Source organism: Phacochoerus africanus, chromosome 11 (assembly GCF_016906955.1).
Source record: "Phacochoerus africanus isolate WHEZ1 chromosome 11, ROS_Pafr_v1, whole genome shotgun sequence".
NCBI classification, from domain to species: domain Eukaryota; kingdom Metazoa; phylum Chordata; class Mammalia; order Artiodactyla; family Suidae; genus Phacochoerus; species Phacochoerus africanus.
The window spans coordinates 74,416,913-74,557,919 of NC_062554.1; the positions used below are offsets into that span (position 1 = coordinate 74,416,913).

Below are 141,007 nucleotides of genomic sequence, written 5' to 3' on the forward strand. Positions count from 1 at the left end.
AGCCTTTGCGAAGTCATATTTGTCATTTTAAGGGCTAATTACAATGATTATTTTTACTGGCATTTAATTTTTATAGGTTGATCAGACCTAGATCCCTGATTAACCACTTGCATATGGAAATGGGTACTGATAAACAGTAAGAGAATGTCTAAGTCCCATTTTTAGCCTTGTCCTTATGCTAAGTAGTACCCACTTTCTACATCCCATTACCTTTGGAAGAATCAGGAAGTCCCTATTTCATGACAGTTCAATTTAATCTTTTGTTACATTGGTTTCAGAGTTCTTTAATAATGAAAAAAAATCACTGGTTCAGAGTTCTGAAATGTCACACAATTGTACTTTGTATTTTTTTTATCATCACAAAAAATCATCCATACATACAGATAGGTAAAGATTCTTCACTAGTATGCATGGTGTAAGACAAAGTACATTAAGTTTGAGTTGGACAGATGCAAATTATATATATCCTATTTCTTTGTTAAGTGGAAATACAGTACCTACCTTATAGTGCCACGGGTAATATAAATAAAATGTCAAACAGAGTGTCAAGTATATGGTCAGTATTGAATAAATAGTCGTTTACCTACTTTAAAGTAAAAGTTCTAAACAACTGGTATACAGAATATTTTATCTTGTGAGTTCCAGAACTGTGGAATTTTTGATCTGGAAAGGCCCTCAGTACGAACTATTGTTTTACAGATGAGGAAACTGAAGTCCCAAGGATGTGAAAAGACTTGTTTAAGGTGAAATATATACTTTTCTCTTTAAGTAACTGTTTGCTGAATAAAGGAATAACATTACATTATCATCAGAAACCAATTTCCTATGTGTCAGGTGATGATCTATCTCCCAGAAACATGGCCTTTGACTGTGTGTGACAGTGTGAAATGTAAAATGTGAAAAAGATTGAGAAGTTTTATATTTATTCTTCTTAAATATATTTTTCATTGAAATTATTGAAATCTATGTATTAATTGCACTTTACACTTACCCAGTTTAACTTGTTTATTTAATTTAAAAATGGCATTGATTTATTGTTCTAATCAATTACCTACTTATACTTTTATAATTATTATATATTATATATTAAAGAAAAGTACTAAGTCACACATGGTATATGTGAGAAACAATAAGCCATTAAATTGCTGGCTCATTGTCCAGTCATGAAAAATAGAATTGTTGGAAATTAATTAATTAGTATATAATAGAATTCATTTGGCATATTTCTGATGTTCAGAATTTAGTAAACTTTATTTTATGCTATATCAGTCTTATCAGATTTATATACACAAAATACAAAATGGTAGATTTCCATATAAAAGAAGGTATTATGATGTATGAATTTTAAAATAGTGGTTTCCTAGAAATTGTGCTGTGGCAGTCCTGCCTTCCTGGGGTTATTCAGCAGCACTTCAGCTTATATAATTACCACACTAGCCTCTCTTACAGAACCCACAAGGCACCAGGTCGGTCACCATGGCAACAGATTCTGAATCAGAGTAGCCCATCCTAATACAGTGCACAGAGCTTCTTCTTGGAAAAAGTTTTTTTTTTTTTTTAATTTTAAATACATTCCTCCAAATTTCAGGTATACAATTTCTGAATATTTGTTCTAGTTTTCTTATAAGTGTAATCTGACCATTGAATGTCTGGGCACACACAGTTTCTTGAATAGCAAAGGAAATATAATGAAAACATTTAAATACAGATTGCTTTTTCATTCTGGGCACCATTTTGAAAAGAAGAAGAAGGAAATAACATTCCAGGGGGAAAACACCTGAATAAATAGCTATGGGAGGAAATCAGCTGTCTTTGATCTTTATGCTGCAATAAAAGCTCTTTTACAAGACTCTCAAAATGCATAGATCTGAGCAAATACAATACCGTTTTTCCACTGAAATAAAAAAAAAACAACATATGTATCAAGGGCCACATTTATAAACTTTATGCAATAAAATTCTCTTTTTATCTATTAAGCAGAGAGTACTAGATTTGCTCAAGATTCCCTCTCTACCCCTGCACCTCTGGCTGGCCAGTAAAGCCATGCAGAGGCCTCAGTGGCAGCTACTTCCTGATTTCCTGTTTGCTGTTTGGACAGACCTTGCAGCTGTGGTAACTGATGGCTGGTAACTTTCGCCTTACATGATAGGCCTTCTTAAAGTACTGCTCCATCCATTTGAAACTGAAGGTAGAGTTTTCTTCCCTTCCCTCTACTCCTCCTTTAGGAAAGATATTTGTATTTAATTTAAAATTCCTTTCTAATCTATCACCAAACATGAGAAAGAAATTCACACAATTATAGTGTTTACAAAGTAAGCTCAACTTTTTATTTTCTTCTAGAACCTTAAATTCAACTCCCATTTTATGCCACATTTCCTTTTTTCATCTTCCTTGATACCAGAATGATATGGTTCTTGATTACCTCTTTGAAATGTCTCCTGTTTTCCTCTTTGGCTCCGTTCTCACTGTGTTTTCCAAAAGATCTAGCAGCCCTGTGACTTAGAAAGTACATTTAATCCATTCTACAGAAAAACAGATGCTCTCTTCAAGGACAAGGCTGGCCCCACAGAAAACAGGGCTGCAGTTTGAGTCAGTTTTGATCCCCAGCCTCTTGCTCTGGGGCCCGTGTTATTTTCCCATCTCTTTCCTCTGGGCTTCCTCATTTGCAAAATAATGTGGATTCCATTTCTTGCCCTTCTAATTAATGGAAAGAGGAGGAAGGTCAGGAGTGGCTGTGTCAAGGACCTTTGACATTGCTGAAGAGGCCCCCTCCATTCCTTCAGGCCCCAGTATATTTAAAAAATGAAGAAATGCCAAAGTAGGATTGTACTGAACTTAAAATATTTACATTTAGCAATTACTTTTGTAAGAGAAACAGAGGTCCTCCATTGCTATCAGTGTGTCTCTTGGAGTGTATGTATCTAACCTCATTTGGAAGTATAAACAAATGTCTACATTTTGATCCTTAATGACTTTGAAGTCCTGACCTAGTGCTCTCTTGTCTCAATTGAGTAATGCTCCAGCATGGACTTTAGTAGGAGTCCAGAGAACAGTGGTGGTGGCGGTAGAAGAATTGGTATAACTGGACAAAAGTGGCAGGTTAATAACAGCTAAGATCTGTAGAGCGTTTATTGTGTACCTGGGACAATTACAAGTATTTTATGAGTACTAACATTATTATGCTTTCTTAGCTACTGCTATTATTCACATTTGATACTTGAAGAAACTGATAACTTGCCCAAGGTTGCATAACTAGCAGTGGTATTGAGTCTGTGGTTTCAAGCACTATACCATTCGATCTCTTAGTGGATGCAAAGCAGAAACCACAAAGACTAGAGGGGGAGTGCAAGTGTCCTCAGACTCCTAGCAGAGTGGTGTGTGGGTGTGTGGTGGTGGGCAGGAGGACTCACAATATCAGTAATAAAGCTCAGCAGGGGCTCAGCAACCTGTCTCATTTTGATTCTACCCCCATCCGATAGAATCAGATGGTTGTCCTCAGGGCTGCAGGAATTGCAGGAACAGGGTTGATGTCTGTACTCTTATTCTCTCCCCATAGGCCATAGGATGTATTTAAACCACAATGAAAAATAGCATTTTTCAGTGACATCTGGAATCAGATCTAGCTTCACAGGCATGTGAGTTGGGCAGTTGCCCATGGCCCTGTGTCCTGAAAGATCCTCTACTTGGATTAATGTTCTCTTGTTATCATCTTGGACATCTTAATGATTTTTGATCAAAAAAATCCCATCCTTTCATTTTGCACTGGGCCTTACAAATTATGTGGCCATTCCTGTGCAGAATCCTGAGCAATCTGGAAAAGTTTGTAGCTCCAATTTACTAGGGGAGACAAGATTCTGTATCTCTGTGATTCCTCTGGAACCACAGTGCCATAAATCTGGATTTGCATTTCACTGCAATGTAATACTTGTGTTCACAGGGGAGAGCAGTCAGCTCTCACTAATAGGGGTTTTGAGGATGTTCTGCCAAGGTCCACGTGCATAGCCTGGAGGAAGAAGGCTCAGGACAGGCTCCAAATTCAACAGCAGGGTTAACTGCAAGAGAGCCTTTTGCAGAGAGCCTCAGCTAGTTTGCAGTTGGCCCCAAGGAGTATTCCTGCAGAGTCACAAGGGTCCAAGAATAAAATTTCAGCTTTGGTCCCCCTAGAAATTTCTATTTCCCATCTCACAGTGTTTGCAGAATTTAGCCATCTTATAGTTAAGCCAAGGTTTGCCTAAACTTAGAGAGAAGCTGGTCTGATAAGTCCTCCATTTCCTCTCTCAATCTTCCAGCAGTCTGGCACTGGAATAAATGATTGCTCACCAGTGGCGAACTTCCATGGAATCACTGGTTCCCAAGGCCTTTTTTGAAGCGAAGGGTAGTGAGCTGATTCTCTCTACCAGGGCAGTAATGATACCAGTGAGCAGAAACCATGAGGGAAAAAAGGCTGCTTCTGAGAGAAGACAAAAAGGAAATTTTGTGCCTCTGTATCATTCAGAGGAGCCAGAACCCTCACACTCAAGGAGATCTGGGGGCTACACTGAAATCATAATGACAGCCAACATCTTCTAGCATTTACTATGCCCCAAATACTCCTTGTAAGAGCTTTACGCGTGTCAACCTAGTTAATCCTCACAACAGGCCAGTTAGGTAGGTATTATGGTGATCTCCATTTTAAAGGTGAAGGACTGGAGGCACAGAGAGGGTGAGCAGTTAAGTCAGGAGAGCAGCTGCAGGGCCATAGGAGCTACAGGTTCATCCAGGACAATAACAGACAGCAAGGAGTTCCCCGTGGGGCCGGCTGTGTGTGCAGCTGCTGCATCTGCATCCTGTTTGTGCTCACAAAAAACCCCCATTAATGAGGAAAGCACGATTGGTCTCCATTGCTCTTGCAACCTGAAAGAGCCTATAGAATACAGATCCTATTGTGAATGCTTTTGTAATTTGGAGTTTTCTTTTCTTTCTTTCTGTTTTCTTTTTTTCTTTTTTTTATAAATGGAATAATCAGCCCCTTAATGTATCCATAGGGAATTCAGGAGAGGGATGAAGAAGCGGCTCCTGTTTTTGAGGCATTTGCAATCATTGTTGGAGAGACAGAACCAACAGATGGGGAACAATAGTGAGGGACTCGAAGGCTGGTGTAAGCAACTGCCTCACTGTGGTCTCGCCCGTGAATGGTGTGGGAAATCAGAGAAGGGAAGGGTGTTTACTCACTGACTATCAAGTTAGGTGGGATGGGGGAGAGAAAGAAGAAACTGGGTAGCTTTGGGCACATTTCCTCTTTAGACTTCGCCTTTGACAACTGTAAAATAAAGCCGTAAATTACCTCAAGTGCTCCTTCCAGCTTTCACATTCAATGAACCTTGACCTTTTCTGTAAAGCTGGATTTTTATGTGTGGTATTTGCAAAAAGCCAAGGCACACCCATAACTGATTTGGCCCCACCTGTATATCACATGGTCACATTGATACAGTTTCTTGATCTCACATTTGCTCCCAGGAACATACATGTCCTGGACTTTAGCCCATTAACATTTTCTTGGCTGTTGAGTTGAATGATTACCCCAACCATTTATATATATTTCTTGGCCATTTGTATTTTTCCTTATTTTTTGGGCCAAAATATAAAAATTAGATATACATAGACTGTGGCACTTAATGTCTTGTATATTTTATTATTTCGAAGAAATAAAATTTACCAATTGAGATAATCACTCATTATCACTTAAATTTCTTTTCTTTTTGTACCTTTCTTTCCACATTGTAAGTTATTTTAGCCCCCAATAACTGTTTATGATCACTCAATATACAGTTTCAGATCAATGAGGTCTGCGATGGAGATTAAACAAATTTTAAAAACTCACTTTTATATCATTGTATGCTATATTTTCAACATTAAAATGGCTTTTAAAAAAAATCCCAAACAGGCATGTGGTTAAGATAAAAAATATATCTTGATGTCCCTGGTCAAATATAGAAATAATCATCAGGGAAGAAGGACTTGGGGGTATTTTTGTGGTATGATCCTTAGGATGAGTTGGCTTTCTCTAACCTGGCAAATATTCTATAGTGCCCATAAACAAATTGTTCTTTAGGCATGGTCCTCAGACCAGCAGCATTGGTACTGAACAAAATCTCAGGTCTCACCTGAACGTAATCAGAATTTTGAGAGTTGAAGCCCAGCAGTCTGCAATGTAACAAGCCTCCAGAGGGTTCTGAAGTACCTTAAAGTTTGAGAACTGTTATAATAGTGCAGTCTGCCAGTAGAATACGATAGGTCATCAATTATATTTAATGACTAGCTTTTCTTTCATAGTTTCTCCCTGTGCCTAGCTGGATATAGTTGCGAGTCTTGGCAGTCCTCAGTGACCCCCATTGCCTATGGAATTTTATAGGAACTGCTCTCTCTGCATTCAAGGACTCCTGTAATGATAGACTCAAATCAGGCCTCCAGTGTAACCTTCTACTTCCCCTGTTTGTATTCGTTCTGTTTTAGTAAAATTGGGTTACCATTCTCTCCCCTGTGGCCTCATTCAGGAGAGACCGTTGACATAGCTTAAGACAGGGCAGAGCCTTTGGTGAATGGAGATTTAAGGGAGAGCACATTTCTGGTTGGGGCTGCAGAGTAACCAAACACATCGTTACCCAATGGTTTTGGTTCCTATCAATATCACGTGTCAAATATAATTCCCCCTATGAAATCTTTCTCCATCCTTCAACCAGAAGATGTGAGCACTCTCTTTTATAATGCCCAGCCCCTCACCTCCTGTGTTTTGTATTTTCTCAGTAACTTCTATTCGGCCCTGTTGTGCAGTCAGATTGTCTCATTTCCTTGAATCGACTATAAGTGCGGGGGGGGGGGGCGGGGGGGAGCCTATTCATTTTGCTGCCACGCCTACCAGAGTCAGACACATAAATAATAACTCTGTCAGTCATTGTTTATTTATGGTATGTGGTGGCAGGTCTGCCAGGCAAGCCTAGAGTGTCACCCAAGAGCTTCTGGCTAAGGCTGTTAGCTGTATGAGTTAGGTGTACATTGCATGCCTGTCCCAGAGTGTTCCCTTTCAGGTGACTGACATTCATTCTTGTGAGATTTATAAAAGTACACAGCCCATGTTTAAAATACAAAATCCACCTAGAAAAGATCAAGAAATAGAAAGAAGATCTGGAGGACGAGACTAGCTCTTTTACCCCCTGGCGCTATCAAGGGGCAGCATAAGAGACACTAGAAAGGACCAGGGCTGAGAAACGGGAACAAATCTTTGATTTCACAGTCTTGCCTGGAGCCTTGACTGACAGTAGCTGCTGCTTTAACCTCCATCTGTGGCTTCATGCCTTTTTAGAAGAAACTCAGGAAATCTCACTCTCATCTTATAGGGAATATTTTCAGCCTAAGAGGAAAATTGTAAGCATGAGAAGCAGACTCGCCTTGCTTTCCCACACCCAAGACAGAGACTTCTAAGACGATAATTATCTGGAAAAAATCTACACACAGTGCAAAATATATTTAGTTTATTATTTTAAGTCCTCTTCTTAACACCGTTGCAGTGAAGACAAACAGTAAACTGACAACCGCCCCATCCAAACAACGTTTAACTTGTATTTATGTATTTGTTAGCCATTCACACCTTGAAATTCATTCTGATCCATGGCAAATTCTGAACAGAGAAATTCATGTAGGAAAATATGATCACGAAAGATATGGTTTAGGTGGATGAAACCCCTAAATTTTTAATCCATATTTGTGGTTTAATCAAGATCACATTTTGTCTGCATTGGCTCAGGTTGTTTTTTTCCTGGGGATACAGCAGCTGTTTTTCCAGGTTCATTTACCAAGGAACACTGCCATCATGAGGCCTAGTGTGTTAAAGACAGATCAGAAAAGACCAGTAGCAGCATGGCTTTAGTTTTGATTCTCTCTCCAGAAAAATGTTTATAGCTTTTAAATGTGCTTTGCTGTTTGAAGCCGTTTTTGTTGATTCCTTTCTAAAAGAGCATTCTTAAAATATTTGCCAAAGGATGAACTCTGTGTCAGCTTGCGAATCCCTCAAATACACAGAGACCATAAACAGAATATCATATATAAAATAATAATTGAACACTGCTTGTTTTACAAATCTGTAAAGTTTTTAAAAATTTATCCACTTTAAAGTGAGCAGGATAACTTTCTCGTGCACAATCAAGGGACTGCCTATTGTTTTCTTTACTCTGAGAAGTCTGTTCAGGGAGAGGAGATGTAAAACAATTACTCTAGAGAGGCAGAATCACCTTGTTCAAAAACTAAAATATGAAGATTGACACTAGATCAGAGTCTCTATTTTGCCACTAATTAACTGTAGAATCTTGAGCAAGTCACACAAGTTATCTGTTCTTGGTACTTTTTTTCTTAAATGAGTAAGTTTGATACACTTAAGTCAAAACCCTTTTCCAGTTTAAAAATTCTATAATTCTACTTGACAAGTAAACAAGTTTTTTAAAAGGCAAGAATGTTGTTTTTCTTTAGATAGATTATTTTCCTCTGGTTTTCCTGTAACTGAAGCTTTGTCTGCATGATTCATCATGCAAAATTTTCTCTCTAAGAACCCAGAGATTATGTGTTATCCTCAGCAGCACTCCAGCACAAACAGCTTTTATGTGTTTTGTGGGCATTCACAGCTTAGTATCTCTACAAACATAAAATAAAATTGAGGAATCTTTGCAATTGGTAAACAGCTTACTAGCTTCTGAGAGCTGTAGGTCTTAAAGGACATTCCAGAATGTTAGAGAAGACTATTCAGAATGATCTGATGTCTTTAGCATCTCAAAGGGAAGGGCAGTTTTCTTCCCTAACTACACCTCTAGCTTTATAAATTTGTCAAAAGTAAAAAGAGGATGCAAATGCTGCATTGAGTACAATCGTGAGGTTAATGTTCTGATGAGACAAAATTACAGTAAATGATTCCCTTGAGTTGATTTTGTGAAGTGTGTAACAGGGTGAGGGATGGAAATACAAGTTGGTGTCGATGTTTGAAAGGTGCTGGAAGGGCATGTAAATGCAGGCCAGTTGCTAGGAGACCTGGAGCACTGAGCCAGTGGTCCCCCTCTCTGCCCCTCCAACCGTGTGCACAGGGATGTTTTAGCTCTGGAAACCTTGTCTTTCACAGTCAGCGATGACATAGTATGTATAGTCTCTCAAAATTCAGGTGGACCAGAACTTGATTATTGCTTGTGTTATTTCAGCTGTTCTGTCATCCACCACCCATTAAGGGAGCAAATGAAAGAGAACAGTGTAACATGGTGCCAGTGACCAAGAAGCTCTAGAAAAGCTCAGAGTGATGCCCTACAAATTCAGTCTGAATATTCTCACATGAAAAACAGCTGGTTTATTCACTGATATTGCTTATAACTGTGCAGTCGTGGCTAAAGAATGGCTTCAGCATTCCAAAGTAAGGAATGCCAGACCACAAATAGAGTCCTAAATGAAGATGTGCTTGAGAAGGACTTTTGGTCCTATCGTTTATAAAGCAGACATTTCGGTCATTTGTGGGATTTTTTTAAAAACCGATTTTATGCTAAACACGGGCTTCCAGTTTGTAACTCCATCAAGAAGAGTACAGATATCCAGAACTTTGGAACTGAGTTTTAAGAGTTCTTCCGGCGCCCCCAACTGGTTGAAAATGGAACCTGAACCTCTCTGGGGAGGGGAGAATGTGCAAGGACTTCTCATAAAACTGTCAAACTTTGCCAATATCCAAGAGACACCATTCAGTGATACAAAAAAGAAAAACTAAAGACTGCGGAGTGGGTCTAGTAGGTCTCATTTGACCTAGAGAAAACTGATTTCATGGAGAGGTATTTTGAATTGTTTGAAACACACAGCTAGTTACCACCAAAGCTGGGAACAGGAGCCCGTTTCCCAGCCCAGTGCTCTTTTACAGTAACACCAAGAGTTACTCAGGAGAGACATCTTCCTTAGGAGAGTTGTGATGCTTTGTTAGCTCTCAAGAATGTGAGTGGCAGCAACAGTGATCCTATAAGGCTTCTGGAATGCTTTACAACGTACCAAGCACATTTATCTACGTTGTTTGGTTTGATTCTTACAGCCATGGGAATGATTCTTATGAAATAGTGTGCTTAGCATACAGACTTGATCTGCACTGTTACATAAGTATAGCTGTAATTGTAGTAGGTGTCCATTATAAACTGACTGCCATGTCCCAACATCAAGTGCAGTAGAGGGAGAACTGAAACCCTAATATGGTTTGAAAAGTTTGTGTTTGCTCCACTTCAGTATTGAATATCCACAGATAAAATGGAATGTGTACTTTTCTGCTTGTCTACGGAAAATATAAAACAATCATCAATGATAATCCATTTTCAAGAACGAACTATCAGGCCAGACACACAGCAAATATGAAAATGCCGTTTTAGGTTTAACTTCGAGAGAACTGGCTTGGGTTCAAGAAGTATAAGAAAGGAAGTAAATGGATATCCATCGGTTCCATTCTTAAGCTTTATTGAGCTTCAAAACTATCTGAAAAAAAAAAAAAATGAAGGCATCTGAATGAGGATGGCCTGTAGGGTTACCTCCTTTTCCTTTTCCTTATATCAGGGCCTTAGTGTCTCCTGTTCCCATGACCTGGAAAGCTCTTCTCCTAGATATCAGCACACCTCGCTCTCACACTTCCTTCAAGTTTTTGCTCAGGGAACATGAGGACTACTATGAATCTATATTTGAAATTGCAGTGCTTTCCAGGGCCATAACACCTTCTCAGGACTAGCCTGGAAATGGCGGATGCTTTTTTTTTTTTTTTTCTCTGATCTGTGCAAGGTTGACTTACAGGCTGGCTAGGATCCTAGACTTCCCTTAGTTTATTATTCTCTGTGATATGTATTACCACCTGACAAACTATGTATTTTGCTGTCTGTATTTTTAGTTGTCTGATTCCTCCACAGTCTCTCCACTAGTATACAACCTCCATAAAGGTAGGGATTTTCTTCTTGTATTTATAGTGCTTAAGAAGAGCACCAAGCAGTAGACAAGATGAACCCCAAAGACTCCTATTTCCTAGTATTCATGCCTTTCTTTGATCTTCACTTCACATTGAATCAGGGTGGCTCAGTGTGACCAAAAGAATATGGTGGAAGTGGTGGTGTATGACTTTCTATGTCAGGTAATAAAAGGCATTGCAGCTTCCAACTTTTTCCTATGGATTTTTCATTCCTAGGGGAGCCAGCTGCCACATCATGAGGACATTCAAGCAGTCCCGTGGAGTACGTGGATAGGAACCAAATTGCCAGCACCAACTTGTTAGACAAGTGGCCAAGCCATTTTTTTAAGGGGATCGTCTAACACCTAGGCTTTGACCTTTCAGTGGAGGCCTCAAATATCATGTAACAGAGACAAGACTTTCCCTTTCCCATTGCGGCCTGTCTGAATTCCTGACCCACAGCAATGATGAGAGATAATAAGTGATTATTAATGCTTTCAGGAAATACATTTTGGGCTTATCTGTTATGCAGCAAAAGATGACATTAATATAGTGCCTGGCCCATAGCAAGTTCCCCCCAATAAATATTTATTGAATGAAGGGATAAATATAAGCAGATTTTCTTCCCCTTAGGTTACTCAGTAAACATAATAGGATGCTAGTTTTAAATACAATACAGTTATAATGTATAAAAAGCCTTTGCTCCAATAGCAACATTGTTTTGGAGTCTCAAGATGTAGGCTTGAATCTTGGATCTTTTGCTTACTTGTCATTTGACCTTGTATAATTCACTTACAGTTTTGGGGTTCTTAGTTTTCCTAATCTATAAATGAGAACTAATGATGACAATTGTAATTATACTATTGACAGAACCACCAATCTGAAAGAGTCCTGTTAGCTTTATAAACCCCTGGGTCAAAGGTCTCCTAAAACCTGCGCTAAAACTGGAATTGTCCATTCCGTAAACCAATAGATCTTTATTGTTTAAGTCAGTTCCAGTTGTTGGTGTTACCCAAAACCAAAAGCATCTTTGTACAAAACATTAAAACTAACATGGGTGAAACAATAGCAAACAAAACAAAATGACATATAATGAGTAAGGTGGTAGACTTAAGTATAGCAGCTAGGAAGAAAGGGATGTCAGACCACCTTATTAGCAATTTCTGTGAGCCGATGACAAGGACATACTAATTCATCTGCCTAGGAAAGTCAGGGAGTCCCATGGGGTTCTTTTTTCATAGAAATTTTGGTTTCTGTAGGTATATTTTAGAAGCCTTGGCTTCTTATTTCTCCTCTGTGGTTGTGTTTGAAAGGTTATTGCTGGCTTAATAGCATCAAATTCATGTTTAAGTGCCTTCAGGGACCAAGGAGCTATTTGCGTTTCAGAGAAGATACTCTGAGTGGCCAGATTATATTGTATACACACATCAAGAAAACAAGCAGCCGGGCTTCTACACTGCTGCCTCCCCCAAGGTCCCCAGAGAGTATAGGAGGGTCTTCTGGGCTGCTTGCCACAATATAATCACCTTGGCAGAAAGTTCTTCATTTTGCCCCAAGAGCAGAGGACACTATCCTGGGCATGTTGTGAAACCCTAGTAAAAATTCTTCTGATGGGATAGGGAGATTTTATTTTTTAGAGCTAAGGAGATGAGAATTTCTGCCAGGCCTTAATGAAATATGAAATTCAGTGAAATATGGTCAGTGTGTGATCTGGCCTCCTGAGTCTTAGAGAGATGGTGGCTTGAAGCAGCGGTCTGGATAATGTGGACAAGTCTTAAATGTATTTTATTAGCATTGGTCACATTTCTTCCTATATATTAGAATGACCTGGGTGGACATGTTAATTAAGCTGCCGTGTGTTTTGTAAGTGCAAATAATAATCTCTTAGTTTTATCCTCTGCTGCTCAGATAAATAATTGACTTTTTTAAATGATTTTTATTTTTTCCATTAGAGTTGGTTTACAGTGCTCTGTCAATTTTCTACTGTACAGCAAGGTGACCCAGTCACACACACACACACGTACATTCTTTTTCTCACGTTGTCATGCTCCATCCCACAAGTGACTAGACATAGTTCCCAGTGCTTTGCAGCAGGATCTCATTGCTTATCCATTCCAAATGCAATAGTTTGCATCAATTAACCTCAGATTCCCAGTCCATCCCTCAATAATTGACTTTTTAGCACCATAATCCAGATGACTTTCTCGTGGAAAGTATTTTTCTCCATGGAAGTTTATATATTTACTCATGGAAATTTACTTTGTTTTCTCAAATTATTTCACAAAGTTTACATTTATTTATTTTTATAGCTGCAAGATGGGACCAAAATCGCTTCTTTGGGAAAAATTAAAGTCCTTTCTTTAGGTAAAATTATAAATCTATTTCCAAATATTAAATCAGTGTTTTTAATTATTATTCTAAAATCATGTTCTTTGTAGCCTTCAGCCTTCAGAGCCAAATCTTAATGTTTATCAACACAAGGAAAGAAAGTATGGGAGCACCCTGGGACAAACTGGCTTTTGATCACTTAAATCTGTATGCTGACTTTTAGAAAGGCAATAGTTGTGCAAATCAGGCTTAAGAAAATGAAGGTTTTTTTTTTTTTTCTAAATTACTTTTATCTCCTTCTTTAGTATATCAAGGGTTATGCTCAAAGGATTCAGGATCCAAAGTTCTTCACACAGTGCAAAGACAACTATTCTTTGAGTTGACAACTCTTCCACCTGTGGAGAGAGGGCAACATGCTTGACTTAGGGAGAAAAAGGAAAAGTCAAAGAGGAGACAAGAAGTCCAAAACTGGGCCCTTCTAGTTAGGAAGGCTGGAAGTCCTGAGGGATTATGAGTGGAGATACAGGTTGATTGAGGTGTTAGGTGCCATGTTCTCATCCCTGTTCACACACTTGTTTCAGAGTTGAACTTTGGTGAAGCCATGAAGTGGGGGAGGACTTTGAAACAACCAGATAAGCCTGAAGAAGTCGGAGAACACTGAGGTTAATGGCCCAGAATCAGGGAGAATAGAGGCCCCTTGGAGAACTCCAATCCTCAGCTTAGGTCTATGTCCTTTCTGGCCCTAGAAAGACGGCAAGAATGTGACTGTAGAAAGCTGCTGGCTCTTCATGGTCTCTGTGTGAAGTGTGAAAGAGTGTGGCAGTATGCCTGGAAAGAGGGTGCAGAGTTTCAGAGCGTACCCTGGACTAACACAGCCAACATGCTGCAGTGTTTGAAGACATCAAGTTTGGAGGCAAATGAGCAGGATCACATGCTCCAGGGGTGAGTGCCAGAAACCTGAATACACCCAGAGAGGACTGATTTAGAGGAGCCACTCTGCCATGGAGATCAGGGAGGGTCCAGGGGACAGTGGGTCCATCTGAGGACTCTCACTTCCCCCATGAGGTATTATAAGCTGCATTCCTAACCTGATTGATGCTTTGGTCTAGCCATACCAGTGATTTATGGCCAAAGTCTTTTCTAACTGATACTGGATGTTAAATATTAGTATTTTGAATGTTGCTCTTACACATATTCCATATTTCCAGAGGGAAATCAAAACTAGAACTATCTACATTAGAGGGAGAGTTGTAATTCTCAAAGATAGAGAATTTTATCCAAGGAGGCTGAGGATTTACATGAAGAGACTGCTAAATATTTGGATCAAACTAAGTATATCAGGTTGGACTAAAATTAAGTTATCCTTCCTTTCACTGATAAGTTAAGGTAGAGAACCCATAAGGAGGACCAGATCAATTAATTGGGTCTCAACAAACCACATTGTTTCTGTGTGAAATTCAGTAAATTACAACTTTGTGACAGTTTCTGATGTATGGGAGATTGGAAGGATCTGGGGACTTCCCTTACCATTTCAATCCATTAACTTAATTCCACATGGGCAAGATTTTTGTCACTTTTGTTCATGGTAGTATCTTTATTGCTCAGAATAAGTGTTTGGCATATTGTAGGTGCTTAGTAGGTACTTGTTGAAGGAAATACCGCTGTAAAATGAAGCAGAATCTCAAAAAAGTTTCAACAAAAGCAATGGATAAGCAATGAGATACTGATGTACAGCACTGGAAACTATATCTAGTTACTTATGATGGAGCATGATAATGTGAGAAAAAGAATGTATGCATGTATGTATGACTGGGTCACCTTGCTGTACAGTAAAAATTGACAGAACACTGTAAACCAGTTGATTGAAAAAATAAAAATCATTTAAAAAATCATTGAACAAGGATTGGAGAGAGATAAAGCAAATATTTTCCAAAAAGTTTCAACAAAAGGAGAGTGTCCCTCATTTCATCCATCAGAATCCTTTGTTTTCAGCTCTCTCTAGGAATATTATGTTTCATGTTAGGCACTAAAATTTAGGAGGGGCATTTATAAGTGAACTAGAGAGGATCCGGAAGAGGACAGGCAGGACAAAATGATTCTGAAAATCACTGCAAATAAGGCACAGTAGATAATTCTTGAAGAAAAAAAGTGATTAACGAGAGATAGTGCTGTTTTCAAATTTAGGTTTGCAGCTGAAGCTCTGATTCGACTCCTAGCCTGGGTACTTCCATACACCACAGGTGCAGCCTAAAAAAAAAAAAAAAAGAAAGAAACTTTATTACTGTTAAAAATTATGGAGCATATTAACTGATGACCCATTATCTTAGTCCTTTAGGTTACAAGATGCAAACTCAAATGAGAACATATCCTTGACTGTTGAGTCTGTATCTTACTCAAGTTATCTGATGTCTGTCACAAAATGAAATTGCAAATTTTGCATATCAGCTCAGATTTCATGAGGTTGATGAAAATGTTGGAGAACTGTCTAAGTCGCATATAAAACCACTTACTAATGACAATTTGTCAGGGTTATTTCTGTTAATTGAATAAGAAAAGTTTGAAAGCATGAAGATTTGATAAGTGTTTTAGAAGGAACTTCAGCTATTGAGTTTGAATGTCATTGACCTGTCAAAGGATGAAGAAAGACCCTCGACAAAGCTCTTGAATACATTCGTAAATATGATTTCTTTTTATATGTTTGACAAAAGGACATAGTTTCATGTTATTATGAAATTGAATCAGAAAAATTATTTCTCAGAAAATAGTGAACATTGTATTTTTGTAGTTCTATGAATTATACAAGTTGCTATAAACCTAAATGTTGTTAAATATTAGATTGAAAAAAATGTTCTCCATAATTTTTACTTTCATTTTTCAAGATGAATTAAAAAGAAATCCTCCTCACCCCAAATCATGAAATTCAGTCTTGATTTTAAGTAACGTTAATTTTGTTACCTTTTCTAGAACTAATTATCCTATTAATGTTAAAACTCTTATATCTCTCTCTTTCCTCCACTTGCAATGCTTTTTTTCCTCTTAGCTTTGTCAAAAAGGGATAAAATATATCAATTAATAATGGCTGTATTTCAACTTGAGTCACACATGTGGACATGAAAGAAACAGTGTTTAATTCCCCACCAACCACAACACTAAAGACATTCTAAATAATCAATGACTAATTCTTTATTCATTCATTATTCATTTATTCATTCATGCTGAGCACCGAAGGCATGAGAATGATTTAATTTCTTACTTTATGGAATCTACAATTCTGCATTATTCTCCGTTACCAAGTTATCGTTATTAATATATTCAGTACAGAAATACATCTTTATCACAAATGTAAGTTGTGGTCATTATAGACGACTTCAGAAAATAAGAAAGAGATGAAGAAATCAGATGAAATCTTAGCACTAGGAGATAAAAGCTGATGATATTTGGGAATTAATGCATTTAATTTTCTTCCTATGTGTGGATTTAGCATACAAATTTATATGTTATGTAAATATATACAAATATGTATTTGTACATTATATAACTATATGTATTTTTAGAAGACATTTATACTACATATACTATTTTATAAATATGGATATTTTAAATATAGATATTTTAGATAAAATATCTTGTAGATAAAATATCTTATAGATATTTTGTTTTATTTATTTTTTGAAATAGACAAATATTTAGTGACATGAAGAATTCTACAAAATAAATTGTTATATAAAAATCAGGTTACCGGAGTTCCCATCATGGCTCAGTGGTTAACGAATCCGACTAAGAACCATGAGGTTGCGGGTTCAATCCCTGGCCTTGCTCAGTGGGTTAAGGATCCGGCGCTGCCTTGAGCTGTGGTGTAGCTCACAGACGCGGCTCGAATCCCGCGTTCCTGTGGCTCTGGCATAGGCCGGTGTCTGTAGCTCCGATTCGACCCCTAGCCTGGGAACCTCCATATGCCGCAGGAGTGGCTCAAGAAAAGGCAAAAAGACAAAAAAAAAAATCAGGTTACAAAATAATGTTTATAGGACTTTTCAGTTATAGATATTTTAAAATGAATATATATCTACCTCGTTATAATGACTGAAGGGCATTCCATTATATGCATTATGCCATAATTTATCAAATTTTCTACTGTTGGTCACTTAGATTGCATCCATATTTTTTACTATTATTAACAATGTAATAACCGATCTCTATAATTTTATTCATTTATCTATCCTTTTTTTCTGGCCAGATACTTTATGTTAAGGTTGACGTTTTATCTTCTTGAAGATTTAAAATTAAGAATATTAACAAATATTTTAACCATTAAAAAACCCCAAAACTAATCTACAGTATTAAAGGTCAAGATAATAGTTATAATCGGGATCAGGTGAGTGTTTTGATTAGAAGGTGACACATAAGGAAGTTTCAAGTCTACCTGAACTACTCTGTGGTTCTACGTGGGGGTTGGTTACAAGGGCGTATTCACTTTGTAAAAACTGTCATGCTGTACACTTGTCATTTTCTACTTTCTTATATTTATGTTACATAGCAGTGTGTAACAAGTTAAAATATTATGTTATGATTTGCATCCACATTTATATCCTTAGGTAAATTCTAAGAAAAGAATACATTATAATTTTAAAATTCATGTTGCTAATTATTCTGCCAAAAGATTGTACCAGTTTTGACTTTCACCAACAATATATAAAATGTGATTTCTTTGTGTTCAAATGAACGCTTACTATCATAATTTTTCTAATTTGTAATGACTTACACATTTAAAAATTGAGTATTTTGGAGTTTCCGTTGTGGCACAGTGGAAATGAACCCGACTAGTATCCATGAAGACACAGGTTTAATCCTGGCCTTGTTCAGTGGGTTAAGGATACAGTGTTACCATGAGCTGTAGTGTAGGTCACAGACACGGCTAGGATCCCGTGTTGCTATGGCTGTGTGTAGGTCGACACAGCTATAGCTCAGATTCAACCCCTAGCCTGGGAATTTCCATACGTCATGGGTGTAGCCCTAAAAAAAAAAAAAAAAAAGAAAGAAAGAAAGAAAGTGTATTTTTCTTTCTTGCTTTTTAAACTTGGAAAGATTTCAAACTTACAGAAAAGATGAAAAATTAATACTATGAACATATATAAATTCCTCATTAAATTTGCTAACTTTTAACTTTTTGCCACATTTGCATCCTCTATTTATACACACACACACACACACACATATCTATACCTGTGTATAAAATACAAAGTTAGATGTTTTGTCTCTTTAGTCTCTTTTTATCTAAAATAGCACTCTGTACCCTCACCCCACCCCACTTTCTTTCATGACATTCAAATTTTTCATGTGTAAATCACTTAATAACCTTATGTTCATTTTCAAATGTGTATGACCATACTTGATTTTGCAAGCTCATACTACAGATTATTGTAGGTTTTCAGAAGCACATGTAACAACAACTGTAACAAATTTTCATTTGTGGCTATTGGTTAATCAGAGCAAGACACTGGATATCCAGTTGGGCACACCAGATGTTTTTACTGAGGGGGAAAAAAAAAAGGATTTAGATCTTTTAAATCTTACGTTATTACTTTGATCATATAAGAAATAATGGTGACATTTCATCCTCTAAAATGTATGGCGAGGGTTTGCCTTCATTTTGACATGCTATATTATTCAATGAATTATTATAGAACCAGCTTAAAAGACCTGAGAGTGCAGTGACAGCCAAGAAGGATATTTTGAAGTTTGAAATGATCCCTATATAAATAGAACGGATCAGCATAACTTTGGGATAAAATTAGCTGACAGTTTGTGGACTCTCTAGCATGTGCCTGTTTGCTTGGTGCTGTTCTCCTGATAAATCACAACAAAGCTTCCAGAGGGAGAGAAAGGATGGACGGCCCGGCTGCCCCTGTTACTAAATCTGCAACTGCCAAGTTAGTTAAGAGAAATTTCCTTGAGGCTCTAAAGTCAAATGACTTCGGAAAATTGAAGGCCATTTTAATCCAACGGCAAATAGATGTGGACACAGTTTTTGAAGTTGAAGATGAGAATATGGTTTTGGCATCTTATAAACAAGGTAAACATAGGTATAGTTGTAAAAGTGATAGAAAATGGATTTTTCTTTAAATGCACACCAGTAGTTACCCAATCTAAGCTGGTAGCTCTTATTGTTTCTTTACATGTTTAAAAATATTTCTCACGTAATTGTTTCTTTTTTAAACCAGGTGAAATAGGCTTATATATGTATATGTAAACCTCTTTTTCTTTTCTTTCCTTCTCTTTACTTTCTGTATCCTTGTGCCTGGAATTCAAAATCCTGTATAATCATATTTAGTTATGCAACTTTCTTTAATTTCTAACTCTTCTTCCTCCTCAACATAGAGTAAAGAAGACACCTCTAGGTTATGGTTAAACAGAGTGCTAAGATATAATCCAGACAGTATAACTAGGTTGGGTTCTGTTAACATGGCCACTTAAAGATAGATCATCTCTGCGTCCATCTGGAGGAATAAGAGGACTTCTGCCCTTATCTGGAGGATTAATAAATGGGCAGGGGGATACCGTGAAGCAACTTGATGATCCTCATCATTTTAATGAGTTTTCAGTTCAGGCAGGAAAGCCAAAAAGTTAACTTTTTTCTTTGACTGCAATGACAGAACAAAATTGTAGATCTACTTAACATGGAGTCTCTGCCTTATGAAAAACTGTGGATGACACAAATTAGAACTGAATTTTTTTCTTATCAAGGGATTTTCTGGAATCCATGCTTAATAAATCAGAAACAAAATAGAAGTGAGCAGACTCTGATTTCCCAAATCAGCCAGTTAATGGGAGAATTTGAGTAGCGAGGCCATCTGGTAAGCAGACCGCAAACAAACACCATGTTCAACATCACTTCTGTTTAAACAAAATAGATGATAAGGTCTTGTGTACAATGTTGAGCGGGAGATAGCAGTTCTTTTTTCCTGGTTTAAATACTTTCCATTTGTGTATAGATCATCAGTGCCATCAATTTTCAGAAATGAATGCTAATGGTATATATATTTCTACCTTAATTTACTATACTCTGCTTGTCAGTTCCGAAGGAAGGATGAGATCATTGAGGCCAGTTACTTCCTGCATTTATGATTTTTACTTGAGAGTTTTATTATAAATTCGCATTGCTATTTTGACTGGAAGATGAAGAGGTCTGGTTTTTAAAATGTGGTTGATGGAGGCACTGTTAAGAGGAATATATACTATGTGACTATTTTCATCTATGAATTTATTCAGTGAAAGACTGAATGCTACATACATTTTTTTTTTGTCTTTTTTGCTATTTCTTGGGCCGCTCCCGCGGCATATGGAGGTTCCCAGGCTAGGGGTCAAATCGGAGCTGTAGCCATTGGCCTACACCACAGCTCACGGCAACGCCGGATCGTTAACTCACTGAGCAAGGGCAGGGACCGAACCCGCAACCTCATGGTTCCTAGTCGGATTCGTTAACCACTGCGCCATGACGGGAACTCCTACATACATTTTTAAGGCATTGTTTAAGCTTATGTTTGTGCCTAGTGTAAAGTAACATAGGTCCAAATCAGCAGGTAATTTATTTGGCCCTGAGTTGTGAAGAATGCCTATCTCTTGAGCTTGCCAAATTGCGATACATGTGAAGGTTCTGAAGTTGTGAGAAAGGAAGTTTTAGTGGCATATTCTGGAGTAAAAGGGTGCTGTTTCTTTTGCTTCCAATGGGGTCATCATCCTGAATCAGAAAATAAAAAGCACTTTAAAATCTTTCTGTCAATATGAGCTCCATGGTCTTCATAGAGCTAAATTTTCATTCATTCTAATGGGTCTTTTCATAGTGTTAGGGCTGTGGGATGTGTTTTCATGGTATTAGGACAGTAAATTACACCATCTGGGGTGGGGGGAGCAGGGGGAGGAAACAGTTCTGTTCTTATGCATGCCAGGTGGATGAATACAAGAAGAGAAAGGATTTGTTTTCATATCTTCAGGGTTTATGCAGGAAAGAGTGTGTGTGTGTGTGTGTGTATGTGTGTGTGTGTGTGTGTGTGTGTGTGTGTGTGTGTGTGTAGAGAAAGAAATACATTTACTCTCTTTTTAATCTGCATATGGATATAAGAATCTATCTCTCCAAGCTTAATCCCAGATTAAAGCCTCATCTTTCCTTTAAGTTTCTTCAGGTATTTTCACATCTTCCAGCCTAATTATCAAACCTTTTATTTCAGTCAGGAATGGCCATGATACATAGAATCCTAGTTGCTAGCCAAGCAAAGTAGACCTAAGTAGGTATATCAATTTCTAAGTCCAGAGGAATTCCCAGAGAATAGTGTAGAGCTGAGCAGACTACACTGGTTAGTTAGTTAGTTAAAATTAGTTCCTTTCTGAATACTTGTAAGGAATGAGAGACCCTTTTCTGTGTGACTTGAAGGGTTTGTGACTGGATTAAACTTTGCGAGACTATTAAATCACAGAAAACTTTTCGGATGGTGAATGCTGTTGAATTGCTATGCATTAGTTTTTGATTTTTTAGAGTACTTTTGAAAAGCTCTGCAACAGAAAAGCACACCAATCATTGTGTACAGCTTAATTTTCACAAAATAAAAAAATGTACATAACCAGCATCCAGATGAAGAAATAGAACATTACCTTTTTAGTTTTTTAAAAAATAAATTTTGGAGTTCCCATCATGCCTCAGTGGTTAACAAATCTGACTAAGAACCATGAGGTCGTGGGTTAGATCCCTGGCCTTGTTCAGTGGGTTAAGGATCTGGCGTTGCTGTGAGCTGTGGTGTAGGTCACAGACACGGCTCGGATCCCACATTGCTGTGGCTCTGGCATAGGCTTGGCAGCTACAGCTCCAATTAGACCCCTAGCCTGGGAACCTGCATATGCTGTGGGTGCAGCCATAGAAAAGGCAGAAAGACCAAAAGTAAATAAATAAATAAATTTTATTGGAATATAATTGACTTAGAGAGTTGTGTTAGTTTCAGGTGTACAGCAAAGTAAATCAGTTGTACATACATATATATCCATCCCTTTTCCTCTTTAAAATGTGAGAATCTTCAGGTTTAACCCGTGATTATAGCCTCATCTTTTTGGGGGCTTAATAAGCAAGACAGTGTTTAAAGTCCATAACATACTATGCTGCCTTTAAATTTGCTTGTATAATTAGTAATATAATCTTCAATATTTATATTTATCTTTATTTATAACCATTCAACATTTGATTGTCCTGTGGAACATTAGCGGTGGTATAATTAATCCAAAATTATTTTTGTTTCTGTTAGGATGTAACATAGCACTTTACATAGGATTTTAAAAAGTGACCACATTCCCTGCCCCCCATTATAGTATCTTTAAGCCAGTATGAAAGTCAGTTTATACTTTTTGTAAAGGCAGCTCAGAAGTCCGTTGGTGAAGAAATTATCTTGGGATCTAAACATTGGAACCCCAAATCCACAGTCTAAATGGTACACTAATAATCACAAGTTGACCTCTTTTTTTTTTAGGGCCACACCCACAGTATATGGAGGTTCCCAGGCTAGGGGTCAAACTGGAGCTGGAGCTGCCAGTCTACACCACAGCCATAGCAACATGGGATCCGAGCCACGTCTGCGACCTACACCACAGCTCACAGCAACACCGAATCCTTAACCCACTAAGCAACCTCATGGTTCCTAGTCGGATTAGTTTCTGCTGCACCACTATGGGAACTCCAAAGTTGAGCTCTTAAGCAAATATAAAATGTGGACTTTGTAAGGAAGGTAGAACAAGGTGACTGGAAATTCACCTCTTCATCCCCATCCCATTGACTAGCCTCTCTCACTTGTGAGATGAGAACAGATACAGAAACCAGTTTTCTAGAGCTCAAATTCAGATGGCAGGTCCTGCCTATCCCCAGGACCTAATAATGATTCTTAACGTTAGATAAATCTTACTCTATTTTTTCAACTTACTTTAAACTTCATAATCAAATATTCAGATAAAATCATGCTTTATGAATTAAAGCTATTTCTTTCACACTTTGTAAAGCAAACACAAGTAAGCAAAAACAAGCAAAAAGCAAAAACAAGTAAGCAAAATCACATCTACCAGCCAACCACTTAATAAAAATAAGAATGATGTGAAGAAAGTTAAATATATGAACAACTTTTAACTGTCAAATGCAATAAGCAGTTGAATAGTCAAGGGATGTCAGTGATATAAACTTTATCACGAGCCAAGCATATGCTATATATAGTGATAGTGGGTCCTTAAGAAAACACAAAGCTACTCATATTGGTTCTCACTGGGTGATCTTAATACTGGAAATGTGAATATCATAAAGCTGTTTCCAAAGGTTTTTCTAGCCACGCATTTGGATTCTCCTTCAGATGTATGAGCCTTGGCTCATTAATGTTACAGGCAAGAATATCATACTTATCCCTTTGGTATGAAATTTCCTAGTCAGCAAGGTTAATCAGAGTCCTTTTATTAATCAGTGTAATGTGCTTTAAGTACGTCATTTATGGCCCACAGCTGCAGGTTCTTTGGTTGATAGTCATATTTTTAATTAAAATGACCAGTGAATGATTTCACTGGAAAACTTTCGGGCAGGTACTCTATCTACTTTACTGAGTAGCTACTGCCTTCCAAATATCTTGAAAGCTCTTATTTTCACTCTCTTAATGAATAATCTTTTTATCACATAATTTTCCTCTTTGCCAGAGATTCACTCTCCTGCTTTCTTGTTGCTATCCTATACGGTTCTTTTCCTTTCATATATGTTCAGACTTCTTTCTTTTACATTTTACATTTCAAGCTTACTTTTTTTTCTCTCCCAGGGGAACTCTGAGATTTATCCTGAAAATATTAGCTATTAAAAACTAGCCAAGAATTGTGCTCCAGTCTGTAATCCTTCAGGACTGTGTAAATACGTGGACACGGCAGAGCAAATGTCTGCTAATCCAGCCACAAGCAGCGTGCGTAACCTTTGGCTATAATAACAGAGGCTTCTCCTGTGTGGGGTTCTTTGGACTCAGATAACATTATAGCTGATAACTGTGGCAGAGCCCAGGCTTAGCTGAAGGTTTACCAGAGATCTGGACGTGTCCCCAAACCCTGGAGCAGAATCAACGTCTCTTCCAAAAGATGACCCAAACACCTTGCTCCTTCCCATATTTCCAGAGCTGGAGGCTTTCTACTCAGTGACTCACGCATAGCTCTGGTTTCAGATTTAGATTAAACACACACACACAGAGGATCGTTCTGCATATTTTTGTAGGGGCATAACTCCTAAAATCCCTTTAGAACTTTGGCCTTGAAGTGATATAGGTATGGACATGGACTGCATGAAGCTTTCAGATCATTGATGGCTATTTAGAGATTTGGGGGAGACCGGAGTTTGAGTTGACCTCTGTTAGTACTAGTTACACAAACATGGGCACTTCCTGCTCCTTAATCTCTACAAGATATTTATCCTCATTTGTAAAGTGGAGGCTTTGTCGAGACTTCCTCTATGTCCCCTGCATGCTAATAATCTATGATGTTATAAAGGGGACATTATGTAAACAGATTATGTGTCATGGTCTAGGAAAGGTAAAAATTAACTATAGATGCTATAAATCTATGTGGGTATGGCCTGTATTTGAGAGTTCTCTGTAGGATTTTTGTCTGGGAGGAGGAATCTGTATTTCCTTTTCTTCTCAGTTAAACACATTGCTCAAGCAGAGCTCACGAAGAAGGCATCACTACATACAAACTGCAGACCTGGGGTGAGGACCCAGTGGTTTACATTAGGGGGAGATAGTACCTTTCTCACCTCTGGCCCCATTAAGGGCTTTGTTCCAACGTTTACTCCCCCATCCATCCTTTGCACATTCTGAGCACACAGTCAAAGGGCAGCCTGGCCTCTGCAGAGGTGAGCAGAGGGGGGCCCTTTGAAAGACAAATGCTAAGAATAAATCACATTCTGAGTTCTGAAGCCCTGAGACAATTGTGCTGTGGAAAGAAGGGAGAGTGTAAAAAATGAATCTGCCTGATTAGTTAATTGTATTTCTGCCATGCTGTGACCATCAGTGGTTACGTTTTGGAGGACAAATTCAGATATCTCGACATAGAAGCATGGGCATAAGTGTGTTGATAGGCACTGCATCACTGCAGTTTTTGACAGTGGCTTTACCTCAGGTTTGGGCCTCAGTGAGGGTAGGTGTGGTGGAAAGAATACTCTTGTTTTATCACACTTGCTGAACAGTGACCTGTGACCGCAGCTCATTTTAAGGTGAAGATTGTATGCAGGTGGCCTCTTTGCAATAGGCCACTCCTTTCTCTGAAGTAGGCTCTTCTGCTTTGGAAAGGCTTGACTTATCCAGGAACTCCTCCATTCCCCCACCCCTCACCAAACTTCTGCCATGCAGCTTCAAGATACACAGCGGCAGACCATGATCTGTATCAGACAGTCTGTCCTCTTCCTATCACTTCGCTCAGCTCCCTAGGGGAACCAGCTAAGGGGTCTTTTTGCCACCCACCTATACACCTCCCTTCTAGGAGAGGTGAGCTGTAGGAACAATTCCGTTCAGGGGGTCAGCTGAATTCCAGGACTTGGCCATCTCTGCGCCCAATTTACCAGTTAATGATTATGATTATAAGAGATGCAGATGAAGCTGACAAAAGCCCAAGGATGACTGATTCATGTAACAAACAGACAGGATAGATTCTCTAGGTGAGAAAAAAATCAACAAGCAAATGTATTTCCATATCAGAGATGTGACATATTATAGATGAATTCGGGATCTTCTTCCATCGTCATGATTTGTGAAGCAGGCTTGGTGCTAAACCTGCTTCCACAAAGACAAAAACAGATGGAAACCCTGCATTGCAGATATCCTGAGTCCATTAGCTTGGACTGAGGCAGATGACTTATGGCGCTAGCAGGCTGAGAAAGTGGCAGTTTTCTCATCTGGAAAATGAAAGACTTGGACTGGATAATCTTCCCTCCAGTGCTAACATTATGTGTTTCTTTGATTTCACATCAAAATGGTGTTTTCTTAATCAGTTCTCCGCTGCTTCCTTTCTGAGATCATTTTTCTTCCCGTTGCAGAAGCAGACAAGAGTTTCCAATCAGTTGGTGCATAGAGCTGCCTAATCTTTGCTGCTAATCGGCAGGCAAAACACCCTCCAGTTTTCCAATCTGGAACTAGCTTCTTTGCAAGAGAGTTAGAAGAGCCTATATTTGCAAATTGCTTGTAGAGAAATTTTGTTTATTAAGATGATGAAGTGTTGGTGTTAAGTGATTCATTCCTTATCAAAAACATGTTGCATACCATATAGCTTAAAAACTATGCTTGGAGCACAGATTCAGTGTACATGCTAAATAGAAATGTGTATGTGGATATATACACATATATTATGTGTACATATCTGTTTACATACACACAAAGTTGATCCTTCCCAGCCCCGACTGTCTGTGAAGCTATTTGTCTCTGCCAGGGCAAAATCCATATCACCAAATACCTTTCCTTTTTCAGTGTCTGAAATCTGAAATTAGTATCTTAGAACTTTATTCTGTGAATACAGATTCCTACATAAATTCAGATAATTCGAAGAGTGTAACACTTTAAACAACCCTTAGTCTGTTAGACCTTAGTGTAAACTAACTTTGGATTTCTTTTTAAAGAAAAGCTTTGGATAAGAGGAGATTTGGGAGGAAGATAAAGAAAAATGGCTCTAGAATTCTGAATGAAATGAAAAGATATTTAAGCGTGTGTGTGTTTAAGCTGGAGGGTGGGCTGCAGAAAGACAAACTTCAGGTTGGGAGCATTCATTCCCTTAGGATTAATCAGCATTGTGCCTACCACTATAAATGGCCTCTTTAAACCAAATTATTTCCCCGCTAGACAGAGGTACAGCAGTTTATTTTAATTTTATTTTTATAAATAGTAATACATTCACAAGGTACTAAATTTAAAAGCTCAAAGGGAGCACTTAAGGACAAATAAAACCATGTCCTTGTTCCCCAGCCCCAGTTTTTAGAGGCCACATGTGCAACCAGTTTCTTGTGTTAGACGTTTATAAAGATTTTCTCACATGTTAGCATGTTATGCACATTCGTCAGCTCCCTGCTTCTCTCACTCAGTAAAATATCTTGAGATTTTCCCATATCACACAGGGTATACACAGAACTTCCCCCTCTTTATAATGGCTATATAGTGTTTCATTGAATGGATGAATACTTTATTTAAATAGTCTCCTATTGATGAAGATGGAGGTTATTTCCAATCACTAGCTATTATGAACAGTGCTGTAGCACAGTGCACCTTGTTGTACATGGGCCAGGTTGCCAGGATTTATAACTTTCAGAAATTGTATACTCTTCATAAAGAGGTCAGTGCAACTAGTGTTCTTGGGACTTGTGTAATACAGTGGACCTTATATGACATTTCACACACAAGCAATTATACTTGTAGGATAAATACTCAGGAGTGATGAAGGTGGTGCTTTTTACTTAAATGAGAGAATTTTAATACCTGATCACCAGGCCAACTTTTAATATGGTCGTCATCCTCTGAGTACCTTTCAGATGCTCATTTCTGTTGCCCAGAACTAGTCACAATATTTTAGATTTATTCTGAACTCATCTAATCAATGAAGAATGAAACATTTACTTCTCTTGTCCTGGGCACTATATTTTATTAATGTAGCTTGAGATTGTACTCGCTTAGGGGCAGTTTCATTCCAATGTTGGCTCATTTTGAGATTACTATCAACTCAAATCCCTAGATTTTTCCTCCAAAAATTACCATTTAACTATAATCTTACCTTGTACTTGTATAGTGGAATTTCTGCAACCTAAAAGAAAACTTCTGATTTATCCGTGTTAAAATTTATTTTGTTGTTTCAGCCTTAGGGTCTCTTCTAAGGTGTTGAACTATGTCTACATCTTCATCTTGCCATTAAATATTTCATCTTTATGTACCTGTTTTCCATTCCTCACTTGTAGTGAGCTTAATGCCGTGGCTGTGGATATTGACATTGAAAAGAAAGGTTTACGAAGTTATCTTTGTTATAGCTTGTCAAAACAGCAGTCATTGGGCACCTGGAAACAAATTACTAGCTCAGTGTTTAGAAGTCAGAGATAAGAGGGAAAAAAGGAAAGGAACAAGAGAGAGAGGGAGGGAAGGAGAGAGAGAGGAATATTTCCAACAACTAATGGGAAAAATTTATTTAAGATCTCAGTTCTGGGAACAGCTTAAGTTTCCTCTGATCAATTAACTTGTGTATAGCTTGTGGGCATAGTTAGTTGTGCAAAACATATTTTCCTGTTTATTTTGGCTGTTAGGAAGTTCAGAGGAAAGTCTGTAGTGTAGTTTTACCATATGGAACACAGTTTATTTTTGGGGTACACATCTGATTCTGGACCTCTTTTTACTTTCCTACCTTATTTTTACTTTTGTTCTTATTTTCTAGATCATTGAAAAAAATCTTGTGTAAAATTTGTGAGTTGCTGTAAATTCTTCTTTAATTCTTCTTTGGGAAGAGGTACTGTATAAACTGATAGGCAGGCAAATAAAATCTTGCTGTGACATATTTGCTAAAGATATCAAACACATTCACACCTTAGCTTGACCATAGCAACAACTAGGGGGGAAAAGAATTGTGGTGGAATGAAAATTATAAGCTTGTAAGTAACAAGGTTTGGAATAATGCAAGACAATGATTGGGAGTTAAGAAAATTCTTTAGTAAGAGTCTTATGTAACTCACCATGTAAAATAAAATGCAGTCACATAAATGAAGATCTCAAATTCAAATGCCTTGGACAAGCAGGAAGGTAAAGTGAAAGGAACAAGATAATAGGAAATAGAAGAGATAGTGAGAACTCGAGAGCCCTTGCCCCATTTAAGTAATCCAAATATACTGCTAAACTAAGCATTTGTAGATCCATCAGCCACTAGTTTACAATCCAAATCATTCCTCCAATTTTATAAATGTGACCAAAGTAAAATGCTTGTAAAAACCTCACTAAACAAGGAGAAATACTGATCCAAAAAGTTAAACTTTCTTTCCCTTTCGTTTTTTAGGTTATTGGTTGCCTAGTTACAAATTAAAGTCTTCTTGGGCCACAGGCCTGCATCTTTCTGTCTTATTTGGTCATGTGGAATGTCTTCTGGTGCTACTGGACCACAATGCTACAATCAATTGTAGACCCAATGGGAAAACCCCTCTTCACGTGGCTTGTGAAATGGCCAACTTGGATTGTGTTAAGATCCTCTGTGACCGTGGAGCAAAGCTCAATTGCTACTCCTTAAGTGGACACACAGCTTTACACTTCTGTACAACTCCAAGCTCCATTCTCTGTGCCAAGCAGTTGGTTTGGAGAGGTAAGCCTTTCTGGGTGGCTGATGTTGTCATATGCTTACACGGTCAGGGTTTTGAAAATTGACAATCATTGCTTACCTCAGCCATGTAGTATATATTTCTAATGCATTAAGGCTAATTCAGGGGCCTTAAAATAGATAGATATGTTGGCCAAGGTTATTCAGTGACAGTCACATTGGAATCTTATTATTTTTAAAATTTTAGTAGTCTTATCAATGTATACATTTTAACAAATATTTACCAGCTTCTATGATGTCAGGTAATATGCTAAGTAAGAAAAAAAGAGAAAATAGTTTCTGCCCTCTAGGTGCTTATATTATAGTAGGGGAGGTGAACAATGACAAAATAAATTCATAAATAATTGTAAATTGGGAAAGGAGAAATACAAGGCACTGTGAAACAATGTCAGAAGTAAACTATTGTAAAATATCTGAAGACTTCTCTAAAGATATGATATATGGTTATAATATATAACTATAATGAGAAGGTGCTGGCCATTAAAAACAGGAGCAAAGAAGAAAAGTCTAGGTATAGCAATAGCATGTGCAAAATTGCTAGGAAGAAAAAAACTTGGAATATTCAACAAATGGAAGAAGGGCAGGATGGCCAGAGTATCATGGGTGTGGGGTGGTGTTGGAGGGACAAGAAGGTAGAGGGGAGTGCCACAAGAAGACTTTGCATGTGTTAGATCACATGCGGCCTGTTGGGGGACAGGGTATGGGGTTTAGAAATGGAGCCACTGAAAAGTTGTAAGCAAGGCAATGACACAGTTTATTTTCACTTAGAATCATCAGTCTGGAGTTACACAGATGTTGGGTTGGAGGAGGCCAAGAACAGAAGCAAGAAGACCAGTAGGGAAGCTATTGCAATAGGTGATGAGAGGGGATGAGATAGTAAAAGGGGGATGATGATTGGCATTAAGGGGCATGCTTGGATAGGAAAATTAGAAAATGGGTTTGCAGTATGTTTTAGAAGCAGAATTGATGGTAGCTGGAGATGAATTCCATTCAGGTGGAGGAAGGAGGGTGACAGAAAAGGAAGTTTCAGGAACATTGCCAGGCTTCTGACTTTAGAAAATGGGTGGATACGGATGCCATTTTTTAAGATGAGGAAATGAGAGGAAGAAGTATGTATGTGGGGGAGCTCGTCTACCATTTTTTAAAAGTCTGGTTTACAAAGGTATTATTTATACACTGTAAATTTACTGTCTTTGAGAAACAAATAGTCATGAGATCACTAACCATCATCACCTCGAAAAGGACCCCAGTGACCTTGGTCGTTAATTCCCTCATTCTACCATCACCCTTGGCAACTCTTGATCTATTTTCTGTCCCTCTTTTTCATCTTTTCAGATTGTCATATCAATTAAATTATACAAAATGTAACTTTTTGAATCAGGTTTCTCCAGCTTAGCGTGGTACATTTGAGATTCATCACTGTGAATGCACTCACTGATAAATCAGACCTTTTTATTGCTGAGTAGTGTTCCATTTGTAGACATAACACAATTAATTCATTCCCCAGTAGAGAGGCATTTGGATTATTTCTATTTTTTGGCAATTTTGAAAAAAGCTGCTATAAACATTTTCATACAGGTTCTCATGTGGACATGTTTCATTTCACTAGAATAAACACCGAGGAGTGGGATGATGGGTTGTATGGTAAATTGATAAGAAAATGCCAAAATCTTTTGCAAAGTGGTTGTGCCATTTTGCATCCCCACCAGCAGTGTATAAGAGTTGCAGTTGCTCTGCAATCTTGTCAGACTTCATAATATCAGATTTTAAAAAATTATTTTAATTTCCTTGGTTAATGTTTTATAGTTCTCAGTATGTAAGTCCTTTACCTCCTTGGTCAGGTGTAGTCCCAGGTATTTGATTTTTGGGGGTGCAATTTTAAAGGTATTGTATTTTTGTATTCCTTTTATAATATTTCATTGTTAGTATACAGAAATGTGACTGATTTTGAATGTTAATCTTATATCCTGCTACTTTGCTGAATTTGTTGATCAGTTCAATTAGTTTTTGGGTTGAGTCCTTAGGGTTTTCTATATATAGTATCATGTCATCTGCATAAGGAAATGGAAAGATATTCCATGCTTCTGGGTTGGAAAAATTAATATTGTAAAAATGGCTATATTACCCAAAGCAATCTACAGATTCAATGCATTCTGTATCAAATTACCCATGACATTTTTCACAGAACTAGAACAAACAATCCAAAAATTTATATGGAACCACAAAAGACCCAGAATTACCAAAGCAATTCTGAGGAACAAAAACCAAGCAGGAGGCATTACTCTTCCAGACTTCAGGCAATATTACAAAGCCACAGTCTTCAAGACAGTGTGGTACTGGTACCAAAACAGACCTATAGACCAATGGAACAGAATAGAGAATGCAGAAATAAACCCAAACACCTATGGTCAATTAATCTTTCACAAAGGAGGCTAGAACATAAAATGGGGAAAAGACAATCTTTTCAGCAGGCATTGCTGGGAAACCTGGACAGCTGCATGCAAATCAATGAAACTAGAACACACCCTCACATCATGCATGAAAATAAACTCAAAATGGCTGAAAGACTTAAATAAAAAACAAGACACCATCAAACTCCTGGAAGAGAACACGGACAAAACATTCTCTGACATCAACCTCATGAATATTTTCTCAGGTCAGTCCCCCAAAGCAACAGAAATAAGAGCAAAAATAAACCAATGGGACCTAATCAAACTGAAAAGCTTTGCACAGCAAAGGAAAACAAAAAGAAAACAAAAAGACAACTTACAGAATGGGAGAAACTAGTTTCAAGTGATGCAAGTGACAAGGGCTTAATCTCTAGAATATACAAGCAACTTAAACAACTCAACAGCAAAAAAGTCAACCGTCCAATGGAAAAATGGGCAAAAGACCTGAATAGACATTTCTCCAAGGAAGATGTACAGATGGCCAACAAACACATGAAAAAAATGCTCAACATCTCTGATTATTAGAGAAATGCAAATCAAAACTACCATGAGATACCACCTCACACCAGTCAAATGGCCATCATTAATAAGTCCACAAATAACAAATGCTGGAGGGGGTGTGGAGAAAAAGGAACCCTTCTGCACTCTTGGTGGGAATGTAAGCTGGTACAACCACTGTGGAGAACAGTATGGAGGTACCTTAGAAATCTATACATAGAACTTCCATGTGACCCAGCAATCCCACTCTTGGGCATATATCTGGACAAAACTTTCCTTAAAAAAGACACATGCACCTACATATTCCTTGCAGCTCTATTCACAATAGCCAAGACATCGAAACAACCCAAATGTCCATCGACAGATGATTGGATTAGGAAGAAGTGGTATATAAACACAATGGAATACTCTTCAGCCATAAAAAGAGTGAAATAATGCCATTTGCAGCAACATGAATGGAACTAAAAACTCTCATCCTGAAAGAAGTAAGTCAGAAAGAGAAAGGCAAATACCATGATATCACTTATATCTAGAATCTAATATATGGCACAGATGAACCTTTGCAGAGAAAAGAAAATCATGGACTTGGAGAATAGATTTGTGGTTGCCAAGGGGGAGGGAGTGGGGTGGTTGGGAGCTTGGGGTTAATAGATACAAACTGTTGCCTTTGGAATGGATTAGGAATGAGATCCTGCTGTGTAGCACTGGAAACTATATCTAGTCACTTATGATGGAGCATGATAATGTGAGAAAATAGAATGTGTACATGTATGTGTAACTGGGTCACTGTGCTGTACAGTAGAAAAAAATGTATTGGGGAAATAACTATTAAAAATAATAATTGAAAAAGAATAATACAGGGAAAAAAGAAATAAAAAATTATTTTAGCCATTCTAATAAGTATATCATAGCATCTCATTATGATTTTAATTTGAATTCACCTAATGACCAAAGACATCGAATATGTTTTCACGTACTTATCTGCCAGCTGTGTATTCACTTTGGTGAAATATCTGTTCTTATCTTTTACTTCTTTTTTTAAATGGGCTGCTTGTTTTCATATTATTGATTCATGAGTTTTCTTTATATATTTTGGATACTGGCCCTTTATAAAATATGTGTTTTGAAAATTTTCTAATTCATTCTTTGGCTTTTTTAAAAAAAAATTATGTCCACACCCATGGCATATGTAAGTTCTTGGGCTAGGGGTTGAATCTGAGCTCCACCTGTGACCTACACTGCATCAGTGGCAAAACCAGATCCTTTAACCCATTGCACCAGACCCAAGTCACTGCAGTTGGATTCTTCACTTCACTGCACCATGTCAGGAACTCTCATTCTTTGGTTTTTAATTTTCCTAACAGTATCCTTAAATGAACAAAAGTATTTAATTTTGATAAATTCAATTTATCGGTTGTTACCTCTTTACGGTTTGTGCTTTCTATGTACTAGTTAAGAAATTTTTGACTAACAAAGATTTTTCTCCTACGTTTTCTTCTAGAAGTTTTATAATTTCAGGTCTTATTTTTAGGTCTTTGATTCATTTTGAGTTGTTTTTTGCATATGGTGTGAGATAAGTGTTGAAGTTCATCTTTTTTTGTGTGTATGGATGGCCAGTTGTTTCGACATCATTTGTTGAAAAGACTATGTCCTCACCACTGAATTGTTTGGATATTTCTGTCAAAAATCAATTGGCCAGGAGTTCCCGTCGTGGCACAGTGGTTAACGAATCCAACTAGGAACCATGAGGTTGCGGGTTCGGTCCCTGCCCTTGCTCAGTGGGTTAACGATCCGGCGTTGCCGTGAGCTGTGGTGTAGGTTGCAGACACGGCTCGGATCCCGTGTTGCTGTGGCTCTGGCATAGGCCGGTGGCTACAGCTCCGATTCAACCCCTAGCCTGGGAACCTCCATATGCCAAGGGAGCAGCCCCAGAAATAGCAACAACAACAACAACAGACAAAAAAGACAAAAGACAAAAAAAAATCAATTGGCCAAATATATATGGTTCCACTCATATATATATATATATATTTTTTTTTTTTTTGCTAATTTTCCACTGACTTGATTGCTGTAGCTTTACATCAAGTCTCAAAATCACATAGTGTGAGTCCTTCTAGGTTACTTTTAAACATGAGAGGTTTCAAACCTCTTTGAGACATCAAAGTGAATAATTCAATGATGCACTTAATATAAAAGTATAGATTTCAGAAAGAGCTCTAGCCTAAAGCAGTAAGTTTAGGAACTGTTGGCCTATAGATTATATTTGAAACCAAGGAAATCTATGAAATCACCTGAATAAGTAGTGTAGAGAAAGAAAAGAGAACATTGGACCAAGCTCTGGCAATTTCTTACATTTAGATGTTAGCAGGATGGAGAGGAGCCAATAAAAGAGAGTGAGATGATTCTAGTGTTTCAATTTCTTTTCCTTGGGATAACCACTTTCCTCTATAATTTTTTATTTCTAAGAAAATATTAAGATAAGTTCCACACCAAAAAAAAAAAAGAAGAAAGAAAAGAGAGTGAAATGAATTGAAAATGAAGTTGGAGAAAACCCGAGAGCATTTTTGGCATCAGAGAAACTAAGAACTGGTCAGTTGTATTGATAGCTACTGAGAGGTTTAATTAGATGTTCATTAGATTAAGTGAAAGTTATCCCTGACAAGAATAGTTTGATGAAATGGTGGGTGCAGAAGCCAGATTAGAAGGTGTGGATAGGAGGTTAGAAACTAGAGATGGCTTATGCTGACAATTGTTAAAAGAAGTTTGGCTGCAAGCGAGAGCATGAGATTAACATGATTGCTAAAGAAGGTGGAGGGGTGTCACAGGAGAATGTTATCTACAGGTGAAGATAAAAGGAAATGCGTGTGTGCTGAGGAAATGATTTCTAGAAAGCAAATAGTTCAAATTGCATGAGACAGGATAACTGAAATATCCAAATCTTGGAGAAGTTAAGATAGGATAATATCCAGAGAGCATGAGGCACATCCTCATTTTCAACATGTGAGCCAAAGTAAAAGATGGTGGAGTTCCCGTCGTGGCTCAGTGGTTAACGAATCCGACTAGGAACCATGAGGTTGTGGGTTCAATCCCTGACATTGCTCAGTGGGTTAAGGATCCACGTTGCCGTGAGCTGTGGTGTAGGTTGCAGACGCGGCTCGGATCCCGCGTTGCTATGGTTCTGGCGTAGGCCAGCGGCTACAGCTCCGATTCGACCCCTTGCCTAGGAACCTCCATATTGCCGCAGGAGCGGCCCAAGAAATGGCAAAAAGATTTTTAAAAAAAAGTAAAAGATGGCTTTAATGCTAGAGCATTTGTAAGTTTGGTTGTGGTAAGTCAAGGAAGTCCATGTGTGATACAAAGTCATCAGCCAAAATGAGAGCAGAAAGATTGGAAATTGGATGAGGGAGGGAAGAAATGGAAAGGTACAGGGAAAGAATGGGAGAACATGCTTGAAGATCCCATGGTCTTTTCAAACTGTGAGAATTAAGGGGGGAAAATCAGCTTGGCTTATTCTTCTTGCTTGGCTTGGGAGAGAGGTCCTAGTGCTGAACTGCTCGGAGAAGGACTGGCATCCTTGGTGCTTATTCACCTTACCTTGTAGATACCACCACCTTTCATAGTTACTTAAACATTTAGTTTTTTCCTTTTACGTATATCTTAATTAATTTAAACTCTTAAGCTGTTTATTTTCAAGAAATTTTGAAAGTTAAGAAATTATACATTAGCTTAATGACTGACTTTTAATATTGCTGACTTTTCATCAACCACAGACAGACAGTAGGCTGCCAAACCTGTCTTTCCTTAGAGGTGCTACCACACAGCCTTCCCAGGGGATATGGTTATTCTCTGTCCTTTATCTCTGTTGACAGAGGGAGACCTACATAGAGATGGAAGGAGTAAAGAGTTAGGAGGAGACTGAGCCAGGCTGCCTGTAGGCTGACCCAAAGAATTAGACTGATAACAATTCAAAAGGAAGAGTAGAAGGAAGTCCATTAAAGATAACTTACTTGTTAGCACCACAGCATCAAAGGCTGAAGCCATAGCAAGAAAGGCAAATTAGAGAAAACAAAAATGTTCAATTTCTGTGTGCCAAATAGATCATAAAATTAAAAGTAGAAATTAAACTGGGAAAGATATTTGAGACTATATGACAAAGGGCTCATATCCTTAATATATAAAGACATTTAACAAATTAAAGTTAGGAGGGTGACAACTAAAAGAAAAAAAAGAGCCAAGAACAGGAATAGCAGTTTCAGAATAAAACAAACTATCATATATGACAAAGGTAACATAATGATCATCTATATTGGTAATTGGTAAAATAATTAATAATTAGATATTTTGTTTATTACATTAAAAAGATACAAAAGATGATAATACATGTGTTGACAAACTCGGGGCAGTGTTCTCACACATGCTTAAAGCAGTGAAAATGTGTACAATCAAGGGGAATATCATAAACTGAAAACATTTTTTTAACTCAGAAATTCTGCCTCTAGGATTAGGAACTAATTCAGCACTTTTTTTTTTTTTTCCTGTCTTTTTGCCATTTCTTGGGCTGCTCCTGCAGTATGGAGGTTCCCAGGCTAGAGCTGTAGCCGCCAGCCTATGCCGCAGCCACAGCAACGTGGGATCTGAGCCACATCTGCAAACTACATCACCTCGGATTCGTTAACCACTGCGCCATGACGGGAAGTCCTAATTCAGCACTTTTTGACTCAGGGTTCTCTTTGACGTAGGCCTCAAATTCAGACTTTGGATAGGCCTCCAAACAAGAGGCCTCCAAACTGAGTCAAAGAGATAACTGATGAGAAAGACTCATCATGTAACAGAATTGTGCTTGGTCACGTGATACGTAGTGCACTAGAAATTGAGACTTTCTCCTAATTCTATAAGAGTCTTCAAAATAGTGTTTCATTTTATATTTTTGCAATAAAAGCTTTGATTGGTTAAGGAATACATTTAAAACATACCACACTTTTAATAGATACACTGGCATTTTTTCATTTTTTAATGTACCTGCGGTCTCAAAAACAGTTGCTTCATTTCTTTTTGCCCTCAGAGAGTCATTTACATTACTGAAAAATATCAAAGATATTTGCATACCTAATAAAAAATTTAAGTTGTGTTACCTCCATACCATACAGACATTAAAAATGATGTTGTAAAAGATTGTTTATCGATGAGAAAGATTTTAAAAAATAAGTCCATAGGAGTGTATGAACTGCATAAACTTATTTTTTCCAAAAATTATGTTTATGTATATCAAAAAATAATATCCCAATTGAGTAAAACTTGATAGCATAACTAATGTTTAGCTGTAGCTAAGCAACTTCAAAAAAGCTAATTTGTTACGTCAGATCCCTACTCCTAGGATAAGCGTTTTTTTAAATGTAGTACCTGGAAATACGTCAGAACAAAATAAAACCATAAATCAGATAATTGGGGAAAGTTTCACCCATTTTATCAATGGAGAAACAGTAAAAGGAGATCTACCCCTGGGCTTAGGTGTAGAACTCCTAATCTCGAAATCCTAGAAGACTGTCAGCATCTTGCAGCCTTTCTTTTGAATTTTTGTGTCTTCAGTCTCTTGGACAGTGCTTGGCACATAGACAGTACTCAGTAAATGGTTTCTGACTGATCTGGGAATGGCTCCAGGAGCCCTGAGTGCACAGAAGGGAACTACTGCCATCTAGTAAATGGAAACTGTAATGTTCATGGTTAATGAAATGCTGCTGTTGGTCAGTTTTGCTCTCTCAGTTTCTAGGGAGATAGCTGAAGGACGAATATCTCTCTCTCTCTCTCTCTCTCTCTCTCTCTCTCTCTCTTGGATTATGTGGTAGGCACTTTGAGAAGTCACATACATCACTTTGTAGCTGGACAGAGGGAATTGAGACAGCACACAGACAAGGAAAATAAGTCAGGCTAACATTAAACTCGGGATGAGAGGTCCATTAGAGGAAAACCAATGCCATGGCAACTGAAAACCGATGTAATTTCATTTGCTATTTAATGGGCTCTTTGTGGAAAAGCGCTCTTTGTGGAAAAGGCTAATTGAGGCCAAAAAATTGCATGCAATTTTCCCTTAAAGGATTTTCCCCTCTTTTTTCAATGTTGTAGAGCTTGCTTTGTCCCCAAGCTGGATTTTGTCTGCTATTTTTCTGTTTGCCTTTCTACTTAATGCCCCCCATCTTCTGGCCTTTGTTTCCTTTGGTATTAGTATAATAGTGTTCATCAGTTGAGAGGGCTTATTTACCTCAGTGAAAATGTCCTCTCGGGGAATCCTACATTTCCCTACGAATAAAGAGAGTCAGGTCAGATTTAGCTGGCTGAAAAGCAGCATATTATTTCTACCTATTCCCTTTCATAAGAGGAAAATGAAAGCTGCTTGCTTTACTCTGCATGAAGCAAATCCTGACAGTTGGAAGAAAATTTGTTACTGCAGGAAAGCCATAAAAATTCAAATGTTTCCTAGCAGAATGTAGCATAAGGGCAATGTAAAGGAGATCGTGCCTTTTAAAAGACTGTCCCCTGCTACTTGCTGTGATAGTGGCACAGGTTACCCACACATTAAGAAATTCCTAATTCAATGATGTGAATGAACATGGTAAAGCAAGATGTCATTGGACTTCACATTAGACAAGAAATAGATAGGCCTGCTTGACAGACACCTCTCTCACTAACTCACCACTTTCCATCTTTCCTCCTCTTATGTTATTCATGGTAACAGCACAAATCAAACCCTCCTAGTCAATTGCAAACAACCTTGGGGGTTTTTGCCCTATCCGTTGTATGGTTAGTATCACGTTTACAATATGAGTTTAATATTTTCTTTAAATTGACATTACTTATTAAATTTAATTTTAAGGGAGGCTTTATATCACTGTACAAATTGATTTGTCAGTATAAAATTATAGCAAACTCCCTTGCTATACATAGAAGGTAATAGTAAAAATAAATAATGAGTAATCAAATTCTTAACCCCCATCTACCCAGAGAGTTTCTTTTCTCAGAAGGTAGAGAATGACTTTAAAAAGCCTCTCTTCTGGTTGCTATTTTTTCTAGAGGCATTGTCTCCAATCCTTCTGCTCTAGATGAGTGAACTTGAAATTTATTTGCAGGCCATCTCTTACACCCAGTCAGGCAGCAGGTACTCCAGCTCAGTAAAGAAGGTCCCATGTGAAATTATAGCACATTTGTGGAAGAACTGCCTTAATCAGGCCTTTATAAATTCATGGTCTATTTAGTAGTGAATTTTAGAAGCATCCCTTTTAGAATTAGGAGTGAAACTAGTTTGCTGTTCTCACATCCCGCACCTCTGTCCCAGAGGTCCTAGTGGACACCAAGAGAAAAGAAAAATGAATACGATGTAAGAAGATTGGAAAGCAGGAAGGAAAACTTCCTTTATTTCACATAATATGATTGTCTAGATAAAAAACCCAAGGAAATGTAAAGTCACATGGTTAGAATTCATAACTGAGTTCAGCACAGATATTGCATTTGAGATGAATATAAAAAAATCAATTGTATTTCTATATACCAGAAACAGGAAGTGAGAAATTATAAGAAAAGATATGTTTACAAAATCACAAGAAATTTAAGGGACCTAGAAAATATAGTCAACAAAAAGGTAGAAGAAATATAAAAATTGATAAAAAGACACTAAGAGGATACCATGTTGAAGACTTAACTGTGAAAAATGTATTCCTTGATCATTCTGTTAGAGGCAACCACTTTCACTACTTTTAGCCGATTAGTTTGATATTTACCTCCATATTGCTAACTAAATACCATTTATTTATACATAAAATTGAAGCGAATAAGTAGCAACATAATCGGTTTTCTGATAATCTATTGATTTATGGAAGATAGGGACCTGGCTCCTTTTCCTGCCTGCCCTCGCCATACAAATACCTTTCCTATCTTCCACCCTCGCAGTATAATTATGTAATAACTATGAGGCTTAGCACAAATTGGGATAACTATTCCTTCTTTGTACAACATTTGGTTTTCCCTGGAGTTAATCGTATTATTTTAGTCATTTGCTGATTTTTTTTTCTATGTATCATCACTATTTTAACCACAAACCTTTTGCCAGTAGTTTTTAATATTTTCTGAAAATATTTCAATTTCAACAGGTATTTAATCAGTTTTGTTTTTTGTTTTTTTATTTTTTTAAATTAATTAATTTATTTATTTTTTGTCTTTTTGCTATTTCTTTGGGCCGCTCCTGCAGCATATGGAGGTTCCCAGGCTAGGGGTCTAATCGGAGCTGTAGCCACTGGCCTACGCCAGAGCCATAGCAACGCGGGATCCGAGCTGTGTCTGCAACCTACACCACAGCTCACAGCAACGCCGGATCGTTAACCCACTGAGCGAGGGCAGGGACGGAACCCGAAACCTCATGGTTCCTAGTCGGATTCGTTAACCACTGCGCCACGACGGGAACTCCCTGTTTTTTTTGTTTTTTTAAAGTCACTCCTAGGAATATCAGACCTGTTCCAACCACTGTCATCCTGGAGTCTCCATTCCCCATTATCCTGGAGATTCCCTTTGTCTCTCCCTATGCTGGATTTCCTGTTTCCTGGATTCTGGGTCTCTCTAGATCTTGGTTTGTTGTCTGTTTGGTTTGAATACCTCCTTTAGTAGATTTCTTAGAAATAGTGCAGGAAACTACTCATGCATTTATTTTGCCCTGATTTGGCATAGTACTCTAGACTCAGAGTCATTTTCCTGAAGAATGATGAAGGCATTTCTCCATTGCCTTATAGTTTCCAGTATTGCTGGTGAAAAACCAGAAGCCATTTTATTTCCTTATTTTTTCTTTGGGACCTGTTAATCTCCTTTTCTGAGAAGTTTAGCATTTTCTTTGTTTTTCGATGTTTTGAAATTCCATGACAATGTGCCTGGGTGGGTTGATTTTTACACATTTTACTGGGTTCTTTCAACCCCAAAATGTGTATGTCTATCAGTTCTGAGAAATCTTCCCTAATCATTTCTTACATGAATTCTTTTCTTCTGTTTCCTGTATGCTCTTTTCTTTGACTTGCTATTACTTGGATATTCTACCTCCGGGACTGTTCTTCTAATTGTCTTATATTGTCTCTCCTGTTTTATATGTCTTTATCTTAATATTCTACTCTCTGGGAGATTTACTCCAGACTATTTTTCTCAGTTTCTTTTTGTCTCTAAAATATGAAAGGCTTTCTTTAGGTAGTTCAGAATCCTTGGCTGTCTGCTGATATTTAAAATTAAGTAACTAAACACTGGTTTGGAATCTACATGTATACATTGAATTAGTCGACTGTTGACTTCATGATAGGGGATTTAGCCAGACTTTAATTTGAGGAATCACTGTCATTGTATCTTTAGATCTTTCTTTCTTAGGCTGGTCAGATTCTCCAAAGAAATTTATACCTGGCTTCTTCCTGGAGGTCCAAGGCCTGATTGCCAGTATTTCAGGTGCCCAGGTGGGGAAAAGGACTTGGAGGGCAGATGTGGTATACATGCATTCCAGAATGCTCTGCCCTCTCCCTCTTAGTTGTGCTAACTTCTACTCCTACTTAAGGGCTTAGTTTAGACATCATTCTTCCTGAATCCTCTTAAACTAAGTCAGGTCCCTGTGTTATTCTGTATTCTTATAGAACATAGCAATTTTCCTTTGTGGCACCTATATTTTATGTGCTTAATCCTTTTATTAGTGTTACATTCTCACTAAACTCTAAGTTTCATAAGAATGGAGTTTTGCTTAGCATAACCAATGTACAGTACATATTGGTTGTCGATTGTTGAATATTTATTGAATGTTCAATAAAGAATTACAACTAGGGTGGATGGTATGTTCAAATCAGAGCAATTTCATGATCAGTCCTGTCAAAATGAGTCTGGGTTTACACTCTTTTGTGCTCACATCTTCTTTTCCCATATGAAGAGAACAAGTCAGGATGGAGGGAGAAGATAAACATGTCAAACACCACTGAGAAATCTAGTAAGATGAGAGTTTAAAAGTTTCCACTGGATTCAGTGATAGAAGGACCTGGAGATTATAGCCATTATTTCAGTGATGGATGCAGAATTCAGAACAGAGGGGATTGATAATGAAAAAGAGGTAGTCTGAGTGTGAACAAGACTTTTAAAGAGATTTTGTGAAGAGGAGGCAAAGAAGACAAGTAAAGAAGTAAATGGCATTGAGAAATTTTTTCTTCTAGATGGCAGAAACCTGAGCATTAAAAAATCCTGACTTTGAAATTCACTAGGGGGGCAGACATTGAAGGCAAGGGAGAGAGGAGGGATAGTTTATGGTGTGGGGATTCTGAGAAGTTTGGGAAATGAGATCTAGAACTAGGTAGAGAGATTGACTCTAGAGAGAAGAATCTCTGTTCTGTTGCATCTGGAGGCTAAAAAGAGAGGATGGGAGTTGACATTGCGTACTCAGGCTTTAAGGAAGTTTCCATCTGAAAGGCATTTTCTATGTAAAATAAGAGGTAAGGAGATCTGAGAGGAAGAGAGAGGGAAAAGGGTTAAAAGATTGAGGAAGTTAAAAGGTTTAAAGTAATTATTATGCAATTATGATATCCAGTAACTGCAGCTGCTTGGTGCAGGTGCTGAGAGAGTGGATAACTCAAAATTAAGTTCATTCATAGCACCAGGCAGGTGCTATGAAGAGTTGGGGGTAGTTTAAGTTTTTAGCAAAAGAGTGATTGAAATGATGGATTTTAGAACTCAGCTGGATAAGAAGGGGTGGGGAGGAGTGTAAGGAACATCTAATGGACAAAGAGAACATGGAGAGGGGTTCTAATGAAACCAAGATACAAACATAGGCAGTATGGTCAGAGGATCAGATTTGGGAATTTGTGTTTTTGGAGACTGAGCCATTTCAGGTAATGACTCAGTCCAGGTATGACTGTGGGAGGAGTCACCATATCAGAAAGGAGGAAGAAGTCACAGGAGAGAATGAGATCCAGAAATTGATCTTCCAAGTGATTGTTAAAGTTGCCAGAATTTGTATGGAGAGGGATAATATGAGTCAGGTGCTAAAATATTCAGAAACTGATGGGGAGAGAAGTGTATTCAGGAAGGAAGGTAGGTGGTATAGATGAAAAAGCAGAGCCCAAGAAGCAGTGATGTTCTTTTTCTTTTTATTTTTTTCAAGAGAATTAGGGAGTAATTGGAAGCAGCAATGGGTAGTCAGATATATGAAAAAGAACACCCAGCTATATACTGCAGGCCAGAGTTAAGCATCCTGCAATGTTCTTTGAGCTTGGAACAGGGCAAAGCTAGTTTGGTTGCCATGGTGACCAACGCCCTGTCTCTGGGCTCATTAATCCTGTGTTCCAAACTAAGCACTTAGCGATAGCTTCTGAATAAATGCAACAAAGCTCTGCATACTGAAAAGGGCACATTCATGTTAAGCAGGGGAAAAAGGTTTTCAATTTCATTCATTAAACTTGAGTAAATAATTTAATATCTTTGTGCGTCAGTCCTCCTAGCTAATAATGAATAAGGATAAATGCTTAATGGAAAATCTAGCCTAATAAAGTTAACAGTATCGGCTTTACATATAAAGGAAATTGATGTTGCTGGTATATATGCATATGAAGGGGAAAATGGAAAGAAAAAAACATATATTAAGCGTCTATGATGTGGAATGTCAGTTACTTTTAAATAAAATGTCTCATTTAATCCTCACAACCACCATGTGAGACTATTCTTATTCATATTATTCTCTTCCTTTTATAGATAAGGAATCAGAAATTCAGAGAGGTTAAATAAGACCCAGTTCACACAATTGGTAGAATTTAGCCAGGCCCATTTCTATCTGATTTGGCTCCAAGGCATCCTGTGATGCCTTGCTGAAAACCATACTGCTTATTCTTCTGGGACTTTTGGCTAATTAAAAAAAATTAGGAGAAAAGTTTGTGCTAAGGTGACACTACCTATATTAAAAAAGAAGTTTAAATGCTGTATTAGAATTCCATTAGCTTAAAACAATTTCACCATCATAAGATGATTTTATTTTTTATTTTTTTATTTGTCTTTTTGCCATTTCTTGGGCCGCTCCTGTGGCATATGGAGGTTCCCAGGCTAGGGGTCGAATCGGAGCCGAAGCCACTGGCCTATGCCGCAGCCATAGCAACGCCAGATCTGAGCCGCGTCTGCAACCTACACCACAGCTCACAGCAATGCCGGATCCTTAACCCACTGAGCAAGGCCAGGGATCGAACCCGAAACCTCGTGGTTCCTAGTTGGATTCGTTAACCACTGAGCCACGACGGAAACTCCCATAAGATGATTTTAAAGGCTTTTCTTGAAAGAAAAAAAAAAAAAAAAAAGATAGCTGGGTATGTTAAAAGTATATTTAATTAAAAGACATGAAGAATTGTCAAGGCTCCTTCCAAAATGAGTCCTCCCAAAGCAATTGTTTATCTCCAGTTTGCCATTTGCTAGTACATAGAAGGTACATACACATATATATGTTTATATATATATGGAAAAATATATTTTAAAAAAGGTTTGAAGTTGTAAAGCAGATCCTTAACACAGAAGCTGATATTTTTCTTCTTACTATAGGGCATTTATTTGGGTTTCCTAGATTTGCTCCAACAAAGGTATAGATAAGTGATTGAGAAAGATATATTAAAAACCATTAATTATTTTCCTTAAAATTAAACTCTTTAATTAAAAGCAACACTGATCAATTTCCAGTTCTTGCCACTAATAGAGCAAAGTTTAAAATAAATGGAAACAACTGAGTGAAAGTTAAAGATCCCTGTCACTAAACCTAGCTGTTAGCATTTTTAAAAAATTCAAATACTAATTGTTTTGATCTCAACTAACTATTTGACTATCCCAGGTCTATTTTCCTAAATTGGGATTGATTAGCATTGTCCCAAGTGCTTCTTCAGAAAGTATTAATTCCAGCCTCTTCTCCTTCATTAGCATTATAGGTTTCCTTCTCCAACTATTTCTCTCTACTTTAAATTTTCCTAGCAAAGGCCATATGTGACCTGCATTGTAAATTTTCAGTCCGGATATTTTATCTTTGTTTTATGACTAGAAGCATCTGAAACCAGAAATTGAGGGATGAAATTTCCTTGGGCCTGCACTGCTTTATTGTTTTATTCTATCAGCACTTCTCTAATTTTTTCTTCCTTAGAGGAGACTATATCTTATTATCTTTGGAACACTTTTAACACCATTTAACAAAAGATATCAGCTTTATAAACAGAAATGTTACTCTTTTCTTTGTAATCTCCATAAGTAATAATTTATGGAAGATAATCTAAACAGTTTTAATAGGAGGCTCCCAGGGCCAGAACTGGAGGTAAAATGGTTAAATCAAACAAGAGCCTGGGGCTTCTATCTCAGTTTTCCTTTAAAGCCAACCAAGAAAACACCCAAAGAGAGGAAGTAGCAAAATATCAGAAGCTAAGAATCAAGCAGACTCCAGCTTTCTGAAGAAGTTTCTACTAATTAGAAAGCTAACGGGAACAGAATAAGAGGGGACCCCCTCTTTTCCAAGATAAAGCATCTCCCTGGCAGTCAGAAGAGGTATTAGCCAACCCCCACCGAGAGCCACTGGAGGCTGAATACTGGGGAGGGTCCTCAAGCATCCTTTGCCTTTGTTTCCTTGTACCTTAGTAGTCCCAGCAGCCCTCAGAAGCTCTCTTCAATTAAGAGGGCCATGCCAAGCAAAGAACCAAGTGGTAAAGGCAGGAAGTAAATCCACTTCTTACAAACAGAGGTGAATTAACTTGAGTTGGGGCAGGAGGAAAAGATTAAATAAGAGCCCTGGGGAAAGATCAGCTTGGACTTAGTAATAATAATAACAATAACTGGATATGGCATATTGCATGCCTGTGACTTTATCCATGTTCTCATTTAATCCTCACAACTATGCCATGAGAGTAATACTATTATCTCCATTTGCTGATTAAAACACTGAGGAGTTTCAGGCAAGTTACTCAGTGATAAGACCAGGTTTTGAATGCAGGTTGACCTCAGTGCAAAGTACTTGCTTTTTCCACTAGGTGGGGCTGCCTCTCCTTTCCTACTCAGAACCCTGCCAGTAATGTAACTTAACTTAGTTGCCCTTTTCTGTGAATCTTATCCCCACTGTAGACAGGTCAGTCAATAAAGTGGCCACTCCCTCAGCTCTTTCTAGAAGTGCCTTATTCACAGCCCCTGATGAAGGGGATGTTTAGGTCATTGTGTTCTTTAACACTGAATCCTACTCCATCAGAGCCCATTAGAACAGGGGTGGTATTCAAGCTAAGGAGCTCAAATATGACTTGATATGAAAAGATGAACTCAAGTATAGTGCTTAAGAACCTAAGTTGTAGAGTAAGATTGACTGGGTTCAAATTCTGACCCTCTTGCCCATTCACTACCAACGTGAAGGAGGGCAAGATTTAACCTCTTCAAATCTCAGCCCTCATTTACTAAATGAGGATATTGATAATAATCCATGCTGATTCTAGGTAAATTATTTTGGTAAAATGCATGTTCTCATGCTGAGTGAACTAAGTCAGAAAGAGAAAGACAAATACTATATGATATCACTTATATCTGGAATTTAATGTATGGCACAAATGCACCTTTCCACAGAAAAGAAAATCATGGACTTGGAGAATAGACTTGTGGTTGCCAAGGGGGAGGGGGATGGAGTGGGATGGATTGGGAGCTTGGGGTTAATAGATGCAGTCTATTGCCTTTGGAATGGATTAGCAATAAGATCCTGCTGTGTAGCACTGGAAACTATGTCTAGTCACTTATGATGGAGCAGATAGTGTAAGAAAAAAGAACGTATACATGTATGTGTAAGTGGGTCACCATGCTGTACAGTAGAAAAAGAAATGTATTGGGGAAATAAAAATTGATTACAATTAAAAAGAAATTAGACAGATTTCCTTACCCTAAGACCATTTAGAATCCTTCATATGTTTATGGGAATTGGGACTATACCAAGGAACCCCAAATCTACAAATTTATTTAACTATGGAGCTGTTATTTTTAATGAATCTTACAATACTAATATACCACAGAACAAGTGTTGGGAAATGCTGTCTGTGAAGCATGAGATTGGGGTTTATAGCTAGAGGGAGAACTTACATTTGGTGCATAAGGAACTGCACTTAGCCCTGCGTACATCACTCTTCTCTCCAGCTCCCCTTCTGAGCGCAAACTCTACATCACTGTAGTAGGTAGAACAATCACCCTCCAAAGAGGTCCACATGCATATCCCTGGAATCTGTGAATGTGTTACCTTCTATGGCAAAAAGAATTTTGCAGATGTGATTAAATTAAAAATCTTGAGATGGGAAGATGATTTTGGACTGTCTGAGTTGGCCCATCTAATTAAACTTGGAAAATCTTTTCTGGCTGTGGTGAGAGGAACCGTGACTATGGAAGGATGGTCAGAAAGATTTTATGTGAAAAAGATTCCACCCATCATCACTGGCTTTGAAGATGGAGGAAGGAGCCATGAACCAAGGAATGTGGGTGGTCTCTAGAAGTTGGAAAATGTAAGAAAACAGATTCTGCTAAAGAGAATTGCTTGATCAATCGCTTGATCAAGGGTTCTTGATCTTAGCACACTTGTATCAGAGTTTTACAAGGGAAATTAACCAATAGAGATAAAGAGAAAGAAGAGATATTTGTTTTAAGGAATTGGCTCATGAGATTGCAGGGGTACAAGGAAAAGTTGTAGTTCGAGTCAAGTCCAAGACAGTCTGGAGCAGAATTCCTTCTTCTTTAAGGGACCTCAGCCCTTTCTCCCAAGCCTTCAAATGATTGGGTGAGGCCCACTCACACTATGGAGTTTCACTTGCTTTGCTTAAAATCTACTGATTTAAATCTTTTTTTAACCCAGTGAATTTTATTACATTTATAGTTGTACAATGATCATCACAACCCAATTTTATAGCATTTCCACCCCAAACCTCCAGCCCATCCCCCTCTCCCACCACTGGTATCCTTCATAAACCATAAGTTGTTCAAAGTCTGTGAGTTAGTATCTCTTCTGCAAAGAAGTTCATTGTGTCCTTTTTTAGATTCCACATGTAAGTGATAGACTATGATGTTGGTGTCTCGCTGTCTGACTGTCTTCAATTAGCATGATAATTTCAAGTTCCATCCATGTTGCTGCAAAAGCCATTATTTCTTTCCTTTTAATGGCTGAGTGATATTCCACTGTGTATGTGTACCACTTCTTCTTTATCCACTCCTCTGTTGCTGGACATTTAGGTTGTTTCCATGTCTTGGCTATTGTATATAGTGCTGCAGTGAACGTTGGAGTACATGTATCTTTTCAAGTCATGGTGTTCTCTGGATAGATACCCAGGAGTGGAATTGCTGGATCAAGTGGTAATTCTATTTTTAGTTTTCTGAAGAATCTCCATAATTTTTTTCCCACAGTGGTTGCCCCAGTTTACATTCCCACCAACAGTGTATTTGGGTTCCCTTTTCTCCATACCCTCTCCAGCATTTATCGTTGTAGACTTTTTGATGACAGCCATTCTGGTTGGTATAAGGTGGTAGCTCATAGTGGTTTTGATTTGCAGTTCTCTAATAATGAGTGATGTTGAACATCTTTTCATGTATTTTTTGGCCATCTGTATGTCTTCTTTGGAGAATTGTCTGTTTAGATCTTCTGCCTATTTTTTGATGGGGTTTTTTTTTGGTATTGAGCTGTAGGAGGCGTTTATAAAATTTGGAGATTGATCCCTTTTCAGTTACTTCATTTGTAAATATTTTCTTGCTTTCTGTGGGTTGTTTTTTCATTAGGTTTAGGTTTCCTTTGGTGTGCAGAAACTTTTAAGTTTAATTAGGTCCCATTTGTTTATTTTTGTTTTTATTGTCCTTACTCTAGGAGGTGGATCTGAGAAGATACTGCTGTGGTTTATGTTGGACAGTGTTTGGCCCATATTTTCCCCTAAGAGTTTTATAGTATCCGGTCTTATATTTAGGTCTTTAATCCATTTTGAGTTTATTTTCATGTATGGTGTTAGGAAGTGTTCTAATTTCAATTCTTTTACATGTGGCTGTCCAGTTTCCCCAGAACCACTTATTGAAGGGACTGTCTTTTCTCCATTGTATATTCTTTCCTCCTTTGTCATGGATTAGTTGATTGTAGGTGCATAGGTTTAATTCTAGGCTCTCTATCCTGTTCCACTGATCTATATTTCTGTCTTTTCATGAGCACCATATGGTTTTGATGACTGTAGCTTTGTACTATAGTCTGAAGTCAGGGAGCCCAATTCCTCCAGCTCCATTTTTCTTTCCCAAAATGGCTTTGGCTATTCTGTTTTTTGTGATTCCAAACAAACTTTAAACTATTTTGTTCTAGTTCTGTGAAAAATGTCCTTGGTAATATGATAGGGATCACATTGAATCTGTAGATTGCCTTGGGTAGTATAGTCATTTTGATAATATTGATTCTTCCAGTCCAAGAGCATGGTATGTCTTTGTATCTGTTTGTGTCATCTTTGATTTCTTTCCTCAGCATCTTATAGTTTTCAGAGTAAAGTCTTTGCTTCTGCACAAAAAAAGAAAATTACAGGCTAATATCGCTAATGAACATAGATAAAAAATCCTCAACAAAATACTAGCAAACCAAATCCAACAATACATTAAAAGGACTGTACATGAATATCAAGTGGGATTTATCCCACGGATGCAAAGATTCTTCAATATCTGCAGATCAATCAGTGTGATACACCGCATTAACAAAATGAGGCATAAAAACCATATGATCCTCTCAAGAGATGCAGAAAAAGCTTTTGACAAAATCCGACAACCAATTCTGATAAAAACCCTTCAGAAAGTGGGCATAGAGAGAACCTACATCAACATAATAAAGGCCGTATATGACAAACCCACAGCCAACATCAATCTCAATGGTGAAAACCTGAAAGAATTCCCACTGAGATCAGGAACAAGACAAGGATGTCCACTCTCACTGCTACTATTCAACATAGTTTTGGAAGTCCTAGCCATGGCAATCATAAAAGAAAAAGAAATAAAACGAATCCAAATTGGAAAGGAAGAAGTTAAACTTTCACAGTTTGCAGATAACATGATACTATACCTACAACATCTAAAGACACTAACAGAAAACTGTTAGAGCTCATCAGTGAATTTGGCAAAGTCACAGGATACAAAATTAATACACAGAAATCGACTCTATTTCTATATACTAACAATGAAAGATCAGAAAGAGAAATTAGGAAAACAATCCCATTTACCATTGCATCAAAACGAATAAAATACTTAGGGAGTTCCCATCGTGGCGCAGTGGTTAACGAATCCGACTAGGAACCATGAGGTTGCGGGTTCGGTCCCTGCACTTGCTCAGTGGGTTAACGATCCGGCATTGCTGTGAGCTGTGATGCAGGTCGCAGACGCGGCTCGGATCCTGCATTGCTGTGGCTCTGGCATAGGCCTGCGGCTACAGCTCCGATTAAGCCCCTAGCCAGGAGCGGGAGCGGCCCAAGAAATAGCAAAAACAACAACAACAACAAAAAAGAATAAAATACTTAGGAATAAACCTACCTAAAGAGACAAAAGACCTGTACTCTGAATACTGATTTAAATCTTAACCATGCTCAAAAACACCTTCACAGAAACATCCAAGATAATAGTTGATCAAATATCTGAGCCCTGTGGCTCCGCCAAGTTGTCACATAAAATTAACCATCGTATCCACTAAGACTTGTGTTTTACTTCTGAGCTGTAGTACAATAAGATAATAACTTTGTGTTGTTTCAGGCCACTAAATTTTTGGTAAATTGTTACTGCAGCAATAAGGAACTAATGCAGGAGTTCCCTTTGTGGCTCAGCAGTAACAAACCCGACTAGTATCCGTGAGGATGCGGGTTAGATCTCTAGCCTTTCTCCATGGGTTAAGGATCCATCTTGGGCATGAGCTGCGATGTAGCCCACAGACATGATTCAGATCTGGCATTGCTGTGGCTGTGGTGTAGGCTGGCAGCTATAGCTCCTATTTGACCTCCTATCCTGGGAACTTCCATATGCTGCAGGTGCAGCCCTAAAAAAAAAAAAAAGAACTAATGCATTCGTCTTCTATCCATTGTTATCAACTGTAATGCTAGTCATTTCCTACTGAGGACTTGGTCATCTGTCTCTCAGTTTTGGTCCACTTCCTTAGTTCCATTGTCAGGAATGGATTTCAATTCTGGCATGTATTACCAGTCCAAATTCAGCCTCAAGCTCATGGACCTCCTCAACTCTAGCAACCTTCATCTCACTCTAGTTCAGCCATCCATTCGTGTTATTATTTTTCACTTCCTGTCTTTTAAACAATCATTCCCTCAGTTTTACCTTACCAGTTCTTCAATTACACAGTGATTCCAGTTCCTTGCACCTTTTTTTTTTTGTCTTTTTGCCTTTTCTAGGGCTGCTCCTGTAGCATATGGAGGTTCCCAGGCTAGGGGTCTAATTGGAGCTGTAGCCGCTGGCCTACCCCAGAGCCACAGCAATGCCAGACCCGAGCCGCGTCTGCAACCTGCACCACGGCTCATGGCAACACTGGATCCTTAACCCATTGAGCAAGGCCAGGGATCGAACCTGCAGCCTCATGGTTCCTAGTCAGATTCGTTAACCACTGTGGGTATCTCCCACCTCTTCTAATCCAGGTCTCCTAACCCCTCCTAGCTTCATTTCTTTCCTTCCTCAGCTTGGGCTTCCTCGTTGATGGCTTGAATGACTATGTCATCAACATTATGACTTCTTTGACCCAGGAGGGTTTTTCTGGCCTAACACAACTGAGCTAATATACCTAATTCCTGCTTACTGTTAACTATCTACAAAAATATATTTAAAGTTAAAAAACTATTTAGCAACAGCTATGTAAACTAAATATATCTCAAACTATAAACCAAAGAATGAATGAAATTTCTCTCATTACACCATCAGAGGGAATGTATTGGGCTATATATGTTTTGATGGGATTCCACATGCTATACCCTCTTAAACAAAATAGGATAGATGGCCCCCCCAACAGTTAGGGAAAGAGACTAACTGTTCAATATCTGGCATCAAATCCACCCTCCCTTAACTTCTTCATCAGTCTATATCCATTGAGAATACAAGTCACAGCATGCAGCCTGTCAGGAATCAGAGAAGATCTTGTTTTCTCAGATGATTAGTCACTACCTGTCTTACAGACCTCTCAAGTGTGAAGATGGTAAAAAGAAGTCCAACTGGGAGTCTATGAAAAATACACTGGCCCACAGGGAAGGAATGTTACCCTGACATCTCAGGAAAAAATAATTATATAGCTCTTTTCCTGTAAGAAACAGATGAAAAAGTGAAGCTCTCTGCTAAATTCCATCCAAAGTTTGAAGGGGACGTAGCATCTAAGAAACCTAAGCAGTTAGCGGACTGAGATAAACGCAGAAATGCAAATAGAACTGGGGGCAATAATTTCCCTCATTCATCAATCCCAGGGGCTGTCCCAAACCTTTATGTAGTCATATGTCCAGTTTCACCACCTTGGACATAGCCCGTATCATCCATGTGTACTCTGGGGTAAAACAACTCTAATCTTCTTCACACTGTATTAGCAGAAAGTCTTTCTTCTAAATACCCTCTCCTGGTATGACTCCCAGCAATGACTCACCTCTATTCATCCCAGTTGTTCTTTCTGTAAACCACTGGATGTAAAAAGCTGTTCCCTTTGGAAGGGAATTCTCACGCATGGTCCAGAATGCTGGCTGCTCCAGAAAGGGCTTCATTACCATTGCTTTGCTGCCCTGTAGCCACTGAAAATGGAAAGCTCATTGTTCTTGACTAATTCCTTCTCATGTAATTAGTCTCTGCTAACCTAACCCACTGCTTTCTGCTCCCCTTGACCTCATTCTTCCTCTGGAGTGGGCAGTATCACTCCCATCAATATTCCACCGTCTCCCTGTTTCATCCCAATCCTGCCTCCATGCATCCAGGGCCATTCACCTCTGCCCCTGAGGCTAATCTGGGCCTCCCCTTTTTCTGAGTCCAGGACAAATAGAATTTTGTCCCTGGTCAGAGGAAGTCATTATTCACTTTCTCCTTTTAAAAAACTCCCCATAAAATTCTCAACGGTCTTCCCCAAGATTAACCTCTTTCTCAGTTAAATAATAATAGCAGCGTTCATTTCCTTTGGTCAAAACACCATCCCAATCATAAGATATGGTCTGATTTCATAAGCACAACAAGACTAGAGCAAAATAGTATGATAATAGAACATTTTACAAAGTCTAAATTATTCAGTCTTATCTATGGTTATGTTGCTAAATTTTAATCAGTTTTTTTCTTTTGGAATCAAAAAGATTAAAATAAATATAAGATGACCAAGCTCAGGGCCTGCATCTGGATTGTTCACATCTAGAAAGATATCTTTTCTTTAAGGCTGAGTAAATTAAAAATAAATAGAAAAATAAATAAACATAGATTCTATGAGAAGTCTGCATCCCAAGGGCTGAGAAGCAATAATCTGAGGAGTTGGCAGATAAGCTTTGATATGAAAAAGATTCGCTTCAGGAGACAGAAGGAATAATTTGTGATATTGGCTTCCTGTTTTCAGTATTTTTTTTTTTTTTAATACAGGTAGATGTTAAAGAAGAAGAAATTTGTTATGAGAATAGATCCCGTGACAAATGGCTTGGTTTAATGACCATTTATAAAGCCAGGCTCTTTTTCTTACTCCTTCATGGGCCTTTCTGTAGTCTCGTTTCCTGGATTTGTTTCTCTTTTCCATGTTTAAAATTTGGGGGACCCCAGGGCTCATGTCAGACACCCTTTTTTATCTAAATTCACCTTGGTGATCTTATCTAGTTTCATGACTTCAAATATCCTCTAATGGTGTTCACTTCCAGATTTGTGTCTCCCAACCTGGCCCTCTCCTCTGAACACCAGCTTATCTATCTCTCAACACATAATCCATCTCTACTGGATGGCTTTATGTCATATAATGATAAGCTTAGATTCTATGATATGGGAAATGATTGTTGAATAAGCATCTCAAGCTTACCATGTCCAGATTATGGCAGTGTTTCCAGTTCATCTTAATGCTCTCCATCTTAATAAATGACAGTTCTGTTCCATCAGTTGCTCAAGCCGAAAGCCTAGAAGGGATCTGTGTTTCCTCACTTTCTGTTATGCCTCACGCCCTCAAGACCTGTTGGCACCATCAAAATATATCTCCTGTCTGACCACTTCATACCATGCACACTGAGACGACCTTAAGCCAAGCCACGTTATTTCTTCTTGGACTACAATAGCAGACTTCCGGTAATTTCCCTGCTTTTACATTTTCCTTTTTCACAGTCTGCCCTTCACGCAGCCAGCCAGAGTAATCTTTACAAAAGGTAAATCACATCATTTCACTCCCCAGTGCTTCCTCCTACATTTGGAATATAAAGTCCTTATGCGACCTTCTGCACCTGACATCGTCTGATTTCCACGTGCCTCACCCATGCTATTTCCTACTGCTCCCTCAGTACTCACTTCTTTTAATGTGTGTCTTCTGAACACATCAAGGTTGTTCCTACCTACCTCAGAGTCTTTTCCCTTACTGTTTTCCTTTCGCCAGGAAAGCTTTTCTTCATGATCTTCAGATGGCTTACCTCCTTGCTGCACAAAAGTCTGGTATTCCCAGTGCCTTTATGAGAAAAGTTTCATCTTCTTACTTCATCACTCTCCATAACTTTACCCAGCTTTATCTTTCTTAATAACACATCACCACCAATAATTTTATCATATGTATATCTATATGAATATATATATTAGTTCACTTTTTATCTCAACAAATATTCGTTGAATGAATGAATGTACTAAACACTAGGAATACAAAGAGAGATAAAAATAGCATCTGTTCTCAAGGATCTTAAAGTGAGGAATAAAACATTCAGACTTGTTATTCCTTAGCACTATAGATCAATTTTTAACAGAGGAGAGACAAGTAGCACAGCCTTGGGGTAAGGGAAGGTTTTAAAGAAGACATGGTACTGGATCTTGAAGGAAGAGTAAAGTTAATCAGTCAAAGAAGAAATTCAAGTCATTTCAGGTCAAGGAAACAGTGGAAGCAAAGGCACATAGGTGTTTGTACAGAACTGCAGGATGCTCAGTAATTAGAGCAAAGTGAGACAAAAGACAGCAGGATAGAAGCCTGGAGAGGTAGGAGCTGAATTTTGGATGGCATTATCTCTTTTGATGATAAACTTAGGGCTGTATCATATAGAAAATGGAAAGCTATTACAGTATTTTAAGAGATAGAGCAATATGGTCAGATATGCACTTTAAATACATTACTCAGAATTGTGGAGAATGAATTTGAGAACATGATAGCCTAGGGGGCAAATATAAATGTACAAACTAGGCAGTGGTAACAGGATAGGAATTAATAGTGTCAACACTTGGTGACTTATGAGATGGAGCAGGGGGATGAGAAAGAAGGAATGGAAGGTGAATTTCTGACTTTCAGTTTGATTTGCTAGGGCCATAGCATTGCTATTTATTGAAATACAGCTTATATAAGTGAGAGGATTAAGAAGGAAAAGATTTCAGTTTGGGACATGGTAAGTTTTAGTGCTCAATGGACTTCCAAATGAATTTGTTCAGAATGCAGTTGTACATACAGGTCTAGAATTCATGGGTCAGCTCGAGAGTGGTCATATATTTCTTTGCAGCATTATTGTAATATAGTTCACTTACATACAATTCATCCATTTTAAAGTGTGCAATTCAATGGCTTTTAGTATTTTTTCAGAATTATAAAATCACCAACACAAATGAATTTTAGAACATTTCATCACCCAAAAAGAAAACTGTAACCTTAGCAACCACCCTCCATTTTCCTTCAACTCCCATTCTCTATCACCTCAGACCTAGGCAACCACTAATTTACTTTCTGTTTCTATGTACTTGCCTATTCTAGACTTTTCAAATAAATGGAGTCATATGATATATTGTCTCCAATGTTTGGTTTCTTTCATTTAGCAGAGTGTTTTCAATGATTTCTGAAATGATGAAATGAGGCAGTGTATAAGTACTTCCTTTCTTTTTATTGCTGAATAATATTCCATTGTGTATAGCACGTTTCATTCATCCATTCATCAGTTAATGGATGTTTGGATTGTTTACATGTTTTGGCTATTATGGATAGTGCTGCCATGAACATTTATGTACAAATGTTTGTGTGGACCTATGTTTTCATTTTGGTTGGGTAAATACCCAGGAAGGGAATTGCAGGATCATATGGTAACTCTGTGTTCAACTTTTTGCAGAACTGTCATACTGTTTTTCCAAAGTGGCTATACCATTTTACATTGCTACCATCAGTGTATGAGAATTTTGTGTTTGTTTGTTTCCTTGAAGTATAATTGATATGCAATATTATATGTTACAGGTATACAATATAATGATTCACAATTTTTAAAGTTTATGCTCCTTTTATAGTTATTATAAAATATTGACTGTATTCTCCACATTGTACAATATATCCATGTAACCTATTTTGTTTTGTTTTGTTTTTGTGGGTTTTTAAAGTTTTTTTTTGTTATAGTTGATTCACAATGTTCTGTCAATTTCTGCTGTATAGCAAGGTGACCCAGTTATACATATACATTCTTTTTCTCACATTATCCTCCATTACATTCTTTCACAAGTGATTAGATATATATCCCTGTGCTATACAGCAGGAGCTCATTATGTATCCACTCCAAATGCTTGCTTCTACTAACCCCAAACTCCCAGTCCATCTCACTTCCTCCCCAACCCCTTTGGCAACCACAAGTCTGTTCTCCATGTCCATGAGTTTGTTTTTCTTCTGTAGATAGCTTCATTTGTGCCATATATTAGATTCCAGATATAAGTGATATCATATGGTATTTGCCTTTCTCTTTCTGACTTACTGCACTTAGTATGAGAGTCTCTAGTTCCATTCGTGTTGCTGCAAATGGCATTATTTTGTCCCTTTTTATACCTGAGTACTATTCCGTTGTATATACATACCACATCTTCTTAATCCATTGATCTATTTAGGTTGTTTCCATGTCTTGACTATCGCAAATAATGCTGCAATGAACATAGGGGTGCACATATTTTTTCAATGAAATTTTTTCTGGGTATATGCCCAGGAGTAGGATTGCTAGATTATATGGTATTTCTATATTCAGTTTTCCGAGGTACCTCCATACTGTTTTCCATAGTGGTTGTACCAATTTACATTCCCATCAACAGAAAAGGGCTCCCTTTTTTCCACACCCTTCCCTTCATTTGTTATTGGTAGACTTACTAATGATGGCCATTCTCACCAGTGTGACCTCATTATAGTTTTGATTTTTTTCTCTAATAATTAGTAATGTTGAGTGTTTTCTCATGTGCCTGTTGGCCATCTGTATGTCTTCTTTGGAGAAATGCCTGTTAAGTTCTTCTGTCCATTTTTCATTTGGGGTGTTTGACTTTTTTTGCTGTTGAGTTTTATGAGTTGTTTGTATATTTTGGAGATCAAGCCATTGTTGGTTGCACTGTTTGAAACTATTTTATCCCATTCTGTATCCCATTCTTTTTTTTATTGTTTCCTTTGCTTTGCAAAAGCTTTTAAATTTGATTAGTTCCCATTGGTTTATTTTTGTTTTTATTTCTATTGCTTTGAGAGTCTGACCTAAGAAAACATTTGTATGGTTGATATCAGAGAATGTTTTGACTATGTTCTCTTCTGGAAGTTTTATTGCGTCTTATCTTACCTTTAAGTCTTGAAACCATTCTGAGTTTATTTTTGTGCCTGGTGTGACAGTGCATTCTAGTTTCATTGATTTATATGCAGCTGTCCAGTTTTGCCAGCACCACTAAGAGATTGTCTTTTTCTCAATTTATACTTCTGCCTCCTTTGTCAAAGATTAATTGACCATAGGTGTCAAGGTTTATTTCTTGATTCCCTATTCTGTTCCATTGGTCTGTATGGCTGCTTTTGGTCCAGTCCCACACTGTCTTGATTACTATAGCTTTGTAATATTGTCTGACATCTGGGAGAGTTATGCCTCCTGCTTGGTTCTTGTTCCTCAGGATTGCTTTGGCAATTCTGGGTCTTTTATGGTTCCATGAACATTTTTGGATTGTTTGTTCTAGTTCTGTGAAAAATGTTATGGGTAATTTTTTTTAATAATGATTTTTATTTTTTCCATTATAGCTGGTTTACAGTGTTCTGTCAATTTTCTACTGTCCAGCAAGGTGACCCAGTTACACATACATGTGTACATTCCTTTTTCTTACATTATCATGCTCCATCATAGGTGACTAGACATAGTTCCCAGTGCTATCCAGCAGGATATCATTGCTTATCCATTCCAAAGGCAGTAGTTTGCATCTATTAACCCCAAATTCCCAATCCATCCTACTCCCTCCCCCTCCCCCGTGCCAACCACAAGTCTGTTCTCCATGTCCATGATTTTCTTTTCTGTGGAAAGTTTCATTTGTGCTTTATATTAGATTCCAGATATAAGTGATATCATGTGGTATTTGTCTTTCTCTTTCTGACTTACTTCACTCAGAATTAGAGTCTCTAGTTCCATCCATGTTGGCATTATTTTGTTCTTTTTTATGGCTGAGCAGTATTCCATTGTGTATGTATATCACATCTTCTTAATCCAATCATCTGTCGATGGACATTTAGGTTGTTTCCATGTCTTGGCTATTGTGAATAGTGCTACAATGAACATGCGGGTGCATGTGTCTTTTTCAAGGAAGGTTTTGTCCAGATATATGCCCAAGAGAGGCATTGCTGGGTCACATGGTAGTTCTATGGATAGTTTTCTAAGTTACCTCCATACTGTTTTCCATAGTGGTTGTACCAATTTACATTCTGTTATGGGTAATTTGATATGGATTGCATTGAATCTGTAGATTGCTTTGAGTAGTATGGCCATTTTTATGATATTAATTCTTCCAATCTAGGAACATGGAATATCTTTCCATTTCTCTGAATCCTTTTTAATTTCCTTGATTATTATTTTATAGTTTTCAGCATTTAAGTCTTTCAGTCCTTAGTCAGGGTAATTCCTAGGTATTTAATTTTTGGGGGTGTGATTTTAAAAGGTATTTTGTACCCAATAGTTTTGCCTCTTTTCCCCTACCTTTGTGTTGCCTCTTCCCCTTATACTATCTGTCTTTTTGATCATAGCCATCCTACTGGGTATAAGGTGGTATCAAACAGCAGTGTTGATGTACATTTCCCTGATGACTAATGACACTGATCATTTTTTCAAGTGGATTATTGACCATTTATATATCTTCTTTGTGAAATATCTATTTATATATTAAATTGGGTTATTTCTCTTTTTATTATTGAGATATAATAGTTATATATTCCATCTATGAGCCCCTTATTATATACATGATTGTTCATATAATTTTGATAGTTATCTATTCATAAATAAAGTGAAAAAAGTAGTCATGACTTCTTAAGGGAGTTTCATAGAGTTGGAAGTGCAGTGACCAAATGATACTGAGGTTGAAACAACATAATTTAGGGGTTGAGAAGAAGAGGGATCATAGAGAAGTCAAAGAATAGCCAGAGAGGGAGGAGAAAGCATTCCAGAGAAGTTGAAAAATTAGAATTTAAGATGTGAGTTGTCAACACCATTGGATGTAGCAAAGAAGTGTAGTTAGATGAAGACTGAAAATTGTATATGGGAATGATCAGTTGGAGGCCACTGGTGACCTATGTCAGAGCAGTTCCAGTGGAGTGATGGGGACAGATGGAGGTTGTGATAGACTGAGGCGATTGTGGGTGCTGAGGAAGTGGGTAAAGAAAGCAGAGACCACACTTTTGAGAAGTTTGGCTAAAGAGAGATAAAAAAAAAAATGGAAGGTATTTAAAAGAGAAAAAAGAATGGGGAGAAACTTAAGTGTGCTTATAGGATGAGGACAGAAAGTTGAAGGAAAGGGAGCTATTGGATATAGAATAAAGAGATACTATTTGTGGAGAAACATTTGAATGCTAGGAAGATCATCAACATTTGAATGCTAGGAAGATGGAGGTGTTTGTTTGGAACTGGAGGGGAGAACCCTGTTTCCTAAAATGAAAGGGAGAAGGTAAAGGTAGGTATTACATCAGTCAGAACTCTTGTTTGTTTGTTTTACTGCAACCTGAAGAAACTCAACTCAGGTGTGGTAGAAACAAACACTGCTCATCAATAGCTAGTTCTCTTCCCCTTCCAGGCTCTCTGAGGAGCACACTTGGTAGTCTAGTCCTCTTGCAGTTCAGAGGATCACGTGACCCTTCTGCTCAATGCCATGTGAAAAAAAGAAGTCTCACCTCTAAGTTTAGGCAATGTGAAATCCACATAGGATTTCTGAAGTCTGTTTCTCCCCATGGTGTTGTGAAACTGAAAGAAACCTCAGGTTGTGATGATGAAGACAAAAGACCAAGGTATCTTGGATTCCTGAAGGATCAAACAGAGGACATTAGTTCTGGAACTACACTGGACAATGTGAGAGTGAGAAATAAACTTTTACTGCATTAAGTCACTGAGATTTGAGTGTTGTTACAACATCATAATTTGGTCAATCCTGAGTAATTCCTAGCCTAGGGAAAATTTAGAATATATTAGAAATCAAGAAAGAGTTAAGTAACTTCACTAAGGGAAAGATAAAAATGCAACTGGGCATATCTAGACAGATGATAAAGAACAAGTAATTCAAATTGAGTTCAACAGAGTAGAGGTGTATGAACCTTCAACAGGGAAGCCACTGCAAGAAGAACCAATAAGATATTTGGTAATGATAATACAATTAGGTAATCACAATTCCAGAAGATTTAGGAATTATGAATGTGAACACGTTGGATCTGCAAAGGCATTGTAGGATGAAGTCAGGGAACAGATAAAATAAAATCTGAGCCAGAAACCTATGTCTTTGGTGAAAATGGGAGAGTGACTGGGAGTTTGTGATTGTAGGTAAGAAGGGGTAAAGAGTAACCTCATTGGGTGACATAAACTTTAACTGATGATGAGAGGTTATACATAGGGGTGAGAGAGTAATGGTTTAGAAGCACCATTGCTGATCTAGAAGAAAGTAGTTATCAACTCCTGACCCTGGGGAATGTGAGTTTATAGAAATGGGGCCTTAGAGGAAATGGTGTTTCATTTAAGATTTCATTTAAGACAAGGCTATGAAAGATACAGGAAAATATATTTGCCATAGATTGTAGATTGAAAGGGCAAAATTGAAACTAGAACAAAGCAGGCTGCTGAAAATATGTTTTGGTGACAGTTAATAACAAACTTGACACTGCACAAAATTGCATCCTTGACAAAGAAGCAGACTTGAGAAACAATTGCAGAACTCACAGAAAATGAAAAGCCCTGAATATGAAAAAAGAAGTTGAATCTTTGAATAATAGATGTTTCTGAAGAATGCTTACTGTTAATCATCAGTGAGACAATATATGAAAACTTCTAGTGAATGCTTGAAAAACAGAAGACATTATTAATATTTTCATAAATGAACACTGAACAACTGTGCTGTCTTTTAAAAGACAGCACACAAAAGCCTATACAAACCCTTGCCTGGTTTTAAACTGAGGCAGGTGAAGTCAAGCTGATGAGGATGAAGACATCTCAGACAAAATGAGTAGCTATTGAGGACTCTAAATTTCTAAGGTTAATAAATTGAAGCATATTTTTCTTAAATTCTTACTCTTCTAACCCAGGATGATATTTTCTCCATGTTTCTGTTTGTTCTCACACATACTGCAGGACACTATAACCAATGAGACTAACTGCCATTCATCCTGTGTTAACACTTTTTTAAAGGCCATATTAAAAAGAATGCCATGAGTAATTCACTCTTGCATTTGAGAATTGGGGTTTCAAAAATTGTGAGGGAGCTTTCTTATCAATGATTGCAACTTCTTTTTTGACCATTTAAAAAAAATTGAAATACAGTTGATTTACAGTGTATTTCAGGTGTATAGCAATGTGATTCACTTATACATTTGTGTATGTATATATATATTCTTTTTTTATGTTCTCTTCCATTATAGGTTATTACAAGATAAGGTTTTGAGTATAGTTCCCTGTGCTATACAGTAGGCCCATTTGGTTTCCTTTTTTTTTTAATCTGAAACTTTTAAAAAGTTATAGTTGATTTACAATGTTGTAACAATTTCTGCTCTACAGCAAAGCAACCAGTCACACATATACATACATTACTTTCTTATATTATCTTCCATCATGGTCTATCCCAAGAGACTGAATATAGTTCCCTGTGTTATACAATAGGTCTCGTTGGTTATTTTATTTATAGTAGTGTGTATACTTTAACCCCAAACTCCTAATCCTTCCCCTTTCCTCTTTGGTAACCGTAAGTTTGTTTTCTATGACTGTGAGTCTTTTTCTGTTTTGTAAATAAGTTCATTTGTATCTTTTAAAAATTAGTTATTTACAATTTGTCTTTTTTTTAGATTCTACATATAAGCAATATCATATGATATTTATCTTTTTTTATAATTTTTTTTATTTTCCCACTGTACAGCAAGGGGGTCAGGTTATCCTTACATGTATACATTACAATTACATTTTTCCCCCACCCTTTCTTCTGTTGCAACATGAGTATCTAGACATAGTTCTCAGTGCTACTCAGCAGGATCTCCTTGTAAATCTATTCTAAGTTGTGTCTGATAAGCCCAAGCTCCCAATCCCTCCCACTCCCTCCCCCTCCCATCAGGCAGCCACAAGTCTCTCCTCCAAGTCCATGATTTTCTTTTCTGAGGAGATGTTCATTTGTGCTGGATATTAGATTCCAGTTATGAGTGATATCATCATATGATATTTATCTTTGACTTACTTCCTTTAGTATAATAATCTCTAGGCCTATCCATATTGCTGCAAAAGGCATTATTTCATTCTTTTTTATGGCTGAGTGATACTCCATTATATTTATATATGATATGGACCACATACATATGTACCCCACATTCCTTTATCCATTCATCTGTCAATAGATACACAGGTTGCTTCCATATCTTGACTATTGTAAATAGTGCTTCTGTGAATGGTGGGATGTATGTATCTTTTCAAATTATGTTTTTCTCTGGATATATGCCCATTAGTAGGGTTGCAGGCTCATATGGTAGCTCTATTTTTAGTTTTTTAGGAACCCCCATACTGTTCTCCATAGTGGCTGTTCCAGTTTACACTCCCACCAACAGTGTAAGAGGGTTCCTTTTTCTCCACACCCTCTCCAGTGTTTATTATTTGTAGTTTTTTTTATGTTGGCCTTTTTCCCCTCCTTCTTTTTGTGGCTGCCCCTGTGGCATTTGGAATTTCCCAGGCAAGGGGCTGAATCAGAGGTGCAGCTGCCAGCCTATGCCACATCCACAGCAATGCTGGATCTGAGCCGCATCAGTGGCCTACGCTTCAGCTTGCCGTGATGCTGGATCCTTTACTCACAGAGCTAAGTCGGGGATCAAACCCACATCCTCGCGGACACTATGTTGTGTTCTTGACCTGCTGAGCCACAATGGGAACTCTGAAGTTGAACTTTCTGATCAATATGAAGTGATATCTCATTGCAGTTTTCTTTTGCATTTTTCTAATCATCACAATGGTGAGCATCTTTTTCATGTGCCTTTTGGCCATCTGTACGTCTTCTTTGGAGAAGTGTCTTTTTAGATATTTTGTCCATTTTTTTAAATTGGATTTTTTTAATATTGAGCTGTATGAACTGTTTGTATATTTTGGAGATTAATCACTTGTTGGTTCCATCATTTGCAAATATTTTCTCCCATTCTGTATGTTGTTTCTTTGTTTTATTTAATGGTTTCCTTTGCTCTGCAAAATCTTTTAAGTTTAACTTGGTTCCATTTGTTTATTTTTGGCTTTATTTCCACTACTCTAGGAGACAAATCCAAAAAATATTGTTGTAGCTTGTGTCAAGGAGTATTCTTCCTAAGTTTTCCTCTAGGGGTTTTATAGTATCTGGTATTACATTTAAGTCTTTATTTTGCTTTATTTTTGTGTATCATATTAAATAATGTTCAAACTTCATTCTTTTACATGTAGTCCCAATTTCTCCAGCACCACTTATTGAGGAGACTGTCTCTTCTCCATTGTAAATTCTTGCCTCATTTTTTGGCATAAGTTAACCATATGTATGCAGTTTTTTTTTCCTGGACTTTTTATCCTGTTCTGTTGAACTGTATGTATTTCTGCTTAGTACCATAGTTTCTGGATGGCTGTAGCTTTGTAATAAAGTCTGAAGTCAAGGAGCTCTGCTTCTCTTTCTCAATATTGTTTTGGCTATTTAGAGTCTTTGTGTTTCCATCAAAATTAAAAAAAAATCTACTTCTGTGAAAAATGCCATTGGTAATTTGATTGGGATTGCATTGAATCTGTAGATTGCCTTGGGTAGTATAGTCACTTTGACAATATCGATTCTTCCAATCTAGGGACACATATATCTTTCCATTTGTTTGTGTAATCTTTGATTTCTTTCATTAGCATCTTATAGTATTCGGAGAACAGGTCTTTTACCTCCTTATGTAGGTTTATTCCTAATTATTTTATTCTTTTTGATAAAGTGGTAAATGGGATTGTGTCCTTAATTTCTCTTTCTGATCTTTCATTGGCAATGACTTTAACTTAATAGATAGTGGGTGATGAACATTTTAAGCAAAAAAAAAAAAGTATAGCTTTCAATAATAAAGAAATATTAGACTTCCTGCTGTGGTGCAGTTGGTTAATGACCCAGCTTGTGTCTGTGAAGACACTGGTTTGATCCTGAGCCTCATGCAGTGGGATAAGGCATTGCTGTAGCTGTGGCATAGGTAACAGCTCCAGCTCAGATTTGCTTCCTGGCCCAGGAACATCCATATCCCACAGGTGCAGCTGAAAAAGAAAAAACATATTTCCTTTTTGAGTATGACCAATACTTAAAAACAGGTATAAGAAAAAAATTTCTTGTATAAAAACCAGATATTTATGTGGAGATGAAATGGGTAGATTGGTTCCTGGTAAAATAAATGAAAAAAAAAAAACCTGAAACTATGTATATAAATATGTTTAATAAAATATCAACTTTCAACAAGAAAAATAGTAAAAGTATACAAATAGATGAGTAAATAAAAAGTAGATTCTTTGTTTCACTAAGCACCATACGCTCTAAGTCCATCAATGTTGTCACAAATGACAAGTTTTCATTCTTATTTTTATGGCTGAGTAATAATCTAGTGTGTGTGTGGTGTGTGTGTGTGTGCGTCATGCTTAGTGAAATAAGTCCAACAAAGAAAGGCAAATACTATATGCTTTCACTTACATGTGGAATCTAAAAAACAAAACAAATAAATGCAGCAAAATGGAAACAAACTCATAGATAGAAGAAACTAGTGGTTACCACAGAGGGTAGGGGGGAAGAGAAGGCATGAAATAGGTGAAGGGAATTAAGAACTACAAACTAGCAATTATAAAATAAATAAGTCACAGGAAAGTAATGTATAACAGAGAATATAGTCAATATTTTATAATAACTTTGTATGATGTGTAATATATGGAAATATTGAATCACTATGTTGTACACCTGAAACTAATATAATATTACAAGTCAATTATACCTCATAAATAAATAAATGAAGGAAGGAAAGACGGAAACTTACATTCTTACTAACAAAACAAAAAGTAAATTGCTTATGAAGGAACAAAAAAACTCACGGGCTCCCATTTCTCTGAGATGTTCAGCATTAGAAAAAGAATAGCATGAACCTATGGAATACTTTGGAGAAAAATACCCAAGAACATCATCATCCTCCTCCTCCTCCTCAATATCATCATCTAGGACCGCACCCACAGCACATGGAAGTTCCCAGGCTAGGCGTTGAATTGGAGCAGCAGCCACCAGCCTACACCACAGCCACAGCAATGCCAGATCTGAGCCACATCTGCGACCTACACCACAGCTCATGGCAATGCCAGATCCTTAACCCACTGAGCAGGGCGAGGGATGAACCTTTATCCTCACGGATACTAGTCAGCTTCGTTACCACTGAGCCACAATGGGAACTCCCCAATAATATTATTCTTAATGTATGATGACAATTTTAAAACAGTATATGTTATTTGAATTCTTATAAAATATGCTAAAAGATGCCCTGTCTAAAAAATTTGTTAGACATATGACTATTAACTGATCATGGGGTGTATTCATAAAACAATGTTATTTTTGTCTTCTGATGTCTCTTTAAATTATTCAGAGGGTCTAGTTTCTCCCCTACTGTGAAAGGAAAACTCAGGTAGGTCCATGTCTTCTCTGGTAGTTCTTAGGTAAGAAAAAGTTACATAGTCCGACTTTAAGTCTCACAAGTCAGTCTCAGTTCAGGACTAATAATTCAAACTTGACTTAAAGTTGCTCAGGTCTGCTGCACAGTGGAAGCATACACTTGGGGAAGAGGTGCATGCTGTTTCCTCACCTAGCACTTCTCCTTCTTATCTATCTTACTAATGGTGGTTTCCAAACCTGGCAGAGCAGGTGCAAGGAAAAGGGAGGAGAGACCAGAAGCCCAGGAAATTATTATTATTTTTTTTAGGGATCTAGCTTGGCCACCTTCTGGATTTGCCAAATGTCAAAAGCACTGCAATCTAATAAGTTTATAAAAATAAATTCTAAGACAGTATTTTAGTGATAGCAAAATCCAAATTAATAGTCAAGATAGTTTTAGAAGGATCTTTTTTATAATTTTCAAAAATAAACATAAGATTAAAATTAAGTGAATAAATTGGAGAAGCAGGTAGGATAAACAGTGGGATGAGCTCCTTATTTTCCATTGAAGTGCTGTCCTCCAGACCACACACCCTGGCCACTCATTCAGCCATGCTACAGACCTGGAGCACAGAGGTCAGCTCACCACTCCCAGATCCCAGCATGCTCTAACTGAGGGGGAGTCTTTCAGGCAGCATTTAAATTTGGATTTTTAATTTGAGCTACTAATTGGCCCTTTCTCTTTTTTTAGTAGGTAGCAAATTTAAAAAGTACAGGATTCAGAACATATCCTGTACTGGCTTCAAGCACTCCATTTAGTTTTCCTGGTATGGATTGGAGGAATGACAGGTTATGTAATTTGTTGGGTCCAGTGAAAAATGAAAATGTGTGACCTCTTATTTTAAAATATTATTAATAATTTTTAATAATTAATCAAGGAGGTGACAGCAAAGTAGTGAACCAAGTGTGGGGTCTTTCTAGGTGAGGGGCCCTGTGTGAAGCCAGCCCTTGTTGAGAATAACTAGTTACATTGCAGTATGGCTCATATCTCTGCATTTCTAGTAAAAGGCCAAAAAGAACTCATCTCCTACATCATGATAATTTAAAACTGTTTATTAATTGGAAAAAAACTGTAATTAACCATGGACAAAACATGAAAGACTAGACTGAGGTTATAGGACTGAATCTAACAACCTTAACAACTTTGGCAATATAAATTATAGCTTTCCGAAATGAGATGTGTAAGTACAGGAGGAAAATAGCTTGGAGGTATCCTCATTTCATAAAACATGTGGCAAGAGATAATGTAGTAAATTCATGGGTAGAGAATTAAGTGTAACAAAGCTTTAATATTTCAGCAGAAGAATTAAAACATGATGAAAACATCAAATGTTGAAGTAAAAAGGTTTAATATAAACAAAAACTTAGCTTTTATGTCAGAAAGTAAAAAATACTTTAAAAATGTGGTAATAGATACATAAGTAAATTTGCTAGAGTTATAGAGATACCTGCCAAAAGATCTGAAAACAAACATAGTTAAGAGAAGTGTCTCTGTAAATTTACCTGTTCTGGAAAATTGTCAATCAAGATCTTATATTCTTTTGATTATTTTAAACATGTGTCTTTTTATTTAATAAAAGTAGTTTTAAAGAACCAAGTTAATCCAAGAGGAAGATATTGTATAAACATTTTTATTGGATAAGAAGATTCATCTATGGAAATAGATCATTCATATTCTCTTATATTGGTCTCCAGTGCCTGCCACTCTTATGGGCAGTGCTATTTAAAGACGTATAGGTGCTTGGGAGTTCCCACTGGCATAATGGGTTAAGGATCTGGTGTTGTCTATTCAGCTGCTTGGGTTGCTGCTGAGGCACGGGTTTGATCCCTGGCCTGGCACAGTGGGTTGAGGATCCAGCGTTGCCACAGCTGTGGTGCAGGTCACAGCTGTGAATTGGATTCAGCCCCTGGCCCAGAAACTTCCATATGCCAAATGTGCAGCCAAAAAAAAAAAGACATATAGCTGCTTTGACAAAAGTTTATTTACATTACTTATTAAAAGGCATACTCTAGCAATAGTTAAAAAATAAAATAAAATAATTAGAAACAAAAGCAGAAGGAAAATATGGCTTAAGATATATAAGCACAAAAGAAGATTAGGCAATGCTTCAAGGAAAGATGGCAACAAAATCCTTCCTCCCCAAAACAAAAGACATAAAACTAAGAAAACAAAAAAGATTAGTTTCTTTTTTGTGTTTATGTGTAGGGTTTTATTCTGTTACAATTATACTGGACTGAAATATTTAAAGAGTATCAAACAGGTTATCACTGCTAAAATCAAGGCAATATTTTAACTCCTTACCATAGACTTTAAGAAGTGTCATATTAAAATGGAATCATTCAGGGAATAGAATAAAACCTAGACTTCTTGGAAGACTGCAATAGTCTAGCATTTTGGTTGCAGTTTCCACTTTATCTATCTTTCTTCCTCTCCATTTCTGCTTCTGGGACATGCCAAGTGTGGTTCCTCATTTGGGTCTTTGTACTGGTTGTTCCCTGTGCCTAGAATGTTTTTCTCCAGATATTTCATGGTTACTTACTGGTCAGAGATCAGTTCCTCAGTAGCCAGCCCTCAGGGTTACATTACATTACACCCTGTATCATTACAACCAGTTCTGTTATTCTTCATTGTATTTGTCACTGCCTGAAATTACTATTTTTTTATTCTGAAATTTTATTTTTATTTTTACAGAATAAAATACATACATTTAAACACAATTACATTCACACAGATAATTATGTCATGGATCTTAAGAAACAGATTAAGTGGAATGGAAAATATGCTGAGACAAATAGGAAATTTATTCTATACTTTATCCCATTTTGTATGACTTTCATCCTTACTATTTAGTATTATCTATTACATTTCAATTTTTCTTTAAAAATTAGCATTATATTAAAATTGTGTATATTATGCAACTAAAATTTTTAAGAAGAAAGCCTTATCTACCATTAAACATTTTATATAGCATAATAAAAAGAATAACAACTGGTAAGAATAACAAAAATGATATACCCTCTGAAAATAAGTAAAATATAAAATGCATAAATTAGTTAAAAAACAGTGTAACTATATAAATATGTCCCCACAATTTGTTACATCTTATTGATTCTTCAATATAGGCATTACACCATTCTAGGTGATGTGATAAACAAGACATTATAGACCTTACATTGTACCATGGAGAGAAATGGTTATGAATAATACAATTGTAGAACTGTATTAATTGTACAGTTGCATTATTTAATTATAATTATCATAAATTCTTTGATGGAGAGAAAATCTGAATCAGATCTAAGAAGACTTCAGCATTCCAAGAATGATGTCAAATGACCCCCTTCATGGTGGATTATGCACTCATTTACTATGAGATATATTTATTCTCCAGAGATTCCTTGTTTGGGTATCAATTGTATTTTTGGTTTGCAGTTATTCTGAAGTTTTGATGTAAGAGTCTATATGTATATGAGATTGTTTTAAGTTGTTGTTCTTTTAATTGCAAGTTCATCTCTAGTATCCTGCATTTGTACCCACCTCTTCTCATGATTTCAGATTTTGGTGGTATAATTGTGCATGGATGATTTCGTATCTTTACTGTATATATACCTTTACTGACGAGCTTTGTCATTTGTGGAATTTTTGTTTCCTGTTGCTGTCTTGTCTTTTCTGAGAGAAGATCCTTTAGTATTTGTTGTAAGGCTTGTTTAGTGTTGCCGAATTCTCTCAACTTTTGCTTATCTGTGAAAGTTTTGATTTCTCCTTCAAATCTGAATGAGAGCCTTGCTGGGTAGAGTAATCTTGGTTGGAGGTTTTTTCCTTTCATCACATTAAGTATATCATGCCACTCCCTTCTGGCCTGCAGAGTTTCTGCTGAAAAATCTGCCAATAACCTTATTGGGGTTCCCTTGTATGTTACTTGTTTCTTTTCCCTAGCTGCTTTCAAGATTTTCTCTTTGTCTTTAATTTTGGTCAGTTTGATTAATATGTGTCTCAGTGTATTCCTCCTAGGGTTTATTTTATATGGTACTCGTAGTGCTTCCTGGATTTGAGTGAGTGGCTCCTTTCCCATGTGAGGGAAGTTTTTGGCTATTATCTCTTGGAATATTTTTTCTGTCCCCTTCTCTCTCTCTTGTCCTTCTGGCACTCCTATAATATGGATGTTGGTGCATATAACGTTGTTCCAGAGTTCCCTGAGACTCTCTTTAATTGTTTTCAATCTTTTTTCTCTTTTCTGTTCTGCATCCATAATTTCCACTAATGTGTCCACCACCTCGCTTATTTGTTCTTCTGCCTCCTGTATCCTGCTGTTAGCTGCTTCTAGTGAGTTTTTTTTTTCAGTTATTGTATTTTGCATCTCTTCTTGTTTACATTTTATATCTTGTATCTCTTTGGTCAGTGTTTCCTGTAAGTTATCCATCTTTGCCTCCAGTTTATTTCCAGTGTCTTGCATCATCTTCAGCATCAACAATCTAAAGTCTTTTTCCTGGAGGCTAAGAATCTCCTCATCGGTTAGCTGATTTTTTTGGGGTTTTTCCTTTCTCCCTCATCTGAGTTATAGTTCTCTGTCTTTTCATTTTTATAGGTTTTTGGTGTGGTGACCTTTTTACAGATAATAGAGTTGTAGCCTCTCTTACTTCTGGTGTCTGCCCCCCTGTGGCTAAAGTCTGTATGGGGGACTTGCTGTAGGCTTCCTGATGGGAGGGGCTGATGCCTGCCCCCTGGTAGGTGGAGCTGATTCTAATCCCTCTGTTGGGTGGGGCTTAGTCTCTGGATGGGATTAGAAGCAGCTGTGTGCCTGAGGGGTCTTTAGGTAGCCTGTTTACTGAGGGGGCAGGGCTGTGATCCCACTTGGATTGTTAATTGCCCTGGGGCTTCTCAGGCTGACTGATGGGTGGGGCCAGATTTTCCAAAAATGGCCACCTCCAGAGAAAGGCACAGCTGCTGAATATTCCCTAGAGCTTTGCCTTCAATGTTCTTCCCTCACAACAAGCCACATTCAGCCCTGTTTTCCCAGGATGTCCTCCAAGAACTGGAGTCAGGTTTGACCCAGATTCCAATGGAGACCTTGCTCTGCCCTGGGACCCAGTGCACGTGAAAGTCTGTGTGCGCCTTTTAAGAATGGGGTCTCCATATCCCCCAGTCTCATGGAGCTCCTGCACACAAGCCCCACTGGCCTTCAATGCCAGATGCTCCAGGGGCTCTTTCTCCCAGTGCCAGATGCCCGCACATGAGGGTTTGATGTGGGGCTCAGAACTCTCGCTCCTGTAGGTGAGTCTCTGTGAACCAGTTAGTTTTCAGTCTGTGGAGCTTCCCACCCAGGAGGTATGGGGTTGTTTATATTGTGAAATCGCCCCTCCTACCTCTTGATGTGGCCTCCTCTTTTTCTTCTGGAGTAGTCACTGTCTTAAATTATATTGTACCTTACTTCTCTGTGGATTTTCTATCTCTCAACTAGTATGTAAATTACTTGATAGCAGGGTCTCTCTCTGTGTGTAAAGAGAACAGAACAGAAATAATAAATATTTGCAGAATGAACAGATGAGTCTTGCGATGAATGCTTGATCCCTGTTATCAAAGAAAGCATTTCAAAGAATGGATGAAATGTTCAATGGTGGGCTAGTTGCGACCAAAGGTGTATGTGGCTTAAGGGAAAGTCGGAATCCCCAGATAATCCAGAATACACTTTTGCTCTTCTGACCTAGAGGAAAATGAAAGGGGCTGGACTAATGATAAGGAAAAGAGAAAAATTTAAATATAGGAAGGAAACAAACCGCTTCCCAGTGACATTTGTGCTGGAGCATTTTATCAAATAATTTTTTAAATCAAATAATAAGGTGCAGCCCTGTGACAAGGGGTAGTTCAAATGTTGAGAGTCTTCCACCGACAGAGGGGCAGGCTCTGCAATGCAGGGTGCCTAAGAAAGTTACACACAAAGAGAACAGAAACAAAACACAGCATGAGTAGTTGTTCAGCTGGTCTCTGCCTCTTCCAGCCTGCTGAAAGACTGAACAAAGAAGGGAAACAATCAACACTGCACAAACTCAGGTTTCTTGAACATAAGGTAAACTGGTGAAGGGAAAGTCAAAGGATGTACGATTCAAGATCGCACTCTGTTGTTTCAGATCTAATAGAAAGCTTGGGTCTAACAGGTCTAATAGAAGTCTTGGTTAAAACTGTCTCCATCAAAAGCTAATAAGCTGAGAGTATAGTTTGTAAACACAGTGACCGAATATGGAGGACTGTCCATTCTCCTTTAATCTCAACTCCTACGCTTTTATTGTAAAGTTTTTTAGCTTTTCACTTGCCTTTTATTTATCTGAAGTTGAACACACACAAACATACACACAGACAATCTAATTTGTGCTTCTACAACATTGTTAGTCTTTGGTCTCAATACTTTTATTAACTATTCTATTATTTCTCCACTTAAAAAAATTTATTATGGTTGATTTACAATGTTCTGTAAATGTCTCCTGTACAACAAAGTGACTCAATTATACATATATTTTTTCTCATCTATCTTTTTTTCTCATATTATCTTCTATCATGTTGTATTATTTCTCCATTTGTTCGTACTGCCCTGTTATTCTAGATGCTTTCTGTAAGTAGGTTTGTTTCTAGGCAGTCCATTATATTTCATTCTCCATACATCAATACCACATTTAAAAAATTCAAATTTAGTTGATTTTCAATGCTATGTAAGTTTCAGGTGTACAACATACTAATTCACAATTTTTAAAGTTTAGACTTTATTTAGAGTTATTAAAAATATTTACCTTATTCCCTATGTTGTATCCTTGTGGCTTACTTATTTTACACATGGTAGTTTGTACCTCTTAATCTACCCCTATCTTGCCCCTCCCACTTCTCTCTCCCACTGGTAACTGCTACTTTGTTCTCCATATCTGTGAGCCTCTTTCTGTTTTATTATATTCACTTGTTTATTTCTTAGATTCCACATATAAGTGATAGCATACAGTATTTGTCTTTCTCTGTCTGGCTTATTTCACTAAACTTAACACCCATGTTGTTGAAAATGGCAAATTTTCATTATTTTTATGGTTGAGTAATATTCCATTGTATATAAACATACCATGTCTTTATCTCTTCATCTCTTGATGGACACGTAGGTTGCTTCCATGTCCTGGCTATTATAAACAGTGCTGCTGTCAACATTGGGGTGTTTATATCTTTTCAAATTAGTGTTTTCATTTTTTTTTCCAGATATATACTCAGGAGTGGAATTGGATCATACGGTAGTTCTAATTTTACTTTTTTGAGGAAACTCCATACTGTTTTCTATAGTGTCTGTACCAATTTACATTCCTACCAACAGTGTTAATTATAGTTTGCTTGGATATCTGGTAGGATAAATACCCCTTCTTCATCTTCTCTATTTCTCATTCTTTTACTTTTTTTTCCAAAACTGAGTTCTTATGCTGTGAAAATTCTATTTAAAAATGTTTGAATTACATGGTACTTATAGGTTAATTCAAGAAGAGTTGCCATCCTTACACCATTGAATCTTTCTATACGTAAACAGAGCAGAACTTTCCGTTTAAGTCCTTTGCCTTCATTAAAGTTTTTATCATCTTCTCCACAATGATCTTATTTATATCTTGAAAAATAAATAAAGAAGACACAAACAACCCAGTGAAAAATGAGCAGAAGCTATGAGTAGGCAATCATACAAGAGGAAATTTTGTTGCCTGTAAACATATGAGAAAACACTCTACTGGTAACCAGGAGAATGCAAATTAAATCAAAATACCATTTCATAGCATCTAATTGCAAACATTAAACAGTGTGACCGTATCAAGTGTTACAAGTGATGTCGAACCTATTAACTCTACTGATGGACATTTAAAGTGATATAACTACTGATGAGTATAATTTAATATAGTTGAAAATGTTCATATACTGCTACCCACCAATTCGATTTCTTTCTCTAAAGAAACTCCAGCATGATTTGAAAGGTATTTGTTATTGTGAAAAAGGTAAAACAACTATCTTTAGTAGAAGAATGGCTAAACTGTAGTTTAATTATACAGTGTAATTCTATTCAACAGTTTAAATGAAAGAAAATCATCTCTCTGCTCAAAAACATAATGTAACTGACGAAAACAGGTTACAAAAGTGAATACCAAAATACGAACATAAAATAAGAGTACATATATCATTTATGGATATATACATATATACAAGTAATGAAAGAACAAAAATTATAAGGGAATGACAAAAGTCAACTTTAGAATAGTAGTTATCTCCAAGGAGAAAGAAAGGGAGGGAAGAAAGGAGAAATGGGCTGGGGTTTTCTGCAAAATTTTATCTTGGAAAAAAATAAAACCAAAGAAACTGGCAAAGATTAATATCTGTCAAATATGAATAGTGGTATATAGATGTCTGTTATATTTTCTGAGATTTTATGTATTTTTAATTTGATAATTTGTAAAAAAAAAAATCTGAGATTCAGTGCTGATGTAATAGTAGACATTTAGATGTAGTAACACAGTAGATTTCTAACCTAACTCCATTTTACATATAAATACAAATATTTTGAATTGTTAATAAATATGGACATTTCCAGAAATGCAACTATGCCACAAATCAAGGCAAAACTAAACCAAGATTTTTTTCCTTATATTGCAATACCATTCATTATAGCAATGGTGGTATTTGAATTACAAAACAAAACTTTTGTGTTCATTCAACAGTATAGCTAGGATTCTACATACAGGTTCAAGCATATCAGCATTTTATTATATCATCTTGGATAGTCATTAACATATTGAACTTTATACTACATCATTGTAATTTATGTCTAGTATTTGTAACCATCATAACTATGTAGTTGTAATTATTAGAAACTACTTTACCTTTACACATTATCTAGGCATTAGATTTATTTTTTTTAATTTGTATGAAGGTAGATAAGTATTAATTATGGATTTCCTTGTGGAATAGGAAAGGCATGTCTGAAAGGGTTGAGAAGCACTGTTCTGGCCTCATCCTTTATCTCACCACTGATCAACCCACTTACACACGGGCTCTGTGAGAAATCAAGTCCATTAGGGGAGGAAGGGAGGCAGGGGCTGGCTTAGGGATGAAGTAAAGATGTGGATCTCTTGAGTCTGGGAAGATGGAGAGGTTATAGTTTCTGCAGTGATAAAGACCTTCCCCCACAGTCATGTAGCTTTTGAGGTGACAGAACCAGGAGGGGGATGTGGATGGTTTGGGGAGGATGTCTCTGAGGACCAACTTGAAGCTCATAGGGAGTAGCAAAGCCCAGCAGAGGAAGCCACAGGATGACTGATCACAGATGACCAGCCAAGTCAACAAATGGGCACTTGAAGGCAGTTTAATCTTATTTTGAAAAGAAGAAAATAGGAAATGTGAGGTTTCATAACTAGAATTTATGAAGTTGATTCTGTTGGAGAGTAATGAGAGGAGACTACCATACAGTGTTGGGGAACAGAAAAAAAAATTGATATCAATTGATATCAACTGGCTTCAGGAGTATCTCTTCCCTTAGGCCTTGCCTGGGTGGCCAGCCACCATTTCTGGGTCAGTTCCCATTTTTTCTGTGCAGTTCTTATACTGTGTCCCCTCTTAATCCTATTCTCAGTGCGCACACATCTCTATTCGCTTTGCCCACAAATGAAATCTGAAAAGTCCTTCTTTATCAAGCAATGAAAATTAACATTTTTCTCTGTCTCATTTGCTAATATTTCAGACTACTTCTGGAGTCCATCTTGCATAAATTAGAAGGTTCATTAAATGAATTCTCTCATTAAAACTTACTCTACCCCAGAAATAATTTACCCTTCTCCCCTAGAATGAAAATTGCTGCAAATTTTGTGAGGCTATAGTTTGTAGAAATGTAAAGAAAACCTTTTAGAGAAACAGGTCATGTTTCTATATGGAAAGACTTTATATTGTAAGATATCAATTCTTCTTAAATTGGTAAGTATATAAGTTCCATATGAATTAAATGTTAAACATTTTTAAAAATCTATAAAAATTAAATTATAATTAATGTGGATAATTATCCAGAGAGGACTAGGACATTCTACTACTAAAAAACAAAAATGAAAAACAAAACCAAAGGAAAAATTTGACCGTATAAATTTAGCATTATTATATCAAAGAAAAACCAAAATGAACTGGTTAAAAATGTATAGCAATTATGAGAGTATAGCCTTAAATATTAATTTAATGAAGGACTTATATAAATATAAGCAAAGCAGAAAGGCCTGAAAGTATAAAAGAACAAAAATTTAGATAATTAACTAAAGAAGAGATACCACCAGTGAAGAATTACAGAGAAAATGTTCAAATTCTAATAAATTAATTCATATAAAAAAGAGACCATTTTTTACTTTCAAAATAGCAAAAAAAATTTAGAAATAGGTAACTACATACTGGTGAGTATTTGAAACAGCACTCATGCATCAGTAAGAACTTTCCTCAGTTATTCATAAAGGCTCTTAAAATAGCTTAGCTATTTCAGCTTAATGACTCTATTTTGGGAGAATTTATGCTAAGGAAATAATTCTAAAATTTACATACAAGTTTATCAATTGTAGCATTAGTTATAAGATCAAAATTTAGGAATAAAATCCTCACATCTACCACTAGAGTCAACTCACGCTGTGGAATAGTATGTAGTTATTTTAAAATGATATTTATAAGGATAGTATAACAATGTGGAAATGCTTTACAACAGTCAACAAAAGGCAATGTTTGTTTAATAAAATATTAAAGTATTCTAATCTAATTGTTAATTAGAGACACAACCATTCAAACAGAATGGCTAAAATTACATAGAATAAAATACCAAATGTTGATGAGAACTCTGGCACATGGCTTAAGGAATTATAAACTGGTACACAACCAGTTTGACACCTTCTAATGAAGAAAAAGCTAAACACAGCCAATGACCCAGTAATTCCACTCACAGATATAGAACCCAGCAGACCTGCCCATGATCACTGGGTACAAGAAGGTACAAGAATATTCATGGCAGCAGTGTTTGGATCAGCCTTAGACTGGAAATGTCCATCACTAGTAGGATTACTTATGCTGTAAGACAGAACACAGTAAAATGAACAAACATGAGCTTAACATGGCAACATCGATTACTTTCACAGACATAGTGTTTAGTGAAAGAAGCAAGTCATGAAAGAATATGTGTTGGTTATTCCATTTATATAAAGTACAAAAACAAATGAAACAAAACTATCTTGTTTAGAGGTATATATAAAGGTGGCAAAATTATAAAGAAACTCAAGGATGTGATAATCATAATAGTCGGGATAATAGTTACTTCAGGCAGGATGGAGGAGTTGTGAGGGAAAAGGATACATAGGAAAGTGGAGGACTTTTCTGCATCTGGGAGGGTTTGATTTCCTGACCTAGGATGTGAATACATGGAGATGTCTTTACAGTCTTTTTTTAAACTGCACATATGTATTTTTATACATTAGGTAATGTATGTTCTATATTATGGGTTGAATTGTATCCCCTCCCTTCCCCCCAAAAGAGGATATGTTGAAGTCCTAACCCCCAATACCTTGTTTGGATATAGGGTTATTGCAGACGTAATTAGTTAAGATGAATAGAGCAGGATGGTCCCCTATTGCAGAATGACTGGTGTCCTTATAAGGAGATAGCCATGGAGTTCCTGTTGTGGCTCATCAGTAATGAACCCGACTATCATCCATGAGGACGTGGGTCCAATCCCTGGCCTTGCTCAGTGGATTAAGGATCTGGCATTGCTGTGACCTGTAGTATAGGTCATAGATGCGGCTTGGATCCTGCGTTGCAGTGGCTGAGAGCTGCAGCTCCCATTTGACCCCTAACCTGGGAACTTCCATATGTGTGGGTGCAGCCCTAAAAAGACCAAAAAAAAAAAATTTAGCCACGAGAAGACACAGAGGCACAGAGAGAACACTGCATCAAGATAGAGGTAGTCCTTGTAGTTACACATCTGCAAGCCAAGGACCACCAAAGATTCCTGGCCATTGCCAGGAGCTAGGAGACAGGCTTGAGACAGATTCTCCCTTAACACCCTCAGATGGAGCCACTCTTGTCAACAGCTTCATTTCACTTCCAGTCTCTAGAACTGTGAATAAATTTCTGTGTTTAGTCACCTAGTTCATCATACTTTGTTATGGCAGCTCTAAGAAACTGAGACATTGTATTTTCATATTAAAAATCCATTTTTTTAACTTCTCAAGAATTTATGCTTATGATCTCTAATTTCCTGAATAAATTACAAAATCTAAAATAAAAAGGTAGTCAAATTATCCTACTTTGTATAGTCCCTGGAAAAGTTACACTAAAGTCATAATTCAAGTATTAAAAATAAGGATCTTCTATTCAGAAAAAGAAACTATGCAGTATATCTAGTTGTAGCAAGAGGTCAAGGATCAGTTGTAAATGTCCAAGTACATTAAAAAATAAAGGATGTAGTTTGTTCCAAGTTGGCCTATAAAATTTTTATCCTGATCCTTCAATTCCCTTTCTTACTGGAAATTCTCCAGTGTCTGAAGTGACCCTGATTTTGGCTTCTGGGAAGACATTCTTATTCATTCCATTTCACTTGAGAGCAAAGAAGGGCCAACCTGAAAGGAGATCTGACCCAGAACTTCTTTGGGGCAGAATACTGATGAACACAGATGGTAGATCATCCTGAGGGACAATCTTTGGTTATAATTCTGCTTTCTGAAATTTAGGAGTAGAGAACAGTCTCAGAGTTTACAGAGCAGTGTGCTCTCAGAAACCTTATTAGGGGGTGGATTTCATATAGGACACCAAGCAAGCTTTTAGGAGTATTGCCTTAAATGTGTTCTATATGATCAGAAGGTGCCATAAAAAAGAGCATAAAGGAGCAATGGAGAACAGGTTTTTTTTTAAATAACAAAATGTCAAATGATTTCTCTATTACTTCTAAGTGTTAAAATATCAAAAAAGTGATGTTCAGGAAAAAAAATTTAGAAAAAATAATGAGGTAGAATAGCACCATGGTGAGAGATTTCAAAGCCAGGCTCTGTGCTTTCCAACCTCTGTTCTGCTGCTTCCGGACTTGATGTAGTTATTACTCTAGGTATAAATTTCTTCATCTGTAAAATTAAGACAATTGTGCCTACTGCAAAGGGTTGCTGGGAAGATTCCATAAGGCAATACATGAAAAGCCTTTAGCTCAGAATGTTGTGCATGTTAAGTGCGTAATAAATAGTTGTTGCATATCATCATCATCATCAGAGTTCTTTCCAGATTTATTCTTGAAGTAGCTGTATAAATTTTCAGTAGAGTTGATTATAGAGTTGGCCTCCTAGGGTCGTGTGGCTCACCCCAATTAAATTAGGCTGAAAAGGAAGATTTCAGCTTCTCACATTGACCACTCTAGTACTTAACTTCTCTATCAGGAAAATAAAATTCACTTCAGTATCCTGGTTTGTGAGATAAAGGGCTGGATTAAATAATTTCTAGGGAGATTTCCAAGCCCTTAATTTATATTTCTAAACAGCTATTATCAACCATAAATCAAACATGTTACATACAGTCTTTAATCATTGTCTTTCCTTCAATGGGTATTTATGTTTTACTGGTTTCTACCCCTTGCATTTCGAAATATGACCTTTAATCTAGTTTGGTGGTCAATGTGTTTTGTGTTTTTTGGTTTTGCCCCAGTTGTGTTCCAAGGTAGCCTCATGGATTTAGCCAGCTTAATATTATCAGTTTTCAGTCTGATGGCTGAACAGTTTCTATACCACTAATGTTCCCTTGGACCAAACGTGTCGGTTTAGCTGCTTTGAAAGAAAAGAAAAACATGATTTTGAAGAACTCTCATCAAGATCGATCACTTTTTTTAAATTTTGAATGCAAATTTAATAATGTAATAATTTTTTAAATAATTTTTTTAATTTTCCCACTGTACAGCAAGGGGGTCAGGTTATCCTTACATGTATACATTACAATTACATTTTCCCCCCACCCTTTCTTCTGTTGCAACATGAGTATCTAGACAAAGTTCTCAATGCAAGATGGATCACTTTTAAGGCCAGGTGTATGAGCCTCAAAGATTATGATATAACCTTTATTTTTAATTGTATTTGCTATCGTGTTGATAAAAGCTGTTTGGTTATTGGAATCACTTTGTATTTCCAAGTCCACCTTGGAGGTGCAAACTGTAATTCAACTGACACTCTAGCCTTCTAGTGAAATCCATGTTCTCCAACCCACTCTCCCAGGGTCCCAATGCATTTGCTGGCTGTCCAGTGGATGGCATTGCTGTTTCAAAGCAGTGGCTTCCATGGGGCCCAGAAGTGAAACTTTGAAAAATGAGTAGGGTAGAGTGGGCAAAGTTGAAAGGGAAGCATCAAGGAAAGGTCTGTTTAATGAACCTTAAGAATGATGACAAGAAAATGTTTAAATAATTGTCTTCCTCAATCTTCCCTTCTAGGGGCGAATGTGAACATGAAGACCAACAACCAGGATGAGGAGACACCCTTGCACACAGCTGCCCACTTTGGCCTTGCAGAGCTGGTGGCCTTCTACGTGGAGCATGGGGCTATAGTGGACAGTGTGAATGCCCACATGGAGACCCCCCTGGCTATCGCCACCTACTGGGCCCTCCGCTTTAAAGAGCAGGAGTACAGCAGGGAGCATCACCTCATCTGCCGTATGCTACTGGACTACAAGGCCGAGGTCAATGCCCGGGATGATGACTTTAAATCTCCACTCCACAAGGCAGCCTGGAACTGTGACCACGTGCTCATGCACATGATGCTGGAAGCTGGCGCCGAAGCCAACCTCGTGGATATCAATGGCTGTGCTGCTATCCAGTACGTTCTAAAGGTCACCTCTGTGCGACCTGCTGCCCAGCCTGAGATCTGCTACCAGCTGCTGCTGAACCATGGGGCTGCTCGGATATACCCTCCACAATTCCATAAGGTGAGGCTGTGCCCTTGGGTGCCAAGTGAAGAACTAGGTAGTTAGCAGGATAATGGAGACTCAAATAGTAGCTCAGTCTGAACTGTCCAAGTAACTCAAGCTTGTTGGAGTCTTGAGTCTTTGGGCTAACTGCCTCTGATCCTCAACCTGACCTTCCATTTATACACATAACCACAGCTATCTCATACTAGTCCAAATTTGTTTGAAATCTGAGGCTGAGAGCCAAGAAAAAGAGCAAGAGAGGCAGATATTTTTCCATGTCTTATGTGAACACTAGTGAACTGGTAGTGGCTTCCTGAGGGACTGAGTGAGAGAGATTAGAAGGCCACTTTAAGTCCACAGGAGAGGTGAATGGTGTCACACAGGCTTGCCATCTCTTACGCAGAATGTCTGCTCTAAAGATGATTGAGCCTGCTTTGGAATTAGTTTGTAGACATGAAAGGACCACTCAATTTTCTAGTGTAATGAGCACTATCATTGATTAGGAACTAATAATTGTATTTATTATATAATGAATTATATTTATTAAACACACCATTACAAGCATTTTACATTTCTTAATTTAATTCATTTAATTCTTTAACAGTCCTATAAGGTAAATAATATCATTAACAATACTGGCATGACTAAGACATAGTATCTACCCTCAAGTAGCTTAGAATCTGGTGGAAGAGACAAACACATATAGAGATAACTTTAATATGCTATGGTAGATAAGGTAGAGGAGTAAAGGGTTTTATAGGCACATGGAAGAGAGTGGGTTTTGCATTAGGTTGACGATAGTAACTAATTTGGAAGCCAAAATGCAGTTCACCTTAGATAAAGAAATCAAATGATAATGTACCTAGGATCTCACTCATTCTAAAAAAATTAACACTTAACACCTGAAATTAATACAACATTGTAAGTCAGCTGTACTCCAATAGAATTTTTTAAGTAACTAAGTAAAAATAAAATAAGAAATAAAAAGAATACGTAGCAGAGGAGGTGCTGCTAGGTGTTAGAAGTGTAAACCAGATAACTAATGTAGGGTCCCAGAAAGCTAGTTGAGAGAAGTTTTACTAAATTCCCAGCCAGGTTCTACCCCTTATCTTGGTAGAATGTCAGGGACTGGTCCAAAATCTTGCAGTGTAAGAGTTTGTTGAAAGAAAAGTTCCACTAAAAGAATTTAAGGGGGGTTCACTCAGCAAATTCCAGATGGACAACCCAAAGAATGTTGCAATGCAGATATGATAAGTTCAGTGATTCCTGTGATCTCATTAAGGACTTTCCTCTTGGATGTCAGTATTTTAATGCAAGATTAAATAATTTTTTTCCCTTAAAGTTGTGTGCAATATTCATAATGTCCTGGAACTTTGTAAAAATTTTATAGAGAATTTCAAAAGATTATGTTGATTAGGAATAGGATAATAAATAATAATGTTACAGTAATGTCCTTTGTTGAACTCTAATAGGCTTTATACAGATTATTTCATTTTATTTTTTTAATAACTACTGAGGTAGCCATGGGCATTTTCTTCATTTAAAACGTGATAGCATTAGGATATTTTTCTAAATTCACACAGAGTAAGTGGTCAAGTTCATTCATTTATTAAATATTTACTAAGCACCTACTGTGTGCCAGGAACTAACTGTCCTAGGAGTTGGAGATAGAGCAATAAGCCAAGCAAAGGCCTTCATGGAAGATAACAGTGAGAAGCAGGAAAACAACAAAAAATAAATATACTCTGATATGTTAGGTGCTATGGAGACAAGTAAAGCAAGGTAAAGAAAATAGGAGAATGTGGCGGGAGTTGGTGTTTATGTATGTGCTGTTTTACAAAGGCTGATTAAGAAATGAGGGTGGCTCAGACCCACGGTGGAAGTGGGAGAAGTAGTGAAGTTTGGGGCATGTTCTGAAGAGGGTGTCCATGGGGTTCCTGATGGATTATTTGTAAACCTGTGAGAAGAGAGGAATCAAGGAAAACTTCAAGGATTTCTGCCCAAGGAACAGAAGGAATGGAGGGGCCATTTCTTGAGGTGGTAACAATGCAGGTGGAGCTGGTTTTGAAGAGAGGATCTATGCTTAAGATGCCTGCTGCTCATCCAGGTGGAGATGTCAGGTAGGCAGTTTGATATATCCTGGCATTCAGGGAGAGGTCCTGGCCAGCAAAACAAATTTGAGAGTCTTCATCATGCATATTGTATGTAAACTCATGAAGCCAGATGAGATCAACCAGAGCATGAGGGGAGAGAGAGAGAAGAAGTGGTCAGAGGACTGGGCTGTGGGGCACCCCAACTAGAGTTTGGGGAGGTGAAAAGGAACCAGTGAAGGAAACTGTAGAAAGACCTTGAGCTGAGAGGAGAATCAAAATAGAATGTTTTTCTGGAATCCAAGTGGGAACACAAGAACGAAGATGTGAATCAACTGGGCCAAATATAGGTGTCATTTCAAATAAGATAAGGGCTGAGAAGTTGCCACTGGATTTGACAACAAGAATTTTATTGGGGACCTCGACAAGAGTTATTTTGGTGAAATGTTGGTGAGAAAAGGTTAATTAAAGTGGATTTAAGGGAAAAAGGGGCAAAGGGAAATGAAAACAGTGAAGGGCTTTGAGGCATTTTCTTGTAAGGAAAGAGTAGTTGGAAAGGAATAATGGCTGATAGGAGTGTTCTAGGAAAGCGAGAAAATTTGATGCAGGTGATTACTGAAGTGCCATCTTGATTTGGAGACAGAAGGGATCTAGTGCACAAAGGCAGCTGTCAGTTTTAGTAGCCCAGACAATCCCTCCATCATAGTAGGAGGGAAGATAGCACCTGTGTGCCCGGATGCTGGGATGTTGGTAGATATGTAAACAGGATTTGTACAAGTTCTTTTATGATTGCTTCTGTTTTCTCAGTGAAGAATGAGAAGTGGATGGAGAAGAGGATTGAAGGCTTACAGGCAAAGGTGAAGGTGTGAGATGTTTACCTTGGAGAGTAAATGGACTTGGGAAATGTAATAGAATTGCTGGGTGACTGAAGCCCATAAAAGGTTAACGGTCACATGTTTGATTTGGAATGAGGCCTCTCTGACTCCTGAGCCAAAGCCCTTAGATTTAGTAGTTACCACTGTGTTTTATGATAATACGTAGGAAATGTAATTAAACCTAAAGGATTACAACACAAGAAAAGACCTAAAGAGGTCACTTATTTAATTCTCAAGGCTCTAGGCAAAAATAGTGCTCTTGGTGTCTTTGCAAATCTCCATGAAAGCAGATTCTATATCACTCACTTCCTTGAATAGCACTGATTTTGGAATAACACTGAACTCTGCATCCCTTCCACTTTTTCTTCTCTTTGGTGAATTATCCAAACTAATCCTTGACTTCTTATTCCTGACCTAAAATAATTCATATACATCCTAGTAAATCTTTCCATCTTTGTGTCAGTTTGTACCTAGGGTTTCTCTTTTTTCCCAAAACAAGTTTTATATTTCTCCCAAGTTTCTAGCTATTCATTGTTTTTGCCTCTGGAGGTCAAGGTATGTCTGAAAAGGTCAAGTATTAATGAATGCTTAACTCTTATATTTTCTCTTTAAATTTTGAGGAAAAACTGCTACCTAAATGACCCGAAAAAAAGTTCATGAAGCCTATTATTGAAGCTACCTGTTTGATATTAGTTGTTAATTCTCACCTTCCTTACAATTTCCCCATTGCTCAACAAGCTTCAGAATTTTTACATTTTCATGCTAAAGTTTGGTCCAAGGAGTATTTTCGTACTTGAACTGTTATACATACTGCAATCATAGAAATAAAATCAAATAGTTACATTCTGTGAAAAGTTCAGCAACTTTTATTTAAAGTATGGTGATCTATAGCTTTTAGCTATGAATACCTACTGCTTAGTGTGCATCCATTTTCTGGATTGTATACACTGGTATCTAGATTTGGCTAGAACAATAGATACTAACAACCTCTAGAGTGAGTATACAACCCACTATTTTAAATTACATATGAAACTCTTCCTATTTAAAAGTTTCACCTCTCCTTTGCCACTCATAACTCATTTATTCTAGACTTAGCCATGCTATGCATGTCGGAAATAAAGAAGCGCAGATTTTGAGAATCAAACAAATTTGGGTCCTACAACTCACCTGAGAGTGTGATTTTCAATAAAATATTACTTCTTGAGCCTCAGTTTTCTCCCCTATGAATTGGATAGACCCTTATGCCTTGGTAATAATATGCAGACTAAGTCTTTTCACTAGAAAGAAATTAATCTTACTCACAGCACATCACAAATACACTTAGTACCCAAAGGATGGTGCCAAACATTTCCTTATTCTTTCTGAAGTCACTTTTAGTCCTTGGAGTCTTTTCCCAATTCCTCACCACGACCTTCACTCTGCATCTATAAATCTCTCTCCCTTGGACTATCTCCATCTTTTTTCTCCACCCACATCTTACTAGAGTGGCCATTATTCATAGTGGGGCTTGTGGAAGGCAAATAATCCATCTCTTTCTAATACAGCTTATTCACAAAGCATAATTTGTGTATATTTATGTTCTAAGGCCACCTTTCTTCCAGACAAAATGACGGAGAAGGACAAAGGGCATGAAGGTGCCAGAGAAACATACTCTGCCACTTTATCCTTGAATAGTAATATCCTTCTCCTAAGGTTGTTTGGTGAATGAAACAAGAGCATATTTAAGACGTGTTTGTTTATTGTTGTTTCTGGTCATGGCTTGCGTTAGACAAATGATGACTGTAACTGTTATTATTACTACATATCTCTTAAGCAGTATAATCAGTGTTACTGGGCCTGGCTTACTCACAGGGGTCTTTCAACCAGGAGAGACAATGTGTGAGGCTGCCCAGGGACTAAATGTTGTGTTTTATTTTGAAACTCACTGCTGTTTGACTGTGGATAAAACAGGTCTCCATAAGAGTAAGTAAAAGCCTCCCTCTCCATTCCCATGGAAGAGCCACATTAGGGATTGGGCTACTTGCTCTCTCCCAGGAGTGTAGTGGGGTGGAGCCAGTGGGATGGAGCTACAGGTGACTCCAGACCATGGAGAGCGTGCTTGGTCCAGGAGGATTGCTTCCTCCTGGCTGACGGGTGTTTGGAAGCAGCTCCTGCAAGGTTCCGCCTATGGCTCCTGATTTGGAGAGCCAGCACTGGTCAAGCTAGGAGCACACCTGCCTCCCCTTCTAAAGACATTCCCAGGGATGTTCAGGGTCTCACCTCTTCATCCTCATCAATTTTAGAGTCAAATTGATCTTCACCAACTAAGAGAGATTTTTTAAAATTCTCATCCTCAGAGTTCCTGTTGTGGCTCAGTGGGTTAAGGACCTGACGTTGTCTTTGTGAGGATGCAGATTTGATCTCTGGTCTCACTCAGTGGGTTAAGGATCCAGCATTGCTATGAGCTGTGGTGTAGGTCAAGGATGAGGTTTGGATCCTGCGTTGCAGTGGCTATGGTGCAGGTCGGCAGCTGCCACTCAGATTTGACCCCTAGCCCGGGAACTTCCATATGCTGCAGGTGCAGCCGTTCAAATGAAAAAAAATTCCTATCCTTAAACAATTGCCTCTTCAAAGAAATGCCCTCTGCCAGATTCCTAAAGATTTCTTTGTTACTGCCAAATTTACTTGGGTAGGTCTCCTGTGTAGTAGAATAAAAGCACTTCCTCTGGGACTGGAGATCACAAGCATTTGAAAACCTTACTTTTAGAAAGAAATTCTATCTAAATGTTACCTGTGGAACTGGGGAATGTAACTACACTAAAAGCACTGAGCTTGAGACCTTGCCCCCTGGAGTTCCCCCTCCCCACAACTTATTGTGCAGAAAGTGTTGGTTTCTCTCCTGGCCTCCTTGTGGCTCTGGGCAGCAGAGCCTCCCTCCCCTCGAACTGTAACCTCTCAAGGTTTGTAGGACAATTATGGTGACAAAATACATTGAAACTGAGGTTAGTGCCTTAAAAAAAAAAAAATCACAAAAAAACCTGCCAGGCTAGGGGGCATAGGCCTTTAAATGGAGTTTCTGTTCTGCAAGAAGTCTTGTAAATGTGAGGAATGTCCCAGGTCTTGTACGCAAGGCAGTTCACTGAGAGATAAAGTGAGAAGGGGTAGGAGTAAAGGGCTAAGAACCCTGGCTGTAAGTTCTGGCTTGGCCGTTTAACTTGCTGTGTGATTTGGAAGTCCTTTAACCTCTCAGATCCATTTTCCTCATCTGAAAAATGAAGGTTAAAAAAAAAAATCAACTTCTCAAGATTGTCTGCGGGGTGAGTAAGGCTTGTAAACCATTGAGCCCAGGAGGTGCTCAACAAGATTGTTTCCTTTCCTTTTCCTCCCAAAATGTACTCTCAGTCCATTGCAGAAGTCCGTCTTCCTAGCTTTACTTTGGCAGCTTCACTTGCCTATGGAATAGTATACAGTTGTGTGTTCCAAGGAACACTCTTTCATAGTTACCATCCTCTTACCCAGTTCTGTTTTGCTTCTCAGAGTTTCTCTGGTTTGGCCATATGCTAAAGAGATTTAGGATGCAGTCGGCTACTGGTGGATGGCTGGTATTCTAAATATTTTTGTTGCTACTCATTATAGACTGTGTAAGAGAACTGGCCCCCTTCCAAGAGAAAACTCAAGAAACACTATTCAATTTACTATGCAAATGCTTCAAAGTGATTTAGAACAACGTCTCCACAGCTCGACTTTCCAAAGAGAAAGTCATCTTTACGACAAGTAAATGACTGACCCATTTATCCAGAACATAAAGTGATTTTTTCTCTTGATGATGGGGAAATCAGTTTCCTTATTTACAGGGAACAAGGTCAGAGCTGAAGATGCTGTCTTCCAAATACAAAGCCAATTTGTAGAGGGTGTATTTCACTGAAAGCCAATGTATAAATTACATAAGGGGAAAAAAAGAATTATAGGGTCTGTGATTGCTTTCTAGGGTACAAAAGGACATTTGATTTTTTTCTTTTGGCATAATTCAGAAGGAAGTGACACCCCAGGGAGCCAAGATTGGGCTTTCTTGTAGGGCAAGAAAGACATTTTTCTAGGGAAGGGAAAGGTACATGAGCATTTGGGGAAGGTAAAGATGATTTCTGCCATTGAGAGTTCTGTTGTATATGAAGCCAGGGTATAGGCAGTTTCTTTGATCATTAAGTACCTTTCTGCACACAAATACATCAATGAAAGGGCAGAGATAGCTTTAGAATTTCTCTGCCGAAGTGGCTTACAGGTGGTACTTATATTGGAAGTGTGGCAGAAAGATTTATCTTGAATCCATTTTCTCATTTTTGCTTTTAGGAGTCAGATGATGAGGGGGAAGAGTCTTAAGTTCTTTCCAATTGCTACCTATTGGCTTCCATCCAACTGCACCTCCATGAAGGGATATTTTATTATTTGTAATTGTGGGCCTTACATTCCTTATATTAGCAAAACATAATAAATTTATGTGCATATATACATACAGTTGTTTTTCAGAATGCCTGGTGTTAAACATTTTGCAGTACACCATTGACCCAAACCTCTATTCAGTAGAGCCCCCTCTGATTGGTCTGTTAGTTGAGGTTGACAGTCAGCTGGTAAGGCCATGCCTTCTGAGGCCAAGCCATATGATCATCTCAACAGATGCAGAAAAAGCTTTTGATAAAAGTCAATATCCATTTGTGATAAAAACTCTCCAGAAAGAGGGCACAGAGAGAACACCTCTCAACATAATAAAGGCCATGTATGTGCAACCCAGTGCTAACATCATACGCAACAGTGAAAAGCTGAAAGCATTTCCTCTAAGATCAGTAACAAGGCAAGGATGCCCCCTCTTGCCACTTTTTTTCAGCATAGTTTTGGAAGTCCTAGCCGCAGCAGTCAGAAAAGGAAAAAGAAATAAAAGGAATCCAAATCAGAAATGAAGAACTAAAACTATCACTGTTTGCGGATGACATGGTACTATACATAAACAATCCTAAAGATGCCACCAGAAAACTACTAGACCTCATCAATGAATTTGGTAAAGTTGTAGGATACAGAATAAATATGCAGAAATCTATTGCATTTCTGTACATAAACAATGAAGTGTCAAAAAGAGAAATTAAGGAAACAATCCCATTTACCATTGCATCCAAAAAAAAAAAAAAAATCTTGAAATAAACCTACCTAAGGGGGCAGAAGACCTGTATTCCAAAAGCCATAAGACAATGATAAAAGAAATTGAAGATGACACATATGGAAAGATTTACCATGCTTTTGTATTGGAAGAATCAATATTGTTAAACTTACAACACCACCCAAAGCAATCCACAGATTCAATACAGTCCCTATCAAATCACCAATGGCATTTTTCACAGAACTAGAACAAAAATTTTTTTAAATTTGTATGGAAACATAAAATACTCTGAATAGCCAAAGCAATCTCGAGAAAGAAAAATGGAACTGGAGGAATCAGACTTTCTGACTTCAGACTACACTACAAAGCTGCAGTCATCATAATGGTATGTATGGTACTGGCACAAATCAGAAATATAGATTAATGGAATAGGATAGAAAACCCAGAAATAAATCTCATGGACTTATGGTCAATTAATCTATGACAGAGGAGGCAAGAATATACAGTGGAGAAAATTCAGTCTCTTCAATAAGTGGTGCCAGGAAAAGTGGACAGCTACATGCAAAAAATGAAATGGAACATTTTCTAACACCATATACAAAAATAAACCCAAAATAGATTAAAGACCCAAATGTAAGACCACATACTATAAAACTCTTGAAGGAAAACATAGGCAGAACATTTTTTGACATAAATCACAGCTATTTTTTTTTTTTGATCCTTCTTCTACAGTAAAGAAAAGCAAAAATAAACAAATGGAAAAACCTTTTATTTCTGCAGTCCCCACCGTGATAACCATGAATCATTTCACCATATTTTGTTGTTCCTGATTTTCATTGGCTCTGCACTTTCGGAGCTGGGGAATTTTTGTTGTTTCATTTGTTTATTTTCAGCCACACCCACAGCACGTGGAAGTTCCCAGATCAGGGATTGAAAACATGCCACCCTTGTGACCTGTGCCACAGCTGTGACAATGCTGGATCCTTAATTTACTGTGCCAAATAGGAATTCCCAGGGTTTTGATGTCCTATGTTAGAGGAGAATTGTCATTTCCCTTGATTCATGTTTTTGTAAAGAAAATTCTGCTAAAATCAACCCCCCACCAACCTCTCTCCCAAACCTTTTCTGCTCCCACTTAGCCAATTGAGATTGATAAGTTAGGAGGAAAAACTTGGTTTGCTCGTTTAACTTTGCACCTAGAGGATACCTGAATTCTTGGCTCTTCTGTGTGATAAGCTTCCAGAAACAAGTTCTGTCTTCCAGGGAGAGACCTGCAGTTTGGGGGTGTAAATTTAATTTTGAGGTAGAGTGGTAGGAATCTTTATGGGGCCCCATAACTAAACATATTATTTGTAGTTAATTTTATTAGTAACAAAAAAGATATTCTGATCTCCATTTTTTGGTCATCTTCATTTCATTTTTTGATGGGTTCTAAATTCAGGAGGGAAAGTTATTTATTGGGCTCATAAAACTCAGTATGCTATGATGCCATAGGTGTTAAAGATAAGGATGGGTCAGTCCTAGTTACAACTGTGCGTCCGTCCTCTAGTTCCCACAATCTGGTCCTTAGCTGTTTTAGTCCATCCAGTCTGGTCACCTGGCCTCTTGTCAAATCTGGTGGTGTTTAATGTCTTCATTGCTCTGATCTTCATGACCCTGCTAACAATCATCTTTGAATGCTGTCCTCATTTGGTATCTTTCACTCTGATCTGTCTGGTCTACTTTTTTTTTCCCTTTTGTCTTTTTTGGCTGTCCCACTGCACATGGAGTTCCTGGGCCAGGGATCAGATCCAAGCCACTGTTTTGACCTAAGCTGCAATTGCGGCAATGCCAGATCTTCAACCCATCGTGCTGGGCTGGGGAATCTAACCACTGCTCCCAAGATGCTGCCCATCCCCTTGTGCCACAGTGGGAACTCCCATCTGGTTTCCTTTTGACTTTGGGGGTCACACAGACCTGAGTTTGAATCCTAGCTCTGTCATTTCCTAGCTAAGTACCCTTAAGTATAAATTCTCTCAGCCTTTGATTTTAAATCTGTAAAGTGAAGATAATTTTAGATCTCTAACTTAATAGGGTTGTTGGAAGATTGAACAAGCTAAACAAACAAAGATTTAATGTAGGGCCTGGCACATGATAAGTCTTCAAAAAAATGGGAACTATAACTTCTTTTTCCTTTCTCCTGCCTATTAGGATTCTTCAAGTTTCAGATCATGGTCCCCTACCTTTTCCGTTTATATGGTATTAGAGCCTGATAGAACCTAACCAGCACGTTCTTTGATGGTGGACAAAATTCCCTCTCCATCTTTTCATTGGAGCATCCATCTTGCACATTTTTGTCTGACATTGGGACATGACATGGGAAATATCCTCCTGCCCATTATCTGACCATCTTCGAATTAGTATGCCCTTCCCATTTCCTTATTTATATCAGTGGCACCCTTATTTGTACTTGATCTCAGGTTTCCAAGTTGCATTTTTAGAGTTCCCTGGTGCCTAGCAGTTATACAGCATGGTCACTGCTGTGGCTTGGATTCAGCCCTAGCCTGGGAATTTCTGCACACTACATCCAAAAAAAAAAGTTGCATTCTTTACTTCTAATTATCTGATTAGTCATCAAATCCTACTTATTCTTCCTCACAGGTTCATTTACCCTTCCTTCTCATGACTAACAGTGAAGCTTGCTGAAAAGCCATTTGGTGCTTTCCTATTGAGCCTCCTTTTGGCTCTCTGCCCTTTACATCCTTGTTTTCTCCTTTGTGTTTTCTCTTATGGTGCTCAATGGACACTGATAATCATTAAGTTAGTCTCTTATTATGTACTGGCTTATGTTGCTCTTGAACTCTTTGAAATATCTCTGTATTTTCTCTTCAACCAGGTTGTAAATTTGAAGGCCAAAAATAGGTCATATACTCAGAATTACTGTCATAGCACTAAATGCAATGCTCAGTAAAGGCTTCCTAATGGAATGAATTGACTGAATATAACCCTTTCTTGTTAAGAATACATAATAACTTCCTATTGCCTATTACCCAAGCTCTTCAGATTGGCTTTCTGGGTGTACTGTCAGCTGGCTCAATCTTATCTGCTCTTAACTTTATCTGTTTCCTGACATGCACCCTTCATTCAGGTGCCCTTGTCTCTCTCTTCTCTCTCACACTCACACACACACACACACACACACACACACACACACACACGATATTAAGATGATCATCTTTCTGTCTTAGTTTTGTCTGAACTTCTAAGACATTAGGTACTTACCATTCCTTGTTGAAAAATGTGATGCTAGGAGTTCCTGTCGTGGCTCAGTGGTTAACGAATCCGGCTAGGAACCATGAGGTTGCGGGTTCAATCCCCGGCCTTGCTCATTAGGTTAAGGATCCAGCGTTGCCGTGAGCTGTGGTGTAGGTCCCAGGCATGGCTCAGATCTGGCGTTGCTATAGCTCTGGTGTAGGCCAGCGGCTACAGCTCTGATTAGACCCCTAGCCTGAGAACCTCCATATGCCACAGGAGTGGCCCTAGAAAAGGCAAAAAGACAAAAAAAAAGAAAAAGAAAAATTTGATGCTAGATCACCTATAAAGGACTTATAAAGTTTTGTGATCTTTTGCCCAACAACAGGAGGTGGAGTTCCAGAAGGATCAGGAAATTAGAAGGAAAACTTCCTTGGAACAAATTGTTTAAGTCTAGAGGCATGCCTCCTTTCTAGTGGTAAGCATGGGGAGCTTCCTCCTCATCCCACATCCAATGAGAGGGGCTTTAAGAGGACTCCACAGAGAGCTCTATATATATTCCTTGAAGTTTCCAGAAAAAAAAATGGAATTGACATGTAATTCATGATGAGAAAATTGAAAGGAGCATGTCTGTGGCTGGAGCTGCTTGTCTGATAGCAAAGGATAGAAAGACAACTAAATTGGGAATCAAGAGTGCTTTCAGAGATGAGATTAAGATGGCGAAGTAGAAGGACTGGAGCTCGCTTTCTCTCATGAAAACAACAAAATTACAACAAACTGCTAAACAACCTCCAACAAAATAGACTGGAAACTACTGAAGTTATCCTACTCCAAAAGACAATTTTGGAGGTCACATTGAGATGGTAGGAGGGGTGATTACACAATATAAGCAACCCCATTCCTGCTGGGTGTGCGGTCCATAGATTGGAACATGGCTGTATTGCAGAGGCTCACCCACAGGAGTGAGAGTTCTGGGCCTCATGTCAGGTTCCCATGCCTGGGGATCTGGCATTGGGAAAAAGAGCCCCTGGAGCATTGGCATTGAGGGCCAGCAGGGACTGGGCACAGGAGTACCACAGGACTAGGGAAAATGGAGATTTCACTCGTGAAAGGAACACACAGGCCTTTGTGTGCATTGGGTCCCAGGGCAAAGCAGAGACTCCATAGGAATCTATGTCAGACCTGCCTGCAGTTCTTGGAGGACCTCCTGGGAAAACAGGGGTAACTGTGGCTCACTGTCGGGGAAGAACATTGGAGGCAAAGTTCTCAGGAATAATCATCAATGTGAACTCCCCTAGAGGTGGCCATTTTGCAAAAATCTGGACCCACCCATTGGGTCTGAGAAGCCCCATACCAGACAACAAACTGGGTGGGAACACAGTCCCACCCATCAGCAAACAGGATGCCTAAAGACTCCCCAGACACACAGATTCCTCTGATCACACCCGGGGCAAAGGAGGGATAAGAATCAGCTCCACCTACTAGTGGGTAGACACCAGTCCTTCCCATAAGGAAGCGTGCAGCAAGCCCCCAAACCAACGTCAGCCACAATGGTAGCAGACATCAGAAACAAGAGAAGCTACAACCCTGTTGTCTGCAAAAGAGAAACTACACTAAAAACCTATACAAAATGAAAAGGCAGAGAATTATGACTCAGATAAAGGAACAACAACAACAACAAAAAAAAAACAACACAGAAAAACAGCTAAGTGATCTGGAGATTACCAACATCCATGAAAAAGACTAGACTAATGATAGTAAAGATGATTCAAAATCTTAGAAATAAACTGGAGACAAAGATTAATAAATTACAAGAAACACTGAACAAAGAAATAGATTTAAAGATTAAGCAAACAGAGATACAATATGCAAAATACAATAACTGAAATGAAAAATTCACTAGAAGGAACCAACAGCAGAATACAGGAGGCAGAAGAACAAAAGAGTGAGGTGGAAGACAGACTGGTGAAAATCACTGATGTGAACAGAAAAGAGAAAAAAGACTGAAAAGAAATGAGGCAGTCAGAGAGAACTCTGGGACAACTTTAAACACAGCAACATCCATATTATAGGGGTGCCAGAAGGAAGAGAGAGAGTAAGGGCCAGAGAAAATATTTGAAGAGATAATAGCCAAAAACTTCTCTAACATGTGAAAGGAATCACTCACTTAAATCCAGGAAGTACAACAAGTACCATATAAAATAAACCCAAGGGGGAACACCCCAAGACACATATTCTCTAGGCTAGATTACATTCTGGGCCACAAATATAGCCTCAGTATATTAAGAAAATTGAAATCATATCAAGCATCTTTTCTGACTCCATGCTATAGGAATGGAAATCAACAATAAGAATAAAACTACAAAAAACACAAACACATGGAGACTAGACAACATGCTACTAAACAGCCAGTGTATCACTGAGGAAATCAAAGAGGAAATTAAAAAATACCTTGAAGCAAATGACAACAAAGACACAACAGTCCAAAACCTATGGGATGCAGCAAAAGCAGTTCTAAGAAGTTTATAGCAGTACAAGCCTACCTCGGGAAAACAAGAAAAATCTCAAATAAACAACCTAACTTTATACTTAAAGCAACTAGAGAAAGAAAAACAGACAAAACCCAAAGTTAGCTGAAGGAAAGAAATCATAAAGGTCAGAGCAGAAATAAATGAAATAGAAATGAAGAAAACCATGGAAAAGATCAATGAAACTAAAAGCTGGTTCTTTGAAGAGATCAACAAAATTGATAAACCCTTATGCATACTCATCAAGAAAAAAAGATAGAGAATGCAATAAAATTAGAAATGAGAAAGAAGTTACAATGGACATCACAGAAATACAAAGGATCATAAGAGACTGCCACAAGTAACTATATGCCAATAAAATGGACAACCTAGAAGAAACAGACAAATTATTAGAAAAGTATAATCTTCCAAAACTAAACCAAGATGAAAAAGAAAGATGAACTGACCAGTCACAAGTAATGTAAAAACTTTCAATAAAAAAAAGTCCAGGACCAGATGGCTTCACAGGCCAATTTGACCAAAAATTTAGAGAAGAGTTGACACCTATCCTTCTGAAGCTATTCCAAAAAATTGCAGAGGAATGAGCAATCCCAAATTCATTCTATGAGGCCACCATCACCTTGATACACAAACCAGACAAAGATACCATAAAAAAGAAAACTATATGCCAATATCACTGATGAACATAGATATAAAAATCCTCAACAAAATATTAGTAAGCCAAATCCAGCATTGCATTAAAAGGATCATATAACATGATCAAGTGGGATTTATCCAAGGATTAAAGGATTCTTCAATATCTGTAAATCAGTCAGTGTGACACATCACATTAACAAACTGAAGAATAAAAACCAAATAATCCTCTCAAGAGATGCAGAAAAAGCTCTTTACAAAATCCAACACCCATTTCTGATAAAACCCTCCAGAAAGTGGGCATAGAAGGTACCTACTTCAAAATAATAAAGACCATATATGACAAACCCACAGCTAATACCATTCTCAGTGGTGAAATGGAGATTCCTCAAAAAACTAAATATAGAATTACCATATGATCCAGCAATCCCACTCTTGGGCATCTATCCAGAGAAAACCATGATTTGAAAAGATGCATGTACCCCAGTGTTCATTGCAGCACTGTATACAATCACCAAGACATGGAAACAACCTAAATGTCCATTGGCAGAGGAGTGGATAAAGAAGATGTGGTATATATACACAATGGAATATTACTCAGTCATTAAAAGGAATTAAATAGTGGCATTTGCAGCAACATGGATGAATCTAGAAATTATCATGCTAAGTGAAGTTAGCCGACAGTGATACCCACATATCATATGCTATCAATTATATGTGGAGTCTAAAATAAGGATACAGTGAACTTCTTAGCAGAACAGAAACTGACTCACAGACTTAGAAAAACTTATTGTTACCAAAGGAGACAGGTTATGGGTGGAGGGATGTGCTGTGGGTTTGGAAGGGAAATCAGGCTGTGATGATGGTTTTACAACCACAAGTATAATAAAATTCACTGAATTATAAAAAAAGAGTACTTTCACAGACAATGGGATGGAGGTACAGGTTCCTCTGGACCACTTGTGGGTCACCTTGAAGAGCGTGGCGTCACTTTGAAATGAAAATAGGCCACACCCAAAGGACTTCCAGAGATAGACCCATCTTGGCAGAAAGAAGCTGGAGATCTTCTGGTGGACACACAAGCTGCTAGGGAGGGGCAGGTGTTGTAAGGGACGAATCCGGAGGATAGGCATTGCCCTTATCTAGAGAGTTGGCTATTCCAAATGAGGGGGCGGGGGGGCTTGCTGTAGAGTCCACAAAATCTCCCCAAGATGGGAAGAGACCCTCACAAAGGGCACCGACTCTAGGTCATGTTGGTATCAGACAGTTAAGACCATTGCTTCTCTTTTTCTCTTCCCCTCCTTTATCCAAGCCCAGAGCAGCCCAGGAGCAGGTCAGGGGAGAGGGAAGAAAAAGACAACAGTGGGGAAAACTTAGATGCTTTTTCTTACACCAGTCAGTTCCTCATTCTTGATACCAGCCATGTGTCCAATAGTTCCTTTAAATTCTGACACTAACTACCTGGAATTAGCATCAGATTCCATAGGTTAAGGATTCAGTCCCACAAGACCCCCTTTCAGCTATCAGCCACAAATGGGGTACCCAAGCCACTCACATTTCTGCCCAGCTGATTACATATTTGGGGATGCCCACAATTCCCTTCTTGGTCTTATAACTTGCTAAACAACTCACAGAATTCAAGAAAGCACTCTACTTACTAATGCTGGTTTATTATGAAGGATAAAACTTGGGAATAGACCATTAGAAGAGATGCACTAGGCAAGGTATGGGAGGGTGCACAGAGTTTCCATGCCCTTTCAGTGCATAACACCCTTCCTGCACTTTTATGTGCTCACTCCACCCCCCGCCCCACCTCCCCGAAGCTCTCCAAATCCCATCTTCTAGGGAGTTGCAGTAGGAAGACATGACTGATGAAATCATTGGCCATTGGTGATTGAACTAAATCTCCAGCCCTTCTTTCTTTCCCTGGAGATAGGAGACAAGGGGTGTAAAATCTCCAGTCCTCTAATCAAGGATTCATCTTTCCAAAAACCAGCCCACAAAAAGCTCTCTAGGAACCCCATTAAGAGTCATTTCATTAGCATAATTGAAATTATGGAATATTTCTCCCTGTGGTGCAGTGGGTTAAGAAATGTACAATAGTACTTCTGGTTGTTGGGAAAGCATGGATTCAATCCCTGGTCCAGTGAAGTGAGTTAAAGATCTGGCCTTGCCGTAGCTGTGGCTTGGATTCAGTCCCTGGTGCAGGGACTTCCATATGCTGCAAGCATGGCCATTAAAAATAAAAAAGAGGAGTTGCCATCGTGGCACAGCAGAAATGAATCCGACTAGGAACCATGAGGGTGGTGGTTCGATCCCTGGCCTTGCTCAGTGGGTTAAAGATCTGGCATTGCTTGCTGTGAGCTGTGGTTTAGGTCGCAGATGCGGCTCAGATCTGGTGTTGCTGTGGCTCTGGCGGAGGCCTGCAGCTACAGCTCCAATTAGACCCCTATCTTGGGAACCTCCATATGCCTTGGGTGTGGCCCTAAAAATACAAAGGACAAAAATAAATAAATAAATAAATAAACAAACAAATAAATAAGAAAGAAAAAGTGGAAAGGGGCTTGGTTTATGGAACTCTGTGTCAGGAACCATAAGCAAAGACCAAATATATATTTCCTATTATACCACACCCACAACACCTCCTTTCTCACTGCAGTTTGAAGCACTCTCAAGCTACAAGGAGGAGAAACAATTTAAATAAAATTTGGAGTTCCAATTATTCAACTAAAGTGGACATTTTATTACTGAAATGGCATTATTCTCCTATCTAGAATGACTAAGGTATTTTTATTATTAAAAATTAAGTAGAAACAAGTGTGAGTCCTGCCTGAGGTATCATCGTAGGAGTGGAAATGAGTTCCAGGGAGTGGGTTTATGTGAGCAGGGGAGAGGGATGTGATAAAGCTATGTTTTTTTGTACCCCTTGAAGTATCTCTCTTTCAACACAGCTGTTAGGACATTTACTGATGCTGCACATGTAGATAAGTGTAAAAGTGTACACCGGCAGGGATGAATGCAGGCATCTAACCCACACACAGACACACACGGGCACATACACACGCACACATACACACACACTCACACATGCACACTCACACACACACCTTTCTACCATTTAGGATCCAAAGTTGAACTTGTCTCTAAGAAATCACTCCTGGTTAGCCCAACTCACACAGCTCTTCCTCTTGGGATTTCTATTAATTCCCCTTTTTCAACCTATATCCCCTAACACTTATGTATGTGGACCAACCATACATCTCCATTCCTCTTCGCTTGTTTCATTTATGTGTGTTTGTTTCTCACAGTCAACCTCTCACCAGAAACCAGTATGTTTTACTTTGAGAATATGTCTTTTACATCCCTCCATTTATTACTTACTAAAGGCTGCATGATTGATTGCTGAGAGATGTCTAAATTTCATGGTGACATCAAGTTGGTTAGATAGCCAGTGTGGTCTATAGTCAAAGCTAAATCTTTTTGTCTCCTAATGGAAATGCTGGCCACCTCAACTCAGCTTTCCAGTTTTATCTTTTGGTTAGTCAATGAACTGTTGAACAGAGTGGCCTAATGACAAAGATAGCATAATCCTCATGCTATCTTTTATTGCTGATGAAAGTGAAAATACAAATGAGTATGGTTTGGTACATGACACAAGTCCTCTTCAGGCATTGCACTGGAAGTCATCTTTGGTCAATTTACTCTGGTCAGTTTACTCTGCAGTTCATTTTACATCATAGTCACCAGTGGGCTTAAATTCTTGGATTACTAACATTTGGCTTTTTGCTAATAAAATTTTCTGTAAAACTGGAAGAGTTTCCCAGGCAGCTGGTGGTGTATTCTGAGACCAGCCTCAGAATTGCTTCAGTTATGGGCCGGACGCGCATTTCATCTGGCTCTCACCTTCTTTGTCATCACCTCTTTTTCACTCATTCCTGAATGATGAAGGAAATTAGTCTGGTGTTGTTAATCCTCTCATCTACCCTCAGGGCTGGCAATGTGTTTGAAAACTCAAAGCTGGAATGAGTCTTCTCAAAAGCATTTCAGGGCTCCAAGGAGCCTTCAAGGTCCATGAAGTCTTGATGTCTCTGTGAGTGGAATGAAAGAATAATACATGTGCATTGAACAAATGAAACTCTCTGGTGTCTCTGCAGGTGATACAGGCTTGCCATTCTTGTCCCAAAGCAATCGAAGTTGTCGTCAATGCATATGAACACATCAGGTGGAACGTAAAATGGAAAAGGGCTATCCCTGATGATGATTTGGAGGTAAAAAATTCACTTCCTACGGTTTTCACTCTAAAGTACTTTCAGACTGCAATGGAAGTGCAGGAAATTCTAATAAAAAATGGATTTTGAGACCGCTTTTACGAATTTGAGAATGTTACTTAAATGCAATGAAGCAAAGGGTTATAAAATGCAAATGTGAAAGTAAATACATGTATCAGGTAGGTGGTGCTTGGAGGCACCTTGGGAATTTCTCTGTCAAGGGACAAGGTGAACAATTCTATAAAGGTGACAGTTTTACCTTCTTCCCATCAATGTAGATGAATTAAATAATAACAATAACATTTGGGATTGCTCATATACAATTTTACCAGAAGATTAAATTGTTTTGGGTAGATGATGTCATTCACTTTTAAATATATTGAAGTCTTTAGTAGGCAGGTAATGGAGTATTAAAAACTTTGTGATGAGTCATGCAGAAAGCCATTGGCAAAGCTGAGTCCTCATGCTTCATATGGACTTTGCTGCCTTTGTGAACCAGCCCTTATCTAGGCTTCTGTTCCTGATTTTAGCTGTCACAGGCTGTTCCAACAAGGGAGAAGTGTTGGTCACAGAGTGCAAAGTTCATTAGTCTTAGAGGCCAGTGGTTTAGGTGCAGTCTTATTCTGGTACTTATTAGCTATCTTAGTCTTAAAAAGTCACCTAACCTGCCTTAGCATCATTATTCATGCTTAATTTTGTCTCACTGTCAGAGACCCTAGAAAGCTGCCATTATGTATAAAGTAGGGACCAAATGGATCACTGCTACTGACGTAAACTTTGAGGCTTTTCTGGCTTTAACATGTCTTGCCTTCCTTTTCAGAAATACTGGGATTTTTACCACTCTCTCTTCACTGTATGCAGTAACTCTCCAAGGACTCTCATGCATTTATCGAGATGCGCCATTCGAAGAACGTTACACAGCAGATGTCACAGAGTAATTCCTTTGCTTTCCCTCCCATTGTCATTGAAAAAGTACTTGCTTTTAGAGCCAGAGGGAATCATTTATTAAGGCTTATGAGACAGAAGTTCCCAATCCTTAATGTTTAAGTGGACTTGCTGTGTAGATGCAGTTTGCATAAATAAAATGGTACTTGGGTTGATTATAACACCTCTGGGATTTTGAAACACTTGACAAAAACTATGTCATTAATCCTAGGGTATTATGGTGAGGGGAAATAAACAAGATTAAGATATTCTCAAAGACAAGAGCATATCCGTAACATAATGACATAGCAATAATAGTATGTATAGTGCTCTTACTAGGTTCCTGATTAATTTTGTAAAAATTTTCATATGTCATCTCATTTGAAATGGGACCCAGGTTTTCCTAAAACCAATATCATTCTCTCCCTTATCAGTAAGGAATAAGTTTACATTACCGTTCATGTGACAGAATGCTAGGCTTTGTGATGGGCCTCTTAATCTTGGTGCCCTCTGTCCACTCCCACTTAGCAGGAATTACTGTTGCTAGTTTTGCAAACTCCGATCCCCATGCCAAGCTCCTCAACTTACTTTAGTGAAGAAAGCACATGAGCTTTTAGTCGAATAGTTAAAACAAAATCTTTGAGTTGAGTTAGAAGCGAAAAACAAAGACCAGTGCACTTGAAAGTCGAAATGGACATTTTAAGACATTCTCACTGAGCCAAAGACTGGAGATGCAAAGATGAGCCCAAAGGGAGGACTCCTGCCCTCCAGGATCTTACCACTAGACGAGGATCCGGATACACAAGCAGGGAACTGCGGTGTCAGACGTCAGGGGCAAGAGTACAGGTGCAGTTTCATTCTTAGTGCTTGACTTTCAAAGTTGTGTTTCTGACATGAAGTGTGGTTTTCTTTGAAGCATGACAATTAAAGAGTGAAGGGATTGTGTGAAATAGAGGGGTCTCCAGCCACTATGAGTGTAAATGTACTTGCTGTAAGATTATCTCCACATCTAGATATTTTTATTTTAGTATGATTTCCTTTGTAGTGATTTTCAAGACTCCTTGGGAAGAATATTGCACACTTGATGGCGCCCACGTATGTGACAAGAAAGTTTAGGAAAATGTGCACAAGGAAGTGTGTGAAGGGGAAGACAGGTTGATTACTTTGGTTTCTTGGTGTAGTGGGCTGACATAAAGCATTTTAGCAAGAAGGTAAGGAGCACTTTCCTAGAGACAGTCGACTGCATAAGGCACATAGAAAGACTTTTGGAAAATGGTAAAAGTTTGAGAAACTTGGAAAGAGAAGTGTGTTAATCAGGTCTGTTAGCAGTTTGCAGAAAGAGAAATGTAGATGATTAACCCCTGGACTTCATGGTTTATGAGGCCAACTTTGCTTTACTTTTTTGTTCTTGCTAATCAGTCTTAGATAAGCTTATTGACTCTTAGCATTGCCTTTTAGAGGTTAGAGCAGAAGTAATTAAGCACAGAGAGGTCTATTTGCTAGGTGTGAGCAGGGTTTTTTTAAAATATTTATATGGTTCTCCATCTTGTTTAACTTTAGATACTTGAGTTTCGAGTAGAGATGATGTCAAATATTCCACTAGCCTGCCACCTAGACTGTGCTTTGCATACTGGGATTTGCGTACTCCTGGTGCTGTATAGGAAGAATCATAAGTGGATACAATAATATTTCTGCAAAATCAATTCTACTGATATTTGGGTGAAATACTTCATTCTGTATTATGGGATAGAATACTGTATTTGTATGAACTATTCATATGAAACATGATCTTTCAAAAAAACAGTTTGCTTGCAAGAAATGATATTAGAACACATTCTAGGATGCCAAGCAGAGGTGCTGCCCTCCAGCTTCAAGGATATTCGGACAGAAATAGTTGTGATGATGTGACTTAGGCATTTAAACCACTGCTGAGGACAAAGGGAGAGGATGTTCCTTGCAAGGGAAAATAACGTCCGCCTGCTGTGCTTAAACATTTTCTGTTAATCTAGCATATGATACATGACTACTTGTTTTGAATTGTTTATTTGTGGCTTTAAAGTTATTTCTCCTCATCTTTGAACTCTCATTTAGAGGACTTAAATAAAGCTCTTTTCTTTCCTTTCATCTTTGTGAGTTATTTGCCCATAAGACTTCTTCCTAATTGACTGCAGTAGTTAGACTGAAGAACTCTACATGATTCATTGCCTTCTTCAACACTGGGAAAGAAAAAGAGAATGAGAAAATGTGCTTGTAAATAAATAACATTTTCTAAAGAAAGTAAAGAGTAAACACAAATAGGGAGTTCCCGTCGTGACTCAGTGATAACGAACCCAACTAGTATCTCTGAGGAAGTGGGTTTGATCCTTGGCCTCATTCAGTGGGTTAAGGATCTGGCATTGCTGTGGCTGTGGTATAAGCTGGCAGCTGCAGCTCTGATTCGACTCCTAGCCTGGGAACTTCTATACATCACAGATGCAGCCCTAAAAAGACAAAAAAAAAAAAAGGGTAAACACAAATAAAACACAGGTTTTTGTTACAGGAACAAGAGTCTTTTTAATAACAATAGAGAAATGGTACTGAATCATACTCTTCTGTCACCATCTCTGTCAGGGTTTCTAATTTCTCTTCATTTTCAACCACTCAAGCAACCATTGGCAGGAGCAACAGAGGGAATTATATCCTCCTGATATCTCTGTTACTTTTTGTAAATGATCACTTAATGACTCTAGGGTACATGTGAGGAAGAGTCTTTGATAGGAAGAAAAGACCACCCATCTAGTTTTCTCCCTTCTCAGGAACCAGACACCCTTGAGTTCTATTTTTTAATCATTAGTGTTACATTGCAACTTTCTCCTTCCCTCCTGAACCCAGTGGCTTCTAATAAAGAACACAGCAGTCAAAAGCTGATTGTAAAGATGAGAAAAGTAACAAACCATTTGCAGTGGGTTATCAGTGTTAGAAAAAGCAGCTGAGCCTTATACTTTTGTTATTCATCTGATTGTTTGTGAAGAACTCGAAGTTTTAAACTGCACACTTTCAAAAATTTTTGGAAAAATCCAGTTATTCGCCTGTTTCCCTTGAAACACAGACACCATAGCTAATACATGGAAGGAATTCATTGTCACTTCCCTTGGAGCATAAACAGATGCATTTACAGTCAGATTAAGAGTTTTGGCTCTGTTTCCTGTTCATCTGGTTTTATATTCTGACAGTCAACCTTATTTGACCCATTATCTAGGGAAAATTATATGCTTCCTCCATGACTTAATTTCCTCATTTGTAAAATGGAAATGATAATGGTACCTACCTCACACAACTTTTATATCAGGCTAGGGGTCCAATTGGAGCTGAAGCTGCTGGCCTACACCACAGCCACAGCAACACCACGGAATCCGAGCTGTGTCTTCAACCTACACCATAGCTCATGGCAACACCAGATCCTAAACCCACTGAGCAAGGGCAAGGATCAAATTTGAGTCCTCGTGGATATTACTCAGGTTCGTAACCACTGAGCCATGAAGGGAACTCCCTTACATGATTGTTTTGAAGTGCAGGGGAGGAAAAAGCTTTCCTTGATCCTCTTAGGGTCCTGGGCTGGGTCTGAAAATTAAACTGACAAAGACAGATTAACAGGAGGAAAGCATACACATTTATTTGATACGTTTTACATGACATAGCCATTATAAGGAAATGAAGCCCCTGAAAAGACAGACTTGAGTGTTTTTATCCTAGGTTTGATGATGGGTCTGCAGTTGTGTTGAAAGATGATAGGTTAAGGAGTATGAGGTTGTTGTAGTAAACTGGGGGAAACTGGGGCCTATTTGTTAGAATTCTTGCTGTCCCTTAAGAGAAAAGGATGCTCCTTTCCTCCAGGTATATGGACAGCACCTCCCACAGGAGCATCTTATGACCTGTTTCAGGGAAGAAGAGATGGGAACGGTCAGAGTGATCTTCCTGTTCCAGCTGTTTTCTTAAACTCCTTCAGCTCAAAATAGTCACTGTGCCAAGGTGCTGTATATGGGAATAATGTGCCGGGAACCTCATCAGAGGGTTAAACTGGTAGTACCCTAACGTCCATAGAATAGCGCACGACACTTAGTAAGCATTTTATTATTATCATTGTCCTTGCTGTTGTCATAATCATTATTATTTACAGAGCGCTTTCTACCAGTGGGTAATATTTTCTAAGAGTGAAGCTACAGCTGAAAGTAGTACATGATAGATTTTCCTTCAGTTTGGGAAATACATGTGGAGCTCCTACTGTGTGCCAGGCACTTTACTGGTAGCTGGAAATCAATGGGGGAATGAGGCAAACTAGGTCCCTGAGCTTCTTGGGCTTTTTTGAGATGGAGATGGAAATGGAAATAACATTGATGTGGAGGGTTAGAAAGCAGGCAAATTGATTAACTTGTGAAACTTTTCCCTTTTGTAGGTGGATTTATCAAGGATGCGATGACTCCTTTCACTATTTCATGAAGGCTGTCAAGTCACTTGTAAATGTATCATGTGGATAAAGAGGGTGGATCAGCTGTTTCTGTCTTCACTGAGGGAAGAGTAGGAGGAGGCTAACTTTGCAGCAGGAGGAATATAGATGAGCATTGAGAGTACAGCAATGAGCATTACTGTACATCAGAATGAATGAACAGGGATGGAGTTCCTGTCGTGGCTCAGTGGTTAACGGACCCGACTAGCATCCATGAGGATGCGGGTTCAATCCCTGGCCTCACTCAGTAGTTTAAGGATCTGGCATTGCCATGAGCTGTGGTGCAGGTCACAGATGCTGCTTGGATCCTGAGTTGCTGTGGCTTTGGTGTAGGCCAGCAGCTATAGCTCTGATTCAGCCCCTAGCCTGGGAACCCCCATGTGCCGTGGGTGCAGCCCTAAAAAGGAGCAAAAATAAAATAAAATAAATAAAATAAAAGAATGAATGAACAGGGAGGATTGAAAGATTGCATTTGTCTTTTCACTTTCAAGAATTTATTCAGTACTAATACTTGTGTGGTTCTGTGCAAAATGTGGAAGGAAGAGGCGGGTGTTGGTTCCAAGTCACTGCCAAATTAACTTTCAGTAGCTCAAAGTTTTGGGTTTTTTTTTTCTCTAATAAGAATAAAAAAGTATACAGTGGGTTTTTGAAATTAGATGCTATCTAACTGAACTATTATCCTCTTATTCTGTCTGCCTGGCATAAAATGGTTGATTAGAAGTGATTTTCAAAACCCATATTTCAGTGATAAATTGTCTTCTTCCTATGTTTGGTCACACTTGTCACCAATGAGAAGCAATGCATGAAATTTGCAAAAACATCCTCCAAGAAGCAGTTGATTATTTTCTTTCTTTTCTTATTTTTTCCTTTTTCTTTCTTATTTTTTAATTTTAGAGACATTAGGTAGATTAGATATGCTGAAATTACTTCTTTGGTAATTGGTTTTCTCAGAAGTATGCCTCAATGATATTGGATAACAACTATGCAAATGTATGCTAATCCAGCCAAGGAAATAAAATAATGATGCCACCTTGCACTTTTTAAATGAAAGACACCAGTGGATTTGTTCTTAGTGCTTAATCAAGCACAGAACTATCATCATGGAGTGTTGCAGGTGATCTTAAAGTAGAAGTTTAGGTACCAGGGGGTCTTCTCAGTGTCCAGGAGCTAAAGACATTGCCCAGAATCACAAGGGAAAGACATTTGCTCTCTGCCCTATCTCAGGTTTCAAGGAACCTGAAAGTCTCTGATTGAGAAGAGGTGAGAAATAATGGAGATTATAATCAATTTAATTCAGGACGCAAGACAAATAAACTCAGCTGCCTTTCAAAACACAGACTCTCAGAGTTCCTGCTGTGGCATGGTGGGTTAAGGATCTGGCATTGCTGCAGCTGTGGCATAGGTCACAGCCATGGCTCATATTTGATCCCTGGCCTGGGAACTTAGCTATGCTGCAAGTGTGGCCAAAAAAGCACACAAACACACACAAACTTTCCTTCTCCTCTGTTCAGGATCCTGGCAGGATGACTTCCATGGTCTGCATTAACTGAACTTCTTTCCCCTGGCTTCTTGGTGGGTTCGGTTAATGTGAAAACCAGCAGGAGAGTGAAGAGCAGAGGAGGTGGAGATTGGGACACTTCTTGGCTCCTTTTCTACTGGGCTCCTCTTGATGGTGACTGAATTCCTTCCTCAAGGCCACAGCTCCTGTTAGGAGCCCTTCTCCTAAGATATTGTTCTCCACTTGTTCCTTTCAGATCTAAGCTAATCAAGGCTTCCTCCTGTTGCCTTTGTTCCAGGTGCTTCATCATTCTTTGCTACTACATTTCTATAGATACTCCTTGATGAAACTCCCTTCAATCACTCCTACCTTGACAAATGCAAAAATACACATAAGACTGTGACAAGTCAGTGAGAGCCCAGGTGGTGGTCCAGATGGCAAATGCTCTCAGTGTTGAAGATAGAGACGAATGTGCACCAGTGGTCAGGCAGATGAACTTGAGCTGCAACCTGAAGAAAGTGGAGTTTGGTAATAATTTGAGTAATGGTAGGGCAGTGGAAGGCGTGGAGCTTAAGGTGAGTAACCTTAGTGTAGGGTTAAGGCTGTAATATGCAATGACTGTTTACCATCACCAATTAGACAAGATTGATGCAGGTAGAAGATGAACATTTGTTGTAAAGAGTAGAGAATAAGGTTGGCAGGGATGGGTGGGAGCAAATTATAAAATGTCTTGAACCATAGGGAAGCACCATGGGAAAGCAAGGGGATATTATTATTATTATTATAATTATCCTTTTCCAACCCTGAAACTTTTATAGTAATAATTATGATACAACATTTAAATATTTTATAATTTTAAGAACATCTTCATGGTGCTTAACACAGATAATTGCCTTTACTATTACCCTCAACTCATTTTCCATGCCGGAAAAAAAATATAATTCTAAAGATTTATATGTGAAAAAAAAAATCCAAACATGGGCTTAATAAACCCTTTTCTTCCTATATAAAACACTCCAATCAAATCAAATAACTTGCTTTAGCAAAAAGAAATAATAGCCTTGTGTTCTTTTAATATCAAAAAAAACTAAATTTTTTTTGTAATTGCATGGGGAAAAAATAAAACCTTTTTTTTAAGGGCAAAAAAAGAGAATGAAGGAACAGACAAAATTTTGAGTTTGAGGACTGCTTATAATTCTTGCCACAGCAGTGTTCAAGTGATAAATTGTTTACAGAACCACTGACATAATTACAGTCCTTCAGGGGCTCCAGAACTCCCAATATTGCTGAAGTCAGAGGAACAATAAAAGCCTCTTCTTTGGATGATCCATCAGGAAAAGCTTAGGCAGCAGCAAATTGTTTCTGAGTAACTCTGGCTGGTTCTATGATAAAGATACATACAAAGAAACTGAAAAGCATTTCCTCTCATGCATTAGCAATACAGTGTGGAACAGGGCAGAAAATATAAATTTTTAGAATTCAGTAGTTGTGTTTTAATCTTGATTATGACACTTAATATTGTGTGAACTTGGGCCACTTTCTTAACCCGAGTGTCAATTTCTTTATTTGGATAGTAGTGATTAAGTACTTGATTTGACTTGAAAACTAAATGAAATGATGCATTGCAAGCTTCTAAAGTGGCTTGTGTATGGTTGAACCCCAATAAATGCTCAGATGATACCTTCATCTGCTATTGGAGAGCATTGTATAGCATATACCTTAAGACACATAGAGTTTCTAAGACATTCATGGCATGGACTCTGGGCTGTTAATTGCATTTTAACTGCAATGATTTTTCTCTGTGGTACAAACTTGTTGAGGTGAACTATTCCAAGCCAACTTCATTAATGGTTCTCTGCTCTTGGCAGTTTGACCTGAAGGAGGCAGTGTAGGAGAGTTTTCTCACTACCATAAATGTGAGCTATGTGGAACTACAGGCAGATCTCAATTATAAAAATAAACTCAAAATGACTTGAAGACTTAAATATAAGACATGACACCATAAAACTCCTGGAAGAGAACATAGGCAAAACATTCTCTGACATAAATCATAGCAATGTTTTCTTAGGTCAGTCTCCCAAATTTATATTTTCTGCCCTGTTCCACACTGTATTGCTAATGCATGAGAGGAAATAAAAGCAAAGATAAACGAATGGGACTTAAACTTATAAGCTTTTGCACAGCAAAGGAAACCATAAACAAAATGAAAAGACAACCTACAGAATGGAAAATATTTGCAAGTGATGCAACTGACAAAGGATGAGTTTCTAAAATACACGAATATCTCCTACAGCTATATATGCAACCCAATCGAAAAATAGGCAGAAGACCTTAATAGACATTTCTCCAAAGAAGATACATATGGCCAAGAGGCACATGAAAAGGTGCTCAGCATCACTAATTATTAGAGAAATGCAAATCAAAACCATGGAGTACCACCTCATATCATTAAGAATGGCCATCAGGAAATGTCTACAAATAATAAATGCTAGAGTGGGTGTGAAGAAAAGCGAAGCCTCCTGCACTGTTGGTGGAAATGTAAATTGGTGCAGCCACTATGGAGAATAGTATGGAGGTTCCTTAAAAAACTAAAATAGAGTTGCCATATGATCCAGCAATCCTACTCCTGGACACCTATCCAGGGAAAAGTCTAACTGGAAAAGATACATGCACCTCAGTGTTCATAAACAGTGTTTACAATAGCCAAGACATGGAAGCAACCAAAATGTTCATCAGTAGATGAATGGACAAAGAGAATGTGATGTCGTGTGTGTGTGTGTGTGTGTGTGTGTGTGTGTGTGTGTGTAATGGAATATTACTCAATTATAAAAAAGAATGAAATAGTGCCATTTGCAGCAACATGAATGGACCTAGATAATACCTAGATATTATGTGAAGTAAGACAAAGACAAAAATCATGCTTATATGTAGAATCTTTTTTAAATGCTACCAATGAGCCTATTTACAAAACAGAAACAGACTCACAGACATAGAATTTAAACTTACAGTTACCAAAGGGGAAAGGGTGGGGGAGGGATAAATTAGGAGTTTGGAAATAGCAGATTATATACTGCTATATATAAATTAGATAATCAACAAGGTCCTGCTGTATAGCAAAGGGAACTATATTCCATATCTCATAATAAACTATAATGGGAAGGAATCTGAAAAATAATGTACATATATGTATATGTATGTATGTATGTGTAATTGAATCATGAATACAACATTATAAATCAACTATACTTCAATTTAAAAAAAGTAAAAAAGGCAGCTCTGAAGAAAACTAAACTGGAAAGCTCAAGGAAGACAAAAAGGTATTCCATGGCAACATTTATTAATCTCTTGGTTACAGTTTCAAACACACCTGCTCTACCCTTTACTGATGAGAGATGTGGGAATCATGAATAGATCTTAAAAAGACAGTTTTTCTTTAATTTGTGTTTACATAACCTGGAAGAAAAATCAAGATTGCAGTTAGTTTCTCTCTGTGTAGCACTGAAATCAACAATTTCATTAGCAATTCCATTCATTTGATTTCACTTCTTTCTGTCCAACTTCCCTTTCTCTCTTCCTCTCTCTTCCTCTCGTCTTCTCCTTCCCCTTCTTGTTTGTTGTCTTGAGGGTATTTTTTTTTTTCCACTTCTGCTTGGCCAGTATCTCAGTGTGAACTATGCAGAGGTCATGCTGGTGTATTTTGGGGTACTGTCAGTCACTGATGAGACCAATATGTTTTGCAAATTTGCTTTGCTGAATGAAGGGGTTATCTAAGTCATTCAAAAACTAGGAAATGTTGTGCTTCTTTCTCCCTGTCTAATTCTTTGGATCTTTGTTCCCAGCCTGAAAGCCACAATTATGAAAGAGTTTGTTTTCTTTTTAGCAATAGATTTCAAGTTAGAGATCAGAGTCAAGCCAGAAGCAAAACATACCAAAGAGGTAACAAGAAAAGTTTCCAAAATGAGGTCAGTCCAACCTGGCAATGCCAGAGAAAGGGCCCCATCACCCAGTCGGATTCCTAGCATCCCACATATTGCTGCAATGTCAGAAACTCTACTGGTGAGGTCTCCCTTTTAGAAAAGCACAGAAGAATTGCCTCCTGAGATAAACTAGCAGAATAGCTGGCCACACAAACTAACAAACCGAGTCAGCCACACCAGATTTCGATTCCTCTCTGCCCCGGATTCTCTCTGAGACAGTTTTTCTCTTTGCCACTAAGGGCAGCACTTGCCTCATTGTGGAGTGGCTGGGGAAATAAATAAAACCTCGTCAGCATTTTTAGTTTTAAATACAATGCCAGGCATATGGTTAACTCTTAAGAAATGGTGATTATTATTATAGTCCTACCCTGCTTGACTTTTCCAACTGAATTCTAGATTTCTATAAGTGACTCGTAGACCCCATGCTAGAAGTGAATATAATGTACAGATAAATCTCTTCAAGGATATACCATCAGTGTTTTTTTGTTTTTTTTTTTAAAGATTTTTAGTTTCCATCAGTATGTATTGCAGCCCACAGGAAGAAATCTGCCTGTTTCAAATATAGGACATATTTAACTAAATCAAGACAGGCCCTGTCACAAGATATTGGTATTTGAATTGGTTTTCAATGGCCATTACATGTTTTTTCTACCCTAGGAGAGGGCCAGCTTAAAATCTTCTCCCTCTATATGTAGTTTACCTTTCTTATTTAAATATTACATGGTGCTTAAATTTGAGCTCTCTTAAGATGGCGAAAGTATGGCATGTCACTTTTCACACCTGTAGCAGGCAATTCTAACCAATTAAGATATTCTCCCCTGTTGAACCCACACCCAGCCTCAGAGTCATTCTCAAAGCCATATGTAGACTACCCCTTGGACTTGCCAAGTACTTGGAGTTGATGGGCAAGGTGAAATCTTTTTGCCATCCTTGGGTTCTGTTCTTGAGGTTCTCACAGACTCAGGGTTCATACATTTGTAAATAAAAAGCGGGAAGAAGTTTAAAGCAGGTGATAATTATTGGCCTGATGTTTAGTTTCTGTGTGAGAGAGAGCGTGTGTGTGTGTGTGTGTGTGTGTGTGTGTGTGTGTGTGTGTGCGCGCGCGCACGCATAGAACTTACCCAACACATATTTGTTGAGCTGGACCCTGAATCAGGTTCTGGGGATTCAAAGTTGAATAATGATAGTCAAAGTCCCAGATCTCATTAAGAAATATGAGTATCCACTCCCACCTACTCTTTTTAAAGCCTTAATAAACTAAGTAGATTAAGTGCCTCACTGATCATATCATGTTGTAAATGTCAATCTGCCTACTGTCTCCCCAACTAGGCTGTAACCTTCTTAAAAAAATCTCTTTTAAGATTGTAATCTCTTCATTTTTCAAAACATTAAGGCAAAATTCGATTCTCATCGTGGCCCAGCGGAAACGAATCCGACTAGGAACCACAAGGTTGCGGACTTGATCCCTGACCTCAATCAGTGGGTTGGGGATCTGGCGTTGCTGTGAGTTGTAGTGTAGGTCACAGACGCGGCTCGGATCCTGCATTGTTGTGGTTGTGGTGTAGGCTGGCAGCTGTAGCTCCTATTAGACCTCTAGCCTGGGAACCTCCATGTGCCGCAAGTGCGGCCCTAAAAAGCAAAAAAAAAAAAAAAAAAGGTAAAATTTACATATAGCAAAATGCACCTCCTTTAAATATATAATGAATGAATTTTTATAAATGTATATACCTGTGTAATCAACATTTTAATCAAGCTAAAGAACACATATTTTACCGCAAAATGTTCCTTTCTGCCTCTTTCCAGTAAATTCTCACCTCTCATAGGCAACATTATGCTGTTTCTATCACCAGAAGTTAGATTTACCCGTTCTTGAACTTCATAAAAATGGAATTATACAATATATACTATTTTGTGTCTAGTTTCTTTCTCTTAACATAATATTTTGGAGATTCATCATGTTTTTCCATGTATCAGTAGTTTGTACCTCTTTATTTCTTAGTAGAAATTTCATTGTATAAATGTACCAACCATATGTTTATCCATTCTCTGGGTGATAGATATTTAGGTTGTTTCCAGTTTGGTGTAATGATGGATGATGGATAATTTTATGTATCAACTTAGGCTGTGGTACTCAAATATTTGGTCAAACACCAATCTAGATGGTGCCATGAAGGTATTTTTTTAGAAGTTATTAACATTTAAATCAGTAGACTTTGATTGTACTGAACTCATTATATTCCATATCATGGAGGCAGATTACCCTCCATAATATGGGTGGGCCTCACCCAATCAGTTGAAGGCTTTATGAAAAAAAGATTGAGGTCCCCAGAGGAAGAAGGGATTCTGCCTCTAGACTGCCTTTAGACTCAAGACCAAAACATTAACTCTTCTCTGGGTCTCCCAACTGCCCTGCATATTTCAGGCTTGAGAGACGCTATAATCACATGAGCCAATTCCTTAAATCTTTCTCTCTCTGTATATATAAATAACAGCCTAGTGGTTTTGTGTCTCTGGAGAACTTTGACTAACACAATGGATAAACTTGCTATATATAAACATTTTTGCCCAAGACTTTTTGTAAACATGTTTCCATTTCCTTTGGGTAAATATCAAGGAGTGGCATCAAAGGTCAGTCAATTGGGCATATATTTAACTTTATAAGAAAATGCCAAACAGTTTTCAGGTGATGGACATTTTTTTCATTCCCATCAGCAATATATGAGAGTTCTAGCTGCTGCACATTCTTGTCAACATTTAGTGGTGTCAGCCTAAAATTTTTAACTTTAGCTGTTTTGATGGGTGCGTGGGGATATGAATTTGTAGTTTTAATTGGCATTTCTCTGAGAGCTAATCATGTTCAACACTTACATGTGCTTATTGGCTATTTGCTTCTCTTTGGTGGACTGCCTGTTCAAGAATTTTTCAATCTATTCTCTTTGAATTTCAATGCCTAGTTGCTTGTTTTCTTTTATGGCCACACCTGCAACATATGGAGTTCCCCGGGCCAGGGATTTAATCCAAGCCACAGCTGTGACTCAAGCCACAGCTACCACAATGCCAGATCCTTTAACCCACTCTGCTGGCCTGGGACCAAACTCACACCTCCACAGTGACTCAGGCTGCTGTGGTCAGATTCTTAACCCACTGCACCATGGTGGGAATACCATCAAATCCTAGTATTTAGTAGGAGTTACATAACTATTGGATGAATGAATGAATGAATGGGAGAATGTTATAGTATCTGTCATCAGTGATTATTCTGAAATGATTGTTAAATCTTTGCCTAGTTATTTATAACACTTCTAAAGTGTTTCAATAATGCTTGACACATCGCAGCCAGCATTTGTTAGCTACTAATCACAATCCCTATTTTATATGTGAGGAATTAGGGATCAGAAAATATGTGACTTGACCAGGGTCACTTAGGTTCTGTCAAAATTGCTGCTCAACTCTAGGCTTCTCAAATTCTGTATTTCACATTTTGCCTTTTGTTATTAATAGCTTGACCAACTAAATATTAGAATCACCCTAAAGGTGTTACTTCACTTGTTTGTTTAACTATTATTTACGGCAAATCTAATATGGCAAATACAATGGTGCTAATCATTTTAAATGTTTTAACTCAGTTTTCACTACAACTTTATGATGAAAGTACTGCTATGTTTATTTTACAGACAATTAAACTGTAGTACAGAGAGGTTATGCAATTATCCAAGATCACTTAGCTAATTAAGAGGTATAAGAGGCTTCAAGTTCGTTCCATCCCATATCAATGCCTATGTTTTTTGTTTCTAAACCACTATAATTGTGGACAAGTTGAATTTGACAGACTAATGAAAGAGCAGGATGGAGAAGTCCAATGGAATTATAACAATGAGGAGAAAGTTACCGGGCAGGCAGACCAGGCAGTATGCTAAGACTGTGCATTCAGAAAACTATAGTGCAAGACAGTACTAGGAAAGTGCTGGATATATTCGAAGATGAAGAAATTCTAACAGTTTGACCTCAGAAAGTTCTACAGTGCCCCCTTTTAATGGACCTATTTTGTCTACAGGAATAGGTCTGTAAGAATGAAATCTTGTGATCTACAGTGGGTTGTCCTTAAGATACTCCACAATATTTTGGCAGCTGTTTGCTATTAGAGTCCAAGACAGGTGGACCTGGGTTGCCTTCCCACAGGACCCAGGAGCTTAAGGTCATTCCGATAACCCCTTTTCTGTTTACTGGAAACTCCAAAAGCCCCCTGAGAGGCCCCTGGGGTCAGGCTGACTAATCTCTCCTTCTGCTCAGGTTGTGCTCTTCTGGAAAGGCAGTGTGAGGGAGAGGGAGTGAATCAGCCCCTTCAGGCTGGCAGTACCCAGGACTGGAGCTAATCTGCGTTATCTTAGTTCCCACAGGGTGAGTAATCATGCCGAGCCGGAAGAGCTAACCCTGGAAAACAGGTGCAAGGATCCAAAAGGAGGCCTTTGTGACCATAATAGCAGGTTAGCCGAAACTTAGTTGATATTTACTCCTTGCCACAGAAGATTTTTTGGACCATGGTCTGTAGGAACATTCAGGTTCCCTAAAATTGATCTCTGCACCCGTTATTCGGGCATCTCAGAAACACCAGCAATGTGACCAGCCAGGACCCAAGGACCTGCCCAGCTTGTGGGAACTTGAGCAGCAGATCTGAGCTGTAGTCTTCCTCTTGACACTCCGGAGGGGCAGGAGTTAACAAGGAGTGACTAATCCAGGCCCTGCCTACTGGGCTACACACACAAACATGTTTTTGAAGTCCTGTATATACTCAGCAGGGAACACACTGTTCTCTCTGGGTGGTTGCCAGAAACTTATGAGAGAGTCAGATTGATGCCAAGAACAGAAACCGGGGCCTCTCTCCCGCCTCAGCAGGGGACACTGTGAGGTGCTGGGTGGCCACCGCTCCTCCCTGCTCCCCTAGCCTTCCAAACCAAGCCTACAGACTATTTCTCTGCACTGTTCAACCTCTTGGTTAGTGTTTAAATGATTATCAGAAATCACTATATATCTTTAGACAACTGTAATCACACTATCCAAAGCCAAATGCAAATGTGTTCCTTCTACTTTCATGCCTTTGGCATCTCAGCCTCAGGCTGTGAAAAATAGCCATCAACCTTTCCCATTTCATATAGGTACAAGCAGAGTTTGAGTTGCTGCCCTCCCAAGTTAGCCCTCTGCTGGAGCTTTGGCAAAGAACACAAGGATTGCTTAAAATTCAGTAAGTGCAGGTAAAGTGGTGAGAAAACCTTTACCTTCTCTCAGAGGAACACTTCCTTGAGGTCTTCCTAAACTTCTATGTCTTCATTTGGCTCAGCTCTATAACCTAATATTTTAAAATATTTCTTCCTTTATAGTAATATTTTTAAATAAATATTTTAGGAGTTCCTGGTGGCTGAGTGGGTTAAGGATCAGCAGGTGTTTTCACTGCTGTGGTGCAGGTTTGATCACTGTCCCAGGAACTTCTGTATGCTGCAGGAGCAGCCAATAAGTAAGTAAATAAATAAATAAATAGATATTTTAAAGTAAGCTTTCAATATATCCCTATATTTCTATAGGGCATAGCTTCCTGTTTGAAAACTATTTGCATAGTTCTCTAAGTTTCTAAGATTCAACTGCTTTTTTGGTTTATGGAATTGAGATTAACCATGATACATTTACATGGTGTCAATTATCTGAAATGTAGGCATTCACCCAATTCATCCATCTATCCATTCATTTATTCACCTATCCATCCACCCATCCAATACTTTTAAAGTCCCTATAAGTAACTCATCAGTCTTTATAGCACTGAAGTTGAGAATCCACAGTAATTAAGAGATGATGAATGTCACACAGATCCCTGTTGCTTATTAAGCAACTGAAAATAGAAAAGCTCAGGGGAGAATGATCTGTGTGAAAGTTAAAGATTCTTCCATGGAGTGATTTCACCAACCATATGCATCTGCAAAATATAGAAAGCCAAGCCCAGGCAAGATAAGCTCATTCTGTGCTCAGGACCTAATAATTGGCTTCACATGTATGCTTCACATGTATGGGGCTAGATTCCCATATGGGGAGAGAAATGAGATAATTCACTGAAAGATATGTCTGAGTCAGACTGAGGGAACTGTTATGAACTGGACTGTGGCTATAATCAGTGTTAGTGGGAGGATGACACTTTAGGGAGATATTGATGGTCAAGATGCGTTGAGTTTGAATGCTGTTTTTCCATTTCCTAAGTATGAGCTTGGGCTGTTTGTTCACATTATTTATTCAGTAAATATTTATCGAGCCCTGTTATGCACCAGGCATGGTGTGAGGTGATGGAAATTCTCTTGCCCTCACAGTATAACACTAACCATTTTTTGAGCTTCACTTTCCTAATCGTAACAATAGCTATCCTTCAGAATTGTGTGGAGTTACGTACAAGGCCTATCTGATTAACTACTGAATGGGACTTTTCTTATTGTCTCAGGACTGGCAACTTGGTTACAAAGTGGGGGGCAAATAGATGATAATTAGAGGACACATAGATGATTAGGATTTATTAAGAGGCAAATTCATTTTATGCCCCAGTTATCACTCCCTACTCATTAATCTCATCTGAGAAAAGTGCTGAGCTTCAGAAAGAGTTCCATATCTTCTACTCTTGGAGAGTGCTCCTTCTAAAATAAGCCAATGGGCTGCCCCAAGAGAATGATCTGTAGAGACTGGGGAGGGGGTACCAGCAGGCAATCGAGCCTGGAATCTCATTTTTTAGTTGGATACCTGCTTATGCGATGAATGAATTTGCTAAACTGTACTTTTTGTCTATCTAAGCAATGGGAAAGAGATTTAGGGAGAGAACTCAGTGTAGAGAAAATGAGCAGTAGGGGGATAGGCCACACTCCCATTATCTGACAGGAAAAAGGTGCATGAGTCTTGTGTAGATCAAGTGGATGCCATGGAAATCTTGAATTATTGTGATGGAACACTATCCTAAAGTGTGACTAAGAGAAAAGACCCAGCAGGGAAAGTTTGTAGGGTGGATTATATAAGGGTGGGATTTGAGGGAGATTGGAAAATGTCCACTGGAGCTGATTTCCTATAAGAGGTGGCCATGCAGTGAAGAGGCTGCCAAAGAGCCTTCCAGAGAATCCTCAGGTGTCTCCCAAGAGGTGTGATATTGGGATGGTTGCCATGGGGGAGGGCAGAGATCATAATGGCAATGATAAGGAAAAACATTTCTGCTCCCTTTGAGAATTCTGTCTTCCTCTCTTTAACACAGCAAAGGACTCAGAAGTTGTGTGTGGGACAGGGGTGGGAGTGTAGGCTGGGGGGAAGCATCTAGAGACGCCCCTTCTCCTTGCCCACATTCATACCTCAGGGCTCTTCCTGGGTCTAGGGAAGAAGATGGACATTTAAATCGGATGAAAAATGGACATAGAAGGCACTGGAGTATATTTTTTACAACCTGAAAAGGTCAGAAAACTGGCATCTGCTGGAGGTGCCATAAAGTCTTGGGAAGGGGCGATGCAGTGGAGCATGTTTTAAAGCAGTAATTGAAGAAAAATAAAACCCTATGGAGTTTGAACCCTGCTGAGTTCACAGTGTTCAATAAACTGCTGACAAATGTGAAGTGCTTAGCAAACAGTCAGTGCTTCACAAATGGAAGGTATCATTACTCCTAGTCACCTGAAGAAAATAAATATTCAGAAAATGTCCACATGTTTTAATATCAAAGATCAAGTAAGATGCTCAATTTGGATTTTTGCTTTAGGAGAAAGCATAATGTTGTGTTCATTATGTCCTCATGTTTCTGTTTTTGTCATGAAGGGCTTCTCAGAATGTTTTCTGGACTGTTTCACCACATTCCTTTTGCTATTTTAGGCATTTACCATCTTTGTCATTTCATAGACACCCCACCCACCCCCCTACCCCACCCCCCGCCCTCAGGGAATGAGAAAATCATAAAGGTGCTCTATCCCCAACCTCCAACTTAGATGAAGATAAAATCCTATTTAATTATTGGAAAAATACTTCAAGTTCTTAAAAACAAAGTATCTTGTGTAGGTGTGCAATAAAGCAGTTTCTGCAGATTCAGTACACAGAGAGGAGACTGAGAGTCCTGACGTAGTGAAGCAGAAGGACGAGGACACTGGGGTTGGCCCAGAAGACGCTGATGACTCCCAGCAATGTGACACTTACGTGTGTGCTATTCAACCCCATTTAGCGTCCATTTCTTCAACTATCCAATGGGGGGTTTATCAAGGACCACAAGAATGATTTAAATGAGCTGATTCTGTAAAGCATGTAGCCCAGTGCTAGGCACAATTTGATGCTCAAGAGAAAACTGTTTTCCCCTTTCCAAGGTTGCAGGGTAAGTAGAAATAGTGGGTGGTTCAGTGGAAAGAGAGCCACTGGGAAGGGAGTATCTGAAAAAATTTACTGAATATTCACTTGCCAATTAAGCCAACTAGAGCTGGTGACAGTTTAAGTGGCATTATTAAGAAGAGTCACAGAAAATCATGATGACACCGTTGGAGCAGAGTGAGGTACTGGTATTTTTATATTTATAATGTATTAATATCCTGATATTAATATCTGTTTATTTAAAAGCAGTGTTCAGAATTCAGAAAAAAATTTAAAAATCATTGAATATAAATATCTGGTACATTTCACCTACAAAATGTATAAACATATTAAATAACGCTGAATGAAACTTAAATTTCAAAAATATAAATATTAACCATACATTACCATTCTAAGTAGAATAGCAGGGGAAACAATAAAAATAATCACACCAAATAAACATTACATAAAGTGAATAAAGTTAATCCTAAAAATTGAAAATGAATTATATTATTTGATTTTTTGGAAGATCTGTTCTTAAGAACCAAGTGTATCAATGATGTCACCTTTGATGGTGAGCCTAGTCTGGGGTAAAATTTTTCTAGCCATTAGTTCATATTTTATACTAGCTGGAAGAATAGTAAAGAGATAAATATATACTAAATCCAAATATCTTTCTCTGTATCTACAAATAATCTTATCTCTATACGATAATACAAAGATACCCTTTTTGAAATTTTAGTTTTTATTAAAGACTTCAATATTTTTATTGAGAGTGAGCGGTAGTTATTGCTCCTAAGACCCAGCAGTCAGTTTGCAAGATGCCTAGTTCTTAGTTTCTGCTTTGAAACAGCCTTTGTTCAAACAAACAAAGCAAATCAATCACACAGATAAGAAGTTTCTACCACTGAACACTGATTATTTTTGCTGTCAGCCTGACTCCATTCCAAGTGCAGATATCTTGAGGGTAAGACTGACGTCATTGTTCTTTATAATTCTCTTTTAGGGAGGCTCTCCTCCTTTAGATATTCAGGTTAATGCTAAAAAGAAAACGGAAAAAAAAAAAAAACTTCTTTCAAGAAGTAGAACTAAAGAAAATTTGATCTGGGAAAATCTGTGTGGAGCTCCAACCTTTTTCACTTACTAGCCCAGATGCCTTGAAAGATCATCTCCCTTTCAATGCCGGGTTTAACTCTCTAGGTACTTCTCAAGATCCTAAATAATTCAGATTTCATATTTTTTAAAATACTGAAATAATAGTATCACACTAGAAAAAGATTGGTTCTTTGGTACTTAACAATCAGTAACATGATATATGGCAGTTCTTGAATGTTGCAATTATTACTATTATTGTCTTTTTAGGGCCGCACCCATGGCATATGGAAGTTATTCACCTACTATATTGTCTAAATTCCATTGTCAACTTTTTTTTTTTTCTTTTTAGGGCCACACCTGAGGTTTATAGAAGTTCCCAGGCTAGAGACTGAATCAGCTACAGCTGCCTGCCTACACCACAGCTCATGGCAATGCCGGATTCCCTGAATCACTGAGCAAGGCCAGGAATCGAACCCGCATCACCATGGATACTAGTCGGATTCATTTCTGCTGCGCCACAACGGGAACTCCCTAAATTCCATTTTTAGAGTAAGTCCACATTGATTTAAGGCAGCTACTTACAGGATATTCTTAAATACATGAATACACCTTTAGTTATTAATAACTTGGCATAAACTGTTGTTCAGCCAAGTAATGGAGAATGGGACCCAGACCAAGTCTGTTGCTCTTTGAGGCTGAGCAGTAGACAGAGAATAGCAGGCAAAGAGGAAGATAATTACAATTGTAGGGTAGGACCTGGGAGGGAGGTGCAGCAGGTTGGCCCTGGAGAGGATGACAAAGTGGGCTTGGAAGCAATGCTGATAGAGGCAGGGAAGGGCCAGGTGGGGGGTGGGGAAGAGAAGATGAACACCTCCTCTCCACCATGCTTACATCGGACTCACTCTTGTTGCAGAACCCTTGAGAAAATGTATCTTAAAAAAGCGACAGTCCATGCTCTTAACAGCTTGAGGAAGGGAGTAAGTCAGACCTAATACTGTTATTGACCCTCCCAAGTTGGTCTCCAACAGGTGTCCTTCTGCCTGGTACCATTAGGGCCTTGAGAACAGGACCCAGTGGGGATCAGGAGAAAAGGCAAGTTTTATTGATTGATTACAGAATGGAGAGTTGTGAGCTTGCCTCTAAAGCACACACTTGCTCCACAAGCCACAGGCGGGGCTGCTTAAGGGACCTCAGTGTTGGGAGGGGGTGGAGTGCTCCTGCTGCTGGTCCAGCTGCACCGCTCATGCGCATGCGCAGTTTTCAGGGCCAGGTGCCGCTTCCTTCACGCAGCCCCGCCACCACCGCCATTTTGAATTGCAGTGTCCTGATGTGAGCTTCTGATCTTCTGAGCTTCTGAACACAGCGAGCTGAGGTGTCTACGCAGCCCTTTTGCAGGAGGACTGCTGGTTTGAAGCGCTGAGTGCCAGGCCTCTGGACACGGCCTCCTGTGAGCAAGTGAAACCAGAAGAAGCAGGAAAGAGGAGGTTAGACCTTATCTTATCACCTAGATTCCATCTTATTTTTTCTTGGGACCCAAGTGAGCCTTGCTGGTGACTGTGTGCAAAAGACGTAAAGAAAACCACAAATTAATATAATCGTAGAAAACAGTGGTGAAAAAAATCAAGAATAAATGAGGTTGAATAAGAAGTAATGAAATGATCAGTGGAATATAGATTTCTCTGGAGGGGAATCTTTTGAGCCACATTTTGAGAAGGAATTGGATGTAATTGGTAAAAAGAAAATATCTTTCTATGCTGAGGGGCTGCTGTTTTTGAAGGGGTTGTCTTAACCTGGGTTCCTGAGAAAAGAGTCTGAGATTAATCTTACAAGCACGTGTTTTCTTGTGGAGTGCAAGCCCGGAGAAGCAAGAGTGAGGAAAAAAACGGAGGCTAGAAACAGATGAAAAATCATGTTAGGGAGAGCAAGTTATAGGAAATGCAAGTGGTTGCTCTGTTCTGGGGGACATCTCCAGAGAGACATCATGAATTTACAGCATCTCAGAACAGTCCTCTCATGGAAAGAAGGGTGAAAAGTCTGTCTGTGGACTCCTTTTTGTCTCCTGTTTCTCATCCTCTCGTTTGCCAGGGTGTTAACTTTCCCATCTTCCCTCCAGACAGCTGGTGGCATTGGACTTAGTCCCTGGAGTTGCTGTGGTTTTGCCATGATGAAAGTGGTGGAGGGCATAGTAAGGCCTGGCCTTTTCTCCCAAGGATGGAGGCTGAGATGACCAGTGTTAGATGATGAGTCTTCCAAGTTTAACAATCATTGGAATTGCATGAGCCAGTCAACCATTGATGGCTGGCTCTTAGGAATCAGGAGTCAGGGCAAGTAGCACCTCAAGCAGGGGACAGATGAGGCCACTTGGATCTGAGGAGACTTATGAGGTGGGTCTGGTACAGGGGTGACAGCAAATGGTGAAAAACTAAGCATGTCTGGAGGGAATTGTCCTAGGCAAATGTGTGACTTAGTGTTGTCATTTAGATGACATTGCATGAAGGGCCAAAGGCTAGGCTTTCATAAGTTGATATGAGTGAGTTTGAAACTTCTGCTCACTTTGTTTTGCTTATCATGGCTGATACTATGGTTTTAACTAGTCAGTAATCTTTTTGGACATCTTCCTAAATTGCAAAGGCTGGAAAGCTAGCATTAACACTTTTCAGACCCCAGTGTTGCTAGAGTTCTGGATATAATTTAGATTGTGCCCAAGAAAGGCACTCATGAAAAACTTGGTTTCAGAACTGAGAAAAGTGGGGAGAGGGGCATAAGATGCAATTATAGCAGTGGCTGGGTGTGTCAGCAGCCATTGATAGGCCTTCCTTTCATGCAGCTGCCTAAGGCTCCCAGGCAGCCTAATTGTGTGATGAGGCTTTGGAAATTTCTCCTGGAAGCTTAACCTGAAGACTGTTTCTCTCTTAATTTATTAATTTGTAAGCCTTTTAATGCTTTTTTTTTTTTTTTTTTAAAAAGGAGCTCCTGTTGTGGCTCAGTGGGTTAAGAATCCTACTAGTATCTGTGAAGATGTGGGTTTGATCCCTGGCTTCAATTGGTGGGTTAAGGATCCAGCGTTGTTGTGAGCTGTGGTGTAGATCGCAGATGTGGCTCAGATCCCATGTGGCTGTGGTGTAGACTGGCAGCTATAGCTCTGATTTGACCCCTAGCCTGGGAACATCCTTATGCTCTGGGAGCAGCCCTAAAAAGCAAAAAACTAAAACACAAACCACCCTTGCCTCCAAACCCTATCTATGTAAGCTTTGGTTAGTCTACTTTGTTATTTACTATTGAAAATATTCCTAACTGGTACAAATAAGAACAACTTAATATAGTCCGGGAATTGCTCTGTAAGTGCAAATGACTTGTGGCGCTATGAAGTGAGGCAACAGGATTAGAAGACCTGGATCCTGATATTGACCTCTACACCTCTTAGCTGTGAGAAATTGCAGATTTGCTTTACAGAAACTGGGTCCTCTATTTACAAGGTCAGTGTCAACTCCCAGTGCTTTCTTTTCTGGAAAAAGAAAGAAAGGAGGGAGGGAGGAAGGGAATGAAGGAAGAAATGGAGAGGGAGAGAAAGAAGGAAAGAAAGAAAGAAAGAAAATGGGTTAAGTCTTAGAGATTTTTTTATGTAAGTGTATTAGGTTTCATAAAACTTTCCAGAGTCTGATGTTGTCCTTGTTGTTGGTTGTTTCCTAATAAATTAGGCTTAATTACAGTATTTTCCCAGTAGCATATTCGTGATGAATATAGTGATTTTCTTTCTCTTTCGGGGATGAAAGAGAAACTAAAGGTTTAAAAAGATTTTCTTTTAAAGCAACAGCCTTTTTTCCCAAGGTAAACAGAATCTTATGGTGAATCAAGACCAATTTCCCCATATCGTATTTTAAATAAAGTAAAAAAAAAGTTACATTTAGGTTCTTCCAGGAAGATGGGAACATTATAATTAGCATTCCAAGTATTTTATGTCTGGTAGATTTTAGGTAAAATTTGCTTTAGACTTTTCAAACTGGAGGCCTTTTATTGTCCCTACATATCCACCAAATGGTTTTAATCCACTTAACACTTTAAAAATTTTCAATTTGTTGCCAGCAATTCCTCTGTTTCTATTCCACCTTACACTGCCCCCACACTTCGATTTGCTCTTATTTCAGAAGCACTGGTACTCTCTTGGTGCCAAAGCTGCATCGTGGTAAATGGTGAGGTCAGTGATGGTGGGTGTTACGGGTTGAATTTTTCCCTGCAAAAGATGTTGATGTCCGAACCCCCAGGATCTGTGAATGTCGCTTTATTTGGAAAGAAGGTCTTGTAGGTGATCAAGATAAGAAGTTAAGATGAGGTAATTAGGATGGGTCCTAATCCAGTACGACTATGTCCTTATAAAAAGGGGAAATATGAATACAGAGACAGACAATAATGTGAAAATACAGAGATGATGCCATCTCCAGGTGACAGAACTCCCAAAGCCATCAGAAACTAGGACTGAGGCATAGAACAAATTCCCCTTCACATCCCTCAGAAAAGAACCAACTTTTCTGACATCTTGATTTCAGACTTCTAGCCTTTAGAACTGTAAGACAATCAAATTTTTCTTGCTTAAGCCACCCAGGTTGTTGTACTTTCTTAATGTCCCTGGAAACTCAATATAGTGGAGGAGGACCTTTCACTGTTACATAGAGGAGTTCCAGAGCAGTGCAGAATGCAACACTAACAAAAGTGAAAGTCAAAGCATTTGCAGTGTTTTTGGTTTTTTTTTTTTACTTATTCTTTTTTATTTTTAGTTTTTTTCACTTATAGTGATTTTTATTTTTTCCATTATAGCTGGTTTACAGTGTTCTATCATTTTTATACTGTACAGCAAGGTGACCGACCCACTTACACATACATGTATACATTCTTTTTTCTCACCATGCTCCATCATAAATGACTAGATGTAGTTCCCAGTGCTATACAGCAGAATCTCATCAGTGTTTTGTTTTGTTTTGTTTTTGCCTTTTCTAGGGCTGCTCCCATGGCATATGGAGGTTCCCAGGCTAGGGGTCGAATTGGAGCTGTAGCCACCGGCCTAAGCCAGAGCCACAGCAACGCAGGATCCGAGCCACGTCTGCAGCCTACACCACAGCTCACGGCAACGCCGGATCGTCAACCCACTGAGCAAGGCCAGGGACAGAACCCGCAACCTCATGGTTCCTAGTCGGATTCATTAACCACTTCGCCATGACGGCAACTCCTCATCAGTGTTTTTTAACATTTATCTTTTAAAAATGTATTGGGTGGGAACAGAGCTGGAAAGCAAATCTGAGTGACAGAAAATATCCTATATTCAGAATTTCAAAATTGTGTCTTTCTTTTACTGAGATCCATACTCCTTAAGTGGTTTATTACACCTGGCTTCACCTTGCAGAATATGTTTTTATGATGTCCACCTCACTGGACTGCCAGTCATTCCCTCAAATTTGAGCCTCTCTTAAATGTAAAAGTTAAAAGATATCATATTTTAGTATTTCTTCAACCCTAATTTCCATAGACCTCTGCCTTTAACATGTTTGAGTCTTGCCTAAACTCTAATTGGACCTTTATAACCTTAGCAAAACTCTTCTAAGAAGACCTGTAGCATTCCTTATATCTGCTCCAGTGTATAACTTACTATAAGAAGATTCTTTCTGGATTCCCCTTGAAACTGTATTTCAAGACAAATGTGTTTGTTCTTGCCTTATCTTTAGTAAGTGATAAAACTATGTAATGTAAGAAAATAAATCTATGTCCACTGGGGGGGAAAGTTGTAAGTTATCCCCTAGTCTTCACTAAATAACCATAGTTCCTCTAATCTTAAAGGTTTTAGCCTTCAACTTTTAGTCATTTGAATTCTTAGGCAGGGAGCCCTCATCAATTTCTCCATGATAAGATAAAAAATCACCAAAATGGAAATTAATTTTTAAGGCATCAAGGAAAAATAACTGGTATGCATGTTGAGAGGAAAGCTTCCCATAATAAAATTCCTAGATAGAAGTTAAAGTCCCTGTATACTGAGTTCCTCAGATTAAAAGAGCATAGCAATTCTTTAATATTCCTTTTAAAAAGAAAGTACAAAGACATGGTGAAACTATTTTGCTTACCACGTCAGCATTCCTTTGAAAGGAGAGAAAGAAAATGATATGTTGTTAGGAGATCTTCACTTTATCTCCGCAAAGACTTTAAAATGTTTTGACTGTCAAAGGCACTGTTACAGAGCTGTAAAACTGCCTATCTCCTCTCCAGACTATCCTGTACACGAATGCAGAGCTTAATAAAATGCTACTTTGATCATTCAGCTCCTTGGTCAAATCAATTATGGCTTCCTACTGTTTGTCAGGTCGTGTCTACATTTTTGATCCTTGATAATCTGTACTCATCTTATCTATCCCAGTTTTATTTCACATCACCCCATCCTAACATTGAGTACCTTTATTTTATTGCCTTTCTCTCCCTTTGTCAACTCCAAGACATATGGGTTTACCCTACTCTCTCTCTCTCACACACACACACACAATGCACATACTCCATACGTTTTCTAGCCCTGGGATTTTTACTTACACTTTCTCTCTTTTCTGTTGTCTACTTACGTATTTTTCTCCTAGCTAAACACTAAACTTCTTTAAAAGCTCTATTTCTAGGAAGCTCCTCTGATGACCTTTACCTACATTGTCCATCCATACTCTTATCCCTCCTGCTTATTTAGATTGACTCTATTTGGTGTTTAATTAAATAATACTTCATAGGGAGTTCCCCTCGTGGTGCAGCGGAAATGAAGCCAACTAGGAACCATGAGGTTTCAGCTTCTATCCTTGGCCTTGCTCAGTGGGTTAAGAATCTGGCATTGCCATGAACTGTGGTGTAGGTCATAACCATGGCTCAGATCTGGCATTGCTGTGACTCTGGTGTAGGCCAGCAGCTGTAGCTCCGATTAGACCCCTAGCCTGGGCACCTCCGCATGCCACAGGTTCGGCCCTAAAAAGACAAATAAATAGATAACACTTCATAGTACTTTCTAACTTTTGTCATGCACATACAGGCTGTTAGAATTTTTTAGCTTCCTTTGCATCTTTCACAGTCTTGGACACATGATGAAGCATAATTAACAAAAGGTTTCAACAACCTCCTTTCCACCTCTCTACAGAGAGCTGCAGCAGTGACTCAATGTAGAACACTCATATATGAGGAACCTTACCTACCCAAATACCCACAAACCCCCTTCTTCTGGGTAGACAAAGGCAGTCAGCCCCACTGGCAGTCGTCATAGCCATCACCCTCCCTGTAGATCAAGAAGAGAAAAAATGGCTCTCCCCAGTTTTGTATCTACTTCCCCTATCTCCAAGTCTGAATTCTGTGTGACTCATTCTCCATGCAGTGACCAAAACTAAAATACCAATTCTTCAAATCCCTATTTTTCTTTGTCATCCTTTTAGGCAAGATCCTCAATTTATCAGCTTCAGTGTTCTAATCTTTGTAATACTTACCTCTTTTGGCAATATCACTTCTTTTCCAAACTCTTTAATTGTGTCATCTGGAACTTAGCATTACATACTGGCTACCTGAACATTTCTTTACTTCATTGCATTCATGCAAACTTGACTTCTTCCACATCACTTCTCCTGAAGGTCTCATAACACAGATACCTGGGGGATAGAATGCAGGGGTCCATGGTTTATGCCTTTCTTAGTTCCCTAAGACATAGCTCCCCCAGGTTTTCATGAAAAAAATCCCTAAAACTTTGCAGCTTATATGCCACTATCCTGCTATTTACTCTCTTCCATCAGTTTCTGAGAAACCCCTTTCTGTCACTGTTGCACTGGAACATGCTCAGTATGTTCTTCTCCACCATAAATCTAGAATCACTCTATCCAAAACAAGACTCCGATCTTCATTCTCCTCCTAGAACTTCTAGTGGTTCTGTTCCATTCCTTCTTATCTCAGAAATAGCTCTATCATTCAGTTGGGTATTTAAACCAGAAGCCTGGGAATTGTTTTAGATTCTTTCTCTTCACCAGGCATATTTAGTCTTTTACCACATCTTTAAAATTTTTTGGAGAGGACCATGTATTTTAAAATAATACATAACTTGTACATATTTAGACTATACAATTTGACCTGTGTAATATATTTGTTAAACCATCACTACCATCAAGATGATGGATATTATCATCATCCTCAACTATCCCTCATACCCCCATCATCTCCTCCCTTCTGCCCCTTCTCTCTCATTATCCCATCAACCACTGATCACTTTCTTTCACTAAAGCTTAGTTTGCATTTTCTAGAGTTTTATATAAATGGCATCGTAAAATATATACTTTCTCTCTTTTTGTGGGTTCTGTCTTCTACACTCAGAATAATTATTTTGTGATTCATCCTTGTTTCGTGTATCACTTCTACATTTCTCTTTGTGGATGGGTAGTATTCCGTTGTCTAGATGTACCTCAGTTTGTTCTGTCCGCCAGTAGACTGACATCTCTGTTTGGACAGGATTGCTGGGTGGGGAGATTATGAAAAGAAACTTGATATAAGCATTCACTTACATACAATCTTTGTATAAATTCATAGATTTTTTTCTCTTGGATAAATAGGAGTGGGAAGACTGGAACATGTGGTACATATATGTTTAAAATTTTCCTAAATGTTTGTGCATTTCTACCAGAGTTCCAGGTTTGTTTGTTTTTTTTCTGTTCTTGCCAACAAGTAGTATAATCAAAACCTGAAGTTTTAGTCATTCTAATATGTATGTGGTCATATCTAGTATTTTGAATTTGCACTTCCTATGACTAATGATGTTGAGCATATTTTCCTGAGAATGTTTGCCACCATCAGTGTTCTTTGATGAAGTTTCTGATCAAAATCCTCCCCCCTTTTTTTGCTGGATTAATATGTATTTTGTTATTATTGAGCTTTGAGAAATTTTAATAAATTTTGGATATAAGCCCTTCATCAGGTATATGAAATATAAAGACCTCTTAATAGTGTCTTTCAAAGAATAGACGTTTGTCATTTTGATCAGGTCCAGTTTTTCTTTTTTTTTTAATTTTATTGCCATAAATGTGATAATTTCTGCTGAACAGCAGAGTGATTCAGTTACACATGTACACATCCATTTTCTTTCAGATTATTTTCCTACATAGATTATCACAGAATATTTGGTAGAGTTCTCCTGTGCTGTGCAACAGGTCCCCATTGACCAATCATTCCATATACCTCAGTGTACATATGCCAATCCCAAATCCCCAGTCCATCCCTACCCCCCTTCAAGTCCCCTTTAGTAGCCATAAGTTTGTTTGCAAAGTTTGTGAGTCTGTTTCTATTCTGCAAGTAGGTTCATTTGTATCCAAATTTCGGTTTTGAAAACAGATCATGCTTCTGTGGCATCTCTAAGAAATCTCCTAAAAGCATAAAGATTTTTCTCCTAGATATTTTATAGTTTTAGATTTACCTTTGGTCAGTATCCATTTGGAGTTAATTTTGGATATGTTGTGATTGAAGTTCACCTTTTTCCTTGTGGATATTCAATTATATCAGCCATTTGTTAAAAGACTGTCCTCCGTCTGTTAAATTATCTTTGCACTTTTGTCAAAAATCAGTTGTCTCAATATGTGTGGGTTTATTTCTAAACTCCCTATTTTCATCAACTGATTTATCTGTTTTGATGCTAAAACTACATGGTATTGATTAGTACAGCTTTATAATGTCTTAAAGTCATATACCCTTTTTTTTTTTTTTAATGCATTTTAGGGTCGCACCCCTGGCATATGAAGGTTCCCAGGCTAGGGATCCAATTGGAGCTACACCTGTGGGCCTATACCACAGCCACAGCAACACAGAATCTGAGCCATGTCTGCGACCTCCACCACAGCTCATGGCAACACCAGATCCTTAACCCACTGAGTAAGGCTAGGGATCAAACCCATAACCTCATGGTTCCCAGTTGGATTCATTTCCACTGTGCCATGATGGGAACTCCCAAGTCAGATACTCTAAGTCCTTCAAATGTGTTCTCTTTTTCAAGTTTGTTTTTGCCACTTTAGGGCTCTGGCATTTCTATATGAATTATATTTGTCAATTTTCATTGAAAAGCCTACTAGGATTTTGATTATAATTGCGTTGAATCTCTCTCTCTCTCTCTCTCTGTATGTATATATCAGTTGGGGGGAGAATGAAGCTTTTAAAAATATTGAGTCTTTTGATCTATAAATATGATCTAAATTTTCATTTATTTGGGTCATCTTTATCTCAGCAGAGTCTTGTAGTTTTTTATTGTGCAGATCCTATACATCTTTCATCAAATTTATTCTGAAGCCTTTTGTTCCTTGATGCTACTGAAATGATATTTTTTAAAATCTTATTTTCTTTTTTTAAAATAAATTTTATTGGAGTATAGTTGACTTAGTTATGTTAGTTTCAGGTGTTTAGTACAATAAATAGATTATACATATACATATATCCATTCCTTTACAGATTCTTTTCCCATATAGGTCATTATGCAGTATTGAGTAGATTACCCTGTGGTATACAGTAATCTATTTTAGATATAGTAGTGTGTATACATCAATCCCAACTCCCTAATTTTTTATTCCTGTCCTACATTTCCCCTAAAAATCTTAATTTCTGATTGTTCATTGCTACAATATGGAAATATTCTTTATATGTTTATTTTAGACCCAGGTTTTCTATGTTCATCATATAATCTCTGAATAAAGACAGTTTGACTTCCTCCTTTCCAATTTGTATGTCCTTTTTATCTTTTTGTGATTCATTGCCTGGCTAAGAACTTTGAGAACAATATTAGATAGAAGTGGTGAGAGTAGACATCCTAACCATCCTCCTGATCTTAAGTCTTTACAACTTAAACTTCTCAATAGCCATTTAATCCTTCATATTCCTCAATAGTTATTACTATGACCCTATTTCAAATCACCATATTCCATTATCAGGGACACTATAAACTAACCTCCTAATGTTTATTCTGCCTCAAATCTGGCCCAGCTCCGATTTCTTCTTTGTGGTGCAGCTAGAGTGCTATCTTCAAAATTTAAATTTGGTTATGTCCTTCCTCCCTGAACCCATTGGTAGATTTTATTGTTTCTACCTTTAAGACAATTGCTGTGAATTTGGTTAAAAGAACCACATGTAATGGGCCATGCTTAAGGCTTCTATCTTGCCCCACTCTGCATTTTGGCTCTTCTGGTCATCATTGACCATGGTTCTTCCTAATCCTGCCTCAGATGTATGCTGTGCCTTTATGTCAGGAACACTTTCCCCAATACTTAGGTAACTTCTACTCTTCCTTTTTAGGGAAGCCGTTTCCAGGCCAACAGTGACCAGATTGTGTACTCTTTGATGTAAGATTAAGGTGTTCTTTTAGTTTTATAGTCTTTTTTGCAGACTTGTAGTTTTATAGTCTTTTACTTTTATGTCTATAGAGATTTCTCACCCTCCCCTAACCAAACATATGGTCAAGATTTAGGATTTTTTTTTTTTTAAGTTAAGGACCTTTATGTTGCTGAATTAAGAGAGGTGCCACTAGGCTGGAGAACTTAAGCTTCTTCTTGTATTATTTGCTTATTTATTTATTGCTTTTTAGGGCTACACCCATGGCATATGGAAGTTCCCAGGCTAGGGGTCGAATCAGAACTGCAGCTGCTGGCCTGTGCCACAGCCACAGCAATGCCAGATTTGAGCCATGTTTGCAACCTACACTACAGCTCAAGGCAATGCCAGATCCTTAACCCACTGAGCAAGGCCGGGGATCAAAGCTGCATCCTCATGGATCCTCATGGATCCATTATCTCTGAGCAACAACGGGAACTCCTAATTTATTTTTTAAATAGGCTTCTTTTGGCGGGGGCACAGGTGTGACATATCAAGTTCCCAGCCTAGGGATCTAATTGGAGTTGCAGCTGCCGGCCTGTGCCATAGCCATAACACCACCAGATCCTCATGGATACTGGTGGGGTTTGTTTAGACTGAGCCACGATGGGAACTTCGTAAATAGGCTTTTTCTTACACTAGTTTTGTATTTACAGAAAAATTATTATTTTTGTTTTGTTTTGTTTTGTTTTTTAGGGCTGCACCTGCAGCATATGGAAGTTCCCTGGCTAAGGGTAGAATCGAAGCTATAGCTGCTGGCCTATACCACAGCCACAGCAATGTGGGATCCGAGTCACATCTCTGACCTACAGCACAGCTCACAGCTACGCTGGATCCCTGACCCACTGAGTGAGGCCAAGGATGGAACTCACATTCTAGTAGATACTAGTCAGATTCATTTCCACTGCACCACAACAGGAATTCCCTATTTATAGCAAAATTACGAGGAAGGTACAGAGATTTCCCATATTTTATTTATTTATTTATTTATTTGTCTTTTTGCCTTTTCTGGGGACACTCCCATGGCATATGGAGGTTCCTAGGCTAGGGGTCGAATCAGAGCTGTAGCTGCCGGCCTACGCCAGAGCCACAGCAACTCGGGATCCGAGCCGAGTCTGCAACCTACACCACAGCTCATGGCAATGCTGGATCCTTAACCCACTGAGCAAGGGCAGGGCCCGAACCCGCAACCTCATGGTTCCTAGTTGGATTCGTTAACCACTGAGCCACGACGGGAATGCCCTCCCATATTTTATTTTTTAAATAAACTTTTTATTTTAGAATGTTCTAGATTTATAGAAAAGTTTTGAAGGTAATACATAGTTCCCATAAATCCCACACTCAGTTTCCCAGTTATTAACATGCTACATTCTTACGGCACATTTATCACCACTGAACCAATATTGATACATTAATGATGTATTGGTACATTAATGATGCATTGGTACATTAATATTAACTAAACTCCAATTAGAAAGTAGGCTCTGGACACTAGGTATGCTCATTGCTATTGGGGTGTCATTACTTCTCTGCTGTCATAGCAGACAGAGAAAAGAAATGTATGTGAGTAAACTCACATGTATATATACACATATTTATGAAGATTTCCATATGTATCCCTCTGTATCTCTATTACATTAATTATGAGTTTATATTTATGTCTTTAACTCTAATCCTAATTTCCTTCCCTTGTTTATCTGTAACTTCTCACTCCAGCAGAGAGAAATCTGCCTCTCCCACCTGTCATCCATTTACTCAGTTGTTTAATTCCAGTATATATACAGTGGTTTCAGAATTGAAACCTTTATCAACTAGAGTGGCTCTTATGTACCATTCCTTTAGTCTTACAGATTCTCTTTATTTCCAAAGTCACTTAGGTCAGGCTTTGTCTCTACCCTCTTCAGTGAGATTGTTTCAAACATTAGTAATTCAATTAGATTCCCCCATATTTTGCAATCCATTCCAGGATTCCTCTGACCTTTTAAATGTTTTTTAATTTTCGTTCATCAAGATTGACTCTGTGCTGTAAAGTGCTGTAGTCTGACAAAAGCATCGTTATCATGTATCCGCTATTATAGTATTATGCAGTTTCACTGCTCTGAAAAATCCTCAGCTTCACTTTTTCGATTTTCCCTGCCCCCATCCCCAAATCCCTGGCAATCCCCAATCCCTGATCGACTTACTGTCTCTAAAGTTTTGCCTTTTTCAGAAGTCATCTAAATAGATTCCAGGAGTTCCCGTCGTGGCGCAGTGGTTAACGAATCCGACTAGGAACCATGAGGTTGCGGGTTCTGTCCCTGCCCTTGCTCAGTGGGTTACCGATCCGGCGTTGCCGTGAGCTGTGGTGTAGGTTGCAGACGCGGCTCGGATCCCGCGTTGCTGTGGCTCTGGCGTAGGCCGGTGGCTATGGCTCCGATTCGACCCCTAGCCTGGGAAACCTCCACATGCCGCAGGGGCGGCCCAAGAAATAGCAAAAAAAAAAAAAAAAAAAAAGGATTCCAATAGTATGCTGACTTTTTTTTTTTTTTTTTTTTTTTTTTTTTGCTTTTTAGGGCCGCACCTGCAGCATATGGAAATTCCCAGGCTAGGCATTAAATCAGAGCTGCAGCCACCAGCCTGTGCTACAGCCACAGCAACAAGGGATCCAAGCCACATCTGTGACTTACACCACAGCTCACAGCAACACCAGATCCCTGACCCACTGAGCGAGGCCAGGGATCGAACTCACATCCTCATAGATACTAGTCGGATTCATTTCCTCTGAGACACAAGGGGACCTTCCAGTATGCTGACTTTTCAAACTGACTTCTTTCACGTAATGATATGCATTTGAGTCATCCGTGTCTTTTCATTCATGTCGCAAGAACTCATTCCTTTTTATTGCTGAACAGTATTTCATCTTATGAATGCACCAGTTTGTTTATGTATTTACTTATATGAAGGACATTTTGGCTGCTTCCAGTTTTTGGGAATCATCAATAAAGCCACTATAAACATTCACAAGTAGGTTTGTACATAAACATAGCTTTCAAATCAGTTGGATTATTACCTAGGGGTATGATGGCTGGACCATATGGTAAGTCTATGTTTATCATTGTAAGAAATCGCCATCTGTCTTCCAAAGTGACTGTACTATGAGAGTTCCTCTTGCTCTACATCTTTGCCAGCATATAGTATTATCAGTGTTCTGGATTTTAGCCATTCTAATAGGTGTATAAGTATCTTCTTGTTTTAAATTATATTCCCCTATTGACAAATAATGTTGAGTATCTTTTTGTATGCTTGTTTGCCATTTATATATCTTTGGTGAAGTGTCTTTTCAGATCTTTTGCCCATTTTAAAATGTGTTGTTCTCTAATTGTTGACTTTTAAGAGTTCCTTGTATATTTTGAATAAAAGTCCTTTATCAAATATGTGTTTTATAAATGTATTCTCCCAGTCTGTGGCTTGCACAGAGCAGACATTTTAATTTTAATGAAGTCCTATTTTCATTTTTTTTTCTTTCATGGATTATATTTAAAAACTCATTACCAAACCCAAGGCCATCCAGATTTTCTTTTATGCTTTCTTTTAGAAGTTTTACAGCTTTGTGTTTTAGATTTAATTCTATGATCCACTTTGAATTAATTTTTGTATAAAATGTAAGATCTATATCTTAGTTAATTTCTTCTCTTTTTTGCATATGAATGTCTAATTGTTGAAAAGACTGTCCTTTCTCCAGGGAATTGTTTTTACACATTTGTCAAAATAAGTTAACTGTATTTGTTTGTTGTTATTTTGAGGGCTCTCTCTTCTGATCTATGTGTCTATGCTTTTGCCGATACCAAATTGTCTTGTTTATGGTTTAGGTTTAGAATCCTTGAAGTCTTGAAATCAAGTAGTATAAATCCTTCAGCTTTGTTCTTTAATCAATTAATAAGATAATATGATTTTTCTTCTTTAGCCTGTTGGTATGGTGGTTTACCTTGATTGATTTTCAAGTGTTATACCACCCTTGCCTACCTGGATTGTATCTCACTTGGCTGTGGTATATTATTCTTTTTATATGTGATTGGATACAGTTTAGTAATATTTTATTGATGATTTTTATATTTATATTCATCAGAGACTGATCTATTTTCTTACAAAGTTTTTAATCTGGTTTTGGTTGTAAGGCATTATTGCTTTCATAGAATGTATTAGAGTGTTCCCTCTGATTCTGTCTGCTGGAACAGGGTGTTTGACAGTTGATGTCATTTCCTTATTAAATGTTTGGTGGAATGCACTAGTAAAATCATCTATACTTGGTGCATTCTTTTTTTTGGTAGGTTATTAATTAACAACTCATTTTCTTAATGGATATGGGGATGGATATTTATTCTTCCTTGTCTGAATTTTGGTAATTTATGTCTTTCAAGGAGTTGATCTCTTTCATCTAATTTAATCAAATTTCAGGGTGTATGTTGTCCCCCTCTTTTGTTTTATAGTTAAGAAATATTTGAGGAGTTCTCATTGTGGCTCAGTGAGTTATGAACCCCACTAGTATCCATAAGGATGCAAGTTAAATCCCTTGTTTCACTCAATGGGTCAAGATCTGGCATTGCTGTGAGCTGTGGCATAGGCCAGCAGCTGCAGCTCCGATTGGACCCCTGGCCTGGGAACCTCCATATGCTGCAGGTGCAGCCCTAAAGAGAAAAAAAAAATGACTGTTGATTGGACTTAATGTGGTTCTGTACCAGAGATGGGGAAGATGGAAACAAAAAACTGAAAATTTTGAGATAGAAATAGCTGATTCCTTGGCCAGATAGAGTAGAGGTGGCAGTTCCTTGCGTGACCTAGGTATTTGCACATAGGAAATTGCCCTGAGATCACTAGCAAACATCTTCAGGTTCAAGCTCTGCACTGCAGGCGCAGATCTTTTCCATCCCTTCTCTCTTCTTTATAGTTATCAGTCAAGTTTGGAAAGCAGATAAAAGAGCAGTTACCTGCATAATCTAAAGGCCATTGGGCCATAGTTGACTGTTTGGGACTCTGAAAGGCTCCTTAATCATTGTACAACCTTGAAAGGAGAGAAACTCATAATGACCTGGGATAGGAATTTGACACAGTATGAGGATGCAGAGCAAGTTAAATTTGACTTGAAAGAATAGAAGAATGTTATACTTCCTTCATGTGCGTATAAATATTCTTTTTTATTACTCAATGAATTTTATCACATTTATAGTTGTACAACGATCATCACAACCAAATTTTATAGCATTTCCATGCCAAACCCTCAGTGCATCCTCCCACCCCCCATGTATGGTTTCATTTGGAAACCATACATTTTTCAAAGTCTGTGAGTCAGTATCTGTTCTGCAAAGTTCAGTGTGTCCTTTTTTTAGATTCCACATGTGAGTGATAGCATTTGATGTTGGTGTCTCATTGTATGACTGACTTCACTTAGCATAATAATTTCAAGTTCCATCCATGTTGCTGCAAATGTCATTATTTCTTTGCTTTTAATGCCTGAGTAATAATTCCATTGTTTATATGTACCACATCTTCTTAATCATTCATCTGTTGATGGGCATTTAGGTTGTTTCCATGTCTTGGCTATACTTCTTGAACTTTTTTATGCTGAAAAATTTGTATATACTGTACACTGGTACAAGTATAATTATAAATTTTTATTTGTATTATTTTACAATTAATCTCTCTTTACCCACTAGGTTCTAAACCCCATGAAGGTAGAGGTCATGCCTATTTTGATTACCATTGTATCCCTAGAACCTAGCTTTGTGTTAGACACACAACAGATACCTAACCAATGTTACTTGAATTTAGCTATAAGTAATGAATGATTGGTGACTTCATTGTCTAGTAGACTCTATTTCAATCACTTGTTTATAAATACTCTAAACTTTATTGTTTTTATTTTCATTTTACTTACTGGATAAATTCACAATCATAGTTGAGTGTAACCTTCCATGTTTTTACTGCCTGTTTGTAAACCAGGGGTCAGAAAACTACAGCCCAATCAGGCAGCTAAGAAAAGTTTTTACACTTCTAAAGAGATGTTAAAAAGCCAAGAAAAATATGTGAAAGAGACCATAGGTGCACAAAGCCTAAAACATTTGCTTCAGGCCCTTGCAAGAAAGAAAAAGTTTGCTGACCCCTTACCATTGAGAATATTATGGGAAAATCGTAAAACTGAACTGATTAGTCAACAACCCCTCTTCTCTCCCCATTGTCTGCTATATGTTGTCTTATAAGTTATCCTCCTACTCTCTGCTGTTATTTCAAAGCTGTATTCTGTCCTCAAACCTCTCATCACTTGGTCTTTCTCTTCTCTACAGATAAGCTTTACAACCAAAAATGGGGTCTAACTACAACTCACATGGTTTCCTCTTGTTATGCTGGGGGACATTGTTTCCCCCATCAACTATTAAAAATCTCCCTACCTGTGCTCTGACTCATCCTTTCCAACTGTGGTGAACATATGCTTTTGGTTTGTTACCATCCTTCCCATCTCTAACCATTTCATATTATCTGTCTCAGTCTATATGGTTCAAATTGGGCCAGTTATCACACACCCCTGTTCCTCTAGCCTTGTGGATAGGCACATGACTCAGCCCTGGAAACTTAGAGCATTTCACCCCCTTGTTTACATTGGTTGATTCCAAGAAAGGCATCTGATCAAAGGTGGGCCTGGAGGCATTCCAGGAGTTCTCTCGGAATAAGACACTAGCATGGAATTCATTTTAGAGACACTCTTACCGACCCTCTGAAGTCAGTCCAACAAGGATCCTCCTGCCTGGTGTCATACAAGCCCATAGAATGAAACTGAGCTTGGTTCAGAAGGAAAGGAGAGCTTCATTCTTTCATCAAAGAGTGGAGAGGTACAAGCTCTCACTCTAGAGCACATGCTCTCCCCAACAGACCATGGGCGGGGGTGCTTTATAGGGTTCTTATCAGTGGAAAGATGGTGGAATTCTGGCCCATTGGGCAAGTCTCCATATTGCAGTGTCTCTGCACACAGCACACCATTCTTGAATTGCAGTGTCCTCTGCACCCTGGGGTGCAAGGCCTCTGCACTCAGCCCCTGTGAGCAAGTGAAACTGGACAGAGCACAAAAAAGAAGAAAAAAATTCAGACTTTATTACTTGGATTGTATTTGTATTTCCTAGGAATTGTTAGTGGGCTTTGCCGGCACAAAGCTTGTCCTATATCTCCTCCAGAAATACTTATTTACATTCCAAATGGTAAGAACCCAGGATCCTTCCTTTTTTTTCCCAACGGAGAATTTGTATGTATTAGTGGGTAAAGCTTTTTCTCACTGTCTCACAAAGGGAGGGAGGAGGGTACAGCTGTCTCTCACAAAGGGAGGGAGAAGGATATAAACTCTCAGATCCCAGTAAGTGTAAGGTGACCTCTGGCTCTCATTGAATCACCCTAGAAGGGGAAAAGGTTGGGGCTAGGAGAGCTGATGTGGTTTTTACTGTAGTAGGTATAAATAGTTTGTCCCTGCCCCAGAAATCTTGTATATAACTCTCAGAATAATATGAATAAATATAGATATTAAAACATATCAATATTTACAAACCTCTTTTCTATGTTCACAAATAGACTGGGATGTCCTTGAGCATAGGAAGCCTTGTGATTCATTATGGTATTCCTAGTGTGTGGCAGCATGTGGTGCTCAAGAAATCTCTGTTGATTGCTTGTTGAATATGTAAGTGAATTGACTCAATTCCTGAAGAATGGTAGTGTCATTCAGTGGAAAGAGAGAGCTGGTCTGATAATCCAAAGCTTCTGTTGGCCCTGCAAGTAGGTAGGGGCTTCTGATAATATTGTCTGAAGAAACCCGTGGGAGGCACCTGTTTGATCCTTGCCCTCCCCATCCCACCCCACCCCATGCAGTGGGGTAAAGATCCAGCGTTGCTGCAACTGTGGCGAAGGTCGAAGCTCTGGCTCAGATTTGATCCCTGGTTGGAGAATTTCTATATGCTGTGGGTAAGCCAAAAAAGAAAAAAAAATGAAATAAAATATCAAGTCAATATTAAAAGGATAGATTTTATCTTTTTGTTAAGAAATTATTTCTTCAAGTTCAGTGGCAAGTCTTATCCTTGAAATAATTTCCCCCAAATTAATGCATGGTAGGTAAAATACTGCCTGAAACTCTCTGAATTATTAGGTAAAAGTAAGAATTACATCTGACTCTATACTGAATGCGGGATATATTTTCAGTTACAAAGAGCTATTGTCAGACATGCTAAGGGAAAAAAAAAAAGTAAGAGACATTCTCTACTTTCCAGCATGCCAGGGAACTGTTTTCAAAGGCTTTTTAAAAACCGTGCTTTGTTCTTGTTTTTGTTATCATTTGGAGTTCTGCTTTCACAAGATGAAATATGGTATTGAGAAGGGGAAAGAAGCTGCCTAGGGAACAACTGAAGCCTAATTGTTATTTTTATGGTGTAGTCTCTTTTCATCCATGCGACAAACAATTATTGAGAGTGCGCTTCGGGCAAAGTGCTGTGTGTTTGTTTATAATGTATGGTGGGCCAGCTTCTGCTCGGTATTCTGGGAGGTACAGCTTAGTGCAGTCCTCTCAAAGGGCCCTAAAAGAGTTAATAGATCTCATTAGCCAACACATGGCACCACCATCCACCTAGTTTTCCGTTGGACAGCCTATACCAAAGAGGTCAAGGTCTGGGTTTGATCCCTTCCTGAACAGGTTTCAG

General features: G+C 38.3%; 1 protein-coding gene across 1 annotated transcript; it reads left to right on the top strand.

Moving 5' to 3' along the window:
• The first annotated feature begins 19,104 nt into the window (after positions 1-19,104).
• Positions 19,105-103,660, top strand: ASB4 (ankyrin repeat and SOCS box containing 4). The gene is made up of 5 exons (XM_047752382.1): positions 19,105-19,364; positions 29,348-29,647; positions 81,390-81,880; positions 100,499-100,612; positions 101,433-103,660. Exons 1-5 carry the CDS (start codon positions 19,178-19,180, stop codon positions 101,619-101,621), a joined length of 1,281 nt encoding a protein of 426 aa, XP_047608338.1. The 5' UTR covers positions 19,105-19,177; the 3' UTR covers positions 101,622-103,660.
• The last annotated feature ends 37,347 nt before the right edge of the window (positions 103,661-141,007 follow it).

Excerpts from the sequence above, each read along its gene's own strand:
- ASB4 (XM_047752382.1), top strand. The coding sequence starts at position 19,178 with ATGGACGGCCCGGCTGCCCCTGTTACTAAATCTGCAACTGCCAAGTTA. Across the intron at positions 81,881-100,498 it reads ACCCTCCACAATTCCATAAG|GTGATACAGGCTTGCCATTC; the intron begins GTGAGGCTGTGC and ends GTGTCTCTGCAG. Across the intron at positions 100,613-101,432 it reads TCCCTGATGATGATTTGGAG|AAATACTGGGATTTTTACCA; the intron begins GTAAAAAATTCA and ends CTTCCTTTTCAG.